This window comes from Oreochromis aureus, linkage group 13 (genome assembly GCF_013358895.1).
Source record: "Oreochromis aureus strain Israel breed Guangdong linkage group 13, ZZ_aureus, whole genome shotgun sequence".
Lineage (NCBI taxonomy): Eukaryota > Metazoa > Chordata > Actinopteri > Cichliformes > Cichlidae > Oreochromis > Oreochromis aureus.
In genome coordinates this window covers 2,467,104-2,610,575 of record NC_052954.1, presented here as the reverse complement: position 1 = coordinate 2,610,575, position 143,472 = coordinate 2,467,104, and the positions used below count along the sequence as shown (strand labels likewise).

Here is a 143,472-nt window from a genome sequence, read left to right as displayed (position 1 = left end):
GTTTGTTTGAGAGTAGGAAATTCGTCCCTTGCTCAGATTTCTTCAGATTTCAAACTCTGGAAATGAGGCACTTTTTTCTCTCGTCATATCTTTTTGATGGATTTCCACACAGACCTGAAAAATTTCCATGACTGTTCACCAAAGCCTGCTGTCTCTTATGGTGAAAGAATGATATCGATACTCCAAATAGATTTAGAGTTAGAAAGCATTATTTGAGGGCAAGTCAAGACAGTTTTCGCTTTGCCTCTACTCAGTTATGGTGCATTAGAAGTCAAATATCTTCAATAATTCATATTTTCAAGATAAATTGTCAACACCTTAAGATTTCCCCATCTCTTCTGAACAAAACGGTGTAAGAATGACTGTTTTAGCCCCTACGGTTAGGAAATTATAGCCATTTGTTTGAGGGGAATCCTCACTATGAAAAAAATAGACAGCACAAATCCTGTCTCTGTGCTGCATGTGTGTAAAAAAACAGGTGCACCTGTTTTGGCGGGAAAAAAAGTACACAGCCTCTCTGATTGGTGGATTCAAATTCAGCAGCTCCCAGGCTGTTTGGCTGCTGCTGCTGCTAGTGTGTGTGTGTGTGTGTGTGTGTGTGTGTGTGTGTGTGTGTGACAGAGAGAGAGAAAGAGAGGCGAGAGAGAGTTTTTATGGGAGCATCTTATTGTATGATTTAAATTCAATATATTTAGACTGGTTGACTGAATTTGTTCCTGTGTGTGTCTCTGTGCTTGTGTGTTTCCATATGTGTCCATATTTTTTTGATTGTGTGACTGTTATACTTTTTTTGCTGATTTTTCATTTAACAATTACATTTGAGGGACCCTTAGAATGTTCAGCATTTTTTTCAGCTGTTCATTTTGCTCTTCCAATTTTTTTCTATTTAAGTTATTACTATTGTGCTAAGTCATAGCATTTCTGCTGCTTTTTCAGTATTTGTGCTAAATACAGCATTTGTGCTAAATCATACTATTTCTGCCATTTTATAGTATTTGTGCTAAAACATAATATTTCTACTAAACGCAGTATTTCTGGGTAATCATAGTATTTCTATGTATTCCTGCCCGCTCCTCAGGGAGCCAATCCTCTGTGAGGACTGTAATTTTCAAATTCACATATCAAGTCATGCACGACTTCCCAACCAGCCAATCATATCTGAGGGCTGAGACATTCAAATTTGCATATTGGGGCTTACATGGCTTCTAAGACAACCAATCATCTATGTCATATATCTATAATTATTCATATTTTTCTTTTTAAAAAGACAACACTTGATGATTCCCCCATGTCTTCTGAACAATAGAATGTTAGACCTGAGACCTGAAAAATTTCCATGACTGTTCACCAAAGCCTGCTGTGTCTTACGGTGAAACAATGATATCGATACTCCATATAGATTTAGAGTTACAAAGCGTTGTTTGAGCGCAAGTCAAAGCAGTTTTTTGCTTTGCCTCTACTCAGTTATGGTGCATTAGAAGTCAAATATCTTCAATAATTCATATTTTTAATGATAAATTGTCAAAACTTTAAGATTCCCCCATCTCTTCTGAACAAAACGGTGTAAGAATGACTGTTCTAGCCCCTACGGTTAGGAAATTATAGCCATTTGTTTGAGGGGAGTCCTCACTATGAAAAGTAGACAGCACAAATCCTGTCTCTGTGCTGTGTGTGTGAAAACAGGTGCACCTGTTTTGGCGGGAAAAAAAGTACACAGCCTCTCTGATTGGTGGATTCAAATTTAGCAGCTCCCAGGCTGCTTGACTGACCTAGAAACTTGCTTGTCTCTCCCTATGTGTGTGTGTGTGTGTGTGTGTGTGTGTGTGACAGAGAGAGAGAAAGGGAGGGCGAGAGAGTTTTTATGGGAGCATCTTATTGTATGATTTAAATTCAATATATTTAGACTGGTTGACTGAATTTGATCCTGTGTGTGTCTCTCTGTGCTTGTGTGTTTCCATATGTGTCCATATTTGTGATTGTGTGACTGTTATACTTTTTTTGCTGATTTTTTTCATTTAACAATTACATTTGAGGGACCCTTAGCATGTTCAGCATTTTTTTCAGCTGTTCATTTTGCTTTTTCCAATTTTTTTCTATTTAAGTTATTACTATTGTGCTAAGTCATAGCATTTCTGCTGCTTTTCAGTATTTGTGCTAAATACAACATTTCTCCTAAATAATACTATTTCTGCTATTTCATAAGATTTCTGCCAAATATAGTATTTTTGATTAATTATAGTTTTTCTACCAAATCATAGTATAGTTTTACTGCTTTTTTTATATGGCTTCTAAGACAACCAATCATATCTGAGGGCTTGCACATTCAAATTGGCATATTTTTACCTTCATGGCTTCCCAGCCAGCCAATCATATCTGAGGGCTGGCACATTCAAATTTGCATATTGGGGCATTCATGGCTTCTAAGACAACCAATCATATCTGAGGGCTGGCACATTCAAATTTGCATATTGTTGCCTTCATGGCTTCCCAGCCAGCCAATCATATCTGAGGGCTGGCACATTCAAATTTGCATATTGGGGCATTCATGGCTTCTAAGACAACCAATCATATCTGAGGGCTTGCACATTCAAATTTGCATATTGGGGCCTTCGTGGCTTCTAAGCCAACCAATCATCTATGTCATATATCTATAATATTTCATATTTTTATTTTAAATGGTCAACATTTCAAGATTCCCCAAAAGCACACAGCCTCTCTGATTGGTGGATTCAAATTGAGAAGCTCACAGCTGTTTGACTGACCTAGAAACATGCTGTTAACAGCCCCTATTCACTTTCTGCTGCTGCTGCTGTGTGTGTGTGTGTGTGTGTGTGTGTGTGAGTGAGTGTGAGAGAGACACACACACACACACACACACACACAAAGACCCTTTTAGGGCAGCATCTCATTGTTGGATAAAAAAATATAATATATTCAGACTGGTTGACTGGCATAGACCCATTCTGTGTGTCTCTCTCTGTACATTTTTTTGTATCCATATTTGATTTTGTGTGTATCTGTTGATTTGTATATCCATATTTGATTTTGCATGTATCTGTTGGCTGTTCTTATTTGTTTTTTTCCTAAATGTATTTTTTTATTTTATTTTTTTCAGAGGTAAACAAAAAAATGAGTTTTTGAGCAAACTTAACCATGTTCCTTTTTATTCAGCTTGTCATTTTACCTTCCCAATATTTTTCACTTAAGTTATTACTATTCTGCTCAATCATAGTATCTGTTCTAAATCATTGTTATTAAGCTATATTGTAGGATTTCTGCTAAATCATAGTATTTCTACTATATTATATTTTTTTCTTTCTAAATATAGCATTTCTGCTATAGAATACTATTTCTGCTATGTTATAATATCTGTGCTAAACTGGAGTATTTTTTTGCTAAAACATAGTATTTATATAAAATTACAAAATTCATAGTATATTACAGTGTCTCTGGTAAATCACAGCATTTCTTCTATGTTGTACTGTTTTTTTCTAAATCATAGCATTTCTGTAATGTTCAAGAATGTTTGGCTAAATATATTCTTTCTGTTATCTTATACTATTTCTCCTAAATTCTTGTATTTTTTTGAGAAGTTATTGTGTTTCTGGTAAGTTACAATATTTCTGCTAAGTTCTGCTATGCTATTGTATTTCTGCCAAGTATTATGTTTCCTCTAAGATATTACAGTTCTGCTAAGTTACTACATTTTAGCAAAGTTCCTTTGCTTCTGCAAAAGTTTTTTTACAATTTCTGCAACTTTTTCAGCTTTTTTTCAGCTAGTTTCAGCAGACAGCTTCAGCTTTAAAGCATCCACACTGCATTTTCGCAGGAAATGCAAAATTTTTTTAGTTGTGTGGATGCCCTAAAAGGGCTTCCACACTATTGAGTTCCTGTTTCTCTTTATTCTTTATTATTCCTCTAGTTGCTTCCGTACACTTTTTTTGGCCATTGCTGCAGCTCACCGGTGAAAAGGCTTTGTCAATAGGACCTGTACTTTTCATTTGGGAGCGATTTGTTTGGTTCTGACTTTTCAGTCATTTAACGCTTAAGGGCAGGTGCAGTTCAAATAGCGTGTTGTATGGAGCCGTGGGTGCGTGCTATAGCAACCAGGCTCGCACTGCCTGCCTAATGAGCTCTGTCTCTCTCTGCGCCAAGATTCATCTTAAACACTTCTCTTTCAACTACTGCTGTGTCCACAGTGTTTGCTCTACAGCCATCATTACTACCCACTCAAAACGAAGCCATCGTTCTTCTCTTTCCAACAGCTTGTTGTCTTTCAAAGTCTAGAGATGTAAATGTTTTAAAACTGTGTGTAATCCAAGTGGAGGGATCACATTTTTAGTCATTCAGTGATTCAAAGAATATGAACTTTTAATATTCTATCTCATGATTTCTGACTCGTAGTCTTTTCATTATTACTCAGGTCTTTCTAATTTTACATTTAAAAACATTTTCAGCTATTTTCCAACTTCTTCTCTGTGCTTGTCAGCTTCTCTAGCAGTTCTGCACTTTTGTTTCTTGTGTGCAAAACCCTGCAATTTCCGCAAGCCTCATCTCAAATATTTTCTCAATCCTATAATTCAGCAATTAATTCATTTCTAGCATACATTCAGATTCAAGCTTGTTCAGCACTGCAGTTTCTTCCAGAAAATGTAACTTACTAGTATTGTTATTCTGACCATTATTGTGCATGTTTTCAAAACGTCTTGCATTGTTCTTCTAATTCTCCTTCTCTATTTTACCGTTAACTTGATATATCCAGACGCTGTACTCTAATCTCAAACCGTTCAAGTTAGAAAACCATTCCAACTTCGTTAGATTCTGGACATGACTGCTTTTATTTTTTTCATTTATACATTTATATTTTAAATTATTCAACTTTTTCAACAAAAATTTCCCATGTATTTTCAATGGGAAGACCCTTCAAATTCTCCTTCAACTTACCTCTCTTTAAACTGTATCTACTTCCATATATACATTGACATGAAGAGCTATCATCTCTGCAACTTTAAAAACTAGAAGACAAGACAGATATTCAACTATATTCAACTTGTATTTATCTTTTTCAATATCTATTATACTTTTTCTTCAGTTCCAGCTTTAAGTTTCATGATGTTTTTCAGCCGTTTCTAGAGTTTTATAATGGTGTGTGGAACGAATGTTAGCGTAAGTGAGACAGCTCAACTGCCAGGAGTGAGAGGAAGCGAAAATTAGATCTTAAAATATTTTTTAAAAACACTGCATGTGTCCCACAGCGTTTGCTCTACAGGTATCGATTTTACCCTCAAAAACGTAGCCAATGCTGTCCCTCTTTCATCCAATGTACAAGACTATTGTACTAGGTGTTAAAAGTGGTTCTTTCATAAAATGTCACCAAAGCTGGCAACCTCCTCCTCCAACTCCTTCCATAGACTCCCTAATGTTCAAAATGGCTCAGAAGGTTCAGTTTGAAAATCAGTAGGCACAGGCTGTCTTTTCACTGTCTACGATCCAGTATAATAAGACTCCACAGGCATGAAAACTGGAGAATTAGGTAGACTGGAGATTGCTGTCACTCACGATTGAAAGAATTTACGTCATTAGGACCTGTACTTTTCATTTGGGGCGATTCGTTTTCGACGTGACTTTTCTGTCTACATTTAAGCAGCAAAAGTGAGGTGCATGTGTCTTGTCTTGGCTATTGTATGGAGCCAGTGGGTGCGGTCACTATAGCAAACCAGGCTCACACTGCTGCCTGCCCTAATGAAGCTCTGTTCCTCACTGTGCCAATATTCATCTTTAAACACTACTCTTTCAACTGCTGCTGTGTCACAGTGTTTGCTCTACAGCCATCATTTTACCCTCAAAACTGTGTCGCCATCGTTTGTTCTCTTTCCAACACAGTGTTTTCAAAGCTCAGATGTAAACCGCTTAAAACTGTGTGGATCAAGTGGAGGGATCACATTTTAGTCATTCAGTGATTCCAAAGAATATGAACTTTTAATATTCATTCAGATGTTTCTGACTAAATAGTCTTTGTCATGTTTTTCTTATGCTATTTTCAACTTTCTAATTTACTTTTTGTTTTTAAAACATTTTTTTATTATTCCAGTTGCCACTTTTGTACGTTTTTGGCATAACTACTTTCACAATTTTCAGCCGATTTTCACCGTTCAAATTTTAAACTATTCTGCTATTTCTGCTAATGTGTGCTATGACTTTTGGTATTTTTTGCTGTTATACTTTTTAAAATATTAAGCTTTTTCCTTTAATTTGTCCCATTGAAATGAATGGGAAATTTCTGCAATTCTGCTAAAACTTGCTCGTTTTTGAAACTTAACTACTTTCTCATACTTTCGCCTAGAACAACCATTCAAACTTTAAAATGTTCACAAATTATTGGGCTATTCATGAATGATTCAGCTTTTTCATATCTGTTACCGTTTTCATCTTATCCCTCTTTAAGTTTTGAGTTTCATCTTTGTGATTTTCACAAAATACATGCGTTGTTATGGTTGCTATGCAGTTGGTTCTAAGTGAGCCACTGTACCTTTGGCAATTTTCTCTTCATGTCGAACAACTTCTTGCTACTTGATTAATTTTCACTCAACTCCACAAATTATACATCAAAACGTAGGTATTTTGCTGGCTTTCAGAAAATGTCACTATCATTGTTGTGGGATTTATAAATTTTGGCAAATCTCCTCAGACCAACACAAAGTCGAAAAACTCTCCATAGAAAGTCAATAGAGAGTTTGATCAAAATCACCGCTTAATTTCTGTAATGAGAGGCATTTTGAATCGTCATATCTCCTTAACGAAGCGAAGTTAAGACATGAGGCTTGTCCCGTATATCTTCAGACACTCATGAGCGCTCACAATTCAAGGGTATTTTCTCACCTATTACTGTTCTGAGATGAGTTAGACTTGTTTGAGGGTAGGAAATTCGTCCTTCGCTCAGATTTCTTCAGATTTCAAACTCTGGAAATGAGGCACTTTTTCTCTCGTCATATCTTTTTGATGGATTTCCACAGACCTGAAAATTTCCATGACTGTTCACCAAAGCCTGCTGTCTCTTACGGTGAAAGAATGATATCGATACTCCAAATAGATTTAGAGTTAGAAAGCGTTGTTTGAGGGCAGGTCAAGGCAGTTTTGCTTCGCCTCTACTCAGTTATGGTGCATTACAAGTCAAATATCTTTAATAATTCATATTTTAATGATAAATTGTCAACACTTTAAGATTCCCCCATCTCTTCTGAACAAAGCAGTTGTAAGAATGACCGTTCTAGCCCCTACGGTTAGGAAATTATGGTCATTTGTTTGAGGGAGTCCTCACTATGAAATAGACTGCAAAAATCCTGTGTCTCTCTGTGCTGCGTGCACCTGTTTTGGCGGGGAAAAAGCACACAGCTTCTCTGATTGGTGGATTCAAATTCAGCAGCTCCCAGGCTGCTTGACTGACCTAGAAACTTGCTTCTCTCTCCCTGTGTGTGTGTGTGTGTGTGTGTGTGTGTGTGTGTGACAGAGAGAGAGAGAAAGAGAGGAGAGAGAGTTTTATGGGAGACATCTTATTGTATGATTTAGATTCAATATATTTAGACTGGTTGACTGAATTTGATCCTGTGTGTGTCTCTGTGCATGTGTGTTTCCATATGTGTCCATATTTGTGATTGTGTGACTGTTATACTTTTTTTGCTGTTTTTTTTTTCATTTCACAATTACATTTGAGGGACCCTTAGCATGTTCAGGATTTTTCAGCTGTCCATTTGCTTTTCCAAATTTTCTATTTAAGTTATTACTGTTGTGCTAAGTCATAGCTTTTCTGCTGCTTTTCAAATTTCTGCTAAATACAGGTTTCTGCTAAATCATACTATTTCTGCCATTTCATGAGATTTGACTTAAATACAGCTTTTCTGCTAAATCATACTATTTCTGCTATTTCATAAGATTTGTGCTAAATATAGTGTTTCTGCTATTTCTGCCAAATTTAGTATTTTTGATTAATTAGGGTTTTCTACCAAATCATAGTACAGTTTTACTGCTTTTTATAGGATTTTTAGAGGATATTTATATTGCTTAATATATTATTTCTGCTTTTATAGGATTTGTGCTTAATATAGTAGTATTTATGCTTAATCATACTATTTCTATATATTTCTGCCAGGTCCCCAGGCAGCTAATCCTCTGTGAGGACTGATACATACAAATACATATCAGGGCCTGCGGCTTCCCAGCCAACCAATCATATCTGAGGTCTGCCCTTTCTTCTCTCGTCATATCTCAGCGACAGATGTACAAGAGCAATGTAAATCACAGTCAAAAGTACACCAAAGTACGCTGATTCACCCAGTACAAAATTATGCTTCTAGTCCACCTAGTTTTTGAGTTACACGACGTTTTGTAACTCAAAAAGCGGCTTTTCGCCTCTCACGCAATCTAATTCTGACTGCTCATCACCCTGTTTTCCAGGCGCTCGTCCTCTTTCCCAGTGGCACAGTTGGTAATGACACCGTCTGCAACCCAAAGGTCGTGGGTTCAATTCCACCTTGGGCAACATGTTTTCCTACAAATTAATACACTGTCACAGACCACTAATTCATATTGATCATTTATTACAATTCTGCAAACTTTTATGATTTTAGCAGCTTTTCTAATATTGACCTCAGATTCTTGTTAACACTCCATGGCACAAATACTGTTCCCTTTAGGCTCTGTGTATGTGTGTGTGTATCAATACTTCTCCCATTTTAAGTATTACTCCTCTATAATTGTATTTCTCTTAAATCAAAGTACTTTTACTACATCTTAGTACTTCTGCTCAATCATAGTATTTTGCCAAATCATAACATTTGTGTTATGTTATAGTATTACTACTAAGTGGAGAATTTCTGCCATGTTACAGTATATGTGCTGATTACAGTATGTCTGTATAATAGAATTTTGGCAAATCTCCTCAGACCAACACAAAGTCTGGAAACTCTGCATAGAAAGTCAATGGAGAGCTTGTTCAAAATCACGCTGGATTTCTCTAATGAGAGGCATTTTCAAATCGTCATATCTCCTTAGCATGGCGAAGTTAAGACATGAGGCTTGTGCCAATATATCTTCAGACACTCCTGACGCTCACAATTCAAAATTTCTTTCTCACCTATTACCATTTGGCCATGAATTGCATTTGTTTGAGGGTAGGAAATTCGTCCTAAAGCTCAGATTTCTTCAGATTTCAAACTCTGGAAATGAACCACTTTTTCTCTTGTCATATCTTTTTTTGGTTCCACAGAGACTTGAAAATTTCCATGAGTGTTCACCAAAGCCTGCTGTCTCTTACGGTGAAAAGAATGATATCGATACTCCAAATAGATTTAGAGTTAGAAAGCATTATTTGAGGGCAAGTCAAGACAGTTTTTCGCTTTGCCTCTACCCAGTTATGGTGCATTACAAGTCAAATATCTTCAATAATTCACATTTTAGTGATAAATTGTCAACACTTTTAAGATTCCCCATCTCTTCTGAACAAAGCGATTGTAAGAATGACTGTTCTAGCCCCTACGGTTGGGAAATTATGGCCATTTGTTTGAGAGGAATCCTCACTATGAGAAATACACTGCAGAAATCCTGTCTCTCTCTGTGCTGAGTGTGTAAAACAGCTGCACCTGTTTTGGCGGGAAAAAGTACACAGCCTCTCTGATTGGTGGATTCAAATTTAGCAGCTCCCAGGCTGTTTGACTGACCTAAACTTGCTTGTCTCTCCCTGTGTGTGTGTGTGTGTGTGTGTGTGTGTGTGTGTGTGTGTGTGTGTGTGTGTGTGTGTGTGTGTCAGAGGGAGAGAAAGGGAGGCGAGAGAGAGTTTTATGGGAGCATCTTATTGTATGATTTAAATTCAATATATTTAGACTGGTTGACTGAATTTGATCCTGTGTGTGTCTCTCTGTGCTTGTGTGTTTCCATATGTGTCCATATTTGTGATTGTGTGACTGTTATACTTTTTGCTGATTTTTTTCATTTAACAATTACATTTGAGGGACCCTTAGCATGTTCAGCATTTTTCAGCTGTTCATTTTGCTTTTCAATTTTCTGTTTAAGTTATTAATATTGTGCTAAGTCATAGCATTTCTGCTGCTTTTCAGTATTTGTGCTAAATACAGCATTTCTGCTAAATCATACTATTTCTGCTAAATATAGGTTTGTGCTTAATATAGTATTTCTGCCATTTTATAGTATTTGTGCTAAAACATAGTATTTCTACTAAATGTTGTATTTATGTAGTCACACTATTTGTATATATTTCTGCCAGGTCCCCAGGCAGCTAATCCTCTGTGAGGACTGATACATATAAAATTTACATATCAGGGCCTGCACGGCTTCCCAGCCAGCCAATCATATCTGAGGTCTGCCCTTTCTTCTCTCGTCATATCTCAGCGACAGATGTACAAAGAGCAATGCAAATCACAGTCAAAAGTACACGAAAGTCCGCTGATTCACCCAGTACAAAATTATGCTTCTAGTCCACCTAGTTTTTGAGTTACCACGACATTTGTAACTCAAAAAGCAGCGTTTTGCCTCTCACCGCGATCTAATTCTGACTGCTCATCACCCTGTTTTCCAAGTGCTCGCTCTCTTTCCCAGTGGCGCAGTTGGTAATGACACAAGTCTGCACCCAAAGGTCGTGGGTTCAATTACACCTTGGTCAACATGTTTTTTTCCGTACAAATTAATACACTATCACAGACCACTAATTCATATTCATCATTTATTACCATTCTGCAAACTTTTGTGATTTTAGCAGCTTTTCTAATATGGACCTCAGATTCTTGTTACTCCATGACACAAATACTGTTCCTTTAGGCTCTGTGTGTGTGTGTGTGTGTGTGTGTGTGAGTGTGTGAGTGAGAGAGAGAGAGAGAGAGAAGCGGCGCCTTTTTATGGGATGATCTCATTGTAGATTCAAATTCAATATATTTAGACTGGTTGACTGAATTGGATCTTGTGTGTGTGTGTCTCTCTGTGCATGTGTGTTTCCATATGTGTCTATATTTGTGATTGTGTGACTGTTATGGATTTTTTTTTTGCCGATTTAAATTAACAAGTACATTTGAAGGATCCTTAGCATGTTCAGCATTTTCAGCTGTCCATTTGCTTTTCAATTTTCTGTTTAAGTTATTACTATGTGCTAAATCATACTATTTCTGCTATTTTATAGATTTGTGCTAAATATAGTATTTCTGCCAAATGTAGTATTTCTGGGTGGTGCATTGTGTGTGTGGCGGCGGCCAGGAGCGGAGCCCTGGCGGACTGATCCCGGCTGCCAAGACTGGCAATAGGGACATGGAATGTCACCTCTCTGGTGGGGAAGGAGCCTGAGTTGGTGTGCGAGGTTGAGAAGTACCGGCTAGATATAGTCGGGCTCACCTCTACGCATGGCTTGGGCTCTGGAACTAGTCTCCTGGAGGGCTGGACTCTGTCTCAGTCTGGGTTGCCCCTGGTGAGGCGGCGGGCTGGGGTGGGTATTCTTGTATCCCCGGCTTGCTGCCGATGCGTTGAGGTTTTTCGGTGGATGAGGGTTTGTTCCCTGCGCCTCAGGGTGGGGAGGCAGGTCCTGACTGTCATCTGCGCTTATCGCCGGTGGCAGTTCAGAGTACCCAACCTTCTTAGAGTCCCTGGGGGGTGCTGGAAGGTGCCCACCTGGAACTCTGTTGTCCTACTGGGAGACTTCAATGCTCACGTGGGTAGCGACAGCGAGACCTGGAGGCGTGATTGGGAGAGGCGGCCTCCTGATCTGAACCAGTGGTGTTTTGTTATTGGACTTCTGTGCAAATCACAGTTTGGCCTAATTGAACACCTTGTTCGTGGCTATAAGAGTGTCCATAAGTGCACGTGGCACCAGGATGCTCTGGGCACTTGGTCGATGATCGATTTTGTAATTGTATCACCAGACCTGCGACCATATGTTCTGGACACTCGGGTAAAGAGAGGGGCTGAGCTGTCAACTGATCACCACCTGGTGGTGAGTTGGATCAGGTGACGGGGGAGGGCGCTGGACAGACCGGTGCACCTAAGCGGCGTGTGAGGGTGTGCTGAAGGCGTCTAGCAGAGGCCCCAGTCGCGAGATCTTCAGCGCACACCTCCGGCAGGCTTCAACAACATTCCGAGGGACTGGGGACATTGAGTCCGAATGGACCATGTTCAGCGTCTCCATTGCGAAGCTGCTGCATTGAGCTGCGACATAAAGGTGGTTGGTGCCTGCCGTGGTGGTAATCCCGAACCAAATGGTGGACACCAGAGGTGAAGGAGCCACCAGGCTGAAGAAGGAGTCCTCGGGCTTGGTTAGCCTGTGGGACTACAGGGCAGCTGACAGGTGTCGACAGGCCAAGCGGAATGCGGCTCGGGCAGTGGCTGAAGCAAAAAGCTTCGGGTGTGGGAGGAGTTCGGAGAGGCCATGGAAAAAGACTTTCGGACTGCCTCGAAGAGATTCTGGCAAACCGTCAGGCGTCTCAGGAGGAAGCGGTGCTCTACCTGCACTGTGTATACTGCTGGCGGTGCGCTGCTGGCGTCGACTGAGAAAATTGTCAGGCGGTGGAAGGAATACTTGAGGACCTCCTTAATCCCCACTGACACGTCTTCAAGGAGGAAGCAGAGTCTGCGGATGAGGGGAATGACCGCCAATTTCTGGGGTCGAGGTCACTGAGGCAGTTAAACAACTCCTGGGTGGCAGAGCCCCTGGTGTTGATGAGTCCGCCCGAGTTACTGAAGGCTCTGGGCGTTGTAAGGCTGTCCTGGTTGACACGCCTCTACAATGTTGCGTGGAGATCGAGGGCAGTACCCTGGACTGGCAGAACCGGGTGGTGGTCCCCATCTTTAAGAAAGGGGACCGGAGGTGTTCCAACTACAGGATCACACTCCTCAGCCTCCCTGGGAAAGTCTATGCCAGGGTGCTGGAAAGGAGAGTTACAGTCCGTTAGTCGAACCTCGGATACAGGAGGAACAATGCGGGTTTCGTCCTGGTCGCATGGAACACTGGACCAGCTCTTTATCCTCTCGAGGATACTTGAGGGTGCATGGGGTTTGCCCAACCAGTCTACATGTGGTTTTGTGGACTTGGAATAAGGCATTCGACCGTGTCCCTCGGGGTGTCCTGTGGGAGGTGTTGCGGGAGTATGGGGTGTCTGGCCCATTGCTACGGGCCATTCGATCCCTATACAACCGTTGTAAAGTTTGGTTAGCATTGCTGGCAATAAGTCGGACTCGTTTCCGGTGGGTGATGGGCTCCGCCAAACTGCCCTTATCACGATTCTGTTCATAATTTTATGGACAGGATTTCTAGGCGCAACCAAGTGGCGGAGAGCTTTCACGCCCGGTGGCCTCAGAATCTCATCTCTGCTTTTGCGGATGATGTGGTTCTGATGGCTTCATCAGTGGGGGCCTCCAGCTCGCACTGGAAGCAGTTCGCGGCAGTGTGAAGCAGCGGGAATGAGGATCAGCACCTCCAAATCTGAGGCCATGGTTCTCAGCCAGAAAGGGTGGAGTGCCCACTCTGGGTCGGGGATGAGTTCCTGCCCCAAGTGGAGGTTTAAGTATCTCGGGGTCTTGTTCGCGAGTGATGGGAGAAGGGGCCGGAGATCGACAGGCAGTTGGTGCTGCGGCTGCAGTGATGCGCGCTGCACGGTCCATTCGTGGTGAGGAGCTGAGTGTAAGCGAAGCTCTCAATTTAGCAGTCGATCTACGTCCGACCCTCACCTATCTCCCCTGACTGTGGGTAGTGACCGAAAAGAGCGAGATCGCGGATACAAGCGGCGAAATGAGCTTCCTCCGGTGGCTGGCCTCTCCCTTAGAGATAGGGTGAGAAGTTCGGCCATCCGGGAGGGGCTCAAGTAGAACCGCTGCTCCTCCACATCCGAAAGAGCCAGTTTAGGTGGTTTCGGGCATCTGACAAGGATGCCCCTAGGCGCCTCCTGGGTGAGGTGTTCGGGCATGTCCACGGGAGAAGCCCGGGCAGACCCAGGGCAGCTGGAGAAGATTATATCTCTCGGCTGGCCTGGGAGCATGGTGTTCCCCGGATGAGCTGGAGGAGGTGGCTGGGGAGAGGGAGGTCTGGGCTTCTCTGCTTAGGCTGCTGCCCCGCTGACCCGACCTCGGATAAAGCGGATGAGGATGGATGGATGGATGGATGGATGTAGTATTTCTGTCAAATTACAGCATTTTTGCTATGTTGTACTGTTTCTCTAAATTATAGTATTTCTGTAATGTTTAGAATGTTTGGCTAAATATATTCTTTCTCTTATCTTATACTATTTCTCCTAAATTCTTGTATTTTTGAGAAGTTATCGTGTTTCTGGTAAGTTACAATATTTCTACTAAGTTCTGCTATGCTATTGTATTTCTGCCAAGTATTATGTTTCCTCTAAGATATTGCTAAGTTACTACATTTTGCAAATTTGCCTTTGCCAATAATCATATCTGAGTCCTAGGCACATTCAAATTTGCATATTGGGACCTTCATGGCTTCCCAACCAGCCAATCATATCTGAGTCCTAGCACATTCAAATTTGCATATTGGGACCTTCATGGCCTCAGCCAGCCAATCATATCTGAGTCCTGGCATTCAAATTTGCATATTGGGACCCATTGGCTTCTAAGCCCCAATCATCTATGTCATATATCTCTAATATTTCATATTTTTTATTTTTAAATGGTCAGCATTTCAAGATTCCCTATGTCTTCTGAATAAAATTGTCTAAGAATGACTGTTTTAGCCCCTACGATTTAGAAATTTATGGCTGTTTGTTTGAGAATTCTCACTATGAGAAATAGACTGCAAAAATCTGTCTCTCTATGTGCTGCATGTGTAATAGCCTGCACTTGGTGCACCAGTTTTGGCGGATGGTCCAGCCTCTCTGATTGGTGGATTCAAATTCTGAAGGTCACAGCTGTTTGACTGACCTAGAAACATGCTGTTAACAGCCCTGTTCACTTTCTGCTGCTGTGTGTGTGTGTGTGTGTGTGTGCCAAAATGTGTGTGTGTGTGTGTGTGTGTGTGTGTGTGTGAGACAGAGAGAGAGAAAGGGACCTAGAAAACATGTAACAAGACTGAATTTGGTCCTGTGTGTGTCTCTCTGTGCATGTGTGTTTCAATATGTGTCCATATTTGTGATTGTGTGACTGTTATACTTTTTTTGCTGATTTTCTTTTCATTTAACAATTACATTTGAGGGACCCTTAGCATGCTCAGGATTTTTTTTTCAGCTGTCCATTTTGCTTTTCCAATTTTTCTATTTAAGTTATTACTATTGTGCTAAGTCATAGCATTTCTGCTGCTTTTCAGTATTTGTGCTAAATACAGCATTTCTGCTATTTTATAAGATTTGTGCTAAATATAGTATTTCTGTCAAATTACAGCATTTCTGCTATGTTGTACTGTTTCTCTAAATCATAGTATTTCTGTAATGTTTAAGAATGTTTGGCTAAATATATTCTTTCTGTTATCTTATACTATTTCTCCTAAATTCTTGTATTTTTGAGAAGTTATCGTGTTTCTGGTAAGTTACAATATTTCTGCTAAGTTCTGCTATGCTATTGTATTTCTGCCAAGTATTATGTTTCCTCTAAGATATTGCAGTTCTGCTAAGTCACTACATTTTAGCAAAGTTCCTTTGCTTCTGCAAAGATTTTACAATTTCTGCAACTTTTCAGCTTTTTCAGCTAGTTTCAGCAGAAAGCTTCAGCTTTAAAGCATCCACACTGCATTTTCGCAGGAAATGCAAATTTTCTAGTTATTATTATATATATATTCCGACGTTTTTGTACTCTATCTCCTTCAAAACCGTTCAACTTAGAAAAACCATTCAAACACCGTTAGATTCCTCTTCTTTGGACACGACTGCTTCTACTTTTCTCAATTTTAACATTTATAATTTTAATTTTATTCAACTTTTTCACCCAAAATTTCCCATATATTTCAATGGGGAGACCCTTCAAATCCTCATTCAACTTACTCATTTTCAAACTGTATCTACTTCCACATACGTTGACATAGAGCCACCATTCAAACTTTAAAACGAAGACAAGACATTCAACTATTCAACTTGTATTTATCTTTTCAATATCTGTTATACTTTTCTTCAGTTCCAGTTTAAGTTTCATGATGTTTTTTCAGCCGTTTCAGCGTTTACAATGGGTGTGTATGGGACGGAATGTTTGGGCTAGAGTGAGCCAGCTCAACTGCTAGAGTGAGAGGAGGCGACAAAATTAATCTTAAAATATTTTTAAAATTGCTGCTGTGTCCGCAGCGTTTGCTCTACAGGTCTGATTTTACCCTCAAAACGTAGCCATCGCTGTCCTCTTTCATCCAATGTGTTTACTATTGTACTAGGTGTTATGGTTCTTTCATAAATGTCACCAAAGCACAGCCTCCTCCTCCAACTCCTCCATAGACTCTAATGTTAAAATGGCTCAGAAGGTTCCTTTGAAAATCAGAAGAGCATGGTGTTTTACACTGTCACCACGTCCATATAATAAACTCCACAGGCATGAAAACTGAGAATTAGGTAGACTGGACATTGCTGCCGCTCACGGTGAAAGAATTTCGTCAATAGGACCTGTACTTTTCATTTGGGAGCGATTTGTTTCGGCCTGACTTTTCTGTTCATTTTAAGCAGCTAAAGTGAGGTGCATGTCTGTGCGTGTGTATGGAGCCATTGGGTGCAGTCACTATAGCAACCAGGCTCACACCTGCCTGCCTAACGAGCTCTCTCTCTCTCTCACTGTGCCAAGATTCATCTTAAACACTTCTCTTTCAACTGCTGCTGTGTCCACAGTGTTTGCTCTACAGCCATCATTTTACCCTCAAAACGAAGCCATCGTTGTTCTCTTTACAACAGCGTGTCTTTCAAAGCTCATAGATACAAATGTTTTAAATTGTGTGCATCCAAGTGGAGGGATCACATTTTAGTCATTCAGTGATTCAAAGAATATGAACTTTTAATATTCATTCAGATGTTTTCTGACTCTAAATTTTCTTTTCTCATTTCTTAGGTTTTTCTAATTTTAATTTAAAAACTTTTCAGCTATTTTCCAACTTCTTCTGTGTGACCATCAGCTTTCAAAAGTTCTGCACTTTTGTTTTCAGGTTAAAAACTCTGTATTTCCAGCTCATTCAACATTTTTAACTTATAATTCAGCAATTAATTCATTTCAGTGCATACATTCAGATTCAAGCATTCACACTGCAGTTTCTTCAGAAAATGCATTTTCTAGTTAGTGTGAATGCTTGTAAAAGCATTCACAGTATTGTTCTTCTAATCTTTATTATTATTATTATATATTCCGTACGTTTTTTGTACTGTATCTCCTTCAAAACCGTTCAACTTAGAAAAACCATTCAAACACCGTTAGATTCCTCTTCTTTTGGACATGACTGCTTCTACTTTTCTCATTTTAACATTTATATTTTTAATTTTATTCAACTTTTTCAACAAAATTTCCCATGTATTTCAATGGGGAGACCCTTCAAATCCTCATTCAACTTACTCATTTTCAAACTGTATCTACTTCAACATACGTTGACATAGAGCCACCATTCAAACTTTAAAACGAAGACGAGACATTCAACTATTCAAATTGTATTTATCTTTTCAATATCTGTTATACTTTTCTTCAGTTCCAGTTTAAGTTTCATGATGTTTTTTCAGCCGTTTCAGCGTTTATAATGGGTGTGTATGGGACGGAATGTTGGGGCTAGAGTGAGACAGCTCAACTGCTAGAGTGAGAGGAGCGAAAAAATTAATCTTAAAATATTTTTAAAACTGCTGCTGTGTCCGCAGCGTTTGCTCTACAGGTATGATTTTACCCTCAAAACGTAGCCATCGCTGTCCTCTTTCATCCAATGTGTTTACTATTGTGCTAGGTGTTATGGTTCTTTCATAAATGTCACCAAAGCACAGCCTCCTCCCTCCAACTCCTCCATAGACTCTAATGTTAAAATGGCTCAGAAGGTTCGTTTGAAAATCAGAAGAGCATGGTGTTTTTACACTGTCACCACGTCCATATAATAAACTCCACAGGCATGAAAACTGAGAATTAGGTAGACTGGACATTGCTGCCGCTCACAGTGAAAGAATTTCGTCAATAGGACCTGTACTTTTCATTTGGGAAGGATTTGTTTGGGCCTGACGTTTCTGTTCATTTTAAGCAGCAAAAGTGAGGTGCATGTCTCTGTGCGTGTGTATGGAGCCCTGGCTCAGTCACTATAGCAACCAGGCTCACACCTGCCTGCCTAACGAGCTCTGTCTCTCACTGTGCCAAGATTCATCTTAAACACTTCTCTTTCAACTGCTGCTGTGTCCACAGTGTTTGGTCTACAGCCATCATTTTACCCTCAAAACGAAGCCATCGTTGTTCTCTTTCCAACAGCATGTCTTTCAAAGCTCAGAGATGTAAACCTTTAAAAGTGTATGGATCCAAGTGGAGGGATTACACTTTAGTCATTCAGTGATTCAAAGAATATGAACTTTTAATATTCATTCAGATGTTTTCTGACTCTAAATTTTCTGTTCTCATTTCTTAGGTTTTCCAAATTTACATTTAAAACATTTTCAGCTATTTTCCAGCTTCTTCTGTGTGAACATAAGCTTTCAAACGTTCTGCACTTTTGTTTTCGGGTTAAAAACTCTGTATTTTCCAGTTCATTCAACATTTTTGGCTTAATATTCAGCAATTAATTCATTTCAGTGCATACATTCAGATTCAAGCATTCACACTGCAGTTTCTTCAGAAAATGCACTTTCTAGTTATTATTATATTTTATTATATATTCCGTACGTTTTTTGTAGTCCCACTCCTTCAAAACCGTTCAACTTACAAAAACCATTCAAACACCGTTAGATTCCTCTTCTTTTGGACACGACTGCTTCTATTTTTCTCATTTTTAACATTTATATTTTTAATTTTATTCAACTTTTTCCAACAAAAATTTCCCATGTATTTCAATGGGGAGACCCTTCAAATCATCATTCAAATTACTCATTTTTAAACTCCTACTACTTCCACATACATTGACGTATATCCACCATTCAAACTTTAAAACGAAGACAAGACATTCAACTATTCAACTTGTATTTATCTTTTCAATATCTATTATACTTTTTCTTTAGTTCCAGTTTAAGTTTCATGATGTTTTTCCAGCCGTTTCAGAGTTTATAATGGGTGTGTATGGGACGGAATGTTGCGGCTAGAGTGAGACAGCTCAACTGCTAGAGTGAGAGGAGCAAAAAAATTAATCCTAAAATCATTTTTAAAACTGCTGCTGTGTCCACGGCGTTTGCTCTACAGTTCTGATTTTACCCTCAAAACGTAGCCATCGCTGTCCGCTTTCACCCAATGTGTTTACTATTGTCCTAGGTGTTATGGTTCTTTCATAAATGTCACCAAAGCACAGCCTCCTCCCTCCAACTCCTCCATAGACTCTAATGTTAAAATGGCTCAGAAGGTTCGTTTGAAAATCAGAAGAGCATGGTGTTTTTACACTGTCACCACGTCCATATAATAAACTCCACAGGCATGAAAACTGAGAATTAGGTAGACTGGACATTGCTGCCGCTCACGGTGAAAGAATTTCGTCAATAGGACCTGTACTTTTCATTTGGGAGCGATTTGTTTCGACCTGACTTTTCTGTTCATTTTAAGCAGCAAAAGTGAGGTGCATGTCTGTGTGTGCGTGTGTATGGAGCCATTGGGTGCAGTCACTATAGCAACCAGGCTCACACCTGCCTGCCTAACGAGCTCTGTCTCTCACTGTGCCAAGATTCATCTTAAACACTTTCAACTGCTGCTGTGTCCACAGTGTTTGCTCTACAGCCATCATTTTACCCTCAAAACGTCGCCATCGTTGTTCTCTTTCCAGCACCGTGTCTTTCAAAGCTCAGAGATGTAAACGTTTTAAACTGTGTGGATCCAAGTGGAGGGATCACATTTTAGTCATTCAGTTATTCAAAGAATATGAACTTTTAATATTCATTCAGATGTTTTCTGACTCTAAATTTTCTTTTCTCATTTCTTATGTTTTTCTAATTTACAATTAAAACATTTTCAGCTACTTTCCAACTTCTTCTGTGTGGTTGTCAGCTTTTAGCAGTTCAGCACTTTTGTTTTCAGGTGCAAATTTCTGTATTTTTCATCTCATTCAACATTTTTAACTTAAAATACAGCAATTAATTCATTTCAGCGCATACATTCAGATTCAAGCATTCACACTGCAGTTTCTTCAGAAAATGCACTTTCTAGTTATATTTTATCTATTCCGTACGTTTTTTGTAGTCCTATTCCTTCAAAACCATTCAACTTAGAAAAACCATTCAAACACCGTTAGATTCCTCTTCTTTTGGACATGACTGCTTCTATTCATCTCATTTTTAACATTTATATTTTTAATTTTAATTTACTTTTTTCAACAAAAATTTCCCATGTATTTCAATGGGGAGACCCTTCAATTCCTCATTCAACTTACTCATTTTTAAACTCTTACTACTTCCACATACATTGACATAGAGCCACCATTCAAACTTTAAAATGAAGACAAGACATTCAACTACTCTTTTCAATATCTATTATACTTTTTCTTCAGTTCCATCTTAAGTTTCATGCTGTTTTTTCAGCCGTTTTAGAGTTTATAATGGGTGTGTATGGGACAGAATGTTGCCGCTAGAGTGAGACAGCTTAACTGCTAGAGTGAGAGGAGGGGGGGAATTAATCTTAAAATCTTTTCTTAAAACTGCTGCTGTGTCCACAGCGTTTGCTCTACAGGTATGATTTTACCCTCAAAACGTAACCATCGCTGTCCTCTTTCACCCAATGTGTTTACTATTGTACTAGGTGTTATGGTTCTGTTATAAATGTCACCAATGCACAGCCTCCTCCCTCCAACTCCTCCATAGACTCTAATGTTAAAATGGCTCAGAAAGGTTCCTTTGAAAATCAGAAGAGCAGGCTGTCTTTCCACTGTCACCACGTCCATATAATAAACTCCACAGGCATGAAAACTGAGAATTTGGTAGACTAGACATTGCTGCCACTCATGGTGAAAGAATTTTGTCAATACGATGTGTACTTTTCATTTGGGAAGGATTTGTTTTGGGCTGACTTTTCTGTTCATTTTAAGCAGCAAAAGTGAGGTGCATGTCTGTGTGCGTGTGTATGGAGCCATTGGGTGCAGTCACTATAGCAACCAGGCTCACACCTGCCTGCTTAACGAGCTCTCTCTCACTCTGCCAAGATTCATCTTAAACACTTCTCTTTCAACTGCTGCTGTGTCCACAGTGTTTGCTCTACAGCCATCATTTTACCCTCAAAACTTTGCCATCATTGTTTTCTTTCCAACACCGTGTCTTTCAAAGCTCAGAGATGTAAATCTTTAAAACTGTGTGGATCCAAGTGTACGGATCACATTTTAGTCATTCAGTGATTTAAAGAATATGAACTTTTAATATTCATCCAGATGTTTTCTGACTCTAAATTTTCTTTTGTCATTTCTTAGGTTTTTCTGATTTATATTTAAAACATTTTCCGCTATTTTCCAACTTCCTCTTCTGTGTGAACGTCAGCTTTCAGCACTTTTGTTTTCAGTTTAAAAATTCAGCTTTTTTTTCATCTCATTCAAACAATTTTAAATAAAATTCAGCAATTAATTCATTTCAGTGCATACATTCAGATTCAAGCATTCACACTGCAGTTTCTTCAGAAAATGCACTTTCTAGTTATTATTGTTGTTGTTGTTATTATTATTATTATTATTATTATTATTATTATTATCATTATTATTATTGTGTATTATTGTAGGGTCTACCTTACAATATAAATAGTCTCTTTACTGTGATCTGAGTGGATGACAACAATTGAGTGGATGTCAAGTGTTGTGATGCAGCGTGCAGATGAGCACCAAGACTTGGATGAGCACTTGTCACGCTTATGAGTGCAGGACTGAAACGCAGGATTCACTCTGAATGAAAGGTCAAAAGGTGGTTTATTCACAAAGGTGTCACCAGGTGACATATATACATAGGGCAGCCAGGGGAAGGTCCAAGGGAGGGAAGGTCCAACTCCTCTTTACACACTCAGTGACTCAGCAATCCACACAATAATTCAGTCCAAACCCACTCCCACTCACGCTTATCCACACAGGGTCCATGGGGAAGGAAAACAGGCCAAGGTCCAGGGAATCTATACACAAAGAGAGATTGACGTTAGCAAGGATCACTAGGAGAACACAGGGAAATCACTAGACGAGCTGGGTTACACTGACGTAAGTAGCACAACAATCCAGTGAGGAATCAGGCTCCACTGAGGCCTTAAGTAGTGTGGGGAGCAGTCAGTGATGATGGATGGCAGGTGAGAAGGTTGCACAGGTGAACACAGAGGCAGGAACCAAGGCTAGACTCCACCGTGGCGATGAGGAGCGAAGGAGAAACCCCAACAAAACAGTCCAGAAAACTCTGGGACCATGACAGCACTACTTTCAAGCAGTTAGGTGCTCAGACAAAAAACAAACTAAAAAACAGCAAAACAAACAACTTAAAAATAAAAAAGAAAGAATAATACATTCATATATATACCAAAGAGTAAAACAGTAAAATGTGTTTTATTAAACATTAAGTCTCTCTCCTCCAAGTCTCTGTTAGTACATGAGTTAATAATTGATCAACAAATCGATTTACTCTGCCTTACAGAAACCTGGTTGCAGCAGGATGATTATATTAGTTTAAACGAATCAACACCCCCGAGTCATTCTAACTACCAGAAACCTCGAAGCACAGGCCGAGGGGGCGGTGTGGCAGCAATTTTTCACGCCAGCCTATTAATCAACCAAAGACCAAGACAGACTTTTAATTCATTTGAAAGCCTGATGCTTAGCCTCGTCCACCCCAGCTGTAAAACTCAGAAACCAGTCTTACTTGTTATCATCTATCGTCCACCTGGGCCTTACACAGAGTTTCTCTCTGATTTCTCAAACTTTTTATCTGATTTAGTGCTCAGCTCAGATAAAATAATTATTGTGGGTGATTTTAACATCCATGCAGATGCTAAAAATGACAGCCTCAACATGGCATTTAATCTGTTATTAGACTCATTTGGCTTCTGTCAAACTGTAAAAGAACCCACCCACCACTTTAATCACACTCTAGATCTTGTTTTAACATACGACATAGAAACTGAACATTTAACAGTGTTTCCTGAAAACCCTCTCCTGTCTGATCATTTCCTGACAACATTTACATTTACAATAATTGATTACACAGCAGTGGTTAGTAGTCTTTATCACAGTAGATGTCTTTCTGAAAGTGCTGTAACTAAGTTTAAGAATATAATCCACCCACTGTTATCATCTTCAATGCTCTGTACCAACATAGAGCAGAGCAGCTATCTGAACGCTACTCCAACAGAGGTCGATTATCTTGTTAATAATTTTACCTCCTCACTGTGTACGACTCTAGATACTGTAGCTCCTGTGAAAAATAGAGCCAGATCATAAGTATGTGACTCCCTGGAGAAATAGTTGGTTGCTTTATAACAGTGGTTCCCAAACTTTTTTTGCCAGGCCCCCCTTTTTCACAAGAAAAATGTTCGCCCCCCCCCCCCCGCACAAACACATCCTCCAAACACACACATCATATTTTGTTTACAAACTCCATTGCGGTTTATTTCACACCTCAAACATTTAGTAAACGATTAAGCAAATACAAGTAAACGGCAATAAATTACAGGTAGTAATAAAATATACTACCAACTCTTTTACGCTGCGTCCACACCTACACGGGTATTTTTGAAAACTCAGCTGTTTCTATGCGTTTGGGCTTTTCGTCAACACGTAAACGGCGTTGCGATTCACCGAAAACGGAGATTATTTAAAACTCCTTTTTTGCGTTTACGTGTGGACGAGGAATACAGAGTACGTCACGCAACGTCAAAGGTATGTGCCTCTTCTCACGTCACGCTGTGCGCCACGTTATTGTTTAAATGAGATGAATTGCAGAATGGCAGATAGAGACAAAATACTGTTAATCTGACTATCTTCAGGTTTTACACGCTTACATATACACACGCAGTTACTGTCCCTCCATTTAGAAAGGCAGAGGCGTCATGGTGTAATTATTTTACGTGTAGTTGTTTTTTTTTCCTGTGTAATAATTTTCAACATTGCAATACATTTTTCAAAAAAATGCCTCTCTGTGCAAAATGGGTTTAAACACATAAACAGCTGTGGGATACTGTTTGTCCGTGATTTGAACCGGGGGAACAAATTACGGCACGATCAGCCTGATATTATTTGTATCCCACTGTAACTTTACAGCATAAAGAGCTAACATGTCCAAAATGTCAGGAGTAGTTATTACAAGAAGTGTTTGTGAACTAAAAATCAAGAATGTGGGATCCTGTTTGTCCGTGATTTGGAGAGCCCAGCGCGTGCTCCCGACGCAGGGAAAACTAATTTTGCAGGGGAGACCTACCTATGCACTTGTGCAGGTGAAGCCAAAGGGAAGATATGCTTCACCATATTTTCCTGTCTTTGGCTTGGAAGGAAGTTGGTTTGGAAACATATTTGGCGATGCTTCATCTCCTGCTTTGCGTTTATGTGGGAGCCCCGTCAAAAACCTGTCCACAGTGTCCAAGCGCTCTTTTTTTTTTTTCTTTTCATACCGCGCCCCCCCCCCCTGCAATGGCTCTGCGCCCCCCCTAGGGGGCGGGCCCCACACTTTGGGAACCTCTGCTTTATAAGAAAGCCCTCCGCAAAGCCAGAACATCTTACTGCTCCTCACTGATTGAAGAAAATAAGAACAACCCTAGTTGGCAGACAGTTGGTGTCATAAACCACCGCCTCTGTTCAAAGATGGTCGTTCATAGCGGACATTCACTCCTCTTTCAAACCATCTGGTGAAAGGAGTGAAAGGGGAAGAAAGAAGAGTGAAAGAATCCATCTATGTCCACTGTGAGCGACCCTAGGTTTCTCTTCAGCACTGTAGCCAGGCTGACAAAAAGTCAGAGCTCTGTTGAGCCAACCATCCCTTTAACGTTAACTAGTAATGACTTCATGAACTTCTTCACAAATAAAATTTTAACCATTAGAGAAAAATGACTCATAATCATCTCACAGATGTAACATTGTGAGATGTTTAGTTCCATTGATATTCATTTAGAGTATTTTTCTCCAATTGATCTTTCCGAGTTAACTTTAGTAATTACTTCGACCAAACCATCAACGTGACCCCATTCCCACTAGACTGCTTAAATAAATCCTTCCATTAATTAATGCTTCTTAATCTTAAATATGATCAACCTATCTCTATCGACTATGTACCACAGTGTAACCTTTGTAGCTTCGGTTATTCAAAATAAAAGTGTGTCTACTCGTTCGATATTCCCCGAACTGACAGGAAAACGGTTCTCTTTATTTGGTCTTCAGTCTACGAAAACAACTCTTCGATCAATAACGTGGGCCTTTACATTGTAAACCCTCCCCCTGTGCGACGGATTTGGTTGACTCCAGGCCCCGGCAGAACCAAGATGGCTACCTGAGCGCCGACGAAACGAAACGAAGTTCACTTTCTCACTGTAAACACTGAAGCTCGTCGTGCTTCTCCGCCATGGACGGATCACTGTGTGCGGACAATGAATACAGGTGAGCGCCATAGACAGATTTTATGCCAAGGTCTAGGGGCTGAAGCCCTGTTGTCTGCGGGATTTTGAGTAGCTCTAATAGCCACAGCAGCTAGCTGTGGGTACCAGTCATACCCGTAGTTAGGGGACTGGTGTTTGTACTGGGAATCCTTGTTACCGGCTGGACAACTCAAGGATATACCTGCACTACAATGAGATAAAAAAACACCAGGAAGCCATGGTCAGGCCACGGTTTTATGGGTTAGACGTTTACCCAGACACACTGAACGCTGTTCTTAGCTAAGCTAACGTTAGCGAGCTTTCCGCATGCACTCAGCAGGCTAAAGAGTTAGTTTGCTGCCGTGCTGCTTTTCAGATGTCCTCCTTCATGTAATATAGTGTGGAGAGTCCGACAGGTATGTGCACTGATAAGTCACCCTTGTGTCTGGTTTACTATCCCATATTTTCACTAGTGTAACGTGAAGTAGACCAGATGTTGCACAGCGCCAGAGGTGCTGTCGACAGTCGCTGGCCAGGTTGGATGTTTTGGTCGTTGCCAAATAACCACAGCTGCTCGGATTTCACTGATAGCAGTAGCATTGCAGACTCGGAGCTCTTTGAACCCCTTTCACCGACACCACTTTACAAATACATATGATTTAATATCAAATTAATAATCTAGAACGCGGCCTGAGAAAGGGTCGATCAGACTACTTATCTCCACTCCAGGCAATCACCATCTTAGGACCATCTTAATACAGTATATATTGTTTATATATAGTTAAACAGTGACACATTTTTTGTAGCTTTGCTTCTCTACACCACCATAATGGATTTCAAATCTAACGATGAAGATGTGGTAAGTCCAAACCTTGAGCTTAAATTCAAAGGATCTAACAAAAGTAATGCATGAACTGTTTAAGAATTACAGCCAAATTTTAAACACAGACTCGATATTCAGAAGCACAAAAGTAATCAGAAATACAATGTTGAAAAAAATAACAGGAACACTTTGAAAAAACATCCGATCTCAATGAGGACAAACATGTTGGCTCTCTTTACTGATATGGACTGGGTGTATTAGGAATGAAAAGATGCCATATGGTTTGATGGAAATAAAAATGATCAACCGAAGATGGCCCCAAAAATCAAAGTGAAAAAAAGTTGCTTCCAACTTGTTCATTTTGCTGAGAAACTAGAAGAGACTAGAAGAGTAGGCATGGTGCGTTTCCTCCTTTGAGATGCTCTGGAGGACTTTACTGCTGCCATGCTGCCACCTTCAGTTGTTGTTTGTGTGTGTTTCTCTGTCTTCAGTTTTGTCTTCACTTCACTCCATTCACTTATTAAAGCATTCTCTATTGGGCTGAGACAGCTTTGGTCTTTGAAAAATACTCAGTTTCCTCTCAGTTGCCTTGAGAATTTCTTGGGTGTCCACAGTAGCCCTTTTTCCATTAGTACCTACTAGGACCAACTGGTTTTCCATTACAACCCAGTAGTACCTTGTTTGTGTGCTTGTTGTCATAGCCCACAACGTAATATGCTACACAAACACTAGAACAAAGGTGGATGGCAAAGCGACCTGCTGCTCGGTCTGTAGCTTTTCGTCACACTTGGGGGGGTCACGGCGTTGTTTTTTTGTGTCCATTCCCTTCGTTGCCAAGTTTTAAAAAATGGCGGTTATGATTTTCTTCAGCGAGACACTCTCATGACTAATCAGTGACACTGCTAACCACCCAATCGATGGGATGCAGTCTGATGACGTCACATTTTAGTACCTGTTTCAGTCACTTGGAACCCTGGCCGAGCAGGTACTAAAAAAAAGTACCTGGTACCAGGTACTACGACCTGATGGAAAACCCTGAAAACTGTGGTGAACTGTGCCGAGTCGATCCGAGTAGGTACTAATGGAAAAAGGGGCTAATACGTCCAGATACTTCTGCTAGCAGTCACGCCATGACCTTGTTCCACTGGCAGCCACATACACTATGGCATAACAATGCTCTACCATGTTTCGCAGGTAATGATGTACTCGTGGGGTTATGGTTCAGGTCATTACCTATGCATTACTTGTTCCTCTCTCTATGTGTTTTTACTGTTTTGCAGATTTATTCTATTTGTCTGTTTTTTATTTCCCAGAGTTGTGCAGGCTCTTTTAGACATGTTGTGATAAAGTCTTATCTGGCCTTTCTGTTTCTAAATGTTATTTGTGGTTTGGTCTGTGGCAAAGCCAATGTATTTCCCTTCATTTGACAATAATATTCCTACCGCCATAATGTTTTAATGGGGTTTTTCTTAACTGTGGAAATGATTCTGCAATCATCCCCTTTAGTAGTTTTCTGTGCTCCTTCAGACCTTTTGGCATTGATGATCTAGCCAGTGCATTCATGTACCACATCACTTCTAAATAAACCTATCTGAGAGAGAGGGTTATTTGGGTTTTTACATTTAATGTCAGCTTTCTTCACTTGCATGGCCATCACTTAGGGATCTTTTAATGAGAGCTTCAGTGGAAAGCTATACAAGTTTAAAACTTCCCCTCCACTGTAGATCTTTTATTTGCTTTATTTGTCACAGAATAATGGTCAAATGTCATCTGGCTGTGAGAACAGTTTAACATTCAGTTGTCTAGTGTTTTTTGACTGTCTGAAAATGCCTTTTAGTTTAGCATTTTGGTTCAGTTCTTGGATTTAAGCAGAAAGCTTACTGTCGTCTGATTTTGATTGTTTGAATTAAAGTTCTCTGAATTGTCACTGTCAAAATACTTATGGACCTAATTGTCTGTTTCAGCCACTCAGAGTAGCAATATTTTAACATATTGAGTGTCAACCTGATGGGGCACAACAACACTGTTCCACTTCAGAATGAATCTACTATCAAAAGGTGACTGTAATTTGGTATTTTAGGAAACATTTTTCCCCTCATACTAGAAAGTTATTTTGTGGTAAAATTTAAATGATGAATGAGCCGGCTACAAAAAGCTGATTTCCCTTTGTAAGGTTCCCCTCTGAAGTCTCACTTGTTCATTTCTCTTCTTGAATGGCTATACAATTAGTGGTGTGCTGGAAGCACAGGCCCAATTTTGTCCTGAGAATATATTCCTCATGTTTGTGATAAGACTTGATAATTAAGAGAGAGGCCCTGGGGTGATTTTCATAAAGAGAAAGTGTTTGTGTATGAGAGTGAAGCTATTAAAACCTGGCCCTGTGGTAGTGGAGCCAGCTGATTTCTTTGGTAACACAGTTAGGGATTTTAAACAGGCTCATATACACATAAACCTGCATACCTGTTGCACAAACATGCATTTGGACTAAAAAAAAGACTAAAATGATGGTACACATGTCTTTAAAAAAAACAAACAACAACAACAACAAAAACCAAACAAAAAAATGCTAATGATAACTTAACAGTTAACTAATGTGGCCAATTGGATCCCTGTTCATTGTTATTTGGCTAGCATTAAGGTGTGCATCTGTGTTCATGCTAGTAAGGGGAGGGGCCGTGTAAAGTTCTGTGTCAGGTGGAGTAGGTGAAAATGGCACTTTTAGTGTCAATACAGTTAGAAATGATCCAATAGTGATATTGGTTAGTATCAATTAATGCATTTCCTTGCATTTTTGATCTTTAGTGAATGGTGCCAATAGATTTTTTTTTTTTTTTTTTTTTTTTTTTTTTTTGAGACCGAAGACCTCATTCGTAGTAATCATAAACAGGGCACTAATGATCATGTTTCATTCCAGTCTGTACACTCCAAACAGACCTGCAGAGCCTCCACAGCCTCATGGGTCTACCTCCTGGGGGTGGAGGTTATTGTTTAACAAGAGGAGCTTACTTGGGTGTCAGGTGGGCTCAGTTATGGTCAGATCTGCTGAGGGAAGAAAGAGCACTAGACCTTCAGCATGTCTAGTGCTATTTTCTGTACCGTGGCAATTGACACACAGTTAAAAAGAGATTATTAAAATAACTAATAATAGACACAAAAAGCATTAGATTTAGCAGCCATGCTGCAGTATTGCTCCTTGTACCTCCTCAACAGAAGCTCATGGATGACTGAATGAATAAATGAACGAATGAATAGTGTGTCACAAAACTTTAAATATCATTACAGTTTTTTTGTCATTTAAAGGCTTATATATTATTTATCACATATTCAGAGAACTACTTCAAGTCTTTGTTTTAATTTTGATGGTTATTGCTTACAGATCATGAAAATAAGAAATCCAGTATCTTAGAGTGTGACATTATTTCATTTTGCCTTTCTGGATGGAAAAAGTTCAACCACACCGCTAACTTTTTCTTATTCTCAGAATGGAGGGGGTAGTGTAGTGATTGGTCAAATTTAAATATCATCTGATGGCGTGATTCACATATATTTAATCTCACAGTGGAAAGTAACTCCTCTGACTGAAAGATTAGAGTGGAGCCTGGAGGTTTTTGACTTCCGATGCAAACAACAGTCTGAACTTAACTGCTTCAAATGGCTGAGTGTTCAGAGTGTTGTATTGTAGCATTTAAAGGAGAAAAGACTCGAGAATAAAAGTGTAATTAAAAAAAGCTGCACAAGCAACAGGTATGAGGGCAGCCAACTGTACAAGGAGACTACTTTTGATACCATAGGAAAGGTCATGGTCAAAATTATTAGGGTTTTGCCTAAGACCTTGTATTTTCTGCATTTTAACGTGCTGTTCTGCTGTTTCTTCACTACTGTGCTCACTCCCTTAATCACTCCCATCTCGTCTTTCCTTTTTCAGATGGTGGCACCAATGTTGAGCTGAAGGACTTGCAACTGTGGAGGAAAAGCTGTTCACGTAATGTCAGTACATTTTATTCCTTATTCAATTTTAGTCCGTCTTCATGTTCTAAAGGCACCAGAGTTATGCTACAGTCCTGATCAAAAGTTTAAGACCTCTTGAAAAATGGAAATAAAAAATCATATTTTGCATGGTTGGATCTTAACAGGGTTAAAGTAGAGCTTTAACATGCAACATGAAGAAATAGGAGTGAGATGAAACATTTTTTTCAGTCATGCAATTTATTGAAAACAACGCTTAAACGGAAACAGGCAGTTTTACACCTGATCAAAAGTTTAGGACCACACCTCCCAAAAAACCCTGTAAACGACCCCAAAACGGTTCCAAACATGAACTCAGTAATGAGCAGCTCCACCGTTATTGTTGATCACTTCAAAAATTCGTTGCAGCATGCTTGATTCTAGTGTTTCCGTGAGCTGAGTGGGAACATTTTTCCAAGTGGTGAAGACGGCCGCATGAAGGGCATCTACTGTCTGGAACTGTTGTCCATCTCTGTAAGCTTCCTTTGCCATCCATCCCCAAAGGTTCTCAATTGGATTTAGATCAGGGCAACACCCAGGATGGTCCAAAACAGTGATGTTATTCTCCTGGAAGAAGTCCCTTGTACTTTATGGCATTGTCTGCTGTAGCGTTGTCCTGTTGATTAACCCAGTGGTTACCACACAGACGAGGGCCCTCAGTCATGAGGGGTGCTCTCTGCAACATCTAGACATAGCCAGCGGCCGTTTGATGCCCCTGCACCTCCTGAAGCTCCGTTGTTCCACTGAAGGAAAAAGCACCCCAGACCATTATGGCACCCCCTCCACTGTGGAGTGTAGAAACATCTCAGGTGGCATCTGCTTGTCATGCCAGTGACACACTGGAAACCATCAGGACCATCAAGGTTGCATTTTTTTCTTTCTTCCACCTTTCAATGTCCCATGTTTGGTGCTCTCTTACAAAGTCCAAAAGGTCAGTTCTGTGGTGTTCAAGGAGACGAGGCCTTTGAAGACTTTTTGTTTTGCCCTTCAGTCTCAGATGCCGTCTGATTGTTATGGGGCTGCAGTTGGCACCAGTAACGGCCTTAAATTGGGTCGAGGATCATCTAAAGTCTCGACAGACAGCCAACTGGATCCTCCGGCTCGGTGCTGGTTAAATTTTTTGGGGGTCTTCCACTTGACTTTTTTGTTCCATAACCCTCAGGATTATTTTAAGAAATTCCAAATTCTGTCTCACCTCAGCAGCTGTGAGAGACCCTGCTTGTGCAATTCAACATTCCGACCACCTTCAAAAAGGAAACGTTTTTTTGCCTTTGCCATCAGAACGTCATGACAGTGTGACTATCTGACTGAAAATGACAATGAATCCACATTTTTGCACATATTTGGCCTTTTAAAGGCATGTGGTCCTAAACTTTTGATCAGCTGTAAAACAACCTGTTTCAGTTTAAGTGTTGTTTTCAATAAATTGCATGATTGGAAAAAAAATGTTTTGTCTCACTCTCATTTTTTCTTGTTGCATGTTGAAGCTCTACTAACCTTGTTAAGATCCAACGATGCAAAATATGTTGGGTTTTTTTTTTTCAAATTTTCTTTGAGACAGTATTGTGCAAAAGTCTTTAGCGCCGTCTTGGCAAAAGTGTGCCCTATTGCCTTCAGATAACAAAGATCTTAGGAATGAACTGTTTCTCTCTCTCTTTTTTTTTGGTTTGTGGAGTAGTACTTTGTTTTGTGTAATATCTTAATTGTGGCTACAGAAAACATGGGATTTTTGAGAATGGCTCTAAGAACTGACAGCTGATGTCTATTTTTTTTTCCCCTCTTACCCTTTGTTGTAATTTTCACTGCCTTTTTCCCACTTGTCTCTCCTCATTTTCCAGGTATCTTTCAGCAATGTACAGACAATGTGTCCCAAGGAGGGTCGGCCCCAAAATACATTCTACAAGCATTGATGCTTTCACTGCTGACGGACTTCTCAGACCCCTGCAAAAGGAGAGACACTTGCATGGTGCAATATCTGCTTAAAATCCTTAAGAACTGCTGACCAAGCAGCAGGAACCTGAGATTGAACTTTTGGCGTGGTATTGAAGACCCCGACCAGTTCTCAGCCAGCGACCACTGGTGTTGGTGTTCATTTTTACTGACCCATCTTACATTTCTTACTCTTCAGACCCTGTACTGGTACCTTTGGAACTTCCTTTCTCTAATTTGAGAGTTTTTTGTTTGTTTGTTTGTTTTTTGACACTGGTGAGTCATAAGGACAGAAGAGGTAATGGATGATGTTGGCCATGGTGACGTAGTGTAAATGGCTATTCTTCAGCACATCCCGGTGCCAGTATCTACTGCTCGATCTTCCTCTTCCACTCCCCTCTCCTCTTGCTCTTACTTCCCTTATCTGCTGTCCTTCCTTAATCATTACTGCCTCTTGCTGTCCAGTCCTGCATTTACCCTCCAAACACCATGGTGGGTTCAGGGTTGGGTGTTTGGAAGCTAATGCGAGGTGTCCGCCAGCTAGAGCTCCATCGCCTCATCCTGGCGCTCATCATCTTCTGCTTGCTGTCCATGGCCTTTTTAGCTTACTATGTCTCCAACAGTCCAAAAATCAAGGAGGCCCCTCCTTTACCTTTTAGCGATTGTGGCGGAGGTGGTGGGATTTCACTAGGAGTAAGTACGGGGGATGCTGAAGGAGGGCCAGGTGGCCAGAGGGCACCGCTTTTTCTTCCTCCTCGCCAGGGACAACTACACCATGTAAAGGATAATTTAAAGACAGAGCCTGTGGTTCTGGTGTTTGTAGAGAGCATCTATTCCCAACTGGGCCAGGAGATTGTAGCCATATTGGAGTCAAGTCGCTTTCACTACCGGACAGAGATTGCTCCTGGTAAAGGTGACATGCCCACATTGACAGAACGTAACCGTGGACGCTATACTTTGATCATCTATGAAAATGTCTTGAAATATGTCAATCTTGATTCGTGGAACCGTGACTTGCTGGACAAGTACTGTGCTGAGTATGGAGTAGGTGTCATTGGCTTTTTCAAAGCGAATGAAAACTCGCCTTTCAGTGCACAGCTCAAAGGCTTTCCTCTCTATCTACACTCGCACTTGGGACTCAGGGACTACCGCATCAACCCCGCTGCTCCTCTACTCTACATCACCAAGCCTAATCAGATGGAGCAGGGCTCCTTACCAGGGGAAGACTGGACCATTTTCCAGTCTAACCATTCTACCTATGAACCAGTGCTTCTAGCTAGAACCAAGACCTCAGATACACTGGCGCATTTGGGACCCAGCCCTTTGCGGGCCCTTCATGCCACAGTAATCCAAGACTTGGGGCTCCACGATGGCATTCAAAGAGTTCTCTTTGGAAATAATCTCAACTACTGGCTTCACAAGCTAGTGTTTGTGGATGCTATTGCCTACTTGACAGGAAAGAGACTGTGTTTGTCCTTGGACCGTCACATCCTCGTAGATGTGGACGATATATTTGTTGGCAAGGAGGGAACCCGTATGAAGGTGTCTGATGTGGAGGTGGGTGACCCTTGTCAGCCGCACATACAATTGGTTCCTCTGTTTTTTTGACAGTAACAAAGTTTTTGCAATTTTGCCTTGGTACACCACTAAAGTTGATTTTAAGTCAAACAATCAAGATGTGATTAAAGGTTAAAATGTCATCTTTAATTCAGGGGGTTTAACAAATGCATTGCATTAACTGTTTAGGAATTATAGCCATTTTTATGCACAGTATCCCATTTCAGAGGTTTCTAAGTAATTTTATGTATATGGATCGTTTTTAATACTCAGATGAAAATTCTTTGCAGTCTCCTTAGACATCACCGAGTCTCACTGAAGTTAAAATGGAAAGCAGAAAATGAAAAGCTGTGCTATTGGGTAGCAATAAGAGCACTGATTTGTCAATTAAAAGTGCTCTTTTTTTTTAAGTTGGTTTTGCTGTACAATTTGGGTCAGTATCTATTTGCCCCATGAAGCTCTGTCCAAGTTTGCAGCATTTGGCTGACTCTGAGTGTAGAGTTTCTCTGTGCACTTTGGAATTCAATTTATTAAGTCCATCAGCAGTCACATTATTGATAAACACTAGTGACCTCATTCCACTGGTAACTATACATCTACATGGCACAACAGTGCATCTACTATATTTGACAGATGATATGGTATACTTTTGGATCATGACCTGACCCTTTCCTTTTCCATACTTTTCTCTCTGTCGTTCTGATCCAGGTTCACCTTGACTTCGTCTGTCCATTTTCTTTCCCCCTTCCCAGAAATAGGTAGGGCATGAAGGTCTCTTGATTGTAGACTCTGACAATGATAGGAACAGTCTTGAGGTAGGCATAACTTCCCTAGATTAATTGTGAAAGAGTTCTTCTTAGCCATGAAAAGAATTCTGTGATCAACCACTTTGGCTTTCTGCCATGGTTGTTTATATCTTTGGTCCAGCCACTCCTAAAAAATTTCTCATGATTTAAGTGGGTTTTATACTTTCCACATCCTCGAGTTCCTCTGGGCCCCAGTGCCCTAAATTTCTGCCTGTTTGGTTTTTTGGTTTTTGTGACTGCACAGTCGGCTGTGGAGACTTTACATTACAATACACCAACTGTGCATGCACCCTAGAGGCGGACTTAGGAGTATAACAGGAATGATTACTCGGCTCAGGTTTCCAGCTGTATGTGTCCGTGTACGCAACAGAGTGTAATCCAAGCTTCAGCTTTTTCTGATCGACCTTATAGGGTAGGTTTGTTTGTTCATTTCAGTGATGACTGTAGGATCTAAAAAAATCTATTTCCAAATTCAAATTTACTTTAATTTGAATAATCTGATATCGGCTCATAAATCGTGAAAATAAATTTTTTAATATAAATGGGGTTTTTTTCCAGAAATGTCAAAATCTCAGGTAAAAGCACACAAGAGCAGGTGAATGGATTCCGCAAAAATGTAAACACAAAGTGCGGATCGTTCACACTGTCGGGTGCTGAAAGCGGACATCTCACAGATTCTGAAACTGCAGGTTTTGTCACTCTCCGACCAGAATTCATTGAACCAGCAGCAAAAGAAGACTAAAACTACGTTTCATGTTTGAAAAAAAATTGTCACAAATTTTCTCTTATTTTGGCTGTTTTGCTTCCAGCATGGGATTGAGTTGAATCAGGACTTCATGAATCAGAATTGAATCGGTTGTTGAAATCTGTGACAATACCCTGTCCTAATGGCCTCTTTAATTTGCTTCAAACTCTATTTGACCTCATGCTGAGCATTCAATTTAAAATATAACTGATATAAGTTCAGCAGTTGGAATAATCTCCAGTTCTTTTATCTGCTTAATTTGCCATGAAACAATAAGGCAACATCTGGCCATGAAACTGTTTCAGTCAGTTCTCCCATTAATTTTGAGCGTCTGAATATGGGTCTGTGTCTAAAAATGGCAGTATTTATATTTTAAAAACTCTATGCAATACTTTGTTAAACCCTTTTGAATTAAAAGTCAAAATATGCATTTCAATTGCATCTAGACTGTGGTAGGGTGATAGTATTTACAAACCTGAAATATCACATTGTGCTGTGCGGTTGATTGAGTTGTTGACATCCAGTTATATTTCAGTGTTTGTTCATAGAGGCTCGTCTGATCATTGGGGTCTCATCTTGATTGTTGTTGAAAAAAACTGAGTTGAATTAAAGTAAAAAATAAGTGTTACTAGAACTGTTAATGTAGCTAAGATCAAAAATGATTTGCTTGTTAATAGTTCTCTGTTTACAGTTTGGTAAAAAGTATAAAAATTCACCTGCAAAATTGGCTTTTTTGATATTATTACACTAGCACTGCCTACGGATAAAAAAAAAAAACCCAAATTCTATTTCAGTACTACTAAAATGTTAAAATTGTTACTAAAAAACTGAAACCAAACCCTTTTGCAAACCAAAATGAGATATCAGAGGGGTTACTAGGATCAAGTGTATATCACATTTCAGACAAACTTTCAGTGGTGTTTTTAATTCTTAACATTTCATTCATTGCTGACTATTTAATGGGAAAATGAGGCAGCCAATCCTGGAGAGTATATTTAAAGCTGCCTTCGTTTTTGAATGATTGATTTTTGAATAATTTTGATCTTTTAAACTCTTCACTGAGAATTGACAACTTTTGTTTTTCTAAAGCTCGTTAAAGCTTGAGCTGCAGAAACAAGGAGACGTGCAGTAGGTGGCAGAGTTTGAAATGTTTCATGTTCCACCTTTCACTGCCTCTTTAGGTTTCATTTATTTGCAACTGACTGGAATTCTTGATTCTAATGTAATTGCAGGTGGCAGGTTGGATAAATGTTGGAGTTTATTGACTCTGTCCATTTGACTGATTATTTCATAATACGAGGATGGAGCTGTGTTTCACCTATTGGGTGGCAATTCTGCTCTTTGTCAAATTTCATCCTTCAGGTTAGATTCTGTTAGTAAGGCTTCATGCTGATTTTTGTAATTAAAATGTGTCATCCTTTTACAGGCATTGCTCAACACACAAAACAAACTGCGAGCACTGGTCCCAAATTTCACCTTTAACTTGGGATTTTCTGGAAAGTTCTATCACACAGGTATGCATAATCTTTCTGTTTTTCTACATCTACAACAGCCATGAACGTCTTTAGACCGCTCTAATCAAACATGCAGGTGAAAATGGAAATTGTGTTCTGTGGTGGTGTAGTGACCCCTCAGTATATTCAGAAGGTCACTCATTTCCTGCTGTGCTTCATGTGGAAAAGTACAAATGTGGAGCATACAGCGGTTAAAGTATTCAACATGTCAACAGAAGTCTTGACCAAAGACTGGACCGACACTGTGCGTATTTGACGTGGTTTTTGTTGCTTTATTTTGATCACAAGCTCTTTTTTTTTTTTGATTTTGGCACAACTTGAAGCCTGGAGCCAGCTCTTCCTGCAGCTTCCTCCACTGCACACACCCCTCGCCAGTCTCCTCCATTACTATATAAAGGGAGAGAGTCATTAGTCCCCTCAGAAACACCTGTCCCCACTGCCGTCCCAACACCGTCTCATGAGCTCACTGCAGCAGGCCAGAGACCTGCCGCAGTGCTATTGACATGAACATTTTTACCAGATGTTGGTAACAACACATCCAGTCCAGACATGCAAAGAAATCAAACCATAGATGGTCCATAAATTATCTGCAATAATGAAACAGGAAAAAGTATTGAACACATGAAGAAAGGGAGGTGTGAAAGGCATGGAAAATCACAGCACCAGCTGAAGGAGTTGAGGACCACTTGTGGAGAGAGACCTGGAATCAGCCTGTATAATTATTTCCAAGAAAACAATAAGTAATGCACTCAACCACCATGGCCTGTATGCACGCTCACTATACACGACTCTGATGCTGAAAAGCATGTTGAGGCGTGTTTACAGTTTGCTGAAAAACATTTACACAAGCCTGTGTTGTGAAGTTTGGAGGTGGGAACCTCATGGTGTGGGGCTGTTTTTCAGCATACGGCACTGATGTACTTCATATAATTGAGGAAGGATGAATAGGAAAAATGTACAGATACATTCTCGATTAAAATCTGCTGCCATCTGCCCGGATGATGAAGATGAAACAAAGGTGGACATTTCAGCAGGACAGTGATCCCAAACACACAGCCAAGGAGATGAAAATAAAGCTCCAATAATGGCCGAGCCTGACCTGAATCCAGTTGAAAATCTATGGAAAGAACTAAAGCTTGCATGTGTGGATTGGGTGCATTGTACATCTGTTGAGAATTTCATGTCAACAGCACCTTTTAAAATATATTCACTCAGAAAATTGGTGACATGTTCAATACTTATTTTACTTACTATATCCTGACCTAATGTTCATGCGTAAAAACAGCCTGATATATGATTTTGGATCTATGAAGGTTAAAACAGATGCTGGAAAGTCTGTTTGGAAGAACTGATTTCCTTTGTTAGGGTCGCTGCTGCACGATCAGCAGCACTGACTGGATGCATTCATTCATTTTTCAGTCCCTTTCCTGTGAATGTGAAATGTCTTAAACTTTGCGGGAAATATTTGGCACAAATATTTAGAATTTGGTGGTCAGAGGGGGGCAATGCTACTGTGGCTGTAAAACACTAGGCATTGACTCAAACATTAATTTGTTCATTCTGGGTTTCAGGGCAAGCTCATCTCACACACTTTCTCTTCCTAGATAAAAGTGAATTCAGTGTAGATGAGGTCATGTTAATTATGCTGTGTGTGCGCCTGCTTGTTTGTATTCAGGCACTGATGAAGAGGATCAGGGAGATGACATGCTGCTGCAACACAGGATGGACTTCTGGTGGTTTCCTCACATGTGGAGCCACATGCAGCCTCACCTCTTCCACAATGTCAGCGTTCTGGCTGAGCAGATGAGACTCAACAAGGTCTTTGCTCAGGTGGGCAACATTATTATCCTGGGCAGTCTCACAATATCAGTGGGAGGTTTCTGAGGTATTTGCCTAGACAGTGAGGAAGTTTGATTTCCTGCAACAACAAAAAAACACAGAGGGAGATGCTGCAGTTTTAAAAAGAACTCCACAGGTGCATTACTTTGTGTTTTAACTTAATTTATTCCTTCTTTTTTTTTTTTTTAACTGCCGTAAAGAGAGCAGTCACCGTAACAGAACCATCCTTAGAGGCTAAACTGTCAAAGTGAGAAGGACTCTGGTCTGATCTGTTACACTGACACCGTTCTGTCATTTTGACAGGTCACTTCACATTTCAGTGAATATTCTTCACTGCAGCAGTGGTCATGTATAACTTTACATGATATGCACTATTTGTGAGCATGTCAAGTGACTTATAGTGCATGTTGTCAGTTTTCTTACCTTACCAGTTAGATAGTACCAGTCAAAACTATAAACATGTTCACCTGTACCTATTTTGAGAGCTGCTTTGATTAGAGAAGCAACATCCTGCATGTAGATATGAGGACACATCCACAGGTTTGCCCAGATAATATCGGACAGTGTGACTCGTTTACTTCAGACATGTGAGGCGTCTCTAATGTCACATGCTGCAAGATCCTGGTTGATTCTGTCTCTGTGCAGGAAACTGAACTTAAGTGCTTTTGTGCATTGATTGTAAATGTACTCAACTTTTAAAAATTTTGAAAAAAACATTTAAAAAACGTGCTGCTGTCCGATGCTGTAGGTAATAAGTAGTAATAATTTTAGAGACAGTTTAATTTTTTTTAAATTGAGGAACAGTTGAAATCTCAAGCTAACTTCGAGAGAGAGACAGAAGATTTTTTGTACATTTATCTTAAATATTTCAGATCAAACATTTGATTATATGACAAGATAACAAAACTAAACACAAAATGCAGATTTTAAATGAAGGTGTTTATTATTAAGGGGGAAAAAAATCCATATCTACATGGCCCTGTGTGTGGGGGGGGGGGGGGAACGATTGCTCCCTAAACCTAATAACAGGTTGGCCTATGCTGCCGTAACATGTAACAAGTGCGAGCGTGAAAGTGGACCCAAATGCAACTTCAGATGGAGGCACAAGACTAGGTTTTCTAACAAGACTTTATTAATAAACAGCAAGTGAAATATACTCGGAAGCAAAGAACATGAAGCGTGAGCCAGAGCGAGAGTCGGGGAGTGGGTTTCAACTTTCAGGTTTTATTGTCATATACAGATAAACAGTGTAGCAACATTTACCTGTAATGAAAGTCTTAGGCTTGTGTTCCGCAGCTTTACATGAACAAAGTGTACAGGTATATTAAAGAAAGAAAATAACAATAATAAAATGATAATAAAATAATACTTTACTATTTTATTATTTTTAAATGTCAAGAAAATTTAAAACAATTGTTTGGTATTTACAGTGACAGTGTGTAGAATCCAGTAGTTGTGGTGAGTGTGTAATGGTGTGTGCAGAATGTCAACAGTACAAGTTTGGCTTGTGGGCAGAAACTGTCTCTGTGTCTGCTAGTACGGGTCTGAATGCTTGTGTACCGCCTGAGTTTGAAAAGTCTGTGGCTGGGATCAGAGAGGATCCGCTGCGTCTTCCTCATGCAGTGATGTCTGTAGAGATCCTGCATGGCTGGGAGTTAAGTCCTGGTGATGCGCCGTGCTGATCTCAGGTCACCAACATGGTGTGACCAACTCAGATCCTCGCCGATGTTGATGCCTAGGAATCTGAAGCAGTTTTCTCTCTCCACCTCTGCTCCTTCGATGTGGATGGGGGTGTGGCCTCCTCTCTGCAGTGTCTTGTAATCCACGATGAGCTCCTTGGTTTTGCTGACGTTAAGCAGCAGGTTGTTGTCACGGCACCATGATGTCAGGGCTCTCACCTCTGCCCTGTATGCCATCTCATCTCCATCAGAAATGCAGCCGATGATGAGGGTGTCGTCTGCAAATTTGATGATGGTGTTGGAGCTGTGTTGCTGTACAGTCATGGGTGAACAGGGTGCAGGGCTCGCAAAATCGCTAGCCCGACGTCCCGGGGCTAGCGATTTTTCCAGTCGGGCTACCAAAATCTATCTCAGCCCTGCCCGTTGGGCTATCATAGGAAGGGAAAATATATGTCAATGCTTTTGCATTCTTTCGAAAATGTAGCTGAGTAATTATGTTATTGGCATCGATGAGCCACTGCCAATATGTGACATATTGAAATCGCGTTTGAATTTGTGCTTGTTTTTTGCTTTCACTTTGCGATCGCGCAAACGGTGTGTAGAGAGCGGCAGCACTGATTGGTGAGTGACAATTAATTGCGCACCAATTCCTCTGACATCGTCTTATCACTCATTAGCTTACTATTCAAACGTGACAAGTGAAATCTCCCACAGCAAGCTTAAACATGTGAGAGGTTGATTGCGCAGAGAATCGCTGACCGTTATGTAAGTACGTGTGTAAAAGCAGCAGGATTTACGCCGGTATGTTAGTTCTGCTGAGCCAAATAAGACAGGTCAGGGTGAAGAAGGGGCAGCCAAATAAAAGCCTACCACAAAACGGAAAAGTTATGACAAATCAGACTATGAGGCAAAAAGAAAGCTCAGCTTTTTTGGTTTCATGGACAAAAGAATTTCTGTGGCTGGAATATGACAAGCTAAATAACATCATGTTCTGCCAGGTGTGTTGTGAGTTTCATTTCATTTGAGTCGACAAGCGCCTTTGTAACTGGGACCAGTAATTTGAAGAAAGACCCCATCAGAACCCATGAGAAATGCAAGAAATGCATTATTGCTCAGTCTGCAATATCTTTCCCAGAACAAACAGCAATTGGAAAAAACATACTAAAAATAAACCAAGCACAAGCAGAAGTCCTGAAAAATCTTTCAAAAGCGTACTATGTTGCAAAGAGTGAACTACCATTGTCAAAATGTAGCAGTCTTTGCAAACTTCAAAAAGCAAATGGCCTCGATCTTGGTTCCCCTTACCTCTTACCCTTGACTTCAGTGGAAATTTCAGATTCAGGATCTGACACAGACTGATTCATGTTCTACACAGTTCTTACAAGTTCATAGAAATTTCTGTTCAATTAGAAACAAGTATTTGAGTTGATGACTGTGATTTTTATACAGTTGTTGTGATTTGTATTTTAACAACTTTCTGATTAATTTTTGTTTCCGTTACAATATTATACTTTAATGTATAATATTGTAACAGAAACAAAACATTAAAAAATTGCTCTCTTTTTTATTCGGGCTACTTAAATTTATTTTGGGCTACCAAAAACTGAAGAGTGCCTGCCCGAAGGGCTACCAGGGATTTTGAAATTTTGCGAGCCTTGGGGTGTACAGTAGGGGGCTGAGCACACATCCCTGGGGGGCACCTGTGCTGACTGTGAGTGTGGATGAGGTGATGCTGCCGATCCGAACCACCTGAGGTCTGTCTGTCAGGAAGCCCAGTATCCAGCTGCACAGGGAGGAGCTGATGTTCAGGTCACAGAGTTTCATGACATGTCTGGATGGTATGATGGTGTTGAAGGCGGAGCCATAGTTAATGAACAGCATCCGCACGCATGTGGTTTTTGTTGTTGTTTGTTTGTTGTTTTGTTTGTTTGTTTTTCTGGTCCAGATGGGGGAGGGCAATTGCTATTGCGTCATCTATAGATCTGTTGGGCCTGTAGGCAAACTTGAGCAAATCAAGTGAAGCAGGGAGTAAAGACGTGATGTGAGCTTTGCCATGAAGTGCTTTGAGCAGCCTGAAATATCTGAAGAGGGCAGCTGTCCTCTTCCAGCGAAAGCTCCTGAGATAGATGTTTATCAAAGCGTGCATAAAAGGTGTTGAGCTCATCAGGTAGAGAAGCAGTTACCTCCCTCACTCTGCCGCTGTTTCCCTTGTAGTCTGTGATGGTCTTCAGACCACTCCACATGTTCATGGTGTTGGAGTTGCTGTAGTTCCATCTTTTCTTTGTACTGTCCCTTGGCCGTCTTTATTGCTTTTCTGAGCGCATACTGGGATGTTTTGTATTCACCTGGGTCTCTGCATTTAAAGGCTGCAGTCCGCGCTCTGAGCGCTCTGCAGACCTCTCTGTTAACCCACAGCTTCTGTTGGGGTAAGTTCGTACATTAGCAGTACGGCATCATTAATGCATTTGTGGATAAAGTCTGTTACGTACCCAGTGTAATTGTTGATGTTGTTGTCAGCGGCAGTCTGGGAGACGTCCCAGTCTGTGCTGTTGAACGAGGAGTGATCTGATTTGCCGAAGCTGGAGTATAATGGAGTCCTTGGAGTACCACAGTTTTAGAAATGGCTTTATAACCCTTTATAGGCTGAGAGGTCTCGGTTACTTTGTTTCTCATTTGTTTGTGAGTTTCCTTGGATCACGGCAGAAACACCTTCATTTATAAACTGCATTTTGTTCTTACTTGTTATCTTTGTCTAATATTTTAATTTGTTTGAACTGAAACATTTAAGTGTGACATACAAATCGTGAAGGGGGCAAACACTTTTTCACACCACTGTACATAAAAACTGTTTGGTGATTTTGGTTTGTGTGCAACTCTGAAGACTAAAGGCAGGTAGACTGTATTAAAAAGCATTTATATAACATTCTTCTTGTCATACTGACCACTCAAAGTACTTAAGAGTACAAGTCACAACTTTTTTTTTTTTTTCTTTTCATATCTAAAACGTTGTAAAAATCGTGACTTGGTCTGACTAAGTACACTGTATCTGCTTGCCTCGGTGTGGGGCTGTAGCTCAGGAGCTAGAACAGGTCAGCTACTGATCAGAAGGTTGGTGGTTTGATCCCTGGCTGCCCCAAGCTTCATCCCAAATATCCTCGGGCAATGTACTAACTCCAAGTTGCTGCACTTGAGCATAGAAGAAACTGTTTGTGTGATTGGGTGAATGTGGCATGTTGTACAAAGTGCTTTGAATGCTCCAGGAGAGTAAAAAAGTGCTATATATGAATCAGTCCTTTACCTTTAGCTCTTTATACAACATGCAACATTCACTCATTCACACAAGCACTTTCCTCTATACTTTAAGTGCTTTCTAGCTAACATTCATACTTTGATGGATTCAGAGATCAGCTTGGGGTTAGTATCTTGCCCAAGGATATTTGGCATGAAGACTGGGTGAGCCAGGGATCGAACCACCAACCTTCTGATCAGTAGCTCTACCTCCTGAGCTACAGCTACCCCTTATTCTTATTGCACCATTCTCTCTCCAGGAGCATGGCATCCCAATAGATATGGGCTATGCAGTAGCTCCACACCACTCTGGGGTTTATCCAGTTCACAGCCAGCTATATGAAGCCTGGAAATCTGTGTGGGGGATCAAGGTGACCAGTACAGAGGAATACCCTCATCTAAGGCCAGCTCGATATCGACGTGGCTTCATCCACAATGGCATTCAGGTCAGTCCACACTCTTTGATCTTTAATAACACATCTAATTTTCTTCACACAAACATGTCTTTCAGCCAAGATGATGTGATGTGAAATTTGTACTAGAAAAGCAGATCAGCTGTTCTTTTTGTCTGGAAAACACTTTTGAAGATTTGTGTGCAAAAGGACAAGCTGGGGCAAGGCCATCTGTAGGATGTTATATTTTGAATGTTGTGTCAGTGAAATCTGTATTATATTGCTCTGAGTGTTGGCAAGAGGGTTTTTTGCTGGCTTAATGCTAACTAATTACCATTTGCCTCTGATTACACCTGAAACTGATTTTCAAAGTCAATAGCTAGAAAGTCAGGTTGTAAAATGACTGTGAAAACTGTACACGCAGTGCTAGATACCAAATCCCAAAAAGTTAATTCTCTTTGGATACGTTTCATTTATGCAAGTGACGCTTTCAGTCTCAGCTTACTGCAGGTTTCTTCAACTGTACTGTCACAAGACTTCCATCATTGCCTAACAATGGGCTTTGAATTTAGTTTCATAATTCATAATTGTTTCATAATTATGAAAATGCAACTTGTCATGACAGTTTCATAATATCCATCAGTACCATTCACAGAGAGCTGGGGAAAGGCTGCAATCACACCATTGTTAGATGGAGAAAGATGTACCCTTAGGCCCCCTCTTTGGTTCAGAGATGGTTTTTCTCTTTTTACGTAAATGGCCTCCTTGACTCCTCCAAAACCGGCATTCCTATATTTGAAATATAGATTAAACACAATTAGAAGAGCAAGACATACTTGGTCAGTGTTGAGGTTGGTCCTGTTATTGAGGGCGGAGACATCTCTTATAAACAACCTCCATTGCTTGCAGCTGGCCATTTATGTGAAAAGAGCAGCTGTGGCTACACTTGGATAAGTGAAAATTTCTCCCACTAAAAAACGCATGATGCTGAGAACGCAGTGAAACAGAATCAACTTTTTGGGGTTTCCTTACCTAGATAATTGAATTTGTACCAATCAGAATACTTTATTAATCCCTAAGGAAATTATGTGTATATCCCCAATATGTGATGCCCTATTTGTTTGTTTCAGGTATTGCCCAGACAAACTTGTGGTCTATTCACACATACAATCTTCTATAATGAATATCCAGGAGGTTCAAAAGAGCTGGACAAGAGCATCAGAGGAGGAGAGCTCTTCCTCACCGTCCTCCTAAACCCTGTAAGAAAACCTCCATGCACACCACAGCTGTAGGCTTGAGACTGTCCTGCACTCATGTTTCACACGTGTCACAAGGCTCACAAAATTTCAAAATCTCTGGTAGCCCTTCCGGCAGGCCCTCTTCAGTTTTTGGTAGCCCAAAATAAATTTAAGTAGCCCGAATAAAAAAGAGAGCAATTTTTTAATGTTTTGTTTCCTTTACAATATTATACATTAAAGTATAATATTGTAACGGAAACAAAAATTAATCAGAAAGTTGTTAAAATACAAATCACAACAACTGTATAAAAATCACAGTCATCAACTCAAATACTTGGTTCTAATTGAACAGAAATTTCTATGAACTTGTAAGAACTGTTTAGAACATGAATCAGTCTGTGTCAGATCCTGAATCTGAAATTTCCACTGAAGTCAAGGGTAAGAGGTGAGTGGAACCAAGATCGAGGCCATTTGCTTTTTGAAGTTTGCAAAGACTGCTAAATTTTGACAATGGTAGTTCACTCTTTGCAACATAGTACGCTTTTGAAAGATTTTTCAGGACTTCTGCTTGTGCTTGGTTTATTTTTAGTATGTTTTTTCCAATTGCTGTTTGTTCTGGGAAAGATATTGCAGACTGAGCAATAATGCATTCTCATGGGTTCTGATGGGGTCTTTCTTCAAATTACTGGTCCCAGTTACAAAGGCGCTTGTCGACTCAAATGAAATGAAACTCACGACACACCCGGCAGAACATGATGTTATTTAGCTCGTCATATTCCAGCCACAGAAATTCTTTTGTCCATGAAACCAAAAAAGCTGAGCTTTCTTTTTGCCTCATAGTCTGATTTGTCATAACTTTTCCGCTTTGTGGTAGGCTTTTATTTGGCTGCCCTTCTTCACCCTGACCTGTCTTATTTGGCTCAGCAGAACTAAAATACCGCGTAAATCCTGCTGCTTTTACACACGCATTACATAACGGTCAGCGATTCTCTGCGCAATCAACCTCTCACGTGTTTAAGCTTGCTGTGGGAGATTTCACTTGTCACGTTTGAATAGTAAGCTAATGAGTGATAAGACGATGTCAAAGGAATTGGTGCGCAATTAATCGTCACTCACCAATCAGTGCTGCCGCTCTCTACACACCGTTCGCGCGATCGCAAAGTGAAAGTGAAAGCAAAAAACAAGCGCAAATTCAAACGCGATTTCAATATGTCACGTATTGGCAGTGGCTCATCGATGCCGATGACATAATTACTCAGCTACATTTTCGAAAGAATGCAAAATCATTGACACATGTTTTCCCTTCCTATGATAGCCCGACGGGCAGGGCTGAGATAGATTTTGGTAGCCCGACTGGAAAAATCGCTAGCCCCGGGACGTCGGGCTAGCGATTTTGCGAGCCCTGTGTCAACTTAACTCATTTTAGATGAGACTTGAGTGTCTGAAGATTTGGCCTGGCTTTACACAAAGGTCATTCCATCTTCAGTCAGCCAAGTTTTAGAAAATGTCCTGCTCGACCTTCTCCAATTTGCATAAAAGTCCAAAGTTCAGACATCTCTAAAGAGTGCTGTGAAATTTTAGCTGCATTTTTCAAATAGTTTTCAGGATGTATATTTTTTTTGAAAAATGGTCCATCAAACCAGTTTCATTCACTTTAAATTGCAAAAAACAAATGGAGACAGTTTCACAGTACTGTAAACAAAAGCACGTAAAACTGTTTTTTAACAGGAAAATTTTTTGACAGCGATCATTGTAAATGTTCACATTTTCTACCTAATTTTTATGCAACTTGCAGGTGGACAAGCAAAAGGCTTGGTTCATTTGAGATGGAATCACCCTGTAAAAGTATTGTCATTTTTACCCCACTCTTTCTACCCCGCCCACTAAGAGTGTGTGCCACTTCCACCCCCTCTTAGTGACCTTGACCTCAAGGTCAGAGGTCAAGTTTTCTAAAATTCTTGTCAGTGCAATAACTAAAGACCAAGGTGATGTAGGAGGTTCAAATTGATACTGTAAGTGCATATGCTAAAAATCTGAGACGAGTTTGAGTCTCAGTGAGCTCGACTTAAAGGTCGAGGTTAAAGTATTTCCTAAACTGGCCCCATATTTCCAATGAGTGTTTCACCACAGAGTTGAAAATGGAGAACCAAATACAGCCAGTAAAGATGTTGTTGCTGTGTAGTTCCATAGTCACCCAGTCAGGACAAATATAATAAAAACAAAAATTGCAAGCTCCCCCTCAATTTTAGGTTTTTGAAGATGGGTCTTGGGTGTTTACCTCGCCATGTTTAAGGTGACAAAACAGAATGCAACACATTGGAAAAGAAAATGCTAGAAAGAAAAATGGGTAGAGCCTGGAAGAGGTATAAAAAAACAAATAAATACATTTTAAAAATTGGGGTAAAATAGTCATTTTAATAACGTCCTTAGAAAGTGGTGTCCAGTGGGTGAGGGACCGCTTCAATTGGTCTAGCAGTGTAATCAAATTCTTTTGGTGTGTGTGTTTTTTAGGGGTGTTTGGGTTAAATTTTTTCCAAATATTTATTTATTTATTTTTTTCTTTCAACTCTAAAGGGCAAGTTAGTGAAGTCTAACATACTTGCTTTACTATTTAAGAGGAAAAGCTTACTTTTATTGAGGTTCAGTTTATACCCTGAAAGCAGATTCAGGGCTTACAGCGGTGAAGTTATTGGCTTGGAAATAATAAGCAGGAGACCTTGTGTTCTATGATGTTTCTCCAAATGCCAGATATTTCTTTGCAACTACGAAATGCAATGCAAGGGGTTCAGATCAAAAAGCAGGGTGCTGAGAGGACACCGCTGGCGAGTGCTTCTGTGAAGTTTAATTGGCTTTGACAACTCTTGGCTAATATTTTGGCATCTTTGTTCAAGAGAGAAATGGGTCTATAAGTGGCACATTCCATCGGATCATTTGCATTTTTTCCCTTTTTCTTTTTTTTCTTCAATAAGTGTGATACAGGCTTTATAAAAGAGGAAGATTGCAGATTGCATTGAAGATATGGTTGAGGAAGCGTCTAATTGACAGATGAATTCATCCAACCTTGTTTTAAGTTCTTTGGAATTTCAGGAATATAAAGTTTAGCTAGAAAGTCATTAGTTGCATTGGAGTCAGTTTGTGATTCTGAAGTGTAAAGCTCTGAGTAAAAGTCTCTGAATACATCATTTTTTTCATGATCTGTGAACATGTCGCCATCTTGTTGTTGAATTTTAAGAATACTTTGCCTTGCCCTAGAAACTTTTAGAAGGCTTGCCAATAATTTGTCAGGTTTGTCATCATGCATGTCATCATCATTTCTATAGCGATTGAGTCATATACATATAGCCTCAATATAATTCAATGTAAAGCATTTACGTTAGTACAACTAAAATTGATCTATAAAATTATAAGGATAGTTGTTGTTTTGTCAAACATCTTAATCAAAAGTTGAAAAGTAAAGTTTAAGGTTGGTAAAGTTTGTCAGCTTTTCCTGGTGAGGCTTTAATAGACATGTTTGATATTGTGGATGTCCACAAGACAGCGAGCCAACTGCTTTCAAAATTCAATATTCTTTATTGTCAATATTCAAATATAATGAAATTATCGACTACTCTCTCACATGATGTGAAAAGAATTTAAATAACATAAATTGCTAACATGTAATAAAAAGTTTGTACACACACACACACACACACACACACACACACACACACACACACACACAGGGCCTTATTATTGCACGGTTGGAATGAACAGGAGTTCTTTACAGGCTGTGTAATGTACCTGAGGGTAGTAATCAGCTGAGGCACTGTACATGAGTTATTTTGCATATTATAAAACGTGCACAAGGAGGTAATTTTTTTTTTCTAAACAAAAATTACAAAATGAAATAACAATAAAACCTTAGGATAACAGTGTTATAATATGTTTTTAACTTTCTCAATCCAGATCAGTATCTTCATGACCCATCTGTCGAACTATGGCAACGATCGTCTGGGTCTGTATACATTTGAGTCTTTGGTGAAGTTTGTCCAGTGCTGGACCAACCTCAGGCTGCAAACGTTACCACCAGTCCAGCTTGCCAAGAGGTATTTCCAAATCTTTCCTGATGAGAGAGACCCGCTCTGGCAGGTGGGTCGATTTATGTGGTTATTTTGAAAACTTTTTTTTTTTTTTCCAGAAAATGTATTTTTGTGAAGTGGCTATGAAGAAAATCCAGTTTCTGTTTTCACTTTGTATACACAGTCATTAAATAAAGCAGCAGTTGAAACACAGCTTCACAACAAAGATGATTTTTTTATTGTTTTTATTTTTTATTGTTATTGTTTATTAATATTATTTTATTTTACTGTATTACATACATTTTATTGTATTGTTACATTTTAGAAATGAAAAAGTCTTTATGCGTTTTCTTTTAAGTTAGTAACTAAAACAGGCATAAGTGCCGGATTCATGATAAGTGCAGTAATTCTATGCACAAGGAGTTTGATGTAAGAAAAAACAGTGAATGTACAATTATAGTTAAAGCATCTAATTTAGGGGTTTGTGGGGGGTTTTGTAAATACACATTAATTGCACCTTTGCTAATACCCTGATCAGTGGATTTTTATTTTTTCCTGACTAAGGTGTGTAATATGTAAAATTTAAATTAATTCATGATTTCTACAGAATCTTAAAATTTTAAGTATTAAATCTAAAATCTACCTACCTACCTTTCTCCCCTATCTTTTGTACAATTTGGAAATTTAAATGCGTAGTTCAAGATTTGGGTGATGTGGGAGTATGTGATGAAATGATAAACAAAGCCATGCTGCATTCATGTATCTGTAATGTAAAATGTAAATGTAACTGATGACATCTTCATTTCACCCGTCATGGAAGATGACACGATGTGTGGATTGTTTTTTTCGCCTCGCCTCTGTCAGTGCGCCCCAGGGTGGCTGTGGCTACAATGTAGCTTGCCATCACCAGTGTGTGAATGTGTGTGTGAATGGGTGGATGACAGGTTGTGTAAAGCGCTTTGGGGTCCTTAGGGACTAGTAAAGCGCTATACAAATACAGGCCATTTACCATTTTTAATGTTCTTCTTTCAGAACCCCTGCCATGACAAGAGACACAAAGATATCTGGTCTAAAGAAAAGACCTGTGACAGATTGCCAAAGTTTCTCATCATTGGACCACAAAAAACAGGTATAGATCTCTCTCATCTCTTAATTAATTCCCTGTTTTCAATATTTTAAATGTCTTGTTTGCTCAAAGGTACTACAGCACTTCATTCATTCCTGAGCATCCACCCAGCAATCACCAGCTCCTTCCCCAGCCCTACCACCTTTGAGGAGATCCAGTTCTTCAGTGGTGCAAACTATCACAATGGGATTGACTGGTAAAGACACATACTGCACACACTGTTCACTGTGTACAGAGCATCCCCAATAGGGGGAGCACAACGGGTGCCTTAAAGGAAAGTCTGGATCTCAGTGGGGTGCTGCCATGACTTGTGTGCATAAATATAAATATGTAAATGTCCCACATTACTTTTTTTGAAATAATCTGCTGTCCAGTTTCATTTTAGTATGACATTCCCTATTTGGTTTTAACAGACAGCAGCTGTGTTAGTTTGCTGCCCCACATAAGCAGAAGATGATGGATGGATGGGTAAATGGACTGAGGCAAAATGGAAAACTGTTCTGAAGTCAGATCAATCCAAAATTGAAATTCTTTTTGGAAAACATGGATATATTCCCCAGACTGAAGAGGAGAGGGACCATTTGGTTTATTATTGGGGGAACATTCGCTCCCATCCAGATGATGTGCAAACTAGATCGAACAACAAACAGAAGAGGTGGATCTTAAAAATTGACAGTGCAGAGGCCTGTCTAATGCCAATGTGGGAGCCGCTATGGCAAAAGCCTTTTCCCCTCTGAGCCTCCACTGTCCTTGGCACATCCAAGAGCAATTGGTCAGTTGATGTGAGAAATCGGGAAGGACAGTGCAAGTGCAACAGTTCTGAGATGGGCAAGGCCGTTTAAGCACTGGGTGTACACACCTGAATCAAATGATTAGTTCATTAACAGGCCTCTGGAGAACTTCAAGACACGTTGAGGAGGTAATTTAGCCATTTAAATCAGCTGTGTTGGATCAAGGACGCATCTAAAACCTGCAGGACACCGGCCCTCGAAGCCTGGAGTTGGACACCTGTGATTTAGAGAGTTGCTGTAATCCAATCCAGAGTGGTGGTAAAGGCATGGATTACTGTTTCAAAGTGATCGTTCAACAGTTTTTCTATTTTTGCCACTTGTTTCAGCTGAAAGAAGCTGGATTTCACCACTGCAGTTATTTGACTGCCCAATCTCACTGTCCATCATAAAACCCAGGTTTGTGACAGGAGGCTTTACATACTGCGCCCACCAGGACCAAACACAATACTTACTTAGACTTAGGTCCTCCTGCACTGTCTGGCGCATTGGGTGGCAGATCTCTGCCACCGTAATCGATCAGCAGCGGCTGCTTCGGCCTCATCCAAGGCGCGTAAATCATCAATGAAAGTCCTCCGTCATGTTGTACAGGGGAAGCCTGGTTTGCGTCTTCTGTGGGGTGGGTTCCATGTGATGGTGATCTTGTGCAGTCGGCACAGGAGTTGGGGTAGAATGTCATGGAGGGGACATGTGGCGGTCCGGCAGTGGTCTTCTTCATTGGTGACATGGTCCCAGTAAGAGACCCGTCTTAGCCATCACTGTTATGGCCCAACAGTGGGCAGTGGCCCGTCAGCAGTACTTTTTCTGCTCTATGAAGAGACTTAAACTGAAACAAGCCAAGGATATTTTTGTTTTTTTATTTAAAGGGCCTTCAATTTGGTATAAACAATTATCTAGAGAATTTTTGAAAGAAAAGAAAGATTGGAAATGGACCCAAAGTTGGATAACACAGTGGGATCCAGGCCAGGATTTTTCATCAGTGGTTGTTTTAAAGCTTTCAGGAACCACCCTTGAGGAAAAGGCTACTGTTAAAAACACCAAGAACAAATCAGAAACAGAAATATTCTCTTTAAAGAATCCAGGTGGGGTTTGTTTTAGACTGCCTGGTTTTTAATGGCGACACCGACTCTGATATCATTTGGCAGATGAATAAAACTAGAAGCTGAGCTCCAGAGCTCTGATCAAAGTAAGCAGAGAAAAGCCCAGCAGTGAATGCAAAAAAACACAGGCGTGTGATCTGAAAACACAGTTTGGAACAGACACATCGTGAGATAAAATGAGCTCCAGTCTGTGTCCACGTTCTTGTGTGGGTCCAGACAACCGCTGCATGAAGTTAGCAAGTCAGGTTTAAAAAGTAATTGGTTTGTCAAGGCAGCGCACATATACATTAAAATCTCTAATCATTAGAGCTTTATTATATTTAGGCATGATTTCAGCCAATAACTCAGAAGAGTCGTTTGAAAACTCCTTATTGTATTTAGATGGTTAATAAATCACAGCACAGAACACTGGGCGAGAGCAACCCAGCTCAGTTCAGAGCTGGAGGAAGAGGATGACTGAGACAGCTGCTTCCATTTAAGAAAAACATTTGGAGCGAGATGAAACCAAAAGAACACGACAACATTCCTCTCGCTAACGCCCAGTAACTGCTCTCCTTCAGTCACAGACCTTTGTATACAGGGAGTGCAGAATTATTAGGCAAGTTGTATTTTTGAGGAATAATTTTATTATTGAACAACAACCATGTTCTCAATGAACCCAAAAAACTCATTAATATCAAAGCTGAATGTTTTTGGAAGTAGTTTTTAGTTTGTTTTTAGTTTTAGCTATTTTAGGGAGATATCTGTGTGTGCAAGTGACTATTACTGTGCATAATTATTAGGCAACTTAACAAAAAACAAATATATACCCATTTCAATTATTTATTTTTACCAGTGAAACCAATATAACATCTCCACATTCACAAATATACATTTCTGACATTCAAAAACAAAACAAAAACAAATCAGCGACCAATATAGCCACCTTTCTTTGCAAGGACACTCAAAAGCCTGCCATCCATGGATTCTGTCAGTGTTTTGATCTGTTCACCATCAACATTGCGTGCAGCAGCAACCACAGCCTCCCAGACACTGTTCAGAGAGGTGTACTGTTTTCCTCCTTGTAAATCTCACATTTGATGATGGACCACAGGTTCTCAATGGGGTTCAGATCAGGTGAACAAGGAGGCCATGTCATTAGTTTTTCTTCTTTTATACCCTTTCTTGCCAGCCACGGAGTGGAGCTGTGGAGTTTCAGCTTGTGTGTCTTGTTCAGTGGTGGTCGTCTTTCAGCCTTTCTTACCTTGGCCATGTCTCTGAGTATTGCACACCTTGTGCTTTTGGGCACTCCAGTGATGTTGCAGCTCAGAAATATGGCCAAACTGGTGGCAAGTGGCATCTTGGCAGCTGCACGCTTGACTTTTCTCAGTTCATGGGCAGTTATTTTGCGCCTTGGTTTTTCCACACGCTTCTTGCGACCCTGTTGACTATTTTGAATGAAACGCTTGATTGTTCGATGATCACGCTTCAGAAGCTTTGCAATTTTAAGACTGCTGCATCCCTCTGCAAGATATCTCACTATTTTTGACTTTTCTGAGCCTGTCAAGTCCTTCTTTTGACCCATTTTGCCAAAGGAAAGGAAGTTGCCTAATAATTATGCACACCTGATATAGGGTGTTGATGTCATTAGACCACACCCCTTCTCATTACAGAGATGCACATCACCTAATATGCTTAATTGGTAGTAGGCTTTCGAGCCTAAACAGCTTGGAGTAAGACAACATGCATGAAGAGGACGATGTGGACAAAATACTCATTTGCCTAATAATTCTGCACTCCCTGTACTGTGTTAAAAGAAGAGGGCTGATACACTGTCCAGCTTCTTAAGACACGTTGTTGCCATCAAATTCAGAATGACACTAGTGATGGGAATTGCTTTGAGTCAGCACCATCTCTGAGCAGCATGTCAAAGACATTGCATTCATGCAAATTAATTACATGCTGAGTGGTCAAATGTTTGCGCCTGTTGGCGGTATTTCCGCTCTTTGTTGTGATTATCGTTGCGTTGTTACTCAAAGTAATTATTACACACATTACATAGAACACTTTCCTTAATAAGTAATGTTACTGTCTAACAATATAAACCTACAGGGTACAGCCCCACACACTAGGAGTTGGTTTCAGTAATCGATTTACTGATTCAAATCGATTTTTAAATATAAATGTATTTTGCCAGAAACGCCAGAATCTCAGGTTAAAGACAAAACTATTTCAACAACCACCAAACAGCTAAAATGAGAGCAGTAAACCAGATTCCACACAAAGACGTAAACACAAAGCGTGGATCGTTCATCCGATGCCACGTACACGGACATGCCAGTCATTTCTGTTGTCTTATAAATTGGATACTTTTATATTAAGAAGCAACACCAAACTGTAAAAGCTGCTCACTTTTTACATATTTATTTTGAAAATCCACACATTTCACCTCAGTACAGTTGTGTAATGGTGTGCGTGTGTGTCCTCCTCAGGTACATGGACTTCTTCCCATTCCCTTCCAATGTCAGCACAGACTTCATGTTTGAAAAGAGTGCCAACTACTTTGACACAGAAGTAGCCCCTAAAAGAGCTGCGGCCCTGCTCCCCAGAGCCAAGATCCTGGCAGTGCTCATTAACCCGGCTGACAGGGCTTACTCCTGGTACCAGGTGAGAATGCTCACAATGAGGCTGCAAAGGCTTTTTTATACCATTACAAACCCTCTTTAGTGTTTGTGTGTTTGTTAACTACAGCACCAGAGGGCCCATCAGGACCCTGTAGCCCTCAACCACACTTTCCATGAAGTAGTTACAGCGGGCCCCTCAGCCCCCAGGGATCTGCTGGCCCTTCAGAGACACTGCCTTAATCCTGGGGCATATGCTATCCACCTGGACCGCTGGCTGCAACATTACCAAGCCAGCCAGGTAACACACACTGCAGCTGCTAACACACCCGTTCAGTGGCTGCTGCGAATACATTGGAAAATGGTTGTAGTTCTCTCAGGCATTGCTGACACTCTTTCTCTATAATTGTGTTTAGCTGCACATTGTTGATGGGGCGCTGCTGCGGTCCAACCCAGTATTGGTGATGGAGGGAATACAGAGATTCCTTGGTGTCACCCCCATCTTCAACTACACCCAGGCTTTAATGTTCGTAACACTCTTCCATATAAACATGTATAAAAGTCACTTTCTTTTCTGTCTTGCCTTACACAGAAGCATGTAAAGATGTATAGCCTCTGTCGGGTGTGTTTGCTGTGGTATCAAAAGCATGCACTGTCTTTGCAGGTATGATGACAGCAAAGGTTTCTGGTGTCAGCGAGTGGACGGAGGTCGAGCCAAATGTCTGGGAAAGAGTAAAGGCAGGAAGTACCCGGAGTTGAGTTCTGAGGTACGCGTGCACTGTGATTGCTTCACCTACTTGTTTTCTGATCAGTACAAGCTCTTTGGGGAGATGAATCTTGTTTACTAAAACCATAGGTGTTCTTTTTAAATGTTAGGCCATAAGCTGTGTAAGTAGCAAAAGCAATCAGTTAAAAGCTGACCTTTGGAAGAGCAAAAGCAGAACAGAGCAAAACCATTAGCTCTAATCTTGCCTTTTTCTTGTTGCTTACATACCGCATGTGTCTATGACAGGGATGGCACCTGTTACCGTCTTTTCTCTCATGTGTTTAGAGATGCTCTTCAGCATGTTTTGGTTATTTGAGTCACCACTGAAAGCAGTCTGACCATTCTCCGCTGACATTCAGAAAACTGTCACTCACTGGATATTTTCTCTTTGTAGGACCTTTCTCTGTAAACTCCAGAGATGTTTTTGCAGAAATATCTCAGCAGTTTCTGAGTGCCTGAAATTATTTAGTTTATCACTGTGACAGTATCTGGGTGGAGACAGTGCAGAAAAAACTAGTCTGCTATCTGTGTGAACAACTTCAAACTTGTCATTAAACTTAATTCAGGGCTCCAGCACAACATAGTTTAAGTAGATATTGACATACATGAAATCTACACACTCCTTTTAGAGTAACATAAACACTACTTTAGGAAATGACACAGCCACAGAAATGAATTAAAAAGAAACACACTTTGTTGTTGATGACCAACCCGACATCACAACAAAGTGTGTAATATTGGCACGCTGGTCCACCGTGTCTATTTCATCCTTGCAACTACGACACTTTAGAAGACCTGCTGTTAACTAGTGTATACTTCTTATACAAAGAATCTTACCCCTGTGTGTGTGTGTGTGTGTGTGTGTGTGTGTGTGTGTGTGTGTGTGTGTGTGTGTGTGTGTGTGTGTGTGTGTGTGTGTGTGTGTGTGTGTGTGTGTGTGTGTGTGTGTGTGTGCTTGCAGTCGCGTGCCTTTCTAGCAGAGTATTACCATGAGCACAACATGGATCTCCTGCGTTTGTTGAGCCGGTTGGGTCAGCCATTGCCGTCCTGGCTCCGCCAAGAACTCCAGAGCACCAGCTGGAGCTGAGGCTCAGACACACTGCAGAAACGCTTGGACTAGAATCTGTGGTTGAGTCAACATTTGGCTCCAGATTAGACTGGACTACCTGATCTGGAATCGGCAGCAACACACACTATCAAAGTTACAATGTTTGAGCAGATGTTAAGAGTGCCTGTGCTCCGCGAAAAAGAGCGCACAATCTGATCTTTAACGTTTTGGTCACTGTTTGAAAACGATTCCAGCAGACTGCCTCCTCTTGACCTTTCACCAACCTCCCAGACAGCTTTTAGCCTCCGTGTGGTAAATGAGGTTCACGCTGTACCCGCTGGCTGTGGATCCAGAGAAGTGGGTGTGCATCAGGTCCAGTGCATAAAGAACAGGCAGACAGCATTAATGAGGAGAGAAGTTCAGTGTGTGCACAGGTGAAGTCTATGACTGGAAACGGGACTAACACGCACAACCACACACACATACACACCCCACACAAAGATGATTTTAAAGCAGTCTATTTTTTAAAAAGGCCTGTATATGTTACGTTTGGAGGCAGAAGCAGTTTATCCTCAACTCCCCAGTCTGTGAACAAGAGTCACGGACAGAAATGGAACTGAGTTAATGACAGGTCAGTGTAAATATGCTTGTAGATCTATGGTCCATGCTGTGCCTGCCACCAGCATCCTGACAGTGAGCAGTTTTATTCCACTTGATTTGTTCAGGCCAAGGGAAAGCTGATTTTTGAAGGATGGCAGTTTTCCAGGCTTTCAGCTGTTTTTCAACTCTGCAGATATGTTTTTGAATATATACCCTCCATGTTAATGCAAGTAAAGCAAACACTAAACACTGATGAGTACAGGTTTTTCGTTGGAACTCGATTTTCAGCTATTTGATGTGCTGTAAAAGCATATTTGGGGATATCTGTGCCAATGTTATGTTCTTTCATTTAGGCTGTGGTCAGGGATATTTCTCTGCAATAGCTGCTGATGGAAACTTTGGCCACGTCTCTGTACATCCCAACCTCAACAGACAACACTGAAGCTGGAACACTCTCAGATCCTAGCTGACTAGAATGCATGAAGAAAATGGTCAACTTCTAAACTAAAATATTTCTTTAAAGCCAAATGCTCCCCTAAAGCAATATTCTAGTGATTTAGGATCCAAAAGTGACAGAATTTTGAAATGTGTTATTATCAAAGGCTGCTATAAGTCTGCTGTCTTTCAAACTTCAGTTTAAACCACAGGCTTCGTGTTTTGAGTATCAAAGCTGTCGTAGCCCTGATGACCTCAGGGCAGTTTGAAGATGTCAACTGAACTTAACGAACTGGGAGAGTGGGAACTGTATTATTTTGGGTAGTGTAATGTTAACTTATGTTTTTCATCACTTCTTTACATTTTGGTAGTGATAAACTGGTTACACTGATCCTGGCACGGTGTGGTAGCAAGGCATGGCTGTGGACCAGTAATAAGTGTGGGCTGTGACTGTGAGACGGCCATAAGCATCTCGATAAGAGTAACCGTGTCAGAGAAAAGGGAAAAATGTATATGCACACAAAATTTGACAAATTAAAGGAAAAATCTGGTCTTTCTATTATACCGTGAGGGGCATTTCACTGGCATGATTTAGCTCTACTTGTCCCTTAAAGGGACGAGTTCCAAGTGATCACCTGTATCCTTTGAAATGTTTTTATCCTGGTCTACTGCAAAGTGACAGTGCCCCTAACCACAGAGCATTAGGGCTCACTGACATGTTTGAGTATGAAAATAATGTGAACATATGCTGTGGATGATTCTGTGGACGTGCAGATTTCTCAGCTCTCATTACCCCACTCACAGCTGTCATAGGACAAGAAAATGGACACCAGAGTTACTAAGGAGATCTGTCAAAAGTTTGTCTTGTCTTGTTTTGTTTGTTTAGCACAATTGTCAAAAAGACCAACATTGTATCATCTCTAATAAACACATAGAGACTGAAATTATTTCAGCTGTCTTTGTTTTCAAGGCCTCAAGAAAACCTCCACCTGTTACACCACTGTTTGAGTTCCTTTTCACCTGTGCCACTCAAGTGTTGAAAAGCAGAGTTTGAGCTTTGTTAGAGACCCACTGTGAAGCTTTGTACTACAGTCTGCTAATAGGAATTGTTAATGGTTAAAGAAAAAACAAAAAAAATGAGATTTATATATATAATTGGGAAACTCTGTGAAAAGCCTGATCTTCATAGGTGAGACGGCATTCATCCCAGTTTGCATGGAGCAGCTCTAGAAATCTGGTTAAACGTATTAAACCCCTGAAAACATGATTATCCATAGTAACCCGAGTTGCATTCTTAGACGCTGCTTTGTATCTGATCTCCTGTTACCTCCCCCAAAACCTCATTCCCATAGAAACAGTCTGCTCCCAGCAGAAAACAATTTAAACATGATTTAATAAATGATTGTCATATTGACGTACTCTGCCCTACAGAAACCTGGTTACAGCAGGATGATTGTGTTAATTAAAATGAATCAACACCCCCGAGTCATACTGGGAAAACCAAAAAACCATTTTATTTATAATCTATCGCCCATACTCACACTCAAATACTGCCTCAAGGCGCTTAAATTGTAAGGTAAAGATGCTACAATAAGGCAAAAAAATATAGAAAGTGTGTTTGTTTCCCTGGTTTTAAAAATATGTTGGTTTACTTTATATAATCTCTGGTTCTTCGATAACAGAGTGAGGTGTTTCACTATGGGAATTGCCTTGGCGTGACAAACTATGCAAGTTCCAATAACAACACGTCTGTCCATGACAGATGTGTTGAACTGGCTGTGGCCCCTCATTCTGACACAGCCAGCGCCTCCTATTCTAAGGTCATTCTAAGCAGAGTTCTTTCCAAATTGATTGCCTGTTTGAAGGTTCACAAGCGTATCAGATAATCTACACTACTGGTCAAAAGTTTTAGAATGCTCCAATTTTTCCAGTGTTTTTTAATGAAAATTTTGATTGTCTCATTCCACTCTGAAATGAAAGCGTAGTACAAATAAGCAACTGGAGTTAAAAAAAAGAAAAGAAAAAAAGAAACCATGGAATCAAATTAGATTTAATTTTCAACACTACGATGAATCTTGATCTGCAGCCATAACAATTGCCTTTGCCAGACATTCATGGAGAGTTGAGTGCCATTTCTGCCTTGCCTGTAAGCCAGGTGGGTATTCTTTGAGGAATCTTATCCAGAACCAAGCTGCAAGAATCTGTCAGTGCCTCAGTCTTCGACAGGTAGACTACCTGGGGGTAGTGATCCATCAGGCTGCCCCATGAGGAGACTATTAGGAGTCACAGTGTTCACTTCCGCCACATTGGTGGAAACATAGCATAAGGGCTTCGCATTAAGGATCAATTCCACCTGGAGCAGAACTGTAAGAAGTACTTCCTCATTAAGAGGTTGGGAACCCACACAGGTGCGGAGAGCTGACTTCATTGAACGGATCTCTCTCTCCCATACATCGCCGAAATGTAGGGCAGCCAGGGGATTAAACTGAAATCTGATCTTCTGACGGGCAAGCTGCCCCTGCAATCCATGACATGACATGTTGGCAAAGGCTTCTCTGAGTTCCCGTTCTCCTCCTTTAAAATTGGTCCCACAGTGAGACCACAACTCTGTGGGTTCCTCTTCTGGCTATGAATCTCAGGGCTATAAGCAACGCATCCACATCTAGGCTATTTAGGAGATCCAGATGTACTGCCCTCGTTGTTGTACTCTTGAAAATGATCTCCCAACGTTTCTTGTGCCATCTTCCTATCTTCGCAAACATAGGCCCGAAACAGTCAACACCAGTTGAGTAGAAGGTTTGGTTTATATAACCTAAGCCGAGCAGCAGGACATCAGCCATCTTGGGAACTGAGGGTTGAGCCCTCCAACGGTGGCACTCAGGACAGGTTCGCTGGTGCTTGCAAATTGCCTTTCTCTCATGCAGTATCCAATAAGACCTCCGCAGGTCCGCAAAGACCCATTCAGGGCCTGGATGATGCAGATCAAGGTCATATTTCTGGATGAGCAGGCATGTGAAAGGATGTGAAGGATCCAGGATGATAGGATGCAATGTAGGTCCGTCAAGAACTTCTAGTCATAGTAAATGACCTCCTACCCTGATGAGGCCTTCTGAGGCTATGTATCACCAGGCACAGTTCTTTCAACTCCTGTATCTCAGCTACCCTGGCTCCTACAAAAACTTTGTAGCAGTAGGACTGTGAGCTCAACCAGGTGAGAACAGTGGTTGAATCACACAATAGACTGACCTTTCAATAGCTGACGTGAGTTCCTTATTCAAGATACTGGCCAGCTGCGCTGCCAGCAAAGCTCCACATAGAGAGGGCTCATTTGGGGGCTACACAGGAGTGAGCTAGGATGAAGGTGAGGTGAACCTGTCCATCGTGTTCTTCAGTCCTCATATTAGATACTGCTCCATAAGCTTTCTCAGAGGCATCCATAAAGATGTGCACCTCATGGATGGCCCCCTTTGAGTTAGCACTGACAGGAACATAAGCACGTGGGAAGGTAAGGTGAGGTAGAAACTGAATCTCCACCTCCCAGTCAGACCAAGTTTGCAGGAGTCTGGACTGGAGGTTTGAGTCATCTCAACCATGCTTCTTATCCCTTACCTGCCTGAGGAGGAGCTTGGCCCAAGTGGTGAAGGGTCATACTGTGAGGCTAGAGCTCTATAGATGTTTTGGAGAGTTGGCATCTCATAGGACACAGGCTTGTGCTTATAACCCAAGGAGTTCCTATTCCAGGTGGGCCGAGGCGAACTGGTTCTATGTGGGTGATCAGGTGTGGTTGGTCTGAATCACTAAGGAGCAGCGGCTTGGCTTCCTTCAAGGCAGGCACTAGGATCCCTTTCAGGTATTTGTACTTCTTTTGCAGCTGATCAATAGGATATGTATGATGAGCTAAGTTGAGATGATCAGCTGTGAACGCTTTTTCAATCTTGTAGAGGGACCCAGGATATGTAGCTGCAGAAACATTGAAGGATCCGGTACGGCCATGAAGCATTTGAATGTCTTGGTGGATGGTCCATAATGGCAGGTCCTCCAGGATGCCTGTCAGAACAAGGGTCTTTGCAGCAGCAGGGAGCAGCATGGTCCTAACTGAACCATCATTGAGTACAGTGAGTACAGCGATAGGACCTTGGGGGTGGGCACGCTACACAGCATCCAGAGGACCGTCTGTGTATACAACCTCACCTCTGGCACCGGTGCCCACCTCTCAATTTTAAATACATGTATACATTGAGGGTTCTTGGGAGGGGCTATGCGCTAACCTACTGCTCTCTGGCAGGTAGCTCCATGCCCTCCCGGGTTTTAAATGCACCTTAGAACACACATGCATCAACACTACATATGAGCGGGCAGAGGGAGGTTTGGGGTCTTCACACACCCCCGTTCTCTGTTGCCCGTTGGGGCAGGGGGCCTGGGAGGAGGCCGTCCGATTGTGGTCTGGAATGTAGGGCCTCCCTGCTACTGCGGAGTTGGGGGCGGTCTGCTTTTCCCCACCCCAGGGAAGAGGTAACACCTCCTGGGTCTAGGTGCAGTTTCCCCCTCTAGGGGCAAGGGTACCTAGACCTGGGGTATAGAGTACGTTTTGGGAGTGTGATTGTGTGTACAGTGTCTATATTATGTCTGTCTCCACATTAGGTGAGTGCTGAGTAATTGCATATGAGAGCATGAGGGTAGGAATGGATGTTCGTATCTGTGTGTGCCTGTTTGTCTGTGTCTATATGTCAGGTCGGGTATCAGACGCCACCTCTCTGGGGACATCTCAGGCCCTGCAAGGTATGGAGGCCTACCTCCCCCCCACCACTCCCCCTGCCAGTGGCTGACGCCCTCAGACATCAGTGCGTCGGTGGTTCTTGGTGTCCGGGGCTGGGCGCTCAGGTATGCACCGGCTCACTCCCGGTGGCTGCTTGTTGGGGCCTAGCACTTGTGGCTCGGTCGGGCCCCTTCAGGGGGTGGGGTGCCCTCGGCCTCTGGGCCTGGCGCTCGGTCCACTCTGGCACAGCAGGCTGCCGGCGGAGCTCACGGGCACATCACTACAACCCCCTCTGGCTTCTGCTTCGCGACTGCTGGGTGACCCCTCATCTGGGGCTCTCTTCAGCTCGTTGCGGGGGAGTGGCACGGTTGCCCCTTGGTTGGTCTTCCTTGGACTCTTGGGCTCTGGGGGTCTCTGGATGTCAGGAGCCTGGATCTCCTCCATACCTGCTTCATGCCCTGGAGGATGGGGCTATGGCTCCCCACACCCTCTAGCAGATCGTTACATGAAGCAACCTTTTGAATACAAGCGTGCTCATGGTCACAGGTGTACACACGGGTGCTCACAGACACAAACTACACCTTTTTTGGCTCCTACCTAAAACCACACTGTGCGCTGTCGAGCTTACGTGCTGCACAATATTCAATATTTAGTATTTACTGTTATATACACATAGATTATCTCAATGATGTTGTTTATTATATTGCTCTCTTTTTTGCTTGTTTTCTCTCTTTTTTTCTCAACAGGTGATCCAGGTGATTGATATATATATGTATTTTTTGCCCTCCCACCTTCCCTTTTTTTTGTGCCCTTAATCGCCGTTCCTCTTCCCCGCTGTTTTTCTTTTCCTCCCTCTCTTTCTTCCTCCCTTTCCCTTCCCCCAAGTCATGTCTGTCCCGTATGTAACAACTGAAAATAAAATAAAATAAACAATAAAAACAAAGGTCAATCAAATGGACCAATACGGCAAGGCCGGGATGGTCCACTTGGTATAGTAAATCGGTTGAGCATCTTTCTTGGCCTTCGGACAATAATTCTGATGGCAAAAGAACCAAACGGGACAGACGGCAGAAAAAAAGTACAGCGAAGGTGTCTAGTGTCTGTTCCCCACGACTCAAAAGCACGGGTACAATCGTTAGGATGACACCATTGGCAGCCCCATGCCGATCAAGATAGAGTGGGCCCGAAGCTGAACTGGTTAGGGAGCTTTCTTCCTTTGCAGCCATGTTGCTTCTTTTGCTTCTTCTGTTGCTTCTGTCCGTTCTGGTATTTACCTCATGAAGAGCCAGCACGTTTCCCCTGGCAGAGGCTGCAGGGTTTCTTCGGTGTGCACTGAGCAGCTAGATGAGTTCAGGCACAACACCAGCACCGTTTGTTGACCTGGATCCAGTCTTTTATTTGCTCTCTGGAGAGCTTGGCTACATCATCACATTGGTTGAAATAATGTTCTGTGTTTTCACAGTAGACTTTGCTCTCGATTTTCTCTCTAGCTCAACTCTCCTTTGGTGGCAGAAAGGTGTGTTCTGATGGTCCCTTCAAGTTATGCACGGTTTGTTTGCAAGGCCAGGCCTCAACCTTTACTCTGCTCCTTTCTCTACTGCGTCTTCCACCTGCTTTGCTGTCGAACCCTTGACACCATGACTCCTGAGGAAGTCATCCAGATAAGATAAGACCCAACCCATCTAAAAAATAGCCAGAAAATTCTGATTTTTTGGAACTGAGATGTTTATTGACCCTTATAACAAACTCCACTTTTTTTTTTTTTGCTATGTCATGTTGGGTATGATATATTTTTATTATATATGTATTATTTATTTTTTGTATTGCATTTGATACATTGAGCATTTTTGGCAACTTCTTGTTAAAAACAATGTCAATTTCAGACAAAAAATAGTTTTGTCCATAACATTTTGAAATTATGGCAAGTATTGATCATGTTGATGAGACAGAGGTCTCAGAAACTCATGTATCAAATATGATACAAAGGACATTATAGGGTTAAGATCTAGTGGAGATGATTGGGGGAGCAAATTTTATCAGCACATTTGATTTGTGACCCTAACCCTCCCCCTTCAGTCCTCAGAGTAAGGAAATTACAGCCTTTCAGCCCTTCGACACTTCCAGTTTACAGTTCTCCTCTTTGGGCTTCATGGAGCACGAGCTACTTTTCAGTGCATGAGGGACAAGATACTGGCAGGTACTGAATCTTTTTCAGCTGCTTATCTTGATGATATTGTGGTGTTCGGTGAAAACTGGAAGGATCTGTCCTCAAGATGGGACAGTTAAAGCCATCAGGTCTGCTGAGAGGCCCGTGACAAAGGCTCAGCTGAGATCCTTCATTGGTTTGGTTAGCTGGTACAGTCATTTTATTCCCAACTTTTTAATCATGTCAGCTCCCCTCAAAGAGCTCACGCACAAGAATCAGCCAAATAAAGTTCATTGGACAAAGGAATGTGGGGCTGCTTTTCAAAGGTTGAAGGATTCACTTTGCAATGAGCCCCTTCTAAGGAGCCTCGACGTGAAGACTTTAAGCAACTGTTTTCATTTTAAAAATAATGTTTTAAGATTCATGTCTAATTTGTTTCTCACATCTCCTCTAGACTACACCTGGCCTCCAGCTGGCAAAAACCCAGGAACTGCCAAACCAGTAGGCAGGGGAAGCTCGAAACAGACATTTCAACACTGTGTCGAACTTCCGAATTCCAGATGTTTCGAAACACTGCTGCGTGGTTCAAAACACCCAGATCATGTGACCATGACACAGTGACATTTTGGTACCCCAGTTTCAGCAGCTGGTGTACCTGCTACTTCTAGGTGTCGTCAGGTACAAGAATTTCCAGTTTTTATTAACTCATTTTTTGGACTGGGCCTTGTAATTACTGAACTAATGCTTTCGATACTACTGTTTCAAATTATTACACTTGCATGTGTCAAAATAATATCCTCTCTCTCATTATTGCTGTGGATTCTGAAGACTAGACTATCCAGTCCCTTAAACACTGGAATCCAAAGTGTAATCAAATAAAAATTATATAGAATATATGAGTAATATTTAAATATCTTATTTGAATGATTACTGGAGTGAAAGCAAGAGACAGAGACTGGTGGATGAGCTCATACCCTGTCAGCAGAAAGAGCGGCACACTGTGCTGTAAAATCATTGAAATATCTTAATAAAAACACCAGCAGCTCTGATTCCATCAGTTCTCTAGTTTCTTCTTTCAACAAAAAATGTCATTTTCAGCAGTAAGTGATTTAATCCTCACTACAATCCATTACTCATATACTGCACCACCATAAAGAATATATTTATACTATAAAAAGAAAAGCTAGAAAAAACACATTAATCACAGGCGACCCATTTATTAACAATTTTCATATGAAATTTGTTTTTTTCCTTTCCTTTTTTTATTTTCACTGTCGCTGCTATTGTGAATATCTTAAAAAAACAAAAATAACATCAGGCGTGACTGCAGGTTCACTATGACCAAAACTCCAGACTCACAGTATAACATCATGCTAGTGTTTAAAGATAAAGTTCAAGTTCAGCAGAGGATGATTTAAATATGTGTGTAAAATGTACTGTCAGAATTACCCCATGAAAATGTGATGAATGTTAACTTTTTATAAAGAAGAAAAACACGTAATCTTTTCATTTAATATATATTTTTAAGTTAATTAAAAATCTAACCTAACTCTATGCCAGCTTCTAGCTTTGCTTGACAGTGTGTAGAACAAACCTGATGGCACGAACTCCCAGAAAACTTAAAAGTTAACCAAACACATCCATAGTTTCAGGGCTATGAGCAAAAAAGCTGACTGAGCCCAAAATACAGCTGTAAATTGGTGTGGTTCTTACAGTGAACACTGCAGTCTTTTCTCTGTATGTTTTACTTTATAAACTGATTTATTGTGAGCAACATGAATGTTAACAGAATTTTATTGAAGCACACTGGTCACTACAGTCACAGATTGCTGTCTTTAACAGTCTCATTATTTTTCTTTCCTTGTTTCGTAGAGGATTTCTCCAAAACATCTGCTGATCACAGTTATTGACTGTCTGGTATAATAAGTAGCTTTGTTTGAAATTGTGCAGGACGTGCGCGTCATTGTTTCACAGAAAAGCACTATCAAGATGTAGTGATAGCCATATTGGCCAGCAGATGTCACTGTGGAGATGGCTTTCAAATTGTTTTGAAGCTTCTAGACATTCTGGCAAAAATGCTTGGAATGTTTCGTCTGAGTCGTTTGGACTCCTTTTATGGTAAAGTTCCTGGAAGGGAATGTACCAAGTGTAGTAAGAAGGAGGGGTGGAGTTTGGTGAGGTTAAAGAACCTGTTGATTTAAAACATTTGCAGAATTGGGACATTTTCTAATGTTCACACTGTTAACTCATTGTTATTATTATATTTGAATGAGAAATTGAACATTGTTTGTTTAATCCTTAATTGTTATTTAATTGCTATTTCAACAAGTGGGAAGAGCCACTGGCTAATTAATGAGGGGTTGCAACTCCTCTCAGGACAAGCGTTGCCAATTCATGATGGAGAGTGGACCATAGTGTTATGACCCAAGATCATGTGGGTCATATATATGTGTGACTCCTCCCACCAGAGGATATGGTTGTGGGTTTTTCTCTCTCCTCCCTCCCATGTGTGTACATGAGATGTTGTTGTTGTTTCTGTTGAAATCTGTTCTCTCTTTTCAAAGTAGGACTTTAGGTAAGCAAATTGTCTCTTTTTTCCACTTTTTGTGGGGGGTTGGGCTTGTTTGTTATTTTGGCATAGCTCACTGCCGAAGTCAATAAACAGCTGCAGCTACAGTTGCTCAGAGTTTTGGTTCTTTCTTGGGTGGAGTTGGATGTCACATTTGTTGTTACCCCCAGGTTACCACTAGCCCAAGGACGTAACAATACAGTCAGGGACCCTGTTTAAAGGGGTTTAGCCTGATGCAGAGCTGTTTCTATTTAGTTTAGGATTATCTTTAGTGATAATAGAAATGCAACGTTTGGGGTGATCGAGTCATTTGGAACAATTATTTTGGAAAAAGAATAGATTTTTTGGAACACTATAACATGGGCATCTGGTGGCCAAATAAATGTGATTTAAAACTATTATACTCAAACAGAATAAAATGGTTTATTTGTTTTTTAAACACATTTTTTTAGTTTTTTACTTTTGAAATATCAACACTTAGAATTTCGGTTTCAAATGACTTTTTTTAAATGAATAAAACTTTTGACCCTGATTTAGCTCCATAACAGCCGACATCTCACAGATTTCAAAACTGCAACTGTTATTACTCTCTAAACTAAAATTCACCAAATCAGCAGCAAAAGAAGACCAAAACTACACTTCATGTTTAAAAAAAACATTGTAATGAATTGCCTCTTTCTTTTGATCTCTTGGTCCCATCATGATGAAATCCCAGTTCCTGCACAGCTCTATCTCTGTGCTTCAAGATAAGTTTCTCATCAAAAATCTCTATTTTCTGGCTTATTTGCTTGCTTATTATGCACCAGTCTACAGTCTTATGTATTATAAAATTTGATGCCTTCATTTTCAATTCAGTTTAGCTGCTGGTGCTGTGGGTTAGGTGTCTGGCTAAGCAGAGACTGAAGGCTTCTCCCTGTAGCTTTCTGCTGTCTCATTTACTTTGCTGGGCCAAAAAGACCCCTGATTGGCTCACAGGCCTGACAGGTTCAGCCCTAAGGCTCTCTCACCTGAGACTGCAAGGCCTATTTCACACCCACAACCTTGGACTGCTAAGCTGATCGCGTCAATGCGATCTCTGTTCCACAGTGTGTACTAGTGATGGTCCATTCAAACTGAAGCTCTGGCACAGATGTATCAGACGTATTGTGTTGATCAAGGTTTTGGTTCCAACCAAAGGTCATGTGATCAGTGATGTCTGAAGCTTCATTCAGTTGTGTCACTGCTTCAGTACCAGATTTAGTGGTTTATAAGAGAGTGAATCATTTGGAATTTGTACTGTGTGAATCTGGTGGTGAGTTTGTGCGAGAGATGTGAACCAGTGTGCGACATATTGAAAAAGATGGACACAGTTCAGAGTGCCATAATAATCCTGTCATACTGTGGGTGATGGTTGCTACATGAACAGCCCACACTGCAGCAAAGGCTGGAGCAGGCTTACCTGACAGCAGAACCTGTCTGGAATCAGAGTCAGGGGCAGCAGTGAGCACAAAGCGATGTGAGACTGGGACATAACAAAAGCAGGTGGAAGAAATGGGACTACTTCAAAGTAACTGCAAGTTCTAACACACAAACTGCAGATATAAAGAGATATACTTTAATACATTCAGCAAATGCAATCAGCAGTCGTACAACAGAAACACAGAGCTGCTCTGAGAATATCTTAGCCTTAATCTTTGCACAGCTGTCATCCGCCACCCACCCAGCCCTTACACACACAGACATAGCTGAAGAAAGCATGTCCCTCAGTTTTAAAAGCAGAATTTTTTCCTTGTCTTGCCTGATATAAGATTTTAGTTGCCAACCAGTTCAGGCACCTCCTTTGTCATCTTTGTTGTGTTTTATTATGGCACATCTTTGCATCTCAGATGTACTTTAGAGTCGTGGCTTTAACTTTCTGAATTAAGCAGAGATTGTTTTTAAAAATTAGACCTAGTAAACATTTCAGTTCCTATGCAGATGATACAGAGCTTTATTTATTTATATATTATTTATAAAGCCAGATGACACAAAAAGTTAAACAAGCAGACTGTCTTACAGAAATGAAAAAACTGGATGACCTCTAATTTCCTCCTTCTAAATTCTCTAATTTTGTAGAATCTAATATCTGTTGTGAATTGTCAACATATCGTGATCCACTTTTTCATTTTAAATATTTGGTGTTTTCTGTGTATGTTTTTCATTTAAGTAAATTGAGTCCTTTTTTTAATTTTCATGCTACACGGCAGAGGTTGTACCTCTCAGAATGGTTAGGTTAGTCTTACAGAGTTTCTGTTTATATACAGATAAGAGTAAAATCAAAACCCCAAACTCATAGATGTACTAGTATCAAGTAATAAATATGCTCTGTATTCATTTCAAATTTTATATTTCTTACCAGGATTCCTGTATTGTTTTTGGGCCATTCATGCATACAGACATCCAGTCAAATCTCTTCAGTTCAGTTCAATTGTATTTATTTAGAACCAAATCACAACAACAGTCATTACATTTATATTGTAAGAGAAAGAACCCCACCAGTCAGACCAGCCTCTAGCAGCTAAAACAGTATGTACACACTCCAAGCTGTCTGAGTGTTATACGTTAACTTGTCACCATCATAGGTGGGCCCTTTTCATGTTTTCTGTCAGAAATGAAAATACAAATCAGTGAGTTGAATGACAGAGTCGGTCATACACATTAAAAGTCCCCAGCTGATTTCTTTTAGTTGTGTCATTCCTACGTGGGAAAAAACAAGTATTGCAGTTTCCATAGCAACAGAGATAGTGCTGAAGAGTGGGTTGGTGTTGGGTGGCAGAGCGGCAGTGAGGTAGAGCAAGGAATAAGACGAGGAAAAACAGAGTTTGAGACTGAAGCACTACCTGAGGTCAGAGTGAACTACGCAGAAGAAGAAAAGAAGAAAGTGTAAACGCCGAGATGGACAAGGAGAGACAGGCTGTTGTCTTTATTTCTCTGTAGTGTACACATTCATTCATACGTCAGCCCTGCTTCCCAGGTGGAGGGGCAAACACGCCAGCTGCCTGACTATCTCCTCCCATCATTCCCCCTCCCCCTCCATCCATCGCCTTCTACAGCCGGATAAGGCAACTACAAAGCAGGCAGACTCGCCATTACAGAACACAAGATTTGAAGATTGCATCCTGGCATTTGTAATCAGATGCAAGGGGGGATTATCTCGAGGTCTCCTCCATTTTGTGCACAGCTGGGAGCTGCTGAGAAAAAAGAGGGAGAAGAAAAGGATCGGATGTGTGTGAATGAAGTGGAGTTAGACAGAGACAGGGAAAGGGGTCACCTGTGGATATGAGGAGGAGGAGGGCTTTCTAAGGAACTGCAACCATCACCCAACACACAAAAGGAAGAGGACAGAGTGTCAGCAGCAAGTAGATCACTGTAAAGGTAAGCTGTTGAAGAAAATGACCTAACCATCTTTTCTTCTGAGACAGGCACTGCTGTATGAATGGGATCCACATGTATGCACTTCTTAGCACGTCTGTCTGCACATCATATTCATGACTGTGTGTCAGATAGAGACAAGGGTGTGCAAAAGGATCTGATCTGGTTCCGGGTGGTTCAGTTCACTAGAGTAATTTCAGCAGCCTGATGTATTTTACTTCTTTTCCTTGAATTATATCCGAAAATTTCAGAATATCCGAAAATTTGCCATGGGCTATAATTGGAACAATCTAAATCTGTACCACCGCTGACAGTAGGGTTCCTGTGACTTGCATTACAGTGCTTTAAAAAACCACATTCTCATATTAAAGAGATCCAGTCAGCTATTACTGTGACAAAAATATAGCTGCTACTATTTTAAAATAATAGTTCACTATTTAAGGAAGAATAGTTAAAAAGAAGAATATTCATCTCGAGTGCCTGTGAGAAGTACAGAAGTGAAATAAAAATGGGGTTGTAGTTTACTAGCATTGTAACCTCACCTTACAACCCCATTGTCGTGTTATGTCACGTCACATCACCATTCATAATTTATTTTATTATAACTTATATTGATTTTGTGCAAGAGGAAAAGAGCCAGTGAAGTTGAGCCTGTAACTAACAGCCACAGAGGATGTGCTTGAAATGTCCGAATCTCAGTGCCAAGTTAATACAATATGACCTCCAGGTTGTTCTCCAATGTGTCCATCAAAGTGTCAATGTTGGATAGAAAGCAGCTGTAGAAAAATGTTTGGTGAATGAAGCAGCTTCCATAAAGTGCTTTGAGTCCTCCAGTAGAGTAGAAAACTCCTATTTAAAAACCAGCTATTTACCAGATACAAAGCGTAAGACCAGTGCTATGAATGATTATGCATGTGTCGTTTAAATGTTCTATAGGTTTGCATAAATATGGATACGAGGGCTTTCATGTTACATTGATCTGGAGAATTCTCACAGATCTCTACAGATACCATGACCTGCAGAGTAGATAAAATCCAGCAGCAGAACATGAACTCCCTCAACAACATGTACAATGTAACAAGTTAAAAACACCGACACAAACTAATGGAGAGGCTCAGCTTGCACAGAGCTGAATGCCGAAGGTCTTTGGATAGAGAGAGAGAGCAAGGATGAAAGCAGAGGCAGGAAGTAACCAAGGACAAATTCTTTGGTTTTTATTAGGTTTTTTTTTTACTGTTTTTATTATTATGAATTGGCCTTCAAACATCAAACCTATCTGAATCTATATTGGGAGAACAATAACAGCTAAAAGACAACCCTGTTAGTGTATCCATGACCAGTAGATTTACACTCCCAGTCAAAAATTTGGACACACCTACTCAGTCAATGGCATGCTCTCGATGAGCTTCATGATGTCGTCACCTGAAATGGTTTTCCAACAGTCTTCAAGGAGTTCCCAGAGATGCTGAGCACTTGTTGGTCCTTTTGTCTTCACTCTGCGCTCCATCTCATGTGAAATGAAACCATTTCAGGTGACTACATGAAGCTCAGACATATTTAGAGTTATTCATCAATTATTTCTTTGCTACATAATTCCATATATCTTGCTTTATATATTTGATAAAGTATTAAAAGTCAAGAAAAACTATTAAATAGGAAGGTGTGTCCAAACTTTTGACTGGGTGAGTACAAAACAAAAATTGTGTTTTTATATCATTTATTGCTCCGTACTCAAAGGTTAAAGTTGGCTGGAATGATTTGGAAAGGCATTCAAGGTGCCAGTGTTAATACGCTGTGGTCACAATAGGAATTTTCAAGCTTACGTCTTGTGACCTTTCTGTTTATTCAAGATTTTTTTTTTAGCCCTAAAGTGATTATTTTACAGTTCTGTGGTCCTGGATAAGACAAAGAGCGATTCACTCGACTCCTATAAAAAGAATTAAATCAAGGGACCAGTCTATCCTGCCCGAATAGGGTTTATTCAATTAAACTGAATTGAGTAGAATGTCTAAACTATTTAAGGGGGCAAAGGTCACACAATAATAACATGAAAACAGAAAAACCTCCAACAGTCAGATGACCCCCCCTCGCTTTTCACAGGAAGAAAGATCAGGCAGAACCAGACTTAAGGATTGGTGGCCATCTGCTGCAACTGGTTGGGGTAAAGGGAGGATGGGGCCCTATCCTGGAGCCACTTCTAGGGAGGGAGCTTGATGATCAGGCTCTACACTGAAAGGTGGCTGGATTGATGAATGGTTCTCATCAGATGACCATTATGGAGATAATATAACCAAGTAACCTCACACAGAGCAGAAATACTGGGCCCCTGCCTTTTAGCGAACTTGTGGATCTAATCTAAGGAAGATTTGGAGTGGTCTATTGCTTTGTGGACCAGGCAGTGGCCACAGTGGCCAGAGGCAGTTGCCTTGGCAGTCCAACCCAAGTCTAGCTTTAGGGAATGGAAACTAATTTCTCTAATGGGGAAATATCCCAAACTTGTATGTGAAAATACCACTCGATATGAGAAATGAGCAAGAAATACTATTTATTCTATAGTTATAAATAATTTGTAGAGCACATAGTCAGGCTCACCACAACACAGGTTGGATTTTGAAAGCAGCCTCTTGGAGATTTCTTCCACTCTGGACTTGCTCTTGATAAGACATGATGAGAAAGAGTGGATATACTTGTAACCCCTGGATTGGTACCTGTAGTTTGGGGTTGTTAGTCTTGGGGTTCAGAAAAGTGTTGCTTCCTTTCACGTTAGGGTCAGGGACCTGTCTGTTGTTTCCCCTTGTTTGCTAAATTCCAAGAAGTTGATACTGTTGGGCTGGTTTCAGTCATTGTGCAAATGTACTGTTTATAAGGTTGGGGAAACCTGCAGTCAGCCGAGACTGAAGAAGCCACCTGGATGAGTGACGAAATGTTTCTCCCACTGAAAACGTCCAGACATCAAGATATTTGCTAAATTACCACGTTATATCTCTGGTTTGGGTGCTGGAAGGTGGCCAAACTCCAGAATTCATCTTCCTGCTATCTCTTGGTTGCACACTCAGGTGAATCAAATGATCACCAAACACCAGTGAGTTGAGTGTGGTGGAGGGGAGGATACTGGAATGAACTGGTGTGCCTGTAAGCTTGAGCTAGAACAGATTCAGTGCAAACAAAATTCTGTTTTGTTTAACAATGACTAATCATTTCACACAAAACTTAATTTAGGAGTTTCACAAGGTTCTGTGCTTTTGTTAGGACAAATTATTGGGAAGCACTGCATAAGGTTCCATTGTCACAAATCAGATTAGTGAAACGTCTAGCAGGATTCACAGAGATATATATGCTAAATGCCTTATTTGGCCCTGCAAATATCAGAGGCATGCTTTTTAACCAGATAGCATTCCTGTATGGTATTACTTAAGTTCTTGTTACTACTCTGAGAAGTCTTTAAGCACAACCAGCCTTCCTTTTTGGTCCTCCAGGTAAGACTAGAATACCTCCAGCTGTATGAGTAAAAAGGATACAACCAGATATCTTTTAATAAAAAGTAATTCCTAAATATAATATTTGTTTCTTTCAATAAAATGGCTAAATAGGTACCTTAAAATGTTAAGCAGGCCACCTGGAATTTTTTGTTGTTTTAGCTGTAAATGCATCACAAAATCAGTGTGTGCTTTTGTCCCTTTTTTCAGGATTACTACTTCTTTCAACATCTGGTATTTGTTTTGCTCTACTATAAGAGTGTAATCAGGAATTAATAACAGAAAAACACAAAAAACAAAAGTGAAATTTTACAGTTTTTACTGAATGAGGCACTCAGAGTGTACATGAATACAAGATTTAGAATACGAGCTTTAAAACACTGAACAACAAGTCTGCGACCTTTGACCGTGTGGTTTGTTTTAGGGGATATGTTTTTTCTAAATAATTCCAGGCATTTTGGGCCCCTGGTGGAGCTCAAAGAAGCACTTCCTCTCAAGCTGTAGCCAAAGGCCGACATTGCACTGCTGACACTTGTGGTCACCAGGCACGTGCGGGGGGGGGCATCTAATATGCATATCCACATAATTATGGATTATTATAATTACGATATTAAACACACACACACAGACTCTGTGTTTTAAAGAAAATAATTAATAAGCAAAATATATTAAAATGCTGAATTTACAGCAGCAGCATTATTGTATATCTACAGTTTAAACATTTAATAAGTTTTCTGCCTGCACAGAGTGGATAGTCAAACAAACTGAATCATTATAAATACATTATTTTATCTTTATGACTTAATTTTTTTGCTCTTATTACTTTATTGTTATATCACTAGGAATAAATAATAAGGGAAGGATTGTGGATCAGTTTTTGTTGTGGCCATGGTATATACAGCATTCTGGAGAACGTATAAAATGTCACTGTATGTCCTTGTGTGTGTGTGTGTGTGTGTGTGTGTGTGTGTGTGTGTGTGTGTGTGTGTGTGTGTGTGTGTGTGTGTGTGTGTGTGTGTGTGAGTTTGTTTTTGTGTATAGATTTTTTAAAATTATTACTCAAGTATAAAAACAATAATAAACACAGCTGCAGTGTTTTGGTTCTATAACATTTTTCTATCATTACTTTAACAGCTCTTGCACCTAATACATGTTAAGTGTGGATAATTAAATAATAGATCAATGCAATAGCAAACTGTGCCTTGTTCTCAGGTGGACAGCAAGTGGAGAGTGATAGATCAGATGAAGAGTTGGAAGGAGGAAGACTGAGTCACAGGCAGAGCCTAGTTTATTTCCCATTTTTTAATCTGTTGCCTTTTGGTTCCAAGCACTGTCACCAATATGATTCCATATTAGATTCTTGATGAATGTGGGTTGTTGTTATTCAGCCTGGTTCTGTGTGCTGCTTTTTAACTTCAAGCACCCACCCATAAAAACACCTCTGCACGGCCCTGGTGCTCACTTTTATACAACATTTCCCTGAGTGGATAACAAACCCACTCTGCACTGTTCTACAAGCCTCAAATCCCTGCTTTTTCAGGTGCTGGAAGAGGGCTGGGCACTGCATGTTTGCTGATGGGTGATAAGTCATATTTAAAATAATAGAATACAAAAAACATGGCACAGCAAAAACACAGCAAAAAAATAAATTGTACCCCCCGTATAACTCCTTCACACTCTCTCTCGACCTTCATCTTCCTGAGGCTGCTGTAACGCTGTGCTTGTGATTACCTTAATGACTCTAATATCAGCGAAAAGCACAAAGTCGCTGCTTTCAGAAACCGTTGGAATTTTTAAGATTGCACAAACTGTTCAAGAGTTACAGTAGTTTAAAGAAACATTGGAAAAACCTTTTGCTGGTGACAGGTTAGAGGTTAAAGGGTTGCCCACAATGAGCGTAGCATGTGTAAGCCTTAGAACAGTCCCACATCATAACCCTCTTCTTCTTCTTTTCCTTCTAGCTCTTCCCTTTAGGGGTCACCATAGCAGGTCATCTTCTTTCATTTCACCCTATCCTTACCATTCTCCTCTGGCACACCAGCCCTTTGCATCTCCTCCTTCACTACATCCATGGATCCTTTTTGCGGTCTTCCTCATTTCCTCCTGTTTGCAGCTCCATCTTCAACTTTGTTCAGCATATCCACTGTCCTTCTAGTGCACAACTCCATGGTGGTTTATTTAAAATTTTGTAAACACTGAAAATTTGTAATGATTTATGTCACTACAGCACCATGTAGCACTGTAGCTATTTTAAAAACATCAGTCATTTGTGGACTGTACTTATTTTATGAATGTGATTACAGTAAATTCATCTTGTCAGCTGGAAAATACAGGCACAATTCACTATTGTGAACAAATAAGTAATAGTATTTTTATTAAATTAAATAATGAATGCAATACTAAACTATGCATTTATCATTCGTTTTCTGTTGTATCTGTGCTGTCACCTACACAATAAGTTGTATTTCTTCCTAAAGGTCTTCCATGGCAGCGGCAGGGCGTCCTATGTCAGAGCTGCATCCAATGGGAGGAACTATTCCACTGCAGCCTATTTTTTCCAGCCAGTCCATCTTTGAGACCACAGAGACACCTACACAAGGAACATCACCCTCTGGACTGCCTCAACGACCAGGTTACAACTGCTAGGAGAAATCCACCAGTGAAATCTATGAAGAACAATGCCATTCAACTCCTACTGCAACAGAAACTGCTAAACACCAACAAAGCCCATCTGAACACTTACCGCTCATCATGGCTTCCAATCACCCACTTCGTCCAGTTGTGAGAGAAACACTTTCAGACAATTATGAGATAGTTGTGAATACAAACACTGATGATCCTGAGACTACAGAGCAGAATGTAAAGCTGGCCCCCCTGATTGTTCACAGGAGTCACTCAGACACTTTGCCTTTGGCGAAAACTGAAATCGCTTACCACAGCAGAGATGCAAGCGTCCAAGAGGCTGAGACTCACTCCATGCTAGCTTGCAAGCAGCCCATGCAGCTACATCAGTGCAACACTGTTACCACTATTTGCAGTGGAGAATGTAGCTTACAGCATCCTCAGAGGAGAGGTCTCTGTATCTCATCTGATGACGCAGATATCAAAGGGCAGTGTCAAGGAGAAGACGGCCCTCTTTCCACTAAATGTGACAAGCCACACTGTTGCAGCTCCTATATCCACCATGCCAGTTTTGAGGATACATTTGCTGCCTACTGCCATCCTCAGCCTATTCCAGCCCCCTCGCAGATGCTGCCACGTCTGGCAGGCTCCAGTATCCAGCCTCCAGTACCACCTCCTTCAACAGGAAACCACCTTACACTGCCTCGCCTCTTCTCCTCTGTTAGTGAGACAGGGTTAGATGCCAAACATCTGCTGCATTGCTGCAATCTGAGCTGCTCCTGGATTAGTTCACTGCCGCCTGATGCTGGCCCACAATGCTCCCAAAAAAACTTAGGTAAAGATGACTGGTGCAGTACGACAACTGGCCAAGAAAGAATCACAACACGTGACATGGGAACTATGACAGCCCAAAAAGTTCTGAGAGATATCGGGGTGCAGACAAATCAGACCACCGGTTCTCATGTGTTCCCTCAGATCTATCTGGCAGAAGCTAACAAGAGTAAGATGTCTTCTAGCCAGACTGACAGCGACAGAGACAAAAAAGCAGGTGGTGCGCCTAAGTCCCCAGTCAAGGAAGTGAAGTGGGATGCAGAAGGGATGACATGGGAAGTGTATGGGGCGTCCGTGGACCCTGAGGAGCTGGGTCTCGCCATCCAGAAACACCTTGAGCTGCAGATCAAGGAGACAGCAAACCGTGCGGCCAAGCTCTCACAGCAAAACCCCAACCCCTCCCGGGAAGTCAGGAATGCTGGCTGTCACAGAAAGAGAAGGATGATGGGCTACCTCCAATCTCCGGCTTGCTGCAGTTGCAGCTCTGCAGCTGTTGATTAACTGAGCACCTGACAGATGGACAGGACCTGAACACTGTGCTTAGTAGCCAGAAGGGCTGCTCATAGCGTCAACCTCAAATGTCTGGATGATACTGCATTCTTATAAGACAAACCTCTGTACCAAATTGAATGGAAAAACTTTTCATAAAGTGATCCTTATTCAAATATTGTAAAGATTATGAAAGACTGATAATGATTAAAGATCACTATGAAAAAGAAAATGTTAAAAAAAAAAAGTAATAAAACAAAAATAACAACAAATCTTTGTTCCATCATTTCTTAGTGAAATATTACTCAGGGACATATTCTTTTTATCTCTCGGTAGATGCAGATATCATTCATCAATGGTCCATAATATGCTTCTGTGCACTATTACTGTTAATTAAATTGGTTTTTAGCTTAGTGAACACATAATTCTCTTTTCACTGCCAGTTTTGCACAAACAGTACTCCGACCAACTTCTAAATAACATTCATTCTTTTGGAGTTAACAGACTCCATGACAGTTCTCTGGGAAACTGCTAAAACTTAAACATGTTTCATCTCTTTAATGCTGCATTTTTATTGGTCATTAAAATTGTCAAAATGTTTTCATCTATTCTAGTTTTAGCTGTTGTCCTATCTGTCCCTACCTTTTATTAAGAGTGTTACAACAATGAAAATGAAAAATGCCTGAAGTTCCCCATATCTTAATATAATAATAACAACTCACGATTAAATCCACAGTGGTGTGTAAAACACATAGTGAGTGAAAGTTATCAACTCATCAAGTTAACCCAGGGTTTCCCCTGCGGGTTCACATCATATGACTCTTCCACAGAAAATGATCCCTATGAGTGCCACCTACTCAGAGATGTTATCAAATTGTGATTAAAAACATCTCTGAAGATCAAAAACATATACCAATAAAATGCAACACTTTTGTAAAAAGGATGAGATAAATGCCATGAAAAATAATTTAATTCATCTGGTGATTTAGTGCACACAATAAGGATTTTAATTAATTTAAATATTAAACCTTACAGTCCCACAGCCTGACAAAGGAGATGTGGAAATCGCTTCAGTTTGTCACAGATCAAAGTAAAATAAATGTGACTGATTAACAAGCTGCACATATAAAACTCCCCCAGCAGAGAATCTATAACACACGCAGCACTCGCAGGCAAACTAAACCGAAACATAACCTGCTCCTGACAGTTTTAGTTTTTATGTCTTTATTTACAGACTCTGCTGTTTATGGCACAAGAGAAAAGATTACATATAAAAACACAATTCAAACTCAGTGCAAATTTGATATAAAGTTGTGCAAGTAGATAGCAGATGTCCTGTTTCAGGATCCGATATGAAAGCTTATAGAACAATAAAAATATTGGAATAATGTTTGCTGCTAACAGAGAAAGCATTGCATTATAAATCTACATTATTTATTATTTGTTATGGATGCTCTTTGGGAAACATAAAGACATTACATGGTATTAATAAACTTCAGGCCTTCCTGCTGTTTGAGCACTGAGGTCTGAGGGATACAAAGGAATATTAGGGCCACATTAAGAAAAAAAATATTATTGAACGTTTTGAGAATAAGTTAAAAATTTCTAGATTAAATTCAAAATAATATTTTGAGAATAAAGTTGAAATGTGGATATTAAGGCCCTCTAGAAAACACTTTGTTTACATGAGTTCGTGATCGTACTTCAGAATTGTTTTTTAGTTAGAAGGAAATAATTTCCTTGTAAGAGCTTTGAAAAGATTGTGCAGAAAACTGCATCTGGTCAGAAGGAGGAACACATGACTGTGTGCAAAATGAAATACCTGGCATTGGACAGACGCAGGGGTAACGATGGTTGAAGTTGTTTCCCTAACTCATCTATGCATGGCATTTTCTATAGGGTATAGAAGCTGTGGCAGTTGTTTGGCCTAAAATGACAACTGCAGTCTCCACATTTCAACTTTTTTCTCAAAATAGTACTTTAAGTTTAATCTCAAAATTTCGACTTTAATCTGAAAACGAACAAATTTTTTTGTTAAACTTAATGCGCCCCCAATACTCTGTCAGACATGAAATAGTGACACTATTTTCTGGAGAATTGATTGGTTGATTGAAAGGCATTTTATTAACATTTTCATGTCGTTAATGATAATTAAACAATGTATATATATTATTATTTAACACAGTACAGCCAACTAAAATGTATTAATTTGACACATTTTTTAACACAAAAAGCTCACCTGCTTCTTCAGATTTCAGTGGCGCTGTTTCAGTATCAGGAGTATAAGGAGAGCCGGACAGCTGAGCCACAAGTCTGATCTGTTTGTCCTGGCAGCAGGTCGTCAGATGAAGTGATTTTTAGAATATTTATTTACAAAGTGTCTGCCTGCACCAATCACATGTTGAATAAATTAACAAAAACAACCATCCCCTTCAGCGTCAGCTAGGAGCTTGTGCACCTAGACCAAACCAAATCATGAAATAAGGATGGGGGAGACGAGGCCAGAGCCTGGCTGGATTTTATCCTTTGTTGCCAAAAACAAGACTAATGCTAGGAAACAAACACGTTTATAAGTTACAGTGTTGGGAAGGTTACTTTTAAAATGTATTCCATTACAGAATACTGAATACATGCCCCAAAATGTATTCTGTAACGTATTCCGTTACGTTACTCAATGAGAGTAACGTATTCTGAATACTTTGGATTACTTAATATATTATCGTGCTGTTTACAACTACGTGAATGTACTATTGCTGTGATTTATTACTGTTACTGAAGGTCCATGGCTCGAACAGTAGTAAAGGGACCTCTGGCTAATACGGTGGGTTCCGTGTAGCGAAAACTAGCTTTACTTTGTTGTCTGGGTCAACTTTGCTTGCCAGAGACAGAGAGAGGCGTTGAAAGGCTCCAACGGAACTTATTTTTTCCGGAGGAAAACACGAACACAGCGTACAGTCGAGTCTTAATAGCTTACTTACAAATGGGCTCGTCAGGCACTCTTCTTGGCTGCAGTGGTTATTATTATATTTACATGCTTCCAGCTCCCGTTTTTGCTCCGTGACAGCTCCGACTTTTCCTTTCTCTCCCTCCCTCGCTCACAGACACATAACGTGTATGGTAGTCCATCTCTCCTGCAGCACGGACTACACTGCCCATCAGGCTACATTCTTTAGGGCCATGCCTGTAGCATTCTGCCTTTTAGCTTAGCACAACAACAACAACAAAAAAGCGCTCTCTCACCCAGGAAACACGCAGAGAGAGAGCGTCACCCTGTAACCATGGCAACCGTAACGCTGCCGCCTGGAACAACATTACGTAGCTGTCAAACAAACCCAAACAATCCTGACCCGCGAGAATATGAAACAGGGAAGTACCGCCGTGTAATCCATTTATTTCAACAAAGTAACTGTATTCTGAATACCACCTTTTTAAACGGTAACTGTAACGGAATACAGTTACTCATATTTTGTATTCTAAATACGTAACGGCGGTACATGTATTCCGTTACTCCCCAACACTGTTTATAAGTACCTTGTGAAACAAACATTATTTTACGGTGACAGGTTTTTGAAAAACAAAAGAAACTACTTGACTGTTCTGCTAGGCCCCTGTCACTCGTGGGCCCTTTAGAAACGTTATCGCCTATCGGCCCCTGCCCCCCAAAACGCTGAAATTAGCGAAAATCACAACTTGAAACCAGATCATTTTAAACGAGTGACTTTTACTCAATGCACAGTTTATCCCACCGAGTTCTTTTTCGTAGGCTGAGTGCTTGATGTTGGCCTTTGCGTCTATCACCACCATACCAGCCACAAAGAGCTGCTTATTGATAACCGATAACCACACAGTGCCTCCGAGTGCTACTGACGAAAGACTGCAGTTTTTACTGGCGCAAAGTCCACGAACACTGTGCAGTATGAGCATACTGTGAAAAATACCCGATGCTGCAATTTTGATCATGTCTACTGTATTTTGAGCCAAATTTCTCCGCGTGCGTATAAGAGAAACCCCCTGATTCATACAGCTGCTGATGGAGAGCAGAGAACCACAACTGTACCGTAAAGGAGGTGTGGGCGGAGCCAAACACTCCCCGCCCACTCGGCAAAATGGCAGCCAGCATGAAGAACGTGGAAGAAATTCGGAATCGAGTAATATTGGGAGAATTTGGTGTGACGAATGTAAGTGCGGCTGTGATCGTGGATTTGGAGAGGCACAGTATGTCCTCTGTGGGGTAGTGAGGCTCTGACTGACACGCTTTAACTGATACGCGTGTTTGACACGGACTGCATTAATATTACTTAATGAGCACCTATTATAATATACAGCAATCATTCATGGAGCTGAAAGTATAATGTGTTTCTGCGTTGCTTATTCACTTGTAGTATCACCTGCCGGATCATACTTGTGGACCTGTGTGCTGTTGTTGTCTTTTATTTCTTTTAGCCACTATTTATCTGTTGCTCTTAGGTTCATACTACGGATTTCCCAGGAAACTACCCCGGATATGACGACACTTGGAACGTGGAGAAATTTCAAAAGGTAAAACGTTGTCACTGCGGTGGGCCTGTAAACGCTGGGAGGACGAATGTCATCAGTTTTCTTCTGTAAATCTCACATGACTTTTGTGCGCTATTGGGAATGATGCACAAGCCTTTATTGGGATGCTGATCCGGCTTATTTGGAGTCTTTACTGGGATCTGCTCTTCTTACTGGACGGTTTGGTCCATAATTGTCTAAAATGTGTATAAATGTTTGCACAGCAACAGATTTGTAATTTCACCCATGCATACCACCACATTTCATTTTTAATCAAGTAATCAAGATGTGACTGAAGTGCAGACGTTCAGTATTCATTTAAAGGATTTAACTAAAGTACTGATTTTAACACACCACATGGTCATAAATACTCTAAGCATCACTCTTGACCTGATTCGAGGCCAGCAGAACTGTTAGGGTTATGTTAGTCACCAGCCTTGTCCTTACATTTGTCTGTCCACCAGCAAAAAGTATTGAATATGTATTTGGACAAAGATGTGTACAGACTAGAGTGACTAATGTGCTGAATAAAAGACCAATGCTTCGCTTGTGCTTTTAACAAATGTGTGTGATTGTAAAAAGAAATGGAACTCTCCTGTTTCTTTGCAGAACTTCAGAATCGATGTCGTGCATCTGGATGAAAACAGTATGGAGTTTGACATGGTGGGGATTGATGCAGCCATTGCCAATGCTTTCAGAAGGATCTTACTGGCAGAGGTGAGCTTGTTTTGTTGTGTTGCTACGGTTTCAGACCTGCTCTTGAACTTTCGGTATGTGAGGGACTTTCGTTCATGAAGAACGTGTACATTTTGTGAATTTAGGCATTTAGTTTATTCGTTTTATACAAATATATTTTGAAAGCTGTTAATTATTTTTGTTTTTTTTAGGTGCCTACTATGGCTATAGAAAAGGTGTTCATCTATAGTAATACCTCCATTGTCCAAGATGAAGTCCTGGCCCACAGATTAGGCCTCATCCCCATCAAAGCTGACCCTCGTCTGTTTGAGTACAGAAACACTGGTAAAACATCATATTGAACCACTCACCCATAAGGCAGTTGACACCAATGCTCATTTTATCTCTCTGTGTCATCTTCTTGTCATGTGACAAAGTGCCAGTTTAGATAACATCTTGCTTAGTCATAATTCTAAGAATAAAGACAGTTTCCCTGCTGTGCTGCAGAAACTCTACAGAAAGACACGAGAAACTTGACAGTGAGCCTGACCTCAGTTTTACTGAGCATCTGAAACAGATACGACCCAAAGATGGAGAGGTCATGCCTGCTTCCTACTTATGCCATGTTCTAGTTACCTCGTCAGGCGTTATGAGCATTAGTACTTTTTTGCCCTTTAGAACACAGCTCGTCCTGTAGCTGTGCTTAGTAGGGAACAAACATGTGACTCCACGTGAATGTGGAGTCAGTCGTCTGTCCGCAGGTTTGTGCTGTGGGTGAAAAACTAAATAATCACTTTTATAATTTCATGAGCTGCAAAGCTTCCAGTGTTTTCTGCACTTGATCTAACAGTGATGATGTGCAGCATGTTAAGCAACATGTGTAAAATGCTGCTTTGTTTTTTTTAGGGGAGGAGTCTGCAGAGGAAGAGGGTTCAGAAATAGACACAATTCAACTGCAGCTGAAGATAAAGTGCAGCAGGAATCCCAGAGCAAGCAAAGACTCATCAGACCCACGAGAGCTGTACTTGAACCACATGGGTGGGTATTTTTAGGTGTCACAAAATGATGCAGATATCTTAGTAAAAAAAAGTATTCCTGTCTAATTGCAGATATCTGCTCTGTCCACTTTTGTCTGCTCATAGTTTATTCCAAGGACATAAAGTGGGTCCCCATTGGGAACCAGGCAGATGTGTTTGCAGACTGCTGTATTGGGCCTGTGCATGATGACATTCTGATAGCTCAACTACGACCGGGACAAGAGCTGGACATTGTCATGCACTGTGTCAAAGGCATTGGTAAGCTTTATTTCTGTCTCGGTGAGTGGCTGCAGTGCTGAAGATATAGACACTAAACAGGCGAACAGAAACAGGAGCATTATTATTTATATTATAATAACAATGTATTATTTCTATTGGCTGGACAGAGATGCTCATAATACATTGTTACATTACATTAAATTACTTTTACTGTTTTTAAAAATTTACTGCAATAAGTCAGCTAATATGAAACGTACTTTCTGACATGTAACTATAAATTTCTTAATGTTCATCAAACTATTAAGAAATTTCTCAGTCAGACACAAACCATTGGGATATATGTGTCACATCTGGCACAAGAAACAGCATTATACAATTGTGTTTTAAACCATCTAACAACATTTTGTATGCTGAAGTGCTTCCATGTCACACTTTATTGGTTTGGGATACACCTGGTCCCATTAGGTTTTGAAACTCCTGGGTTTGAATCCACTGGTCGGCCAGGGGCTTTCCGTCCTGAGTCTGCATGCTCTTCCTGTGTGTGTGGGTTCTCAATATACACTGGCTCCCTCCCACAGTCCAAAGATATGTATGTGCATGCATTAATTGGAAAACTGAACTAGCTATAATGCCTGGATTACACTTGACTGCGGACATGGACACAAACAGCTGGAGGCCTGGTTCCTGAATTCCTGACCAAAACCCAATGGAGATGGTTTGGGAAGAGATGGAGCGCAGAGTGAAGACAAAAGGACCAACAAGTCTCAGCATCTCTGGGAACTCCTTCAGAACAAGACAAACATTTCAGGGAATGCAAGAGTGTGACAAGCAGTAATCAGAGCAAAGGGTGACTGTTTTGAAGAACCTAAACATGAAATATGTTTTTAGTTATTTCACATGTTTTGTTTACTTTATAATTCTCATAGTTTTGAGATTTTCAGTGGGATATATATGTGTGTGTGTGTGTGTGTGTGTGTGTGTGCGTGTGCGTGTGCGTGCGTGTTTGTAGAGCTTTGTGCTTTAGATAGGTGTGTGCACCAAATGGTGGCGTACAGTAGTGGCTGACTTGTTCCATAATATCACGTTCTGGCTGCAGGGAGTTCAATGACAAGATGAAATGTGAGTTAACAGATGACCCTAGGTTTGTGGCTGGTGCACTACTAAAACATCTCAAGCTGAGGGTGGAATGTTTTCAGGATGTGCTGAAGTGAATTTGCCTGAATGTGCACAGTGGGAAATGCAGCAGTTTACATACTACTTGGATGTTATCAGTCCAAATAATGGGATAGTTTGTAAAAACAGTATTTTCTGCTGCCTAATGATAAAGTGTGTTCTCTGTTGTTTGTTTAGGCAAGGACCATGCCAAGTTCTCCCCAGTGGCCACAGCCAGTTACCGCCTCCTCCCAGAGATCACGCTCCTGGAGGTGGTGGAGGGAGAGAAGGCGGAGCGATTAAAACAGTGCTTCTCACGAGGAGTTATAGACCTGGAAGATATTAACGGTAAGCGTGGCTTCACTTAAATTCAACAAGTTACATTGTATTAACCTGCAATCAGTCACCTGATGCCGTGAATGTTATCACATTTTTTTTGTATTTAAGGGACAAAGGTTGCCAAAGTTGTGAACAGTCGCCTGGATACGTGCAGCCGGGAAGTCCTCCGACACAGTGACCTGAAGAATGTGGTGAAGCTTGGACGAGTGCGAGACCATTTCATCTGTACGTTCATGTGTAGCTGCTATAAGACACCATGCAAACTCACGGATGAAAATGCAAATATTCCTTTTAAAGTGGCCTAGCACCTCCTAAAATCACGAATCAGTGCCCTGTCTCTTTGTTTAATCCACACACCGTCTGTAACAGAGCCAGTTTGAGAGAGACACGTGGCATTCAAAGAATCTGAAGTCTATATGCTGTGAAACCACTCCTGCTTTATTCAAGGGGTCAATCCATACTGAAATGATAAATGATAATGAGTCTTAGTGTTGGACAGATGCACGTTCACTTGTATGCTAAAATATATCTGTACTGATTATTAGTCAGTGTTCTTTTCGGTGTTTACCCCTCGGCCATAATAAGCTGATGGGTTGTTGTCGTCACCCTACTGGGCGACGTGGACACCTAAGTTTGTGATTGCATCACTCAAGAAGGAAGTCACCTAGAATTGTGAAATTGATTCCATAGCTGCATCTACTAAAACCCTCGGACGAGTTCAAATCTCAGTGACCTCAACCTTAAAGCCAGGGGTCAGAGGTCAAGTTTTCTGAAAACTCAGGACCCCGTGGGGCTGCACGGCATCAACGCGTTAGCGCAGTTAGCTTGTTAATGGTTTAGCCCCATGCAGCCCCACGCACAGGCACTAACTCGCTAACGGAGATTTGCCGCGTTAATGTGTTATGGCGTTAACGCCATTTTAACGAGATTAACGCTGACGGCACTAATTTCTACACTTGCTCAGACTTTGTTTGAATACGTGCATCACTGTCTTTACACTGTTTTAGCCCATGGATGTGTTTTCTTTTACAGTTACAGTGGAATCCACCGGGATCCTGCCTCCAGACGTCTTAGTCACAGAGGCGATTAAGGTCCTCATGGCTAAATGTCAGAGGTTTCTCAATGAACTGGACTCGACTATTATGGAATGAAAGGATGACTGAGCAGCCCGTCAGACCTCAGATGGTTCTTACTATGCTGTCAATGGAATGACTGTGTACAAATATTCTATACTGATAAAGGCTACACAGACATTTCAAAGTGCAGGTGTTTTGTTGGTATCATCTGAGTATGTATATACAGCTTTGTCTGGTATTTTGTATACTTTTCATTAAACGAATGTTGAATTGAAGACAAACATCTTAATGTTATTGACGTTCAGAGTACTTTCCACTTTTTTTCCTTTTCTAAATAAAATACCATTAACTGTTTAGGAATTACAGCTATTTTTATCCACAGTTCTCCATCTTTAGAGGCTCAAAAGCAGATTGGACAGTTGACTGACAATATGAGATCCAAAGAGATTTCAGTACAAATGAAGGAGACCACCATAAGGTCTATTTTGTTTTCTAGCTTTTCAGTAAGAGAGAAAAAACTGCAAGAATGCCAAACTCATTGTTAAAAAAGGAACTCACTGCCAACAGGTCCAGAAGACCACAGAACTGAATGTACTTAGTAAAGTAAAAGGAGGTATATTTATCATCATCAAAATCTGCAATCAAGAGACAAGATGCAAATTACTGTTTATTTTCTAGAAGGATAATCCCAGATCAGACTCTACCAGGAAATGTGTAAACATTCCTGGTAAAGAATGTTTGGACAGATTAAGCTGGGAAAAGAGAGACGGAGGAGAGAAGCAAGTCTTGATTGGACACCCCATGTAAATATGATGGAGGCAGTGTAATGGCATAGGTACGTATGGTTGACAGTGGGATGAAGTCAGTAGTGCTTATTGATCGTGTGTGACTGATGGAAGTATCAGGACGTATTGTGAAAAACACAAAACTATGTGCTCTGATTCAGTCAAATGCTACCAAACTGACAGAGATTTACATGGATAGCGACCCAAAGCAAACCGAACCAAAGACTTTCTTAAGGCAAAGACATGGGATATTTTTCTAGACTTCAGGCAGTCATTGATTACAAAAACCTTTCCTTACATTTAAAATTGTATTAGTTTTTCCAGTTACTTTTGAGCTTGTGATAATGAGTGACTGTATAAAATGTAACTCATAAACAGTTACAGAACTTCTGTTGAGCCATTTGAGTCTAAAAGTGTGCACTTCTGTCCCGTCTTGACAGTGTAATTTCAAATTCACCATTATGGTCTGCACTGGAAGAGCTATGAAAAATATACCATTGACCCAACTGTATGCGCTATTCAATTCAATTTTATTTATGTAGCACCAAATCACAACAACGGTCGCCTCAAGGCGCTTTGTATTGTACAGTAGATCCTACAATAATATATACAGAGAAAAACCCACCAATCATATGACCCCCTATGAGGAAGCACTTTGGCAACAGTGGGAAGGAAAAACTCCCTTTTAACAGGAAGAAACCTCCAGGCTCAGGGAGGGGCGGGGGCTGCGACCGGTTGGGGTGAGAGAAGACTACTACTGTCCAAAAGTTGTGGATACTTTGCACAGCTGGACTGGCCATCGGGTATATCGGGCATTTGCCCGGCGAGCTGATGTCTGTCACTGGGTCCTGGATTCCTCACAGGCAGACTCCAGGCAGTCAGAGTTGGTACCAGGACATCAGGTACAAAGATAGTGAGCACAGGGACTCCCCAAAGCTGTGTGCTCAGTCCACTCCTGTACACCCTCTTCACCTTTGACTGTGTCCCCTCTCAAAGCAACACCTCCATCATTAAATGACACAACCATCGTCAGGCTGATTTCTGCTGAGGAGGAGACTGTCTACAGGGCTGGCTCAGCTGGTGCCTGGAAAATAATCTCTCCTTAAATGCTAAGAAGACTAAGGAGATGATTACTGACCGAAGAATGAGGACAGACCAGGACGCCCCATTATGCATCAACGGGACTCAGGTGGAGAGGGTTAGGGTTAGGGTGAAGACGTTCAAATTCCTTGGCACCCTCATCAGCGAGGATCTCACCTGGACCCATAACACACGGCAGATCATCAAGAAGGCTCAACAACGACTCTTCTTCCTAGGGAAGCTGAGAAAATTTAGATTTACCTCCAAACTTCTCAGCAACTCCATCATAGTGTGCTACGGGAACTCAGGACAGGAAGGGTCTCCAGTGTGTCATCAAAAATGGCACAAATCATCTGTGGAGTACCCCTCCCACCACTACACCACAACATTCAGGTCAGGAAAAGGGCAAACAATATCATCAAGGACAGCACCCACCCACAGCACACACTGTTCACACTCCTATCATCTGGCAGACGCTACAGGAGTGTGAAAGCTAGGACAACCAGACTTAAAAACAGGTTCTATCCACAGGCCATCAGGCTACTGAATCACTGACTATTGTCAAACTGTAATTACCCTTAACCTGTAATAGTTTATAGTTAGTAATGTACACCTTAATATTGCAAACTAGTTATAGTTTGCTAGGGGGCCAGGTAGGGCATTAACAGGGAAAGGGGGGGCACAAAGAAATACTTTTCTTTCTCATTCTCATTTAAAATATCTAGTTTTTAATAAATAATTATCTGAATCTTACAACCAAAGTGGTCATCTGATGTACAATGTATAGAAATCATACATATATACCAGCAACACAGTGTACATCACTGTAACAACAGCGTTTGTTTTCATTCAAAGGCTTCGTGGCGTTTCCTATCATACCTGGGGGGCCGGTCTCTAGTCAAAATGCCTGGGCCGGTTTTTTGTCCCAGTCCAGCCCTGGCAGTGGCTATTTAGGCGCACCTGGTGAAACTGCATCCCCCATCCCACTCTGAAACCGGTGACCACCACAGAACAAACACTGTGGGGTGTGGGCCCTGGCTCACCTGCACTAACTTTCTGATGACAGGCGTTTCTTCTAAACCTGCTGAACAACGTGCCGCTGCTGTTCATCACACAGGATCACATCAGCATTTAATACATGTATGTGTGAGAGCTGCAGCTCATGATGGTTTCAAACGACTGTGGACCGCACTGTGCGGCTGGCTGTTAACTGTTGAGTCAGTTTTTCCATCTTTAAAGAAAAAATGGCACGAGCTTCCTATTGAAACGTCATTTCCGGCTCGTCTGTATCAAGGCAAGATGGCGGCCGTGGTAGAAAGAGTTGATGGATGTGTTGGGTCCTTGGACTCAGATGTCGTGTCACTAAGACATACACCCCCTCCATCGGACCAGCAGCACCAGAACAACCCTCTGCTGGGCCTGCCCATCGTGGCCATCGAGACCATCCTCAACTTCCTGTCCTACGATGAGATCAGCCTGCTGCGCTCGGTGAGAACAAAAACAGCAGCAAAGCTAATGCTAGCCAGGGCTCCGAATCCTGTTTGGGTAGCACTCGTGTAAAGGCAGCGCAGACATCAGGCTGTTTCACATCTGTGCTCCCGTCTGGAGCCGTCTGTTTGCAGCCATGGCCCGCATTGTGCTCATCGAATTAGCAAGACAGCCGAGATGCGCAGGCTGGGATGCACGACACAACACTATCACAATCACAGAACTGTCAGGGTGCAGATGAGTGTTGGTCACGGAGTTGTTTGCAGTCAGTGCCGGGCTCATGGCTGTCCTCTGTCCTTATGTAACTCTGTGAGGTTAGTAAAAGCCTGGCAGCTCCGCTCGGCACACAGCCTGGAGGCTTTGTTCCTTTCCTGCTGTGCAGAATTGTCTGATTCAGTCTCTGTCATATGTTAGTTTGCATTTGCTGAAGAGTTCATGGCTCACTGGCTAAGTGAGGTAATAAGACTGCTGTGCACTACCCGTGTTTTCACTGACATTTGCAGATGAACTTAATGTTGTGACTGGAACCGTTTTCCTGCTGAGATATTCATAGCTAGTAAACACTCTCCTCTCAATGCAAAATACTGTAAACAAGATGTGCAATGAGGGTTTTTTTTTTTTAGCTTTACTCTGTCATACCACAATACTGGACTGTGTCATACCTTACCTTACTTACCAGTATGAGTGGTGCAGCTGTATCAGCAGATAACTATCAGGTCAGTGTCAGATGACTGTTGATATTTAATGATCAGAGCCAATGTATCAGCTCTTAAAACTGTGAATGTAGAGACTGGAAGCCCTCCACTTTATCCAAAGCACTGTGTTAAGAAGCCCATGTAGGCAAATGACTTGAAACTCTGAATTGCTACATACTCATCAGATTAGCTGTCCACCTGTGCTCTCTGATCTGTCTTCAGGTATGCAAGCGTATGGACATGATTTGCCAGCGTGTCCTGAATCAGGGATTCCTGAAGGTGGAGCGTTACCACAGCCTGTGCCAGAGGCAAGTCAAAGCCCAGCTGCCCAGGTCAGTATCACATCACAAGTTATTCCACTCTCACTGCACTCTGGTTTTCTGCAGGAACTCTCCTTTATTTAATTATTTGGTCAACTTTAAGAAGCTTGGAAATGACTTTATACTTTTACCTTGATCTGAATGAATTGGCTGGCACTTATGTAGAGCCTTTATAGTCTTTTTGGTCATAATATTGTCACCCTTTCACCCATTCTTATAGCACTTATTCTATACACTTAGGCATGTGTCACTCTCACACGTGTGCAGCTGGGGCATTTTATGGTTCAATAATTTGCCCATGGGCACTTAAGTGTGCAGATTAGAGGAGTCGGGGATCAGTTTCTTTGTAAGTATTTTTTCCAAATTCTTCATAAGCTGGGATATAAAATTCACACGTACCTTGTACTAAATGAAAGCATTGTATTTAAATGCAGAGGAGGGAAACAAAAATACAGGTACAGGCTGGTGAGTTAGGACATTGGGAAACAAAACCAAATAAAACATCCTTAACAAAAAGATCGTGTTGTCATGGTATCCTCATGAATGTAACCCTGTCAGTAGGGATGGGATTTAAATTTTTGATTCCCATCAACGATGAGAGCATGATGGTAACGTCCAAACTGCATCCAGGATAGAAACAGCTGCATTATGCTGCTAACACAACTGCAGCTCTTTCCAAGCACATGCACAGATAGCATGCTAATTCTAAGCTAGCCAAGAACCCAGAGTGATGTGAAAACTGACTGAATACCAACCCGTCTGAAGAAGCTTGATAATCAGTCAGGCTTCAGTCTCCATTTATACTGGTTCATATTTCTAAAGTAGAATCACCACGAGGATCGCTTTAAAGTCTCTTTGTGCTGTCTGCTTTGTGTTCATACCTAAATGTTAAGAGAAGGATCATTTGTGTGTCCTCATTAGGGATTTGTGCTGGTGTGTGTGGGACTGTAGCCTCAGGTTTATACTGTTAAATGGCAATTATGAGACAGTGTAACAAATTACTTTCTACTAGGAGTATTTGGGCAATTTAATGCATTACTCAGGAAAAGTGTTCTGTTTGACATGTGTAATGCATTACTCTGTTTGAATAACAACCCCAACACAAAGAGGGGAAATACCTCCAGGATGTGCACACATTTGACTACACAACATGCAATTAATTTGCACAAACATGCTGCTTAGCAATGGTGGCGACTCTTAAAGCAAAGACAGTGAGAATCAGTAAGTGATATGGATAATGGAATTGTTATCAGTTCCCATCACTAATTGTCAATCATGTGATACTATTTTGAGATAAGTTGCCCGAAGAAGAGAAATACGTGCTTTACACCGTCTGTACTTTCACAGCCTCTTTTATTACCCGTCAGCTGTAAAAGGCTGATGGGGTTTTGCTATTACCCAGCCAGATGAACAGGCAGCGTGGGCACCCAAGTTTGTGAATGCAACAACTCAAGAACGAGGCGACATAGTATTTCAAATTTCAAACCATAGGTTAAAAATCTTGGATGAGTTTAAAGACGTGACATGGAGAAGGTAATACATGCCTTTATTTCAACACGGCTTGACTATTGCAATGCACTTTATGTTGGAGTCAGCCAAGGGTCTCTTGCTCATCTTCAGCTCGTTCAAAATGCTGCTGCCCGCCTCTTAACTGGTACCCACAAGCATGATCATGTAACACCTATCCTGTCTTCTCTTCACTGGCTTCCTGTTCATCAACGAATTAATTTCAAAGTCCTAACACTAGTTTATAAATGCCTTAATGGTCTTGCTCCCCCATACCTTTCCGAGTTACTTCAGCCTTATATTCCTTCACGGACCCTCAGATCAGCTGACCAGCTGCTGTTGATTGTCCCAAAATCAAGGCTCAAATGCAGAGGAGAGCGAGCCTTTTCGGTTATGGCCCCAAAACTTTGGAATACGCTGCCTTTAAATATTAGACAGGCATCTTCGTTTCCTGTTTTTAAAACGCTTTTGAAAACACACCTTTTTTCGATAGCGTTCAGACTGGCGTGAGTTGATATTTGTATATGTTGTGTTGACATTGATAGTTTATGTGTTTTATTATGTTTTATGTAAGTGTCAGTGGTTTTATCTTGTGTCTTACACTGTGTTTTTGTACAGCACTTTGGGCAAACCTTTTGTTTTTAAATGTGCTATATAAATAAATTGGATTTGGATTTGGATAAATCCTGCTGACCTTAACCTCAAGGTCAAGGTCAGAGGTCAAGTTTTCTGAAAATCATCAAGGATTTTCACATTTCTACTGGTGGCTGCCAGGACACCAGCGTTTTAATTCCAGCCCTATTTATCTGACCATGTGACCTTTGTGTGAAGGTCATGGTGTTGGGCTGAGCGCTCAGGCCTGGTGGCTTCAGCTGTAATAGTTACAAGACAAAGTAAAAGCAGGGCAGAGTCTCTGATCCCCTCTGCTCGGGTTTTGTGTGAACAAGGAGTGCCACAAAGAATGAGACTCTTACAGCATATGTGAGGATGTTGTATTGTGTCCACAATATGTATGTATCTATCTTTTGTGTGTGTGCGTGTGTGCGTCTGTGTGTGTGTCCAATTTAAACTTTTACTATAATCTTGTCTCCTCGTCATCCTCCTTTTTTGGTTTGGTTTTTGGCTTCTTTTGGGTGTCGCCTCAGTGGATCATCTGCCCAACCAAAAATCACTTTATACCTGTGAAACACACACACACTTAAAACACTGAAAGCACTTTATTCTCTGCCTAAACACTTTGTCTAGTATTCACAACCACAACTTTTCAGCTTTAAATCTTGGGCAGTAAATTCAGTGCCCCAAACCTCAGTAAATTATGTTTGTGTCATTCACTTCAATATTGTCCTCCCAATATTTTGCCCTCTGAAAAAGAAAAACTCCTACAAATACATATATAATCAGGCCTAATTGGAAACATAACTTCCATCTTTCAGTCACTGTGTTCTTTTGGGGTTTGTTGTTGTTTCTTAGTCAAACCTACAATAGTTTCTTGACGTCGTCACGGGCTTTGTGCTGTGCTGACTGTGAGTGCATCAGCTCCTGTGGCTGTTACAGGCTCTATTTCTCATCCTTTTTCTTCTAACATAAATCAAATGAGTCTTTGAACAGTAAATCTTTTGATTAAATTTTCCCCTCCAAGCTTTGAATTTTCTTAATGATGTGATCATATAAATGATAATACATAGTAATAAATATTCTTCTCTTCATGTTTCCATTGTCTTCCAGGAGAGAGTCAGAGAGGAGAAACCACTCCCTGGCCCGTCACGCTGACATCCTGGCTGCTGTGGAGACCCGCCTTTCACTACTCAACATGACCTTCATGAAATATGTGGACTCCAACCTGTGTTGCTTCATCCCTGGAAAGGTTGGTGTAGCTGCTACTGGCAAACAACTCTGCAGCATCAGTAGTTTTCAAGACAGAAGTGAAAAGTTCTCATTTCAAAAGCTCATTAAAGTGAAACTAATCCATGCTTTGGTGTTTGCCGTGACATGCCACAATTTGTTCCTGGGTCTGGCGCTACATGCAGGATGGTAAACAAGATGAGTCCAAAGCAATAAAAGCAAGTTTTAGTCAAATTCAGATGTTGAATATGGCCTTTGTGCTTTTACACCTCAGGCTGCTTCAGGCTTGAGTTTGTAGTCTTATCAGAATCAGAGAAACTTCATGAATGCCAGAGGAAAATAAGCAATAAATATACAACAAACATCAAATGGTAAATGGTAAATGGCCTGTATTTATATAGCGCCTTTAATAGTCCCTAAGGACACCAAAGCGCTTTACATATCCAGTCATCCACCCATTCACACACACATTCACACACTGGTGATGGCAGCTACATTGTAACCACAGCCACCCTGGGGCGCACTGACAGAGGCGAGGCTGCCGGACACAAGCACTCATATAAAATGAGTGTCGAAACAGAGATACTTATAGATAAATAGATAAATATAGCGATATAGGTATAAATATGAATATACATATAAATGTAAAAGGACAAGTATGTGTGCAAGTATTTATCGTGGTATACAGAAGTGACGAGGTGCAGTGAGGTGTGATTATTTCTGTTCCGCATGTGTGGACCTGACCCACGTGGATGAATTAAAGAGTCTGACAGCAGCAGGAAGGAACGAGCTCCTGTAACGTTCCTCAGACAGCCAGGTTGAAGGAACCCTGTTGCTGTCCAGGGTGTTATGGAGGGGGTGGAGTCATTGTCCATGATTACCAGCAGCCTTGCCCGCATTCTGTCCCTGATCACCTCCTGCAGGGTGACGAGCTTCATGCCAGCAACAGACTCAGCCTTCCTCATTAGTTTGTTCAGTCTGATTGAGTTGTCCTGTTAAGGTTTGTGGAAATCAGTCTGCAGTTGGCTCATCATCAGGAGGGTGTAGGACAAGGTTTGATCAAGTAACTACCAGGGCTGAGACAGTCAGCTGTCACATGACTAACCAGCCCTACAAGCACTGATGGCAGTCCACAGGTTCATTTCTATTGCTGACACTGACACTGACAGTCAAACCTCTCAACACAACCAGCATCTCCCCCTCCTTTCCTGTGTGCTCCCCACAGAACAGAGTTTAGTGTGAAAGAAGTGGTTGATCTAGACGGACAAACAAAAAAGAAAAATGTGGAGCTGAAAAGCTGAGAGAGAAAAAGAAACCAGCAATGGATCCGACCTGTTAGCAGCTGCACTGTCAACAGTATTTCCAGCAGCCACTAATATAAATCCCTCGCAGTCCCAGGAAGCTGCTGTTGCTAGCATGAGCTGTGGAGAAATGCGAGTTTGGAGGCCGAAGACAGGTCTGCTGCTGCTGCCAGTTACTACCAGGGGAACAACTGCTGGAGACGGGGTTTTTGAAATGCCCAGTTGATAGTGGGGATCAGTCAGCAGCTGCCAGGTCAAAGCCGGCCCGATACAGCTCCTCCAATCAGGTGGAGGACCTGCAGAGACTCTTAAAGGCACAGAACACACATACACACACTGAGAATATGACCGGGGCCTTAACACACATGTTGAACTGCAGTGCAACGAAAATGCCCTAAACCAACAACAACAGTACCAACATGATTAAAAAGGAAAACTATTTGTTTGGTTATTGATGTTGAAACTTTAATCAGGTTGGTGCTGTTGTTGCTGCACTGCACTTCAACATGTGACCATTTAAAAACTATGCTTTAACTGTGAGCAGTGGCTCACACCAGAGCCTTTTTTAATTCTGACCAGGTCAGCTCCCCACCCCCACACCTGAATGCCGCACCAAGCTTTTAAAAGCCTGTTTCACTCATTATTTCTCTGTTATTTGTATTATCCTGATCACGTGCTGTTGTGTGCCATCAGGTTATAGACGAGATTTACCGCGTGTTGCGCTACGTGAACTCTACCCGAGCCCCTCAGCGAGCTCATGAGGTTCTGCAGGAGTTGAGGGACATCTCCTCCATGGCCATGGAGTACTTCGATGAGAAGATCGTCCCCATTCTGAAGAAGAAACTGCCGGGAGCCGATCTGTCTGGTCGCCTCATTGGCTCTGCACCAGGTAATTGAAATGTGACAAAAATAATAATAGTTGCGCGTCCCTATTGCACACCGTGTCCAAGGTTTTAAATGCAACATTTGAGCCACAATGATTGTGCGTTTGTGACTTTCCATTTGTCTCAGAGTTGTCAATAAATGTGAGAGACGAGAAAGTCATCGTCCTGTTTAATCTTCTTCGTTTGCACTGCTCTGTACGCTCACTGCTTCACACTCTGTCACCTATGCTGAAAGGGCTGAACTCTGTGCTAACTCGGGAACACGCTTTACTCAAATGTGTGTCTTGTGCCCTCAGTGGCAGGTCCATCTACCTCTTTGACCACCATGTCCTTGCTGGCTAAGAACACACCTTCCCGCTCTGAGATGACCAAGGTGCAGCAGCAGGTGAAAGTGAACGGGGCATCGATGACGGTACTGCGGAGGGAGATGCAGGAAATTCGGGTCAAGCAGCTGGAGCAGCAGAAGCAGCTGCAGGACCAGGAGCAGAAGCTGCAGGAACAGAGCCAGGTGATCGCTGAGCAGAACGCCCGCCTCGCAGAGCTGGAACACAAGCTCCGTGAACTGATGGAGAGTAGCGCTGCTGCTATCGGAGGACCCAGGCCCAACACAACTGTCCCCTCCACGTCCAGCAGCTCTGCTGTGTCTTTCACTGCTGCCAGCACATCTGCTGCTGTCTTGACAGGCGTGGCTGCGGCCTCACCCAGGGAGACAGAGGGTGAGGTAGGGTCTTCGCTAAAACGCACCAGAAAAAGCTCAGACCTTCCACGACAATCCAAACGGCTGCGCAGCAAGAAATGAGAAACTCAGTGTGTCATTTAGCTCAAGTTCTCTTGATTTTTAAGGTCTGACTGATCACATCTTAAACCCAGTGCCCAGAGTCATCAGCCACTCCACCAACACACGTCCTGTATACTGTCTCACACACAGCGCTGACACCACCTGCTGCGGTGTGGAATAATTCTCTGCTGTCCACAACCAAAACACTGAACCCTGAATGTCATCCAGGACTTTGCACACAGTTAGTTTTGTCGTTATAGAACTGTTAATGTCTGATTTTCCTTTTGTTAAAGACTCACCTACATAATACATTACTATGTAAACACGTCACTAGTTTATAGTTTCACCTTTAAAAAGGTCCCATTCTCAGCTAGTCTGCATTGTAGTTTCTACTTTGAGCAGTGGATTACTCCACATGTGGCGGTGTAGTGTACCATTTCAGGCAGTGGACTGAGTCAGACTACAGTGTGACCTAGGGTGACCGAGTGACTTGCTGATGATTTATCACTACCTGCATGATAATGTAACTCTATAGAAGACATTAGGCTTTGGCTACACAATGTTTTTTCTTATGCTCCATTCATCAGTGTCCTGGTTCTGCACATAGGATTTGTTGGCAAGTCCTTGCAAGGCTTCTGAACCACTTAAATCAATAAGGGTATAGGTGAGTGGTTGGCCATTTGCCTCTAAAAAGGTTGTTTATTAAAGGTTTCATTGAAATGACTGTACTCTCAAATGAAGATGCTTATATTTGCAGCCTTATATTTGGAGTCTTGTTAACAGAAGTCACCTTGCACATGTGATTTAATGCATTTCCTGTTTGTTAAGAAAATGTTCGTACTTGCCATTTTGGGAACATAAACTACTAAAGGATATCAAATTGAAAATAGGAAGTGTGACACTCCTGGAACAGCCTAACTGCAGTTGCATGTTGTTAGTAGTCAGTGATCTTCACAGGGGTCTAAATCAGTTGCAATAGCTTCTTTCTAAGTTTGGCTAAGTGCAATATGAATCGATGAAATAGTCAGTGATTTATTTCTTTTTAGTAGCTCGCTTTTTCTTTTCTTTCCTTCTTTTTTTTTTTTCAAGAGCCGCTGCTCAGATGAGGTTATTTTGATAAATTCTTGAATCTTCATTAAAAGGACGGCTGAAAGGAGGAGAAGGCCAAACTGTCATGTATCAGCTCTTTGGGGGGAATATGTACATCTGTGTGTCTTTCCACCCTGATCTTTACAGAAGCAGCAGTGAGCACAGGAGCCATGCTGCGCTGAATATGAAAGCAGTCGTGCGTTTGAAGCCCCTCATGTCCGTATTTGGCTGTTATATGATGCATTACTGTATGAGCTGTGCTGAGGATAAAAATACTATAAAACTGACCTTGATGGCAAACTGGTGTTTTGCATCTGTTCTCTGAATAACGTGAGAAGCCTGATGTGATCTTCAAACATTCTGCATATTCACTACACATAATATGTACTTCAGTACAGGTCAGTGTTTTACCTTGGGGGGGTTTAATTGTATAGTCTGTCTGATTTCACCTGAACTGGAGACACACAAGGCCTAACTTTGGCAGGCTTGCACAATATTCCATTACTTTCACTTTGCTAACAGTTTGAAAACTGAGACAACCTTGAATTAAGTACTTTAACTCAATAATTGTAAACTGGTGTCACTTGCTGGCTTTTACCGACATTTTCAACCACATTTCGCATGATACAACATTTGGCCAACCTCATCTGCTGATGAAGAGCTGAAGGGTTTAGTCGGTTTTTGAGGTCCAAAATGAACCAAATGAAAACAATGATCAGTTGTTTTTCTTTATTTGTGATTTGAAGATTTCTGGGGTGTCCCTGTCAGATCATGTCAACACTCCTCCAGTATTGCAAATATAGACTCCCTGCTTGCTCATACTGGGCTTTTCCCCAGCTTAGGACTTGTCGTTCTTCAGTGGACACAGAGAAAAACACAAAAGTGTAGAAGTACATGTGGGGGGGAAGAAGGAAGGACAACCCCCCCAAAACAAAATTGCATTTCAAAGGTCACTTCTAAAACTTGCAGGTTTTTCTCACTTTGTCCCAAATGCCAGCTGATTTTTGTTTTCTCCTCATGTTTGAAACTCTTCCTGAGACTTCTGCCTCCACCTGAAAAAGACGAGGGAAGTGAACCTGTTTTTTTGGACTTTTTTGCACAAATAGATGGCAGCAGTGGGAACTGATTAACGTTAGACTCTGCCTGCTTCCTTCTCTGTACAAACTTGTTTTGTTGCCTTGTGGCTGCACTTGTGTTTTCCTTGTTCCAAGTGTTTCTGTTCTTTGGATGACCTGAACTAACACGTGGCACGATCATTTGGTAAAGACATTTTGGAAATGCATCTCACGTGTGTATTATGAAGACACAAGGCAACAAAGCACACGAAGATATAATCTGGTGGCTCCATCTGAGACTGCGTCTCAGTCTAGAAAACTTTACTGTATTCTTCATGTATTTTAAAGTGTAGATTGTGAATTATTTCATGTACGTATGCCAAGAAAACTATGTTTTGAGTTGGCCGAGTTGCGGCTAATTGTACAGTCTTGTTGCGCACATTACTGTTACTGATGTACAAATCAAACCTATTAAAAATCAGCTTAACATATTTGTGTATCTCTGATTCTAAACATGAAGCTGTAGATGTAATGTTTGAGTGTTCATTCATCATATACATTCATTGCGTCTGGTAGAAAAACGGTACTAAAACAAATGTAATTGATATCAATCTTTGCTTGTGTGGTCGGTTGTGTTATCTATTTTGGTGGATACATGGCTTTGGCACGAAAGAAATAAAACCAAAACAGGAAGTGTTCATGCTGGAGACAGGAACCAGAAAACTACAGTTCTGATGACTAACTAACTGGAATGTTGTGCTGGTACGCTGCAGTGTGGCAATGAGACTCTACATCAAAATCAAAGCCATTTTTTAAACATATGCAGGTGTTACATCCTGTAATATGCATTATATATGGTTCAAATATGCAGTAAGTATACATCTGTCATATAAATACAGCCTATAACTTTACTTTCTTTAGCCCAGATAAATAAACATTTCAGTCACATGAAACGTGAGTTTTGATTTTTATGTACTGTATAGCATATATAATAAGTACGTAAACCAATCAGACTTGTGTTTGTAAATGAACCACCCCATGTTGTGTAGCTTTCTTAGAATAGAATAGAATAGAATAGAATAGAATTCAACTTTATTGTCATTGCACATGCACAGTGTTGGGAAATCAGTTTTACCCCGGTTCTTTTTATTCCTCAGGCCTTCAGAGATGGCACCGGAACTCAGTAGTTATTTTTACAAAATCTTTATTCATCTTTATTCATCTTCATTTAAGCATGCACTTCTAGAAGGGAAGACGAGGCCGGTGTCCCTCTGAAACAATCTTCACCTCTTTGTTAGTTCCAGGCAGCTTTATAGGAGCGACCCCATCATAAAACCCCCCACAATGTGCTGCAAACTCTGTGTCTGTGTCTATGTGCACGAGCACGTGAGTGCCTGTGTGTGCGCATACCCGTATGTCTATGTGAGTGCACGTGAATGACTGTGTACGCGTACCTGTGTATATGTCTGTGCATGTGAGTGAATGTGCATGTCAGTGTGAGTGAATGTGCATGTAGGTGTGGGTGCGGCATAACAGTCAAAGCACTGTTTGTGTGTGTCTCTGTATACGTGACTTCCTGGGGGTCATAAAAGTAATCTCCTCACCCAGGTTAAACCAAATTCCTCTACACAACATAGAAAACAGAGTTAACATATTACAAACACTGAGACCCCCACTATGCATCCACTGGGCCATTGGCCTCTTGTTGTCTTACATTTACAGATAAGGTGGAGAGTCTCCTGCAAGCCTATTTCTAAGTTATGGCAATTATGAGTTTTTATTAAAGGTACAAGCATCAGCAACCCCCAACTGTAGCTTCCTGTCTCCTTTTATGACAGCAGACCCTCAGTGTCAATAAATTCCTTTCCCTCTAAACAATTACACACACTCTCAAGCCTACAGCTAAGCCAAACTAAAACACAGACCAATCCTTCCTCATTACTGTGATCTAAACAAATTTAACACATTACATTCTAATAATTATTTTCTTGTACTCACAACAGGTACAGGGCAACGAAATGCAGTTTGCATCCATCCAGAAAGTGCTTAGCCGTGATATAGATATATTACAATATATATTAGCAATAATATAGATGTGTAAGTATATTACAGAAATGGGTCTATTATGGTATGTTATAATGTACACGGTGTGAAGTATGTTATGAATATTCTATAACTATAAGTATGTACAGGCTATGAACAGGATATAAATATGAAATAAAACTATACAGAAATCTGAGATATACAGTTATACAGAATGTGAACTATGCAAGTTATAAACAGTTGTAGGATTAAAAATTATCGTATGTACAGAATGATTATTTACACAGAACCATACAGTAGTGCAGTTAGGTTAAGTGAGATATGTGGATAATTGTGATAGTGATAAAGTGCTAGTGGTTGTGGGTGTGTGTATGTTCAGTCCATGAGTTTAACGTGGGTCAGATGTCAGGAGGCAGAGTTCAGGAGTCTGACAGCTGTGGGGAAGAAGCTGTTCTGGTACCTGGTGGTCTTAGTCCGGAGGCTCCTGTAGCGCCTCCCAGAGGGCAGGAGGGTGAAGAGTCCATGTGATGGGTGACTGGGGTCTCTGATGATTTTCCCAGCCCTTTTCAGACACCGCTTCCTGTAGATGTCCTTTATGGCAGGAAGTGGTGCTCTGGTGATGCGCTGGGCAGTTTTCACGACCCTCTGCAACGCCTTCCAATCCGAGGCGGAGCAGTTCCCGTACCAGACTGTTATACAGTTGGTCAGGATGCTCTCGATGGTGCAGCGATAGAAGTTCACCAGGATGTCTGAGGACAGGTGGTTCTTCCTCAGAGTCCTCAAGAAGAAGAGGCGCTGGTGAGCCTTCTTGACCAGCTTGGAGCAGTTGGTTGTCCAGGTGAGATCCTCGGAGATGTGGACACCCAGGAACTTGAAGCTGCTCACACGCTCCACAGCCGTCCCCTTAATGTGGATGGGTGGATGTGGGTCAGCATTCCTCCTGTAGTCCACGATGAGCTCCTTAGTCTTCTCAGTGTTAAGCAGCAGGTTGTTTGTGTCGCACCACTCAGCCAGACGATCCACCTCCTCCCTGTAGGCGGTCTCATCGTTGTCACTGATGAGGCCAATCACCGTGGTGTCCAGTGTTGGGTAAGTTACTTTAAATTAGTAACTTAGTTACATTACTAGTTACTTCTATCAAAAGTAACTCAGTTACTTCTAGTTACTCGTTACTTTCAGAGTAACGAGTTACTAGGGAAAGTAACTTTGGTTTTACTCAGAATTCTCTTGTTAATGTGTTGCTTCCGTAACTGGATACCCAGCAAGAGTGCCAGTCTTCTAGCTTGCTTACTTGCCACAAGTGCACTGTGCCACCTACCAATAGAAAGCAAGGCTCGCAAAATTTCAAAATCCCTGGTAGCCCTTCGGGCAGGCACTCTTCAGTTTTTGGTAGCCCAAAATAAATTTAAGTAGCCCGAATAAAAAAGAGAGCAATTTTTTAATGTTTTGTTTCCTTTACAATATTATACATTAAAGTATAATATTGTAACGGAAACAAAAATTAATCAGAAAGTTGTTAAAATACAAATCACAACAACTGTATAAAAATCACAGTCATCAACTCAAATACTTGTTTCTAATTGAACAGAAATTTCTATGAACTTGTAAGAACTGTGTAGAACATGAATCAGTCTGTGTCAGATCCTGAATCTGAAATTTCCACTGAAGTCAAGGGTAAGGGGAAAGTGGAACCAAGATCGAGGTCATTTGCTTTTTGAAGTTTGCAAAGACTGCTAAATTTTGACAATGGTAGTTCACTCTTTGCAACATAGTACGCTTTTGAAAGATTTTTCAGGACTTCTGCTTGTGCTTGGTTTATTTTTAGTATGTTTTTTGCAATTGGTGTTTGTTCTGGGAAAGATATTGCAGACTGAGCAATAATGCATTTCTTGCATTTCTCATGGGTTCTGATGGGGTCTTTCTTCAAATTACTGGTCCCAGTTACAAAGGCGCTTGTCGACTCAAATGAAATGAAACTCACAACACACCTGGCAGAACATCATGTTATTTAGCTCGTCATATTCCAGCCACAGAAATTCTTTTGTCCATGAAACCAAAAAAGCTGAGCTTTCTTTTTGCCTCATAGTCTGATTTGTCATAACTTTTCCGTTTTGTGGTAGGCTTTTATTTGGCTGCCCCTTCTTCACCCTGACCGGTCTTATTTGGCTCAGCAGAACTAAAATACCGGCGTAAATCCTGCTGCTTTTACACACGTACTTACATAACGGTCAGCGATTCTCTGCCCAATCAACCTCTCACATGTTTAAGCTTGCTGTGGGAGATTTCACTTGTCACGTTTGAATAGTAAGCTAATGAGTGATAAGACGATGTCAGAGGAATTGGTGCGCAATTAATTGTCACTCACCAATCAGTGCTGCCGCTCTCTACACACCGTTCGCACGATCGCAAAGTGAAAGTGAAAGCAAAAAACAAGCACAAATTCAAACGCGATTTCAATATGTCACATATTGGCAGTGGCTCATCGATGCCAATGACATAATTACTCAGCTACATTTTCGAAAGAATGCAAAAGCATTGACATATATTTTCCCTTCCTATGATAGCCCGACGGGCGGGGCTGAGATAGATTTTGGTAGCCCGACTGGAAAAATCGCTAGCCCGGGACGTCGGGCTAGCGATTTTTGAGCCCTGGAAAGGAAAAATAGTGTGCACAATTCCACGAGAGAAATCACGCCTGGACCGTCGTTGACCGCCGCCATGATTCTAGCCTGCTTTTTACATCCAACACAAAAACTGCAGTCGTGGTGCTTTCGATTGTACTCAGAACTCGGAAATTCTGCCTTCTGAATAGGAAGATGTAGGTAACACCAGACTGCAGATGAGCTGCATACAGAGCTGGACTGGGACAAAACAATCGTCCGGGCATTTTGACTAGAGACCGGCCCACCATTATAGGAAAAATCATAAAGCCTTTGAATGAAAATAAACACTGTTGTGACAGTGATGTACACTGTTCTGATGGTATATATGTATCAATCTATCAATTGTTTGTTGTAAGACTCAGATAATTATTTATTAAAAGTTAGACATTTTAAATGAGAATAAGAAAGAAAAGTATTTCCTTGTGCCCCCTTTCCTGTTAATGCCCTACATGACCCCCTGGCAACACTTTGCTAGACCCGCCCCTGCACAGTTACCAGCTGTCCGCTACTTAGAAAAGGATCCTGGTGTTGTTGTCTCTCAGAAACAGTTCATAACTTCCTTCAACTCATTCATGTCACCTAAAAGGTAAACCTGTTTCTCCATCACCTGTTCAGCTCTGATGATTCAGTAAGGACATCTCCTGGTTTCATCTGCATGTTTCCCTCTCACCAGATATACAAACCGATATCATGACCAGCAGCTTTACAGCTGTGGCTCCAGCAAACATCAGCTGATACTAGAAATTAATATTAAATAAATTCTAACAACAGCTGATCAAGCTTAAACGTGCTGCTGTTGTTTAGCGCGACATCCGCTGGTTTCCTCTTTCTGGCGCAAAGTGGGCGATAAACAAACAAGGGAGAAAAGCCGATCAGCTGATCATTGATCAGTTTCATGATTGAAGTAGAAACAGGAGAGGGAGGGGAGAGAATGAGAGGAGAAGAGGCAGCTGTGCAGCAAAAACACAGAATAACTCCAGCTTTGTGTCTTTTTCATTGTAGCTGAATTACGGGACAAACTGTGTTCATTTTCACTTCAATACGAAACGTGTAATATTTTCTCTGAATACGAGACGATTCTGTTTTTTACAGGACGGTTGGCAACTCTAATAATTAACCGTATGAATAAAATAAAGTTCAACATCAGTAACATAGCACCCACCCAGCTGTATAGAAACTCCGCCATGCTAGCTAGCACGCAGTACGAAAATGTCAGCATACCGAAAATAAACTCCACCTAAACTTGGTTTATATCTGACCCAGATAGACTGCAGGTCATAACTTCTTACCTGAAGTTCAGTTCACCTGACACTCGGACCGCGGCCGCCGGGTCTCTCCTCTTGCCTCCCTTTTCCTTCATCCACCTGCTGGCCTCCACCACTTGCTAATGTTACTGAATCTGTGGAAGCTCCACGATAGCCACCACATGAAGTAACGAATAACGAGCCTGTCTAAATCCCAGTAACGAGTAACGCGTTCCTGGTTTTGGCATAATAACTAGTTACCGTGCTCGTTACCACAATAATAACGTAGTTACTGTAACGCGTTACTTAATAACGCGTTAGTCCCAACACTGGTGGTGTCATCTGCAAACTTAATGATGGTGTTGGAACCATTCTTGATTTTATACTTAAGTTTTACGGTCTTTTTTTATTAGCAATAATTGAATTGTTATATGGTTAAATTTGCACAAAACGGAAGAACTCTGCACTGTTATGAACACATTTTTCACCAAAAATTTAAACCCAGTTTTTCATAATTTATCGGCTTAATAACATACGCCTTCGTTTCATTTCCAGTGTAACAATCAACCACCTGTGTTGAAATCTAAAAATCCCCCTGGTGTTAATTCAAAATGCAGCTTCCTCACCAGTGTTGGGACTAACGCGTTATTAAGTAACGCGTTACAGTAACTACGTTATTATTGTGGTAACGAGCACGGTAACTAGTTATTATGCCAAAATCAGGAACGCGTTACTCGTTACTGGGATTTAGATAGGCTTGTTATTCGTTACTTCGTGTGGTGGCTATCGCGGAGCTTCCACAGATTCAGTAACATTAGCAAGTGGTGGAGGCCAGCAGGTGGATGAAGGAAGGGGAGGCAGGAGGAGGAGAGACCCGAGGCCGCCGGTCCGAGTGTCAGGTGAACGGAACTTCAGGTAAGAAGTTATGACCTGCAGTCTATCTGGGTCAGATTTAAACCAAGTTTAGGTGGAGTTTATTTTAGTTGTGCTGACTTTTTTGTACTGGGTACTAGCTAGCATGACAGAGTTTCTATACAGCTGGGTGGGTGCTATGTTACTGATGTTCAACTTTATTTTATTCATAAGGTTAATTATTAGAGTTGCCAACTGTCCCGTAAAACAGCGGTCCCCAACCTTTTTTGCGCCACGGACCGGTTTATGCCCGATAATATTTTCACGGACCGGCAATGAGGTGTCGCGGATGAATACAACAAAATAAAACTAGTGCCGGTACCGAAAAAAAGAAGATTTATTCATAACACACGTGAAAAGACCCAGGAAAACCGAGTTAACGATAAAAGCGATAACAAAATAACGTTGAAAACCGATAAAAACCCTGAAAACCATACATTTCACACCTGAGCCTCAACTCTCGCGGCCCGGTACCAAACGACTCACGGACCGGTACCGGTCCGAGGCCCGGGGGTTGGGGACCGCTGCCGTAAAAAACAGAATCGTCTCATATTCAGAGAAAATATTACGCGTTTCGTACTGAGGTGAAAAGGAACGCGATTTGTCCCGGACTAAAGCTAGAATGAAAAAGACACAAAGCTGGAGCTGCACAGCTGCCTCTTCTCTCATTCTCTCCCCCCTCCCTCTCCTGTTTCTACTCATGAAACTGATCAATGATCAGCTGATCGGCTTTTCTCTCTTGCTTGTTTATCTCCCACTTTGCGCCAGATAGAAGAAACCAGCGGAGGTCGCGTTAAACAACAGCAGCACGTTTAAGCTTGATCAGCTGTTGTTAGAATTTATTTAATATTACTTTCTAGTATCAGCTGATGTTTGCTGGAGCCACAGCTGTAAAGCTGCTGGTCATGATATCGGTTTGGTTATCTGGTGAGAGGGAAACATGAAGATGAAACCAGGAGATGTCCTTACTGAATCATCAGAGCTGAACAGGTGATGGAGAAACAGGTTTACCTTTTAGGTGACATGAATGAGTTGAAGTTATGAACTGTTTCTGACAAATAAGACTAGGATCCTTTTTTTTATGTAGCTGACAGCTGGTAACTGTGCAGGGGCGGGTCTAGCAAAGTTTTGCCAGGGGGGCCAGGTAGGGGTGTTAACAGGGAAAGGGGGGCGCAAAGAAATACTTTTCTTTCTTATTCTCATTTAAAATATCTAGCTTTTAAAAAATAATTATCTGAATCTTACAACAAACGATTGATAGATTGATACATATATACCATCAGAACAGTGTACACCACTGTCACAACAGTGTTTGTTTTCATTCAAAGGCTTTATGATTTTTCCTATAATGGTGGGCCGGTCTCTAGTCAAAATGCCCGGGACGATTTTTTGTCCCAGTCCAGCTCTGTATGCAGCTCATCTGCAGTCTGGTGTTACCTACATCTTCCTATTCGGAAGGCAGAATTTTCAATTTCTGAGTACAATCGAAAGCACCACGACTGCAGTTTTTGTGTTAGATGTAAAAAGCACATGACGCTGTGACGTAGGCTAGAATCATGGCGGCGGTCAACGACGGTCCAGGCGTGGGATTTCTCTCGTGGAAATGTGCACATTATTTTTTCCTTTCTATTGGTAGGTGGCACAGTGCACTTGTGGCAAGTAAGCAAGCTAGAAGACTGGTACTCTTGCTGGGTATCCAGTTACAGAAGCAACACATTAACAAGAGAATTCTGAGTAAAACCAAAGTTACTTTCCCTAGTAACTAGTTACTTTGAAAGTAACGAGTAACTTGAAGTAACTGAGTTACTTTTGATAGAAGTAACTAGTAATGTAACTAAGTTACTAATTTAAAGTAACTTACCCAACACTGTTCCTCACAAAGCAAGTCATCAGTATGTTGAAGCTCATCAATTAGTTCCTGCTGATCAGTCGCATTATCCAGGATCGTTAAAGGAGCTTGGATTTTGGAGTCACTCATGGTGATGGACAGAAAAATAAACGAACAAACACACAGAAAAAAACACACAAGACAGAGACCAATAAAGAGGCAGAAACGGAGCACTAAAAACACATTTAAAAAAGACTGACGTGGCACTTAGAAGTGCCTTTGGGAGTTTTTCAAAAAGTAGATGCATGAAGCAATAATAGGCTGAGTGATGAGAAAAGTTTTCAGAATTCATTTGCACCTTGTACACCAGCGTTCTCTTGTCACTGGCTGCCATAGAGAGAGGGAGAGGATTTTAGTTGTGTTGATGCAAGTTTGACTTGCATTTAAATACAACATTTAAATACAGTAGTATATTTATAAATAAAGTAAAAATAAATGTATACATTAAATCCTTTGTGATGCAAAGACATTCAGTCATTCAGCTGGCAAACCCGATTTACTGTTCATTTGTGCTTCATGTGCAGCAGTGATGCTTGGTCTGCAATTTAATGATTATGTAATGCTGACAAGTTATTAATGAAGAGAAAGCGCGAGATTGATAGACACCAACTGTCTGGATTTGAGCATCAACCCAATCTGGCAACAATGACCCTCATTAGAACCTCAAACTTTACAAAGTGGCAACAACAACCAACGTGAGTACACGTTTCTCTGTGACTGTACCCTGGATGATAACATGTGATATGTGGTCCATATGAATTTACGGACAACGGGCCTTTCCGCGGCAGTCTGATTTCGCCAATTACCGACGTTTAGGGAGCTATTGGATGATGACGCGGGCAGACACGAGGAGGGGGTGGGAGGAGAGCACGCGCATTTTTGCCACATGGGGGTTGTAGTGGAAACACACAAATTAACTGGGAGACGCAGATTAATGCAACGAAAACCATTAAGTAGGTGTGCAGCGTACACTGTAGTCTATAGCACACAGGAGTATTAGGTTATTATGGACACGTTGGTCAGTTGTCTGAATTGAAACACATGAGCGTGCTGTGTGCGTAACAGCGCGCCAGACATTACCTGTACTTTCATTAACTGCACAGGTGTGCTGGTCATTAGCTGCTACCTAACTGGGTAAGGCTGTCAGGGGTCTGTAGCTCTGTTCACCGTTTTAGGGAACATATTTAGTTTTAACGTAAGTTACAAGGCTTCCCCTGCCTTTCTGGAGGGCTTATATTTCACCAAAAACTATCTAATATCTAATATGCATATCCACATAATTATGGATGATTGTAATCACAATATTAAACACACACACATACTCTGTGTTTTAAAGAAAATACATTAAGAAACAGAATATACTGGATTTATCTTTCAAATATGCAACATTATTGTATCGCTACAGTTTAAACATTTAATACGTTTTCTGCCTGCACAGAGTGGATAGTCATAGTCAAACAAACTGAATGATCATAAATACATTATTTTATATTTATTACTTAATATTTGTTTGTGTTACTTTATTATTATAGCACTATAAATAAAAAATAAAGGAAGGATTCTGGATCACCTCTATAATGCAATAGTATATAAAATGTCACTGTATGTCTGTGTGTGTGTTTGTTTGTTTTTTGTGTATAGATTTTTTAAAATTATTACTCAAGTATAAAAACAATAATAAACACAGCTGCAGTGTTTTGGTTCTATAACATTCTTCTGTCATTACTTTATCATGATTTAGGTACAAGAGCTGTTAAGTGTGGATAATTAAATTTTTACTTTATTGACCAACGCTTGAGTTTTGTTTGTTTCCTTAAATGGTGATAGCGGCCTGTCCGTCTCTTTTAGTTGAGCTACTTTAATAAAACTCTTTAATTTAACCATTTTGCCTCCTTGACTCCTTTTTCTGACCCGGACACTTTTTGTTACTTCCCCCTCACCGCCTAGACCCCTCAGGGGAACGTAACAAATAGATCAATGCAATAGCAAATTGTGCCTTGTTCTCAGATCAAGTGGAGAGTGATAGATCAGATGAGGAGGAAGAGAGGCAAAGACTGAGTCACAGGCAGAGCCTAGTTTATTTCCCCCAGTTTAAAAAGAATCTGTTGCCTTATGGTTCCAAGCGCTGTCACCAGCGCTGCATTTTATTATTATCTAAAACACTTGTTTAGTGTTTTGAGATCGTCCTGCCCTCCAGCACTATCAGCAGCAGGAGCAGCAGCAACCGCTCAACAGCAACATTGTACCCATCAGGTTAAACATAGGCTACGTTTGCTTTGCATTGTCCCCGCCTGATGACAGTGATAAAGTATGATGCGATTCCATATTAGATTCTTGATGAATGGGGGTTCAGCCTGGTTGTAGGTGCCACTTTGCAACTTCAAATAAAGTTCTGAAAAAAACAGACTCGTTTTAAGGCTGTTGCTATGTCGGTGCTCAAAGTTAAAAAGTGAACAGTCAGTCATTCAGGTTACGTTCGTACAGTAGACATACAGGGCAAATAAGAGTAACAATAAGCAGTACAATGAAAATAAGAAGGGTCTTAAAACCAGTCTGTCGCTACGTAACAGTGTTCGCTGTTACGTAGCGACAGGCCACCGGGGGCGGAGTCTGTAGCCTGCCGGCTTTTGGGCACGTCAGCGGGCGGGCCATCAAAGACGAAAGGAGGGGAGGCAAAGAAGTTTCTTTTAAAGAAACGACCTTGTGCTATTACTTTTTGGCGAAGTGCGGTAAACTTCTCACTACAGTAGTCACAAAGATGGGAAACCGAGTCGCCCGTGAGGACTACGAATGGGTTTATACGGACCAGCCGCATGCTGACAGGAGAAAAGCGATTTTGGGTGAGCTAGCTTATCCGTTAGCAAATTGCGCATAAATCCATAGTTAACAAAGGTATACCCAAGTTTGGCTTTTGACGATTAACTTTCGTTAAACCGTCTAATTGCACACCCTGACACCATAGAGGCTTAGTTTTTTGATTAGTTTTAAGCAACGGTAAGATGCTAATTAGTTTCAAGCTAACGGTTCCTTATCCACCCGTATATGTTAGCTAACAGACCGACTTTGCTCAATATTTAACCCACGGTGAGAACCACCATCGTTTCCGTTACACAATTTGACATGGACACACGCGCGCGCGCGCACACACACACACACACGCGCACACAAGGAAGTTCCAGCTATTTAGGCCATTCGACCCAACTAATATTATGTGAGGCTAGCAAATGGAGTTCTCGCAGTGGTTATGTGCCACTCCCTAAGTTTCTCTTGGGAAAGCTGCAGTAACGGTTTGACACATAACCGGTGCTCTCGGTGCCTTTCAGGAGTAGTTTGTTGACTTTGGGGGCAGATTTTAAGCGTTAAACGCACACATTATAACACATCCTCGCCCCACACTTGGCATAGTTAAAGCAGTGCAAACAAAAAAAACTTCATTTCAGTGTTAATTTGCAGGCTCGGCAAGGAAAGTATTGCAATTTGACAATAGCTAGTATAAAAACTACAGTATGCTCTGTAAGTGTTGATTTTTGTAAAGTTTGTTCTGTTTCGTAGTTTCAGTGGTATAGCTAATTTCCAAGGAGATTGACTAATTTTTTTAGTTTCAGAGTTCAAACAAAGTTATTGTGACATGAAACTGAAAGACACACAAACTTCTTTTTTTTTTTTTTTGCATTTTAGCTCGAAAACAAAATAATAAGAACCATGATCTCTCTCTCTCCCTCTCTCTCTCTCTCTGCATATATGACGTTTATGGGTCCTGATGGGTGATTCACATTACTAACTATAGGCAGCTGGCTCACATTGAATGATGCTTTTCTTCTGTCAAACACACAAAGCGTTCATTGTGTCAAAGTGCCTTTTTCTCAGAATCAGGTGGTCTGCTTTAGCCACTGGACCAAGACGACGGTGGTCATTGTTTCTTTTGCATTTCTAGTGTCTTTTCACTGAGGAGATGGGCAACACTTAAGTTACCCACAATACTTTAAGTTCACTGAGTTTTTTTTCCCCTTACAGCATTTTAAGTTGTTTTTATGTCTTTGTGATTATATACCTCCAAACTTTGTGAATTGTGCCCCTACTGAAAATTTGCTACTTGATACTATGTAGTTTGTATGTCCATACATGTTACATGTTTGCTTGTAAAGAGCTTAACTATGTAGCCTGTGTGGTCTCAGGTCCCTCCCTCTGAGAGCCATCTTGCTCTAGTAGTGGAGGCAGCATGGTGTGACACAGGATGTGTTGAGACACATCTCTCTGCTGTCCCACGTTTTGTGCAAATATATGTAGCCTGGAGGCCCTGTGGGTTTGCTCTTTTAATCTGAGTGAACCTGAAGTGACTCAACAGCTGTGGCTTGAGTTGCTTATCATCTTGTTTTGACTGAGGTTGTTAGAGTTTGAGTCATTCAAATTTTTAATCCATTTTATTTCTATTGCACCTTTCATTGCAGGTCATTGGAGTTCAGTCGGGTTAAGGTGTGGACTTTCCATTGCAGCACAGAGTTTTAGTTTAGCTTTTATTAGTTTTAGTCTTCTTCAAGTATTTCTATGTTGAGGGCATATGCTGAACGTTGTTGGATTTCAGTCTTGTGGGCTCTAGTAAACTCAATAAACATGTCCATCAAAGCTCCACCAGGCAAGGTGTAATAACATACATTAGCAGACTAAAGCTAAGGAGATCTCTTTGATTTTGTTTAATTTTCACAAAATAATTTCAGTTTGTTTTTTTTCCCCAAAAGCATAGTTTTATTTTAGTCAACTAAGATTTAATTACGTACAATAACCTTTCAAAGGATATTGTTCCAGAAGTCTTGGGGTTTATAAATAGTCTGTCTGTCTTTACATGTTAAACTGGATCTTTTGGATTTTTGAAATGTATCTATCATGTAGATACAAATGTATCATGATTATAAAAACATGACTTTGTGGTATGGGGGTCAAAAGTTTTATGTAAGGACAGGAAGATACAGAGAGAGAATCAACACACAGGTCACTAATTATGGAAAAAATGTGATGCTTTTAATGTAAATGAAACATGTTTAATCACATGAACCTGTGGAAAAGGCCTGAGTGAAACACTGTTTTCAGCAAGTCTCTTAAAGTGTCCTGAAGTGTTTATTATTCTTGAGTCAGCCATTAAGATAAGATGGAAATACTGTTTATGGTAGCAGTTTTAAATGATCGATTAGTAAAATGCAGTAGCATTTTTCAAATTTGATAAGGATACATCTGTTCCAAATTCATAAATAGTCTTAATTCAAGGATATCATTGTCTACAACTTTGTACGAAGAGTGTAAAGTTTAATTAGGAGCGCAGCTTTACCTCGTGAGGCCGGGATTGTCTTCTTTTCAGCATTTGAATGTTGACTGAACTGACTTTGAGTCTCTTGTGTTTATCTTGCAGCCAAATATCCAGAAATCAAAACGCTGATGGGTCCTGACCCGAGGTTGAAATGGATCGTGTGCATGATGGTGGTGATACAGTTTGTAGCTTTCTACCTAGTCAAGGACTTGGACTGGAAATGGGTTCTGTTTTGGACTTATGCATTTGGCAGTTGCATCAACCACTCAATGACCCTTGCTATTCACGAGATCTCCCACAATACAGCATTTGGAAATAATAAAGCCATGTGGAACCGCTACTTTGCCATCTTTGCCAACCTGCCGATCGGCCTGCCCTACTCTGCGTCTTTCAAACGCTATCACCTGGATCATCATCGCTACCTGGGTGGAGATGGGATTGATGTAGATATCCCCACTGATTTTGAAGGCTGGTTTTTCTGCACTCGCTTCCGCAAGTTTATCTGGATTATTCTGCAGCCACTTTTCTATGCTATACGACCCCTTTGCATTAACCCTAAACCCATCACTCAGCTTGAGATGACCAACGTGGCTTTCCAGGTCACCTTTAATGTTCTGCTCTACTGGCTGTGGGGGGCTAAGCCTGTGGTCTACATGTTGGCTGGCTCCATGCTGGGAATGGGCTTGCATCCCATTTCTGGGCACTTCATAGCTGAGCACTATATGTTCCTAAAGGGTCACGAGACCTACTCTTATTATGGCTCTCTCAATTTGCTCACCTTCAATGTGGGTTACCACAATGAGCACCATGACTTCCCCAGCATCCCAGGACGCAGGCTGCCCATGGTGAGTAAAGTTCAGAGACATTGCAGGTTGTTACCCACACATTCTGACCACTGGAGTTAGTTCCCTGCTAATGTCACGTTGTTGTGTACACAGGCGAAGTCAACAGATGGTTTAGGTAGTCGTCCTGAGAGAAAATCCTGCTTGATTTGGAGAAACCGTAACGATTTAGAAACATTCTGCAGCTGAGAACTAGATTTTGTCACATAAAACCTGCCTAAATCCATGATTTGATTTTGTTTAATATTAAAATTATACAGAATGTTATGATTGAATGTTCTCAGGAGAACAATAAAGATCAGAGCTGAATGAGCAGCTTGCCTACTTTTGTGCCCCTCTGTTACCTGAGTTATGAAACAAACTGAAATCAGCATCGATAATCCTAAAGGAACAGGAAATAAGTTATCTGTGAGCAGCAGGCTGTAAACTAGGTCATTTCTTTCAGATGAGTTGATTTCAGCACCACCACCAGTGTAATTTGTGTAGAAACAGTAAAATCATTATGTCTCAAGCATGAAAGAATTTGTATAGCGAGTAAAGAGGAGAAAGTTGTGACGTGTCCAATCCTTGTGTTTTGTTTGCAGGTAAAGGAAATTGCTGCAGAGTATTATACGGACCTGCCTCAGTACACATCTTGGGTGAAGGTCCTATACGACTTTATTATGGATGATACCATAAGCCCATATTCACGAATCAAGAGGAAACTGAAGGGAGAGGTCAAACAGGAGTAACGCCACTGTGGGAACACAGCTGCGTGTCCGCTGTAATGGCAGCCTTTCCACTTTGAAAAAATTAACAGCTTCTGCAGATGAGTGCATTCAACATGTGGACTAAACTGATTAGAGAGATGAAGTGCTGAGTGTGCACAGAACAGGTCTTTGTTTTCCAGGTCCAAAAACGGGTGGTGCTGGGCTTTAATTTGTTGGTGTTGTAGAGCGAGAACAAATATAGGACTGGCTGCACAGAGACCTGATATCTGAACCGCTATGAATCGGTTCAGATATCCGAATAAAGTAAAGCTTCATTCATACTTTCCTGAGTGCTTCTCAAAGTCAGGTGGTGGGGGGCCTGGAGCCTGTCTGCGGATACTGGGGGTAGGGTAACTCCAGGGCAGGTGGCCCGTCCACCCAGGGCTAACACAATGCAGCACTTCTCTCTGACACACCCCTGCTGTTACAAAGAGGCTTCAGAGTCATTCAGACTGGACTTCCTTTTTAACCAAGTGATCTCTGCGGCTTCAGTATCTGCATCCTGTCCCGCCAGTCGAACTATTAGAGTATGAGGTCTTTGTGCAGCCAGCCCCACAGATTCCTCTGCTGAGGTAAAGCGTCACAGCTGGCTGTGCTGTGGTCTGAAGGCACCAAAGCAGCTGGATCCAACTGACTACAAACCAGATGTTTTCTTCCACTTTAGAGCTGAGCAGTATGACAAACACAGTGTATTGAAATTGAACTTCCTTCCATATAAATTGAATTTCTTGTGAGTGATGCATCCATACACATTTAAAGCCAACATAGATGCGATATTTAGACGTTCACATTTTGTGGCCTGTAATGGCTCCCGGCCCCCGGCCCCCAGCCCATCCTCAACAAGATCCAACCTGTGACTGAAAATGTCTGAGCTTGTGACATGCATATGTAACTGATCGCCAGAGCTTTGTTTTCCATGATTGTGATCGTAACCTAATTGATTGCTTCTTGAGAAAGATTTCTTTAAAAGACGAAAGTGTTAAAACAATAAGCTTTACCATATTTTATGTTTTAAGCCTGCACATTTACTTATGTTGAACCCAATGACGTGGACAGTACTGAGGCGACTGTTGTGCTGTTATGAATTCACTGTCGGAGATCTCTGGATGTAAACCACAGAGGAGCGCACTCACTTTTTTGTGCTGTGTGCTTGGAGCAAGCCTGTCACTCCTGTACTGTGCTGTATGTTTCACACTGTTTGTTTCCTCCTTAAAGAGACCAGCATCACATTAAACTCTGTAGAAAACAAATGTCTTGGTCCTTCATGTCCTCCTCTTTCTGTGTGTCAGGTGGCTGCATTCATGCACACTGCTCATGTTAGCCAGTGGTAAACTTGACAGTCTTACTTTACAGCTTATTGAAGGGAAGTAAGAGAATGCACCTTGAACACTTCTATTTATATATATGTATATAAATATAGAAATGGAAAAAAGTGAAGAAAACTAAAAAAATAATACCCACGCAAGTTCGTAAAGCATTTGGTAGTTTTGGCACTTCAGACAGCTCCAAACTAACAAGTTTCCATTTAGAAATGTACTTTGATGTGGGGCGCCGGTTTGGCTCACTGGGATGGGGAGGCGACTGGCCGGCTGGCATGGGTTTTTGTTCCGGCCCACGGCTCTTTGCCCTGTGTCTTCCACTCTCTCTACTTTCCTGTCACTCTTCACTGCATCTATCGAGTGGGGCTGGATAAGGGCCAAAAGGAAATATTTTTAAAAAAGAAATTCCTTTCATGTGGGAAGAGGACTTTGGAGCACTAAACTACAGTCCAGTTGTTTTTCTCCTTGGTCCTGGAAAGATGCTTTTGATGCTGTGGTTCAGGGCTGGCTTGATATCACCTGTGAGACAGTTGTAGCGCCTGGCCCTCTCCTCCCACTGACAGCAGTCTCAATCCACTCCTTCACAAATTCCTGAACCGACACTTTTCCTTCGGTCAGCACTGTTGCTTGAGCACCTTTTGCTGCACTTCCTTCCCAGCCACACCTTCATCAACATGCTTTGATAGAGCACTCAGAAGAGCCAGCCTCCTTAGCAGAGACCTTCTCACATCGTCTTCCATGTGAACCTGGTGCTCAGTGTAATTTGACTCAAACTGAAACCTTTTGAGTTGAAGAACCCCCAGTGTGGGTGTCCTGGGCTGGCACAGTCAGCATTAACCTGACATGTTTTACAGTTTTATGTTGAAATGAATATAGAATGTTTAAAGGCTTCTCTTTTTAATTCATTTGCAAAAAATCCCACCTTTTTCCACAATATGCTAATTTATAGAGATGCAGTAGTAAGTACTCCTCTGCCTTGTAGTAATACAGGCTCTGTGTCAGACGTGCTGCTGCGTTTAGTCGGCACCCAAGCTGTTGCATTTTTAAGCCTCTCAGCTCGTTTTTCACTCTTTCAAAGAGTTTCAAAGACAAAGCAGCAGCTCGTAGGGTCGGTGTGCTCCAGCTGAAAGAACGCATGCAAGTCGCATCTGTCAAACTTTAATAGAAAAGTATTATACCTGTATATACACTACAATGTTATTCAATCATTTGTGAGTGGGGCTGATGCTGATGTTTTCTTGGTCTGGCAGTCATCTGAGGGACTCTCTGAGCTGCTCATATATCCTCTGGTCCTACACAGGGAACACACACACACACACACACACAGAGAGAGAGAGTCAGTGCACGTTTGTGGTTTTCACACAGAAACAAAAGTTGAACAGCTCGTCTCTGTTTCTCTGTCATTCACTCAGTCCACTCTTATTTTTAAATAGTTACCCGCGTAATGTTCACATTAACATTCAGTTTATAGGTTAGTACTGCAGAGTTTTTGTCATGCAGTGTTCAGTGTGAGACGAGTCAGACCGGTTCAGGTAGGTCGTGGGACTGTGACTGAGAGCCAGTTCAGTCTGCTGTGACAAACACTTCTTATCAGCAGCAGGTGGAATGCTGCCAGAGTAATGGACTTGTAATGAGCCAACCAGTACTGGAGTTATGAGGAGACAGAGGAGTGATAGCATAACAACTATGGGGTGTAATAAGACTAGCTGCTGCCTCTCCCTGACCTGCTTTTTTAAACACACACAAACACACACACACACACACACATATATAAATACACAAACAGGCAAATTTTATATAAATAAAAATCATAGGCCACATGGTGTTGTTGATCTGTATGTATGTACTTTAAGACCTAATGATTTTTAAAATATCTATCTATCGTATGTTAACCTTTTTTCACCACTGTACTTGCAGGACACGTCTGTAAATGAGAATTTGGATCCATGTAGATCCTGATTGAAAATACGTTCCCAAAATGTGAGCCATGCTTTATTACCTTTGCGGACACAGACGGTCGGACCTTCCCGAAGGCATCCTCAAAGTTATGCTTGCTCACTCTGATGTCAGCAGCAGACGAATGTGTGTGGCCTGTGTGGAGCATAGAGGTGAACTGAATGGACATGCATGCTTTGAGTGTAATTAACTCGTTTCACGACAACTGTGAATTATGTTTTACCGTTTGGTAGCACAACAATCGTTAGCTGTACTAAAGAGGAAACAGAACTCAATACAAAGAATATTAAATACAGTTGCTATGATTGTTTCTTCTTTAAGTTTATAAATCACTAAAAATAATCTTCAGTGAAAACCTACAGAGGTCTCGGTTGCACCTATCAGGCTAGCTTATTGTTGTTATTTGAGTTGGAATATGGACCATATGAAAGTTTGATATACTGTATACTGTATACAGTATTCTATTGTATATGTTACTGTAGGGTCTTTACAATATTAAGTGCCTTGAGGCAACTGTTGCTGTGATTTGGTGTTATATTAGAGTCCATGCACTAACTAGAGGAAAAGACAATGCAGGTTCATACTCATATGTAAACAGTACAGTCTCATCCTCGCTTCACTGCCAGACCGTAACGTGGTAAAGTAAAACCATGGGAATCTGTTTGGTGACTACCTGCAGACCCACAGGAGGATTACAGCTCCACTTGCATGAGCTAAACACTGTGCAGGCATGCAGAGGACGAGTTAAGTTACCAGGAGATGCAGCCGAGGAACGCTGGGACTTCAGGTAGGTCCTCAGGGCATTAAGAGACGCCTCCCTCACCAATGCAGTCAGGTCAGCTCCACTACGTCAAAACACACACACACACACACACACACACACACACACACACACACACACACACACACACACACACACACACACACACACACACACACACACACACCTTTAGGGTGGATCAGGTTTCACTCTTTTCAGTGCTATTTATGTGTCAGTGCAGTTTGAACACTGCAACCTAAAAAGAAGGCTTTGAAGCCACACTGCTGCTCCTCAGCTCAAACCTACCTGAAGCCATCGCAGCGCTTATCTAGTGCAATCTCTTCAAGGCTGACATCCTGCTCCAACTGAGGTCTGGTCCCTCCCTAAACATGGAGCAGTGAAGTTGATCAACAGCTTTTCTATGATGTCCTTAATCAGCAGTGTGTGGCTGGATATTTTCAGTGTCAGCTAGATTTTAAAATACGGTCATCGGTGCATCAACATAACTGTTTATTATTTTTGTTTCCCCTTTGTTCTCTATTTGATAGTATACAATATATAATGCACACTTTTTCATTTCATCTGAATAAAAACAATCTATTTCCTACTTTAGTGATAGTACGCAGGATAGTGTGGCGGTCTGCTGGTGGTGGCAGACCCACATACAAGGTTTTGTCCAGACGGCCTGGTCTCAGTATAGCAGGGTCGATGATATCTGGTGGTAAAAGTTTTTAGAGTGACACAGAACATTGTAAACATTGTAACAGTAAAAACCTGCCATTTCAAAGTACTATTTTTAACCTAAAACCCCTTCCTGTTCCATGCGTCCTCAGTAAATGTCCTCAGGAAAACCAAGCAGGGAAACTTGCCAGTATGGTCCCATTTTCACAGTCTCCAGTTACTCTAAGGACTCCAGCTACACTATATGAGCAAAAGTCCTCGGCCACACCTGTTACTCTTTGAATTTAGTAGTTTTCAGTCTCATTACCAATGTGTAGAGTCCAGTAGCCATTCATGCAGCTGCCTTTACAAGCCTTTGTGAAAGAATGCGTTATTCTCAAAGGTGGTCCTGTAATACTGTAAGATTTTCTCTTTCCTAGATATTCCACATTCAGCTGATATCTAGTGGAAGCAACAGCATTGCTTAAACACTCTGAAAATTAGAAGCAACTCAGCCAAAAGTGGTCGACATGTACAGCAGTGCACAGCGCTCTGCCTCAGCACAGAAACAGTGAACCAGGAGCTTCACAGCCTGGGTTTCCGTGGCCAAGCAGCTCCTGTAGGTGTGGTGTTATGGTAGTATGTCTCTATACCTGGTCTGTTGGTGGCAGCCATGATGAAGACCTGCCGTCGACTCTCCAAGCCGTCCATCTCTGTAAGCAGCTGGTTGACGACCCGCACACTGGCTCCTGACTGAACACAAAGACAGTTCACGCCTGCTGTGGGGGGGTGGTTGGTGTATTACCCAGTGGTTGGTTTTTTTGATTTTCTCCCCCTTTTTCTTCCTGCCTCTCAGTGCTGGCATTGGCAACCATAATAACAGAAATTCATAGATAAATACATAAAAGTCATATGATTGTTGGGTTTTTCTCTGTATTTATTATTGTGCTATCTACTGTACAATATAAAGCGCCTTGAGGCGACTTTTGTTGTGATTTGGCGCTATATAAATAAAATTGAATTGAATTGAATTGAATTGAAAAGGAAAGAAGATGAGCCTATAGAGAGCCTGTCATATAAAAGCATACATGTTGATGATAGTGCATTCAGAGTTACCAGATACGACGGGTAATAAAAACTAAGTGCTTGTCCTGGTTGGTGCAGCACTGGATACTGTTGACCACGGTGTGTTACTACAGAGAGACACACTGGCTATTAAAGGAAACGGCCTGCTTGGTTTGAATCACATCTATCTGACAGATATGTAAATGGGGAGTCTTTTTAACCACAAAAAAGTTACTCATGGAGTTCCACAGGGCTTTATGTGCCAGCCCTGCTACAGTTAGCAGTTTATAGTTTAAATCAAATCACACTTTCCTCAAAACGCCAGCAAAACAGTCCATCAACCTTCCAGGGAATAAAGCAGCTTTACAAACTGACATGCCAATATTATGATCTCACCTCATGGCCTGAGCGGCGTGGACACAGTGCGTCGATCTCATCAAAGAAGATGACACAAGGAGCAGAGTTGCGTCCTCTTTGGAAGACCTGTCTGACAGCCCGCTCACTCTCTCCCACATACTGCAAACACAGAGTACAAGTCAGTTCTGATCGAGCCACGCTGAGGTCAACACAGACAACATTGTTACTGTGAGCATAACTTATTTCTCCAACTCTTTGCTTTCATTCAGCACGGTTATAAAGAAATCAACAGAAATGAGGAAAAGGTCGTGAAAGAGAATCCAAATATGCAGATGAGCTACAGGCGTGTGTGGCTGGTGGTTGAGGACAAACCCTCAGAGGCATGTCTCTTGGCTCTGCTATGATTCTCCATAACAATGCTGAGCCCAGCACAGCAGCATGCTCTCCAGCTCAGTGACTAACCATGTTGAGCAGCTCTGGTCCTTTGACAGAGATGAAGTTGAGGCCTGACTCGTTGGCCACGGCCTATCAGGAAAGAGAATAGAAGCATTCAGTGAGACACGCTGAGAAAATGAGCAGCATGACAGAGCTAGCCATAGGCCTTATGCTAAGTTAAGTGTGTTTGTCCAAACTCCACAGGGGCGTGTGACTGATCCTGATCACTGACAGTGATCCTACTTCATCCTCAGAAACAGACCGAATGTCCTGATTTATATCATATTAAAGTTACATATAAAATAAATAAATGATAATCGGTTTGGCCTGAACATGTTTAAGATTCATCATTGTGCAGCTTTATGAAAAACTTGAAACCATGCTCCCAACACCACGCCATCTTTTTCTGTCCACTCAGATTTTCAGAACTATGCTGTGCTATGAAAACAGCTGATGCTCATGTATGTGTTGGTGGGCGGGAGAACCTTGGCCAGCAGGGTTTTTCCACATCCTGGAGGTCCAGCCAGCAGCACCCCAGACGGTGCACTCAGCCCCAGAGCTCTGAACTGCTCTGGAGAACGCACTGGAGCCTGCGCGCACACACACACACACACACACACACACACACACACACACACACACAGCTGTGTTATCTGTACTAACACTGATCAGAAAAGAGTGAACCAGCTCAAACACCAAACACAGGCAGCCATTGAGCAACTGTGGATAATGTCAGAGAGACGCAGTAACAGAGGAACAGAGGAAATCAGTATAATAAAAGACTATAAAAAAGGGTCATGGTTTATTCTTAAATTAAAAATGCTGAGAATCCAAATGTTTACCAGTATGGCCATGGTGAGCTCCTCTCGGACATCCTGCAGCGCTCCCACATCTTCCCAGGTGACGTCAGGCACTGTGGCAAATCCTTCCCTCTTAGCTGAGGGCTGCACACTAGCCAGAGAGAGCTGGAAATCTGTCATGAGAATGCAAAGGCCAGCTAGCTGCTCCTCTGATAGGGTCTCTGTGCTCTTCAGCAGGCACAGCACGCTCCACAGCTCCCCCTGCTGGACGCAGCACAAAACACGTCAGGGCAACACAGAGGCAGGAAATCCTGTGAGTCGTTTTGCATTCGAAATGGAATAGATTGAGTCTGGCATCTCAGAGTTCACGGCTCCATAAAAACATGAAACAGAAACGGGGCAGTGATGCGTACACATGCTGTGGTTGAAGCAGCACCAACATATTTAGTGAAGATAAGAACTTCAATGCCTGCCACGCTGAAGGTGTGTCTGGTATGTGATATGAGCCATATAGCTGTGTATGCCACTCGCCTCAGTTTGGCTCTAAGCAGTTCTGTTAGCTCGAGTCATCAAAACATGAGCAGTGATGACAGGTTTAACAGCACCTGCAATTCAATTCAATTCAATTCAATTTTATTTATATAGCGCCAAATCACAACAAAAGTCGCCTCAAGGCGCTTTATATTGTACAGTAGATAGCACAATAATAAATACAGAGAAAAACCCAACAATCATATGACCCCCTATGAGCAAGCACTTTGGCGACAGTGGGAAGGAAAAACTCCCTTTTAACAGGAAGAAACCTCCGGCAGAACCAGGCTCAGGGAGGGGCGGGGCCATCTGCTGTGATTGGTTGGGGTGAAGAAGGAAAACAGGATAAAGACATGCTGTGGAAGAGAGACAGAGATTAATAACAGATATGATTCGATGCAGAGAGGTCTATTAACACATAGTGAGTGGCTGGAAAGGAAAAACTCAATGCATCATGGGAATCCCCGGCAGCCTACGTCTATTGCAGCATAACTAAGGGAGGATTCAGGGTCACCTGGTCCAGCCCTAACTATATGCTTTAGCAAAAAGGAAAGTTTGAAGCCTAATCTTGAAAGTAGAGATAGTGTCTGTCTCCCGAATCCAAACTGGAAGCTGGTTCCACAGAAGAGGGGCCTGAAAACTGAAGGCTCTGCCTCCCATTCTACTTTTAAATACTCTAGCAGGCATCTGTCACTGAGCTCTGTTATACAAACACTGATAAGAGGCTTATAAGAAAAACAATTAAGACTGTTTCAAGCAACAAGTCTGTAGTCCTCATTATTTAAGAACGATCATCGTACTGAGTAACATTTGAGACCGTCCCGGAGCTCCTCATACCTGCTGATGATTCTGTCCCAGCTCCTCCTGAGGGACGGGGTTGGTGTCGGTTGCTTGTTGTTGTTCGGACGGGACGTCTGTCAAAGTCGGAGCTCCGCTTGCTAACGGTTCTTTAGCAGATGTCTGGCTTTGGCTGTGTGGAGGCCCCCTCATTTCCAGCAGCACCCTGTTTACAGCACTCATGGCAGCTTCGCGGCACAACGCCATGAGGTCAGCACCCACGTAGCCTGGGGTGAGTCGGGCCAGCTGCTGGTAATCAAAGTCCTCTGGCAGCTTCAGCTTTCGACATAACGTCCTCAAGATCCTGGGAGAGTACCAAACAAGTTATATTTTCAAACTGTCTAATCATGAGCCGAGCGAGAGACTGCTGTGGTAAATAGCCAAAACCCAAAAGTGCCAACAATCCCTGCTTCACAAACAGGTCACGGTTCTGATCGTCCACCTGCCCAACAGGTCTCAGCATCCTGTGAGCATCTCACCGACATCTGTGATGGATATGTTACTCAAATCACCATATCCTTTCCTTCAGTATCACCTCATCTTTCTTCTGACATTTGAATAAACACTCCTCTTCACCTCCTGAGCTGCCACAGAACTAGCAGCAGAACTGGAGTTTGTGGTGTGATTCAGTTCTGCTCTGCTTTCCACAGATGTCGCACGTATGCTTCCATGTTTTTCCAGGAAGAAACAGGTCAGCATACGCAGCGTGCTTATTAAAGAAACCTCGCTTCACCTTCCTGATTTGTTGTTAGCTAATATCTGCCAAAAACCAGGCTGCCTGTGATTTGTTCACATCACTCTTAAATACCCAACAGCCTCTGTGACAGAGAGAACCTCAAGTAGGGAAGGTGTTGTTCCTTTAATTTGTCACCCATTCCCACCCCTGATGGCCTTTGGCTACCAGTCAATAAAGTACAAAAGGTCAACTTGAAATGTTGACACAAAGTACAACTAAAATAGGAATTTGTCCCTCTAGTTGTGTGTAGCTGACCTGAGACGTGCCGCTTCATCTGGGATACCCATGCAGATCTCTCTGTCGAAGCGGCCGGCTCTGCGGAGGGCGGGGTCCAGGGAGTCTGGTCTGTTGGTGGCACCGATGACCAGGACCTGAGCCGTAACTGCCAGACTATTCAGATCTGTCAGGCAGAATGCAAAAAAACGTGACGGTGCTAACGAAACCCGAGCTGTCGTGTTAATGAACATGGGCGTTCCGGTGCGACGACCCTGATAAGTGCTTATGTCTGTGAGTCTGCTTGTATTTCCACAAGAGAATTACATGTCTTACCATCCATGCAGGTTAGCAGCTGGGCTACAATCCTCCTCTCCATATCTTTAGAGGCCACCTCTCTTTTAGGGGTGATGGCATCTATCTCATCTATGAACAGGATACACGGAGCTGAACTCTGCAAGGGAAGAAGAGAAATTACATTCACTTTATATTGTTACAGTCATGCCATAGTCCTCATGCTTATTCATGCATCGACCTGATCTCTATACATGTTTTTTAACTGAAACCACATTCAAAGAGGACTTTCTACGACACCATAACAAGTCTTACCGGCCAACCTGCAGCTCTATGAAACCAGCAACTAAACTTAGAGCATTGCTGCAGCTTTGAGGATCAGTTACATTTGACTATCTGACTGTCAATGACCAGCACATTGCTAAAATAGGCTCAGGAGCAAGCCGGACACTTCTGGAACGACTGAAAGTAAAAAGGGAAAAAAAAGCAGTATTAACCACAGCGAGGTCAAACAGCTCCCTGAGCTTCTGTTCAGACTCCCCAGACACTCCAGACACCAGCTCTGGAGCAGAAACCTTCAACATGGGCAGGTGCATCTCCTGAAACACACAGTCACAGCTTATATAAGTACACAACACCTTCATGGACGTCACCCATACTCAGACCATGTTAGAGAAGTAGCAGCACTTAGTTGCCAAAACTGTTATGAAACCAGGCTGAAAGGATGCCGAGGCGCATCCCTCTCTCTCTCTCTCACCCAGCACTCACCCCAGCCACAGCCTGGGCCAGCAGGGTCTTTCCACAACCAGGTGGTCCGTGCAGCAGAAAGCCCCTCGGAGGAACCATTCCCAGCTGCTGGTACACCTCTGGGTGTCGCATGTGTATGAGCAGCTTACACACTTCCTGCAGAAATGTTTTTTATAAGAATGAGTTTAAACTACAACAAAGCTAGACAATTTAATAATTTAAGCCGCGCTGTGCAGGATTTGGATTACTTACAGTAACACACTTTAATCAAAGAAGCTAATGTTAGCTACAGACAAGGCAGCAAAGACGATGGTACTAACCACTAATGTCTCTTCATTTCCTCCAACATCTTCAAACTTCAAAGTGGGATAGTGCAGCTCAGGCAACTTTGCTACAGAATCAATCACAGAGAAAATGACTGCAAAGAAACAGATGCTGACAACCACTGCAGTGAAGTGTGGTAACTTATAATAACAGACTTTTACAAACTGTAACTGAAGTGAAACACATGCCTGGTTCATATAATTATAAATAAGGGGTCAAAAAAATGTTTACATACAAGTTTTTCCTCAAGGCTAGTAATGTTGTGGGGGTGGAGCTGAACCCTTTTAAAGTATATCATCTAAGATATGTTGTACCTTAGCTCCCACCCACTCCACGAGGTGCCAGGAGCATGCTCAGTGAGGGACTGAGATTACCCAAAATGCATCTCTGAACAACACAGGAAATTATTCCTGCTGTGGATGTCTCCCTTTACAATCGCTCCATCTAATGCACAGTAAACAGTGCAGTAGTTGTTGGGTTTCCTCTACAGAGAAAATGTAGTTTTGCAGTTTGATAAGAGGAGCACCTGCGTTATATACTGGGATACTGTACTTATAATTTTGGCTATTTTGTTATATTTTGTATCTTCGTGATATATTTTATTATCTAAATTTAGTTTAGTCGCTTACTGTTCTTAACGTCTTGAAGCAACTGTGATCACAAAGCTCATTACTGTCCTAAGATGCAGGACAACATGTGACAGTCTTCATCATGTCTGTGACACTCGTCAGGAAGGAAGTGTTTCACACCTAAAGCCGTCATTTTACTGAAGGTAAACTTGTTCTATTAAACAAAGTCTCAGCAGCTGCTGACGTTTGGATAGTTTTGGCTAACAGCTCCTTGTTAAAAAAACAAACAAAAAACAACAACTTTGTTGGTTGGAAAATGCTATTTCATGTCTTTCAAATTCCTTTTTTTTTTATAGATTTGACCTAAGAAAGGAAACAAATGATGTGTATTTGTGACAGGGTGCTGGTAACAAAGTGTCTGAAGACAATTTAAAATTGGTTCTTTGCCAAGTTGTTTGTTATGTGTAGCCACAAAACTGGCTGGTTGTTGTTTTAATTGAATGATTCATCGCTCAGTGGCTTGATGACATCGACCGGCACAAGGACTGACTGAGTTTAAAGCAGTCAATGTGGCTTCTTGGACGCAAAATATAAAGAAATGAGGGATGACTCGAAAATTTTGTACAGTACGAAACAATTTCATAGTATATAGACACAGTAGAAGAAACAACAATAAAAATTCTTCAAAATGGAAAACAATTATTAGTTGAAGTCCTAAAGGCAATGCCAAGCAAGCTGTGTGAGGATTTTATAAGGAGGCAAAAGGAAACCAAAAAAAAACAGTAATCAAGAATGTAGCTTACATAATCACACTGACAAACTACACAAAGTGGTACCTTTCTTGTTCAGCATGTGTGTCTCAGTAGTTTCAGGACTTCTTTCAGCAGTCTTTGTCCTTTTTTTGGACTTCTTGCGAGACCTGTCCCCCTCCAGAATGGACACGTCTGTCTGTTTGTGACAAATAAGGAGACCATGTAAAGTGAACATAGAACATAAATACTGATTGTTATGATTCAGTGTTATGGATATTTTTTGTACTGTGTTTTTTTGGTCTGCCACACCAGAGGGTGGCATAGTTTGTGTCCTGTGTTATTGCTGCTATGTGAGTTCCAGGTGGAGGCTGACCATTGGTGGAGGACTGGGAGAGGCCGGCTATAAATGAGGACCCTTCTCAACTGAAACGCCCCCGCCTACTTCCTGTTCCCAACGAACTGTGCATGTGGCTGCGTGTGAATTTGTATTCTGGAAGCTTTTTCCGTGTTGTAAATAGTGTTGTATATAGATGTAAATAGTTGTCAATATTTAATTTTACTCAGTAGCTGTAGGGGTGAGAAGCCATTTTTCTTTGGGAACCTTTTCTCCTGTTTTTGGTTAGGGAGGCAGGTAAGACACCTGTAATTTTCTTTTGGGGTTTTCGGTGAAGGTAAGCCAGCTGCATTTCATTTCTAGAGTTTTTTGGTTTGTTGTTTTGGCCATGCTCACCCTGACGCCCGCTACCTTTTGGGCCTTAATAAACTGACTGGCTGTTGTGAAATCCGTGGCAGTTGTCTTTTTGGTTCGTCTTCCTTGAGAGCAGGGAGTGTGGGGGCAGTTCTCCTTATTTTTATTTTCCTTATGTTGCATGCCGGGTTTCCCTGGGCTGGGGTGTAACATGATCAAAATACCATCTCTTTTTGCATATCTGTCACAGTTACATGTTTCATGTCATCAAATGTTAATATCAGACAAAGACTTAACTGCGGACTTCATCTATTAATGGAAAAAAAGCTATCCAAATCTGTGTGAAAAAGTAATTGCCCCCCTTGTGAATTAACTGTGTCCAATCACAGCTCAGTTTCACTGCCCACACCCAGGCCTACCGTCAGACATGTTCAAGAAATCAACTAAATGTTAGGTCATTTCTTATCAAGTCGTTTATTTGACAAAATTAAGTAGACTAAGAGAGCTAAAAAAAGAAACACGTCATTACGATCTAAAGAACCTGCTGGAAAACAAAACACTGACATGTCTGGAAAGGACGGATAAGGACCCATTTCTAAGGCTGGGACTCCAGAAAACCATTAACCAAGGGGAAGAAAACAGTGGAGAGCTCCAAGGTGAAAACCATTGCTGACCAAAAGCAACACAAAGACTGGAAGCTCGAGTCACGTTACATATGAGATCAAACTAACACAGCATTCCACGGTGGTGGTGTGATGGGCTGGGCCTGCTTCAAGCAGCAAATGACCTGGATAGTCCATAAATTTGCCTCTCTACCAGAAAATCTTGAAGGAGAATGTCAGGCCATCAGTTTATGGCCTGACAAAAGCAGGAAAATAACCCAACACACAGCATCATGTGCAGCTCTGAGTGGCTCAAAGAAGCAACGAACAAAGTCGGGCCTAAATCCAATTGAGATGCTTTGGTATGACCTTAAACAGGCCGTTGGTGCTGGAAAGTGCTCCAGTGTGGCTGAACTAAAACAATTCTGCAAGGAAGAGTGGGTCCAAGCTTCACCACAGAGATGTGAAAGACTCACTGCCAATGCTTGATGGCAGTTCTTGCAGCCAAGGCTGGAACAACCAGCTGTTAGTTTTAGGGGCAATTACTTTTCCACACATGACCAGGTAGGTTTGGATAACGTCTTTCCCTCAATGGATGAAACAAACTTTTAAAATGTGTAACTCAGGTTATCTTTGATTTTAACATTTATTTGGTGATCTGAAACCTTTAAGTGTGACAAATATGTCACACTATGTCACAGACTTACAGACTGGGAGCAGCCAGTCTGTAAGTCTCCTTGGGTTCGATACTAGCACCAAATTGCTCTCTGATGGAGTATGAATGTACTTCCATACAGAAAGAAAAAAGTGAAGGAGGCGTGTTGTATAAAGCCCTTTGAGTGCTCAGGTAGAGAGAAAAGCACCATAAAGGAAGCAGTGCATATACCGTCTAACAATGACTTCTATCATTGCTGGCACGATCGGGGGATCGCTTGCTTCTTGTCTTCGACCCATTTTCTCCTCTTTTCTGTGAATCTTTTTCACACCACCTTTGATTAGACACTTTATTTTTACCTGAGCCACAGTGACTGTCTCAGGGGAAACGATGTTCAGAATCACTATTATATCATGTATGTATTTATCCATTTACTTGGTCTTCACTCCCGTGGAAAGCTGCTGTTGGAAAGTTGTGCCTTCTTCGTCCTTGGACCTCAGACACTATTATTTCATTTTCTCCTTGTTTCTTGCCTTAGATGTGAAAGCTTCTCTCTTACAACATCACCACTGCTTTCTCCACTTCACTTGGAGGTAAACACGTTTCCTTCAAGAGGAAAATTGGAGTGGGCAGTATGGAGATATTGCCCCGCAAACTGTATGAGATTGTTTAGAACCAACGGCCTCGTGCAATTCTGATTTACTAACTTACACATGGTGCTGAGGACAAAATAGGCCAGAATCCACGTTTCATAAATGCAACGATGATTTTGCATGCAAACTAATGTTTTGCGCAGGGTAAGAACAATTCCACGTGAATATTAGTAAATCAGGCCTGACATCCTTTGGGCGAGGAGAACAAAGAGCGGCACGTTTGGAGAAAACCAAGCACAGCATATCAGCACAATGGCAGAGCTGCCACACCTTGATAAATGGTATTTAAGTAATACTTTTCTGCTCCATGTGAGGACTCAAACCACTTTCTAGTATGAGCCTCATTCACATACTTTTTCTATGCTTAAGCACTTCAATATAACATTCACACTTCAGTGAAAGCACTGGCACAACGTAGAATTCAGTGAGGACCAAGAATAGCTCCAGAGTGGGGAGCCGGGGATGAACCCAGTCAGAGCTGGACCTCAGCCTGATTGAAATGCTGGACCTTAAGAGAATCGTGCATAAATTATAGTTTGCTGCCTGCAAACCTCCATGAACTGAAGCAGAGTAGTTCAAAATTCCTCCACAGTGACGTGAGAGACCGATACTGACAGAGACTGAAATCATCCAGAGAAACCTGACAGGGTGTACTGTCTCTTAGCACAACCAGCACATTTTCTTATTGAAGCCAAACAACTTGCAATACTGACTGTGATGCAATTCCAAGCACCAAAGAGCACAACCAGATCACATCTTAATGCTTATCACACGACGCTTACTACGGTTCATCTGTGCAGACATATCCTCCACAGTTACATACATTTACTGGCTGTTTAGTCGGGTCGTCTTCACAAAGGTCGATGACGGTGCTGCTCTTCTCAGGAGCTCTATCAATAAACCAGCCTCCTTTGGAAACCAGGGTCGCTGAAGTTGAAGGCGGCGGAGGAGTGGCTGTGCCACGAGGACTGCTGGTAGCAGCGTTCCCTTTCCGGTACAGAGACGATAGAGAGCTGTTCATGTGGTTTGTGGGCTGTGGCAGGGAGAAAAAGGTTCACATTAGAAGATTAGTGCTAAACCACACACACACTGCCCCAAGAAGTTGATTCTGTTCATCTGGACGTTTTCAGTGAGAGAAACGTTTCGTCACTAAACCAGGTGACTTCTTCAGTCTCAGCTGACTGCAGGTTTCCAACCTTATAAACAGGACATTTGCACAGTGACTGACACTAGCATCACTGACTAACAATGGGCTGCGAGGTCAGTTTCTTGATCATTAAATGTAAATTGTCATGACCATTGGTCAACAACCACTGATCAAAGACCATTGAACTATTGTTTCATCTGCCTCCATAATGACATCTCAGTAAAATCCAGGGTGTTCTGGATGTGGTGTTCAGAGCTGCAGCAGGTTGAGGTTGAAACCAAAAACTTGGAGATGTTATAGGTGACCGAGTTACAGACAATCGGTCTTAAAGGTGCACCCTGTTAATGTGTCTTTGGTAAACCATACAGCCTTGGTGTAGCTTCCACTGGGTAAAGCTTTTGGTATGAGGTCCGGTCAATAGCATCGTCTTGTTCTAACTGCTTCAGACAGTCCATCTCCCTCTTCCTGTAACCACTTCCTGGGTCTTCTTTCAGGGGCTCATAAGTATTTCTCATGATAGTATTTCTGGTTTGTGCACCTACCCTTGACAGGATGGATGATAATGTTGTTGTCATTACTAAGTGATGTGAGTGCCTTCCTCTCCTCCATGCAGATGTTGGATGCTGGGTGCTTTGCATTGCTGAGACAAGCTGGATGTTTTTCTCCACTTTTTGGTGAGTTGTCTGTTAGACAAATTTTTCACCCACTTGTCCTCATTGTGGCATCCTTCTTGCTGCTGAGGACACTCTCTGTATTTTGCTGGTGTTTCTGACCCACAACAAGTGGATTAAACTTCCTGTGTTGCCTGGACTTTGGTGTGCTAGACGAGCCTTCACAGTGAATTCAAACACTTTTTGAAGAGTACTCTCATCTAGAATGATCTCTATTAATTTTAGCATGTCAAAGGTTAAATTTGTCTCGCCCGTTCACTGAGCAGCTGGTTCTGGAGCATTTTTGTTGCTGGGAGGCCCTTAAATGAAGATTTCATTTGCAGACTTTTAGGAGTAATCCTGCTTTGTCTGCATCTGAATCTCAGGTGCAGCCATCAATCGTGCTCCTTGCTCGTGCTCATGTACTAGCTTTAGGCAGTCTTTGCTAAAGTCGGTTAAAATTCTGTTCAGAGAAAAGAATCAACTTTTTGGGATTTCCTTACCAGGATGACTGAGCATGCATCCACACATACACACAGGTTAAAGTGCGACAAACACACTTTCACCAAGTTTCAACCGTCACTAATCAGTGCTTACAACGTTCTCATTACTGTCAGAAGCCTCCTCTGAGCTGCTGCTACCGCTCTCGTCACTGTAAACACAGGTTTATAGCACATTAGTTACACATTTAAAGAGCAGGAGGAAAGCAGAGGAGGCCAAGAAGCAGAGGGTCCTCACCCAGTGTCACGGTGGCTGTGCTTGGCTCTCTTAGCCAGGTGTTTGCTCTCCAGGTCGTTCAGCCCAGAATCCTTAATGACTGCTTCATACACTAGAAAAGCCAATACATGTCAAACAGAGTGTACAATCATTAGGCTGTAACAGACTTACACAAGCTGGAGAGGTCATTTGGGCTTTTCTCATTTCGCTGCATGACCAGACTTTTCCTATGATGGAAAACCTGAATGATCCTGTCTGTTTTTCATTAAAAAGGAATTCATTGTGCAGTTTAATATGATCATCCTTAACCAGCCTACTGCTACGGTGGAATAATTCATCCTTCTTGTTCAATATCAATCAAGAATTGTCCAAACAGGCAGAATCACACAGACCCTGCTGCTGCAGCTGCAGCGTCTCTCTTACCTTTCTCTACCTGGATCCTGAACGCTGTCTTGTTTCTTCTGCCATAGTCCATCCTAAAGACACAATAAATTCATATCACCAGGACCAAAGCGGTGGAAGCACTGAGCACTGATTTTCATAATCGGAGTCGCCTAAGGCCGATACTAATTCAGATTTATGTTCATTTTCAGTTCTATCCCAGCCGTCCTTCACCTCATGCATGTAAAAAGTAAAGGGAAAGGAAATTTAATTAAAAAGCGTTGAAGCTAATTAATATGACTGACTACCAGACACAGGAAAGAAAACTGATTCACGCTTTCTGTGACAATAAACAATGCACTAATGATCAGATGTTTCTTCATTGATTTTCTCAACCCAAAGATGGAGTTTCCAGCATCTTTGTGCACCTTGTTCTGCTCTCCTTAGTGAGCTCAGTGATGTGAAAGAGGAAGTACAACTCCTTTCAGTAGTAAGGTTTTCAGGGCATGATAAAAAAAACAAAAACAATCTGGTCTTTACCAAGTCTGAAAATGAAATAAAGAACCACATGTCATATTTTCTTTTTAACAACAATGAAGCCCAACGCAGATGCAGCGAATGGGAAAAAAGCACGCCCAACACTCTCACAGGAACGAGGAAGGTCAGCAGCAATGATCTTACTGCTGGTGCTGCCCATCAGTCTGACAAAGGTTACAAGTTCATTTCAAACACATGCCTGCAAAGCTCAGTGAACAAAACTTCGTCCACAATGATGACAGAATGATGGAGAACACCTTTAGCTTACTGCTGCTGAAGGAACTCCAACGAGCTCCTTATGAGTACTGACTCCACTTTAAGGCCCACTCAGGACAGATTTGTCAAACTGACAAGTCCAATGACTGTATGTGTCACTGTTATCATTGTCTATAAAAATTAGAGATGGCACGATACCACTTTTTTATGTCTGATACCGATATCATAAATTTGGATATCTGCCGATACCGATATGAATCCGATATTGTGTTTTTTAATCAATAAAACTGTTTTCTTAATATCTTGCTGCATTTTGTATAAGTTCATACTCAAGTTTAAGTAAACAACAACACTAAAGCTATTCTGTTATACCTGTATGTACAAAATACACTGCACCCAAAATATTTCATAGTTCAGCAACACTGATCAATCTAATAAACTTAAACCTACTCCATCCTCCCTATTCTGGTATTTTAAAGAGTACTTAGCAGAAATATTAAGCAACCTAACTAATAGGGTTGCAAACTCCCAACAAAAAAAATAGGAACCACCCCACCCTCCACCTCATGATGCTTAATCGATGTAATCAACTTTAATTTGATGCAGGGTGAAAAAAAAGCACAGAAATAAATTATTTTTCAAGAATAATTAAATAGATTCAACATCTTTCTTCAACAGAATTGCAGAATTCACAGATGGTATCTTCCCAAAGGAAAAAGTACTATAGCTTACTAGGGTATATTAGACTTAACAGTTACTATATGCAGTAATGGACTTCTATACATTTTACATCAGATTAAAACTTTGGGTGTAAGATTCAGATAATTATTTATTAAAAGCGAGACATTTTAAATGAGAATAAGAAAGAAAAGTATGTCTTTGTGCCCCCTTTTCCCTGTTCATGCCCTATCGGCCCCCCTGGCTGCACTTTGCTAGATCCGCCCCTGCACAGTTACCAGCCGTCAGCTGCCTAGAAAAGGATCCTGGTGTAGAAAGTAATATTAAATAAATTCTAACAACAGCTTATCAAGCTTAAACGTGCTGCTGTTGTTCAGCCGCTGGTTTCCTCTTTCTGGTGCAAAGTGGGCCAAAAACAAAGAAGAGAGACGGACTCGCGACAGAAAAGCCGATCAGCTGATCATTGATCAGTTTCACGATTGAAGTAGCAGCAGGAAGGTGAGGGAGAGAGAGGCAGTCGCTCCATATATCGGTTGTTAAGCTTAACATGGGAACACTTTACAAACATTCAGAGATGAACTTACACACTTGCTTTACTTCTCTCTGGGATAACTTCCTCGGAGATGAAATGCTGGTTTGGTAGCGAGGCTACAAATACACACAGCCGCTCTATCATGTGAGGCACACTGCTCCAACGTGCTACGGTTATGAGCCGAGTTACGCCGTGTCGCAGGTTTTGTGAGGTGCTTTTTTGATATTTAATGGATCGGATTACATTTTTTATTTCTCGCCGATATCCGATCCAGTAATTTAGGTCAGTATCGGACCGATACCGATACGTAATATCGGATCGGTCCATCTCTAATAAAAATGACTCATAAATTTGGGATATTAGCCAACCTCACAGATGCAGGTCTGCAGTGTGATGCATTAATGCTCCACAAGTAAAACCATGTCAGTCAGTCAGTCAGTCATTAAATACAGTTGATTTAACACAGACAAAGAAAAGTCAACATGCAGTGGCAGAGAGCTCTCCGTTTTACACCACCACATATCTCAGTGTGTGGCGCTTCACTGTAACCAGCCGTGCCCATCTCGGCTTTGTGGAACAAGCTCGAGTGTTTTGTTTGAGCCAGAACAAATCACTTGCCTGTACAGTTTCTGAAGGTCCAGGGCCATGGCTGACAGATCCACATACTCACTGCTGCTGGAGGCCAGATACTGAAAACACAGTTTAACATTAATGTGACCAAAGTCGTGGACACAAGGAAAAACACAAGGAAACATCATGAAATACACACGCTGGCATTATATTTATGGAACATCAATAGTTTTGACACCCTGATGATGGCCACACAGCATGAAGCAGTGCCAGGGTTATCCCTCTCTCTCTCTCTCACACACACACACACACACACACACACACACACACACACAGCAGATACTCAAAGAACTTATGCAACACAAATGATGACATCATTAATTGTTTAGCGGCTTGGTTTCATTACTATGTAATCTGATTACTTTGTACTGGTCTTGGTGACACTGGTACGCAGACTGAGGAGAGACACATACCTGCTCAACTCTTTGTCTGAGCCGACCGTCCTGCCACCCGCCGCCGTGGCCCTTCATGTCTGTGGCTTCTCTGCACCTGCTGCAGGACACACCCTCAGCTTTAGTAACCACGGTAACCACAGTGTCATTTTACACTCACTTTTGCGGTTTTACAACAGAAAAACACTGTGTCCAGCTTTCTGTGACAACTTACAACCATTTTCTCCCACAGCGCCTTCACTAGCCTCGTATTAAATGATCATACAACACATTTATACCTAACTTCATCTTGTTATTTTTCCAAAAACGCAACCAATAAAAGAGTCACACTCACAGAGCCAGAGACAAACCCATTCAGCTCCTCGCGGCACCACTAATAACACCAGTGTTATTATCTGTTTGTTCATTCATTGGTTTTAGTTAGGAGCCTCATTTCTCTAATTTCTTTATTTTGACATTTTTCCACACAGTTTACAGCTGAAATCAGATTTTTCATTAAGCAGTAAACAAAAAAGGTCTAAAGGTGAGTGTGTGTTAGCTCTGGGACAGACTGTGACCTGTTATCATTTCTGCTCCTCATGTCTTTGCTCCCACTGCCTGTCACCAGGAAACCAGCCCGAGCACCTTCACCACCGTCAAGCATGTCCCGATGCTCGAAAGGAAATGCCAGAAAGTGGCTTCTGTTCATCTGCGCGTTTTCAGAGGGAGAAACGTTTCATCTCATCTCAATGATTTCTTGATTCAGATAAGATAAGATAAGATAAGATCAGATAACCTTTATTAGTCCCACACGTGGGAAATTTGTTTTGTCACAGCAGGAAGTGGACAGTGCAAAAGTTATGAAGCAAAAGTTGATCAGAAGATGATCAGAATCGACTCTGTGACACTAAAATTCATCAGGCAGGGACGACTATAAAGACGGCTATAAAACAAGAGCTGTGACTGTGGGCACAGCTCTACGTCCACGGATGTGTTTTTAAGCAGTAACGTATGAAAGAGGCACGGCACGGACACAGGTGTAGCGGACCAAACAAAAGTCCCGTGGGCTAAACAGCTCCTGCAAAAACGTGACTCACGATGAAGGTAGTGGAGGGCGCTCCTGTTCACAGGGTGTGCTTTAACGAGGCGATGTCCGGTTTTATACCAGCTGGACGGCATTAAAACGCAACTCCGTTACCGTGCGGTCACTCACACGCGGCTTTTTCAGGCACGGGGAAACAGCCTTCCCATCAACACGAGCACAACACAGTTATCCCGGAAACGAAAATGATTACATCCGGGTGATCATTTTCAAAATAAAACACAACCTTTCTTGAGATTTGGGAAACATCAAAACACACCGGTACGTTTTCCGATGTAGTTTGAAAAGCTCGAAATATGAATTTGTAATAAAGAAAGTGAGTTGAGCGTTACTTCAGCACTCCCGACACTGAACAAGTCCTTGTATCAGTGAGAAACAGCAGTCCAAACCGTGTGGTTCCTGGAAACTGAAGTGTGAGACAGTAGTCGGCGGGCTCGGTGGCTCCCAGCCTGCCGCTCTGTGCCGTACACGGCGTGAGGAGGAGCCGCTGTCGCTTTCACTTCCTCGTCGTGCTGTCGGACTGCCACACTTCCTCGTTAGTTCGAGGTGGTGGGGCTCGTCGCTGTGGCGGTCATGAAGGACGGTACCGGAGCAGTAGAGCCAGCTCCTTCCCGCGGGGACGTGTACGCGGACTATGTCAAGTGTTACCTGGAGGAGCGTGCAGAGGTCGGGCCGTGCCGCGACCCCCAGCTGCTGAAGAAGGCGGCTCAGTATCTACTGAGCGAGGCGGAGATCGGCGGGACTTTCACAATGTTCCCTTTTTACCAGGCTGTGACTGAGCGCTGTGAGGCTCAGCGCGACTTCAGGAAACACCTGTCCGCCTTCATCAGAGCCTCAGAAGTGCTGGAAACTCTGTGCGTCAACCTGTTCCTACAGCCCTGGAAGAAGGAAATCAGGACACTAAAGGTCAGAAGACGCGCCGCGTTTCCCGCACAGCGGCTCTGTATAGGAGTACACATCATACTGGTTTTATATGTTACACTTTGACTGTTGATGTCAGTTTACAACCACACCGTGTTACAACATCTGCTCGTGTAGCAGTGAGTGGACACATAACAGCCCAGTGACGCTTTTCTTTTTTCTCCTTACATCATGACCTGCTCACAGCTGTGTCAGGCCAAACGGAAGTGACCCTGAATAATCACTGAGCCTGTGTACTAACAGATGAACTGTGTTTGTGTTTTCTGCATCTCTTTCAGACATTTACAGGTCCATTTGTTTACTGTCTTGAGCCAGTTTTCAGCAATTCTACCATACAGTCCGTCCTGGCCTCTATTGGTTATGTGCCTCATACAGACCCCAAACAATGGTAAGAACCAGAGCAAGAGTGAGCACAAACTGTAGACATTAATCCACAAGGAATGGCCCCAGCTTTACACTGCTCTTTGTCAGGACAAACATAGACTCTTTAGGGTGGCTGTGGCTCAGGAGGTAGAGCGGGTTAAATGGACAAGATCCCAAAGTGATGTGTGTGTGTTAATGTTACACTGGTGCTCAGGTCTGTGTGTGTGACTGAGTGAGGCTTGTAGTAGAGAGCAGTTTGAGTGCTCAGAATAGAAAAGTCCAGTTCATTTACCATTTTAATTCCAAATGTAAACGCCTGGTGGCACAACGTGTATACAAAGCATTCCAAAAATTTCCCAAGAATGTTTTCATGTCTTATTCTTAAAGTTTCAAAACACTCAACTTGTTCATATATTATGTATGTCATGACCCCAAAACACAGCACAGGCAGGTGGAGACAGTGTGATTTTTGAAAAATATATATTTATATATATATTTTATTTTATTACCTTCCAGCACACACTTTGGTCAGCTGAGGTTCTTTGACTTGACTTTCATACGATCACTTTTCTTACAAAGGTTCTTGAGACCAAATGGAAACCTGAGTTCAGATTTTGCACACTATCTGTACTTAAGCGCTTTCTAAGATTTGCACTATGATGCATCAGAGTCCAACCTGGAGTGTCTTGCCCAAGAATAACTGGCATGCAGACAGGGATCGAGGCATCAACCTTCCGATCAGTAATGACCCGCTCTACCCGCAGAGCTGCAGCCACCCCAGTCGTCTGTGGTTCTGCTCTCCTCATCACTTTATGTCTCTGTTCTGTTTGGTGCATTTCAGTGAGTACAGGCTCAGTGAGGATGTTAATGCAGACAAAGCTATGCTCGTTGGTTTTGAGCTGCTCTTGGCCAGAGTGGAATGTAACCACTTCCTGGAACTTCAGGAGGATCAGCTGAGACCACAGGTATGACCATGTTTCATGTTAGTAATAGTCTCATCAGTCATGTTACAGAATATCACATCAATTGTTTTTTGTTTCTTTTAAGCCACTGTGGTAAGTTTGTAGGGCTGGGCAGCTGTACTCAGCGTGTACAGTAGGTAATCATTCCTCCATTCCTGACTCCTCCAGTCCACCTGCTGACACATCCTTGGGCAAGATACTGAATTCAAGTTGCCCCGATGTGAGTGTGTGTGAGTGTTAGAAGGGCTTTGACACAGATAACAGTGCTGGATGAATGTGTGTGTGCCCGGGTGAATGATACTCAGCTGAGTAGAACGGTGCTAGATGAGTACCAGTCCAATTTTCAAATGATTTTGATGCCACACACACAGAAATGAAACAATGCCAAGAATATAACAGCAATTTGGTGACCAGAGTCCGTGGGATATTATTGAGCCTCAGCAGTCTGCTAAGCTGTAGCATAAACATAACTGAGATAAAAGCATATTTGCTGTGACCTTAAAAAAACAAGAGTTCCTGAAAAGCTTCAGAGATGCACAGAGCGCCCGCCTTGAAGGGGAGACCAGTCAAATAAAGAGCAGAATCCAGTGGACTGAAGGATATGAACTGGTGTAATTGTGGACGGTGGAGCTTAACTTAACGTTAACCAGCTCAGACCACTCCGTCACCATCATTGACAGAACATATCATTTTTATACATTTTGCGCTCGTCATTCATCCGATGAAGCTGAAATCCTTATTTTGCATTGGATTTTAAAATTATTCATCGTAACCTGACAGGACCACAGTGTAATGGGACCTGAAGCTTTCCACAGATCATTTTTATTTAAACAGTAAACTGGCTGACAGTGTGACAGCTGTGTTACTGTGCACAGACTCACAGAGACTATAATAAATCCCTGATGTGAGTGCTGTCTCTGCGCTTACACTGATGACTGATTGATTATAAAAGCACTTGTTAAAAAGAAAAATAACTAACATCTAACTAAGATTTCAACATTTGTAAAAACATAAATTCTGTGAAAGCGACTTTATGAACAGGGGTGTCTGTCAGCTGGTTCAGCTGCAGCAGGAAGGCGGAGTCAGGGAGAAACTCCTAATTTGTTAAAGAAAACCTGCCAGCCAGCAGGTTTAGTACCACAGTGACTGATGCAGAGTTGAGGTTAACTCTTTGTCTTTTCCTCATCTCACAGTTAACAAACTCAGAGCTGAGAGTGAAACCTGGTTCCTGGATCAGAGCCCTGCTCCTCTGATCATTTCCCTTAAATTATCCCCCTTTTTTAATTTCGCCCCTTTTTTGGAAGCTGTGAGTTTAGATTAAGCGGTGGTACCTTGGCTTATTTAGTGTGTCACCATGAAATACTAAATGACTGACTTTTCATGGTTGCTCAAAGTCTCAGCTTTGGCACATTTACATTCTAATTCTCAGCAGTGTGAGGAGGAAGTGTCATGTTTTATACTTTGCTCTGAATAAAGTCATGAATCCTAGTATAACAACTGTTGAATGCAGGTTGTTACAAAATGGATCCATGCTGCCAAATTCAACCCAATTTTGAAAAAGTTGTGTAGCTGTGTAGAATATAGCTAAAACCAGAATGCAGTGATTTGCAAACCTCATAAACCCACATTTCATGAATAATAGAACATAGAAACATATCAAGATAAAATATGAGCTCATTCTGAATTGAATGGTAAAAAAAAAGTTTCCCACAGTGCAGAATCCCCCGTCTTTTAACTACAGTCTGTAAACGTCTGATCAGAGAAGAGCAGCGATTGGACGTCTGGGAGAGGAATGATGTCGCTCTTGTCTGATAAAGGACTCCAGCTGCTCAGCAGTCCTGTCTCTGCTTTGTCCTGTTTCTGCTTTCATGATGCTCCAGATTCAATTCAATTCAATTCAATTCAATTTTATTTATATAGCGCCAAATCACAACAAAAGTCGCCTCAAGGCGCTTTATATTGTACAGTAGATAGCACAATAATAAATACAGAGAAAAACCCAACAATCATATGACCCCTATGAGCAAGCACTTTGGCGACAGTGGGAAGGAAAAACTCCCTTTTAACAGGAAGAAACCTCCGGCAGAACCACGCTCAGGGAGGGGCGGGGCCATCTGCTGCGACCGGTTGGGGTGAAAGAAGTAAAACAGGATGAAAGACATGCTGTGGAAGAGAGACAGAGATTAATAACAGATATGATTCGATGCAGAGAGGTCTATTAACACATAGTGAGTGAGAAAGGTGACTGGAAGGAAAAACTCAATGCATCATGGGAATCCCCGGCAGCCTACGTCTATTGCAGCATAACTAAGGGAGGATTCAGGGTCACCTGGTCCAGCCCTAACTATATGCTTTAGCAAAAGGAAAGTTTTAAGCCTAATCTTGAAAGTAGAGATAGTGTCTGTCTCCCGAATCCAAACTGGAAGCTGGTTCCACAGAAGAGGGGCCTGAAAACTGAAGGCTCTGCCTCCCATTCTACTTTTAAATACTCTAGGAACAACAAGTAAGCCTGCAGAGCGAGAGCGAAGTGCTCTAATAGGGTGATATGGTACTACAAGGTCATTAAGATAAGATGGGGCCTGATTATTTAAGACCTTGTATGTGAGGAGCAGGATTTTGAATTCAATTCTGGATTTAACAGGAAGCCAATGAAGGAAGCCAAAACAGGAGAAATCTGCTCTCTCTTTCTAGTCCCTGTCAGGACTCTTGCTGCAGCATTTTGGATCAGCTGAAGGCTTTTCAGTGAGTTTTAGGACATCCTGATAATAAAGAATTACAGTAGTCCAGCCTGGAAGTAATAAATGCATGAACTAGTTTTTCAGCATCACTCTGAAACAGGATATTTCTAATTTTAGAGATGTTGCGCAAATGGAAGAAAGCAGTCTTACATATTTGTTTAATATGTGCATTGAAGGACATGTCCTGGTCAAAAATGACTCAAGGTTCCTCACAGTGTTACTGGAGGCCAAGGTAATGCCATCCAGAGTAAGAATCTGCTTAGATACCATATTTCTAAGATTTTCAGGGCCGAGTACAATAACCTCAGTTTGATCTGAATTAAGAAGCAGAAAGTTAGCGGCCATCCAGGTCTTTATGTCTTTAAGACATTCCTGCAGTTTAACTAATTGGTGTGTGTTACCTGGCTTCATGGATAGACAGAGCTGCGTGTCATCTGCATAGCAGTGAAAATGTATGCTATGTCTTCTAATGATGCTGCCTAGGGGAAGCATGTATAATGTAAATAGAATTGGTCCTAGCACTGAACCCTGTGGAACACCATAATTGACCTTAGTGTGTGAAGAGGACTCTCCATTTACTTGAACAAATTGGAGTCTATTAGATAGATATGATACAAACCACTGCAGTACAGTACCTGTAATACCTACAGCATGTTCTAATCGCTCTAATAGGATATTATGATCAACAGTATCAAACGCTGCACTGAGGTCTAGCAGGACAAGCACAGAGATGAGTCCACTGTCAGAGGCCATAAGAAGATCATTTGTAACCTTCACTAAAGCTGTTTCTGTGCTGTGATGAGCTCTGAAACCTGACTGAAACTCTTCAAATAAGCCATTCC

The 143,472-nt window shown here is 41.5% G+C and overlaps 7 protein-coding genes across 13 annotated transcripts in view; 6 read left to right on the top strand and 1 right to left on the bottom strand.

Moving 5' to 3' along the window:
* The first annotated feature begins 25,487 nt into the window (after window positions 1–25,487).
* On the top strand, window positions 25,488–58,903 carry LOC116325449 (bifunctional heparan sulfate N-deacetylase/N-sulfotransferase 2-like). The gene is made up of 15 exons (XM_031746341.2): window positions 25,488–25,642; window positions 30,369–30,430; window positions 32,287–33,934; window positions 36,912–36,999; window positions 38,675–38,829; window positions 44,066–44,251; window positions 45,328–45,456; window positions 49,381–49,563; window positions 50,526–50,622; window positions 50,692–50,815; window positions 54,979–55,153; window positions 55,238–55,408; window positions 55,524–55,633; window positions 55,772–55,874; window positions 56,835–58,903. The coding sequence occupies exons 3-15, from the start codon at window positions 32,867–32,869 to the stop codon at window positions 56,958–56,960; spliced, it is 2,715 nt and encodes a 904-aa protein (XP_031602201.1). The 5' UTR covers window positions 25,488–25,642; window positions 30,369–30,430; window positions 32,287–32,866; the 3' UTR covers window positions 56,961–58,903.
* A 7,978-nt stretch (window positions 58,904–66,881) lies between these two features.
* si:dkey-191g9.7 (GRIN2-like protein) lies at window positions 66,882–79,349 on the top strand. 2 transcript variants are annotated; one of them, XM_031746353.2, is made up of 3 exons: window positions 66,882–67,433; window positions 70,420–70,820; window positions 76,771–79,349. In XM_031746353.2, exon 3 carries the CDS (start codon window positions 77,045–77,047, stop codon window positions 78,245–78,247), a length of 1,203 nt encoding a protein of 400 aa, XP_031602213.1. In that variant the 5' UTR covers window positions 66,882–67,433; window positions 70,420–70,820; window positions 76,771–77,044; the 3' UTR covers window positions 78,248–79,349. The 2 variants fall into 2 exon arrangements, with proteins under 2 accessions (XP_031602213.1, XP_039477302.1); XM_039621368.1 differs by lacking the exon at window positions 70,420–70,820.
* A 2,914-nt stretch (window positions 79,350–82,263) lies between these two features.
* polr1c (RNA polymerase I and III subunit C) lies at window positions 82,264–87,544 on the top strand. Its single transcript, XM_031746374.2, has 9 exons — window positions 82,264–82,413; window positions 82,703–82,774; window positions 83,381–83,488; window positions 83,659–83,791; window positions 84,353–84,484; window positions 84,589–84,741; window positions 86,053–86,202; window positions 86,302–86,418; window positions 87,226–87,544. The coding sequence occupies exons 1-9, from the start codon at window positions 82,342–82,344 to the stop codon at window positions 87,342–87,344; spliced, it is 1,056 nt and encodes a 351-aa protein (XP_031602234.1). The 5' UTR covers window positions 82,264–82,341; the 3' UTR covers window positions 87,345–87,544.
* Window positions 87,545–90,196: 2,652 nt separating this feature from the next.
* On the top strand, window positions 90,197–100,598 carry fbxo28 (F-box protein 28). Its single transcript, XM_031746387.2, has 5 exons — window positions 90,197–90,622; window positions 91,540–91,649; window positions 94,869–95,007; window positions 96,980–97,175; window positions 97,467–100,598. The coding sequence occupies exons 1-5, from the start codon at window positions 90,434–90,436 to the stop codon at window positions 97,967–97,969; spliced, it is 1,137 nt and encodes a 378-aa protein (XP_031602247.1). The 5' UTR covers window positions 90,197–90,433; the 3' UTR covers window positions 97,970–100,598.
* A 10,855-nt stretch (window positions 100,599–111,453) lies between these two features.
* degs1 (delta(4)-desaturase, sphingolipid 1) lies at window positions 111,454–116,982 on the top strand. Its single transcript, XM_031756157.2, has 3 exons — window positions 111,454–111,682; window positions 114,244–114,986; window positions 115,568–116,982. Exons 1-3 carry the CDS (start codon window positions 111,601–111,603, stop codon window positions 115,712–115,714), a joined length of 972 nt encoding a protein of 323 aa, XP_031612017.1. The 5' UTR covers window positions 111,454–111,600; the 3' UTR covers window positions 115,715–116,982.
* Window positions 116,983–118,193: 1,211 nt separating this feature from the next.
* nvl (nuclear VCP like) lies at window positions 118,194–138,106 on the bottom strand. 6 transcript variants are annotated; one of them, XM_031756150.2, is made up of 25 exons: window positions 137,642–137,920; window positions 137,123–137,253; window positions 136,587–136,665; window positions 136,162–136,232; window positions 133,623–133,675; window positions 133,221–133,311; window positions 133,080–133,134; window positions 131,509–131,718; window positions 128,172–128,283; window positions 126,763–126,833; window positions 126,464–126,598; window positions 126,193–126,294; window positions 125,738–125,855; window positions 125,444–125,588; window positions 124,453–124,756; window positions 123,127–123,348; window positions 122,770–122,874; window positions 122,312–122,374; window positions 121,889–122,008; window positions 121,081–121,180; window positions 120,376–120,482; window positions 120,074–120,150; window positions 119,761–119,852; window positions 119,051–119,142; window positions 118,194–118,343 (listed from the first exon to the last, which is right to left on the bottom strand). In XM_031756150.2, the coding sequence occupies exons 2-25, from the start codon at window positions 137,251–137,253 to the stop codon at window positions 118,302–118,304; spliced, it is 2,697 nt and encodes an 898-aa protein (XP_031612010.1). In that variant the 5' UTR covers window positions 137,642–137,920; the 3' UTR covers window positions 118,194–118,301. The 6 variants fall into 6 exon arrangements, with proteins under 6 accessions (XP_031612010.1, XP_039477598.1, XP_031612013.1 ...); XM_039621664.1 differs by having other exon boundaries at window positions 136,587–136,662; XM_031756153.2 differs by lacking the exons at window positions 137,123–137,253; window positions 137,642–137,920 and adding an exon at window positions 137,979–138,106.
* Window positions 138,107–138,187: 81 nt separating this feature from the next.
* Window positions 138,188–143,472, top strand: part of LOC116333033 — a 19,235-nt gene continuing 13,950 nt past the window's right edge. The window contains exons 1-3 of the mRNA XM_031756156.2: window positions 138,188–138,552; window positions 138,846–138,955; window positions 139,772–139,895. Of these exons, the coding sequence (XP_031612016.1) occupies window positions 138,220–138,552; window positions 138,846–138,955; window positions 139,772–139,895 (567 nt within the window). The 5' untranslated portion in view covers window positions 138,188–138,219. The remainder of the gene's footprint in view (window positions 138,553–138,845; window positions 138,956–139,771; window positions 139,896–143,472) is intronic.

What these genes read in the sequence shown, in the direction of transcription:
- LOC116325449 (XM_031746341.2), top strand. Translation starts at nt 32,867, where the DNA reads ATGGTGGGTTCAGGGTTGGGTGTTTGGAAGCTAATGCGAGGTGTCCGC. An exon ending in TCATCCACAATGGCATTCAG is followed by an intron (nt 44,252 to 45,327) that starts GTCAGTCCACAC and finishes TGTTTGTTTCAG; the next exon opens with GTATTGCCCAGACAAACTTG. An exon ending in GGGCTTACTCCTGGTACCAG is followed by an intron (nt 55,154 to 55,237) that starts GTGAGAATGCTC and finishes TGTTAACTACAG; the next exon opens with CACCAGAGGGCCCATCAGGA.
- si:dkey-191g9.7 (XM_039621368.1), top strand. Translation starts at nt 77,045, where the DNA reads ATGGCTTCCAATCACCCACTTCGTCCAGTTGTGAGAGAAACACTTTCA.
- polr1c (XM_031746374.2), top strand. Translation starts at nt 82,342, where the DNA reads ATGGCAGCCAGCATGAAGAACGTGGAAGAAATTCGGAATCGAGTAATA. An exon ending in GAGAATTTGGTGTGACGAAT is followed by an intron (nt 82,414 to 82,702) that starts GTAAGTGCGGCT and finishes TGTTGCTCTTAG; the next exon opens with GTTCATACTACGGATTTCCC. An exon ending in GCTGTACTTGAACCACATGG is followed by an intron (nt 84,485 to 84,588) that starts GTGGGTATTTTT and finishes GTCTGCTCATAG; the next exon opens with TTTATTCCAAGGACATAAAG.
- fbxo28 (XM_031746387.2), top strand. Translation starts at nt 90,434, where the DNA reads ATGGCGGCCGTGGTAGAAAGAGTTGATGGATGTGTTGGGTCCTTGGAC. An exon ending in AGATCAGCCTGCTGCGCTCG is followed by an intron (nt 90,623 to 91,539) that starts GTGAGAACAAAA and finishes ATCTGTCTTCAG; the next exon opens with GTATGCAAGCGTATGGACAT. An exon ending in CCTCATTGGCTCTGCACCAG is followed by an intron (nt 97,176 to 97,466) that starts GTAATTGAAATG and finishes TTGTGCCCTCAG; the next exon opens with TGGCAGGTCCATCTACCTCT.
- degs1 (XM_031756157.2), top strand. Translation starts at nt 111,601, where the DNA reads ATGGGAAACCGAGTCGCCCGTGAGGACTACGAATGGGTTTATACGGAC. An exon ending in CAGGAGAAAAGCGATTTTGG is followed by an intron (nt 111,683 to 114,243) that starts GTGAGCTAGCTT and finishes TTTATCTTGCAG; the next exon opens with CCAAATATCCAGAAATCAAA. An exon ending in CAGGACGCAGGCTGCCCATG is followed by an intron (nt 114,987 to 115,567) that starts GTGAGTAAAGTT and finishes TTTTGTTTGCAG; the next exon opens with GTAAAGGAAATTGCTGCAGA.
- nvl (XM_031756150.2), bottom strand. Translation starts at nt 137,253, where the DNA reads ATGAACAGAAGCCACTTTCTGGCATTTCCTTTCGAGCATCGGGACATG. An exon ending in CACGCCGCTCAGGCCATGAG is followed by an intron (nt 121,181 to 121,888) that starts GTGAGATCATAA and finishes CTTTGTGTTCAG; the next exon opens with TCAGGAGCCAGTGTGCGGGT. An exon ending in AAGCGCTGCGATGGCTTCAG is followed by an intron (nt 119,853 to 120,073) that starts GTAGGTTTGAGC and finishes GTTTTGACGTAG; the next exon opens with TGGAGCTGACCTGACTGCAT.